General features: G+C 54.3%; 6 protein-coding genes and 1 long non-coding RNA gene across 13 annotated transcripts; 5 read left to right on the forward strand and 2 right to left on the reverse strand.

Moving 5' to 3' along the window:
• Positions 1 to 8,472: 8,472 nt before the first annotated feature.
• Positions 8,473 to 23,381, forward strand: Zbtb7b (zinc finger and BTB domain containing 7B). 2 transcript variants are annotated; one of them, XM_045138242.1, is made up of 3 exons: positions 8,473 to 8,664; positions 20,484 to 21,649; positions 22,028 to 23,381. In XM_045138242.1, the coding sequence occupies exons 2-3, from the start codon at positions 20,490 to 20,492 to the stop codon at positions 22,491 to 22,493; spliced, it is 1,626 nt and encodes a 541-aa protein (XP_044994177.1). In that variant the 5' UTR covers positions 8,473 to 8,664; positions 20,484 to 20,489; the 3' UTR covers positions 22,494 to 23,381. The 2 variants fall into 2 exon arrangements, with proteins under 2 accessions (XP_044994177.1, XP_044994176.1); XM_045138241.1 differs by lacking the exon at positions 8,473 to 8,664 and adding an exon at positions 10,024 to 10,111.
• A 916-nt stretch (positions 23,382 to 24,297) lies between these two features.
• Dcst2 (DC-STAMP domain containing 2) lies at positions 24,298 to 41,644 on the reverse strand. Its single transcript, XM_004667085.3, has 15 exons — positions 41,389 to 41,644; positions 41,087 to 41,257; positions 40,683 to 40,784; positions 39,728 to 39,925; positions 39,159 to 39,224; positions 38,679 to 38,892; positions 38,366 to 38,523; positions 37,432 to 37,596; positions 35,175 to 35,342; positions 34,970 to 35,070; positions 33,419 to 33,549; positions 31,707 to 31,834; positions 31,093 to 31,186; positions 30,856 to 30,984; positions 24,298 to 24,490 (listed from the first exon to the last, which is right to left on the reverse strand). The coding sequence occupies exons 1-15, from the start codon at positions 41,642 to 41,644 to the stop codon at positions 24,298 to 24,300; spliced, it is 2,274 nt and encodes a 757-aa protein (XP_004667142.3).
• On the forward strand, positions 41,643 to 63,697 carry Dcst1 (DC-STAMP domain containing 1). Its single transcript, XM_045138013.1, has 17 exons — positions 41,643 to 41,694; positions 41,925 to 42,020; positions 42,727 to 42,852; positions 42,922 to 42,996; positions 50,788 to 50,916; positions 51,500 to 51,639; positions 53,045 to 53,255; positions 53,357 to 53,500; positions 54,977 to 55,098; positions 55,395 to 55,552; positions 58,402 to 58,501; positions 58,623 to 58,718; positions 58,860 to 58,986; positions 59,219 to 59,335; positions 59,919 to 60,061; positions 60,157 to 60,270; positions 63,455 to 63,697. Exons 1-17 carry the CDS (start codon positions 41,643 to 41,645, stop codon positions 63,695 to 63,697), a joined length of 2,193 nt encoding a protein of 730 aa, XP_044993948.1.
• Positions 63,698 to 64,358: 661 nt separating this feature from the next.
• Positions 64,359 to 79,126, forward strand: Adam15 (ADAM metallopeptidase domain 15). Of its 4 annotated transcripts, none has more exons than XM_045137909.1 (23): positions 64,359 to 64,493; positions 66,376 to 66,482; positions 67,099 to 67,175; positions 67,540 to 67,618; positions 67,793 to 67,869; positions 67,970 to 68,162; positions 71,898 to 71,960; positions 72,034 to 72,102; positions 72,175 to 72,344; positions 72,475 to 72,559; positions 73,202 to 73,350; positions 73,434 to 73,614; positions 74,900 to 74,992; positions 75,112 to 75,416; positions 75,508 to 75,703; positions 75,941 to 76,018; positions 76,430 to 76,502; positions 76,707 to 76,845; positions 77,182 to 77,251; positions 77,851 to 77,922; positions 78,304 to 78,375; positions 78,580 to 78,704; positions 78,803 to 79,126. In XM_045137909.1, the coding sequence occupies exons 1-23, from the start codon at positions 64,415 to 64,417 to the stop codon at positions 78,843 to 78,845; spliced, it is 2,595 nt and encodes an 864-aa protein (XP_044993844.1). In that variant the 5' UTR covers positions 64,359 to 64,414; the 3' UTR covers positions 78,846 to 79,126. The 4 variants fall into 4 exon arrangements, with proteins under 4 accessions (XP_044993844.1, XP_044993845.1, XP_044993846.1 ...); XM_045137910.1 differs by having other exon boundaries at positions 76,710 to 76,845; XM_045137911.1 differs by lacking the exon at positions 77,851 to 77,922.
• LOC123455955 lies at positions 74,601 to 80,664 on the reverse strand. 2 transcript variants are annotated; one of them, XR_006634255.1, is made up of 5 exons: positions 80,548 to 80,664; positions 79,895 to 80,122; positions 79,593 to 79,782; positions 77,945 to 79,377; positions 74,601 to 75,973 (listed from the first exon to the last, which is right to left on the reverse strand). It is a non-coding gene; the product is annotated as an uncharacterized LOC123455955 (long non-coding RNA). The 2 variants fall into 2 exon arrangements; XR_006634254.1 differs by having other exon boundaries at positions 77,945 to 79,782.
• On the forward strand, positions 80,570 to 91,190 carry Efna4 (ephrin A4). The gene is made up of 4 exons (XM_004667236.2): positions 80,570 to 80,729; positions 89,409 to 89,704; positions 90,023 to 90,091; positions 90,509 to 91,190. Exons 1-4 carry the CDS (start codon positions 80,617 to 80,619, stop codon positions 90,643 to 90,645), a joined length of 615 nt encoding a protein of 204 aa, XP_004667293.1. The 5' UTR covers positions 80,570 to 80,616; the 3' UTR covers positions 90,646 to 91,190.
• Positions 91,191 to 104,599: 13,409 nt separating this feature from the next.
• Efna3 (ephrin A3) lies at positions 104,600 to 113,964 on the forward strand. Of its 2 annotated transcripts, XM_004667089.2 has the most exons (5): positions 104,600 to 104,727; positions 111,372 to 111,691; positions 112,298 to 112,363; positions 112,563 to 112,640; positions 112,852 to 113,964. In XM_004667089.2, the coding sequence occupies exons 1-5, from the start codon at positions 104,600 to 104,602 to the stop codon at positions 112,980 to 112,982; spliced, it is 723 nt and encodes a 240-aa protein (XP_004667146.2). In that variant the 3' UTR covers positions 112,983 to 113,964. The 2 variants fall into 2 exon arrangements, with proteins under 2 accessions (XP_004667146.2, XP_044994364.1); XM_045138429.1 differs by lacking the exon at positions 112,563 to 112,640.
• Positions 113,965 to 134,716: the final 20,752 nt, after the last annotated feature.

Consider the following 134,716-nt stretch of genomic DNA (forward strand, 5'->3'; position numbering starts at 1 on the left):
ATTGTAAAGATAATAGACACCTAAGTGTTTGGGAAGCTGAGCAAAGATATTCAAGAGTTCAAAACCAACTGGGCGTGGTGGTGCATGCCTTTAATCCTAGCACTTGGAAAGCAGAAATGAGTTCGAGCCACTCTGGGACTACAAAGTGAATTCCTGGCCAGCCTCCTGGGTTACAGGGAGACCCTCCTACTTAAAAAAAAAAAAAAGAATTCAAAGCCTCAAAACCAGCCTGGGGTTACATAGGGAGACCCTGTGTCATAAAACCAAAAATAGAGCTAGAGATTATAGCTCCGTGGTAAATGCTTGTCCACTATGTTTAAGGCCCTCTGTTTCTTAGCACCAGTAGGAAAAAAAGAAAAAGATTATATATGCCTGGAGTAAAGAATTCAAAGAAGCCAGTGCTGGGGAGGCAGAGGTAGGAGGATCACTTGAGTTTCGAGGCCAGCCTGAGATTACTAGTGAATTCCAGGTCAAGTCTGGGCCAGAGGGAGAGACCTTACCTGGGGTGGGTGGAGAAGAATTCGAAGAGCACGGGACGTGATGACTCATGCTTATGATCCTGGCATGGAGAGAGAGAGAGAGAGAGAGAGAGTGTGTGTGTGTGTGTGTGTGTGTGTGTGTGTGTGCGCGCGCGCGCGCGCGCGCGCGCGTGCGCTGTGGTGCATCAGAGGTCGGAGAACAATCTGAGAACAATCTCGCACGTTCCTCCTCCCGTGTTTGAGGCGGGGTCTCTCGTCCGCCACTGCAAAGGCCAGGATTCTCCTGTCACCGCCTCCAATCTTGCTGCAGGACACCGGCTTCATGTGGGTGCCCTCTATCCACTGAGGCATCTTCCCGCCTCCATGTTGGTTTCTGTGGGTTTTTTTTTTTTTTTTTTTTTTGACTCACTTTAGACCAGGCTGACCAGGAACTCACTTGGTAGAAGCTACCGGCAAACTCACAGAGATCCTCCTATCCTACTTCTGCCCCGAGTGCCGGGATTAAAGGCTTGCACCACCAGGCCAGCTCCATTTTTTTGTTGTTGTTGTTGTTTTGTTTTTGTTTTTTGAAGTAGGGTTTCACTGTAGCCCAGACTGAGCTGGAATTCACTATGTGGTCTCAGGGTGGTCTCGAACTCATGGCAATCCTCCTACTTCTGCCTCCCTAGTGCTAGGAGGAAAGGTGTGTACCTACCACCAGGTCCAGCTCCATATTGTCTTTGTTCGTTTTATTTTCAGAAAGGGTCTCACTATGTAGCTCAGCCTTGTTTCAGATTTGCAGATGTAGGTAAAAGCCTCACACCCAGCTCCAGAGTCTCTGTATGTTTATTCTTTGTTTTTAATTTTATTTATTTACTTATTTGACAGAGAAAGAGGAAGATAGAGAATGGGCATTCCAGGGCCTCCAGCCACTGCAAACTAACTCTAGATGCATGCGCCCCCATGTACATGTGGTTAATGTGGGTCCTGGGGAATTGAACCTGGGTCCTTTGGCTTTGCAGGCAAACTAAGCCATCCCTTCAGTCCATCTTTCTTCCTTTTTTTTTTTTTTTTTTTTTTTTTGTGGTTGGGTCTCACTCAAGCCCAGGCTGTTCTGGAATTCACTCTATAGTCTCAGGGTGGCCTCGAACTCACAGAGACCCTCTTACCTCTGCCTCCCGAGTGCTGGGACCACAGGCATGCGCCACCATGCCCAGTCATATGTTTGTTCTAGATGATTGACATGCTCTGTGCCTTGTGTTTCTCCCTTCACATGCTTGGTACAGGACCACAACAAAACATTTAGAGCACGCCCACCTTTCTTATTTCTTGTTATTATTTGTATATATGTGTGCACATATGTGTGTGTTTGTGTGGGCGCATGTGGAGACCAGAGGCCAAACTCAGGTGCCATTCTGTTTGTTTTTGTCTTAATATTTTAATTTAATTATAAGAGAGAATGGGCACGCCAGGGCCTCCAGCCACTGCAGACAAACTCCAGACATGTGCACCACCATGTATATCTGGCAAACCTGGGACCTGGGGAATTGAACCTCAGTCCTTAGGCTTCACAGGCAGGCATCTTAACCACTAAGTCATTTTCTCCAGCCCCTGTTGTTTTTTGTTTGGTTGGTTGGCTGGTTTTTGTTTTTCGAGGTAGGTTGACCTGGAATTCATTATGTAGCCCCAGGTTGGTCTTGAACTCACTCTGCCTCCCAGGTGCTGGGATTAAAGGTGTGTGCCACCATGCCCAGCACCCCCCCCCCCTTTTTTTTTTCTAAAAAAGAAAAAAAGGCCTACTCAGTACCCTGCAAAGAAAACAACTGGCATGAGTCATTAGTAACAGAACTGCCTGCTGCCCATCTTTTTAAAAATATTTTTTTGTTAGCTGAGTTTGGTAGTGCATGCCTTTAATCCCAGCACTTGGAAAGCACAGGTAGGATGATTGCCGTGAGTTCGAGGCCATCCTGAGACTACGTACGTAGTGAATTCCAGGTTAGTCTGGGCTAGAGTGAGACCCTACCTGGAAAAAAACAACAAAACATATTATTTATTTATTTATTTGCAAACAGACAGAAGAGAGACAGACAGAATGGCCAGGGCCTCCAGCCACTGCAAATGAATTCCCAATATATTGTGCCATTTTGTTATCTGGCTTTATGTGGGTACTGGGGAGTCAAACCTGGGTTGTCAGGCTTTACAAACAAGTGCCTTCAGCCACAACCACCTCTCCAGCATGCCCCCCGCCCACTGTTTCTTATCCCTGGGAAATCAGTGCCTTTTTTTTGTTGTTGTTTACTTCAGTTTTGAGACAGGGTCTCACTATATATCCAAAGCTGGCCTCAGACTCATGGTAATCCTTCTGCCTCAGCCTCCGAAGTGCTGGAACAGCTGGCATGTATCATGGGACCTGCTCTGCGTCCCTCTTTTAACATGTAGACCATGTGGGTTCCCTCACTTTCCCCTGCCCAAGGGCAAGGTGTGACCCTGAGTAGGAAGTGTAATGACAGTTTTGTTTTGTTTTGTTTTTTCGAGGTAGGGTCTCGATCTAGCTCAAGCTGTCTTGGAGTTCACTACGTACTCTTGGGGTGGCTTTGAACTCGCAGGGATCCTTCTACCTCTGCATCCCAAGTGCTGAGATTAAAGGCACATGTCACCACACCCGGGTATTTTATTTATTTGGCCATTTATTTATTTGAGAGGGAGGGAGGGAGGCACGACAGGACCTCTAGCCATTGAAAATGAACTCCAGAAGCGTGTGTCGCCTTGTGCAGCTGATGGAGGTTTCAGCATCCCACTGAGCCTGGCGCTCCCTGGCCTCCCGGCTGTGCCTGCCTGACTAGCTGTGACTTTTCCCTGCTTCAGCCCCAGCCTGCTGCCTCTTTGCCTTTCTTAGGCTCCACATTCAGCTAAGCGGTGCCTGGAGACAGATCCTCTAGTCTGAGGTCTGGACACAAGGGCCTTCGCCATGGAAGGGAATGGCCTGGCAAAGACACAGAGAGGAAGTGGTGGGTAGGGGAAGCCAGAGTCCAGGGCTGTGGGCTGTGGTGATGCACAGCTGGAAGGGAAAAGGGAGTCGAGGTTGTCAGAGGCCCAAGATCAGCTGCAAGAAGAGCCTTGATAGTGGAAAAGATGGGGAGTGTAACATGAACGCATACTATTCAAGAAAACACTTATCTACTATAACGTTTTCACCCTCATGAAAGTCAACTTCAAGTGGGGCACCAGGGCGCATGCCTGTAATCTAGCATTTGCAAGGATGAGGCAGGAGAATTGCTTGAAGTTTCGGGCTACACAGTGATTCTGTTTTAAAACACAAACTCCATATTTCTTTTTAAGTGCAATTAAAAGGCTGGAGAGATGGCTAAGTAGTTAAGGCATTTGCCTGCGAACCCTAAAAACCCAGGTTTGATTCCCAAGGACCCAAGTAAATCTGATGCACAAGGTGGGGTACATATCTGGAGTTTGTTTGCAGCAGCGAGGGGCCCTGGCACACCCATTCTCTTTCTCTCTCTCAAATAAATAAATGGAGAAAAACAATATACAAACAAAAGAACAAAAGCAAGCAAGATGAAAGTCTATTATGCATGCCTTTAATCCTGGCACTTGGGAGATAGAGGTAGGAGGATCGCTGAGAGTTCCAGGACACCCTGAGACTACTTAGTGAATTCCAGGTCAGCCTGAACTAGAGCGAGACCTTGCCTCTAAAAAACAAAAAGCAAAACAAAAAAAAAAAGTCCATTATATCCTATGGATGCAAAGGAACAGGCCCAGAAGTGATTCATTATAAGGTCACAGAACAACACTGCATTCAGTAAACCCAGATTTTTCAGAGCTCAAATTTAGGGCTAGCTAGACTGGTGGCACACATGCATTAGTCTGAGGTACTCTGGAGCTCTGGAGCCTGACCCGGGAAGATTACTGGATACCAAAAGCTGGAGACTAGCTTGGTCAACATAGTAAGATCCTCGTCTCAAAAAAAAAAAAAAAAAAAAAAATCAAGCCAGGTGTTGCGGTGTACGCCTTTAATCCCAGCACTCCAGAGCCAGAGGTAGGAGGATCGCCATAAATTCCAGACTACCCAGAAACTACATAGTGAATTCCCAGGTCTGTCGGAGCTGGAGCACAGACGGCCAATTCAATTGACATTTATTCCCCTATCCACACAGAGAAGTCCTGCCCCCCTCCCCCCATTTCTCAGTGGTTCTCAGAGTCTATCAGGGCATGGTGGAGCACGCCTTTAATCCCAGTAGGAGTCAGGGGCAGGAGGAATGCTGTGAGTTCAAGGCCAGCCTGAGAGCTCCATAGTGTCTTCCAGGTCAGCCTGGGCTAGATAGAGCAAGACCCTACCTTGAAAAACCAGATCCCAGAGTCTTTGCCATGCTCAGAACTTGTCCATTCGCATGTCCAGCCTTTGGGTGTCTATCTTCCCAAATCTCGGGGGTCTTTCCTCCCATCCAAGGCCTGACCTTCAAAGCTGCGACGCTATGACCCCCTCACCAGGGTGGGTTTGACCACGCCGACGCCCTGCGCCCCCTGGTGGTGCCGGGTGGGAGTACGGCTGCGGTTTTTTTTGTGCTTGTGTGTGTTTGGTGGTTTTTTTTTTTCTTGGTCTGGGACGTGGAGTTTTGGAAAATGTTTCCCCGGAGCTTCCTGCAGCTAAATTTACCTCCCCGGACCCCGGCGTGGGGTGGAAGGCTGCGGGGGGCGGGGGCACGCCGAGATCCCGGCGGCGATTAGCGCGGCGCAGAAGCGGGCTCCCGCCGAGAGGCGCGGAGTTATAAATAGCAGCGCCCGCAGGTGTGGGCGGGGCCGGCGGGAGGGGAGCCCCGGGAGGGGGTGTCGGGTTGAGGGGCGACGGCGGCCGCGGCCCTTCAGGTGGCTTGGGCGGTCGCGGTGGGGCTCCGGGGGGCTGCGGTCGGAGCGCCCCCAGCGGTTTCCTGGGCGGCGGGTTTCTCGAGGAAGGCGGAGGCAGCCGCGGCAAGAGGGGGCTCGGGAGTGGGGTGGGGACCAGGTGGGCGCTCGGTTGTCAACTCAACCCCCCCCGACACACCTCCACGTTCCCAGACGGGGCCCTGAACCCCCGGCACAGCACAGCCCCCCCCCCCCCCGAGCCGACTTCTTTCTCCCCCAGGCACTCCAAGCATCCGACTTCTCCCCAACAGCCACCTTTCCGGCGCACATTGGCACCTGGTCACCACCACCCCGAGTGGCCGCTGTCCCCAGCCCCAGGTACACTGTCCCCTCCAAGCTGGACTTTTCTCTGGACAAGCTCCTCACTCTTGGGGGGGGGACGATATTTACCCACTTAACTACTTTCCAAAAGCAATTAAAATTCTCGATGATCTCCTGAAGATTCAGGTCTGAGCGTGTGGATCTAAGGGGCAGCCCCCCCCATGCCCAGGAGGCCCCTGCAAACCTCACTCGTGCCCTCCAGCTCCCGGGCTCCGTGGAACGGGGCGCCCCCCTACCCCGTAAGCGTTTCCCCACCGCCGGCGGTTTGGCACCGCTGCGGCCCATAGTTTGGGGCTAGCGGGTATTTCAAGCCCAAGTCCCCCCTCCAAAAAAATAAATAAACACAAAAAAGAGCTAATGTGCACCACAAGAAGAGAGAGAGAAACGTGGGAGATGGCCACTGAGGAGCTAACAGTAGGTTCCAGAACTGCTGGCACCGAGGTGGGTGGGCACTGGGTGGTGTCCAACCAGACGCCACCGCTGCGCGCGCGACCCCGGGGGCAGGGGGTGGCGGGACGAGCAAGGCCTCGGGCCCAGGGTTCCCGGGAGCTGGAGAGAAGGTGCTTTCCCTCTGACAGCCTGGGGAGGGCAGGCCACTTTCTTGCCCCCCTCCGCCCCCAGCCCTAGGCCTTGTACCCTCCTCCCGGGAGCTGCGGTCTTTCCATTTCACTCATGCATCAGCCACTGTCGCCCTGCCCCTGGCACGGCCCTTCCCCGGGCTAGCGCGACCCCCTTCACAGAAGGAAGGGGAAAAAACCTCGGTTTCGAGACCAACCCCGCTCCGGACCCTTTGGACCAGAATTCAGTCCACCAGGGATGAGAAGAAAAACCGGAGCAGTGACCAGCTTAGGGACTCAAGGGGGTCAGAGGAACTATAGGAAAACCCGGAGCAGATTACTCGAGTCGGAGCGCCCCGTGCCTACTGCTAACCCCGCTTCCCCATAACCTCCCCCCCTTTAATTCTCCAGTGAGATAATGTCTGGGGTGGGGGGCTGTTTGGTTTGGCCTGGGCCCTTAGGGGCGCCTCACACTTTCCGCCCCTGGCTGGGGCACAGGGCAGCGGCCCCGAGGCTGAGTCACGGCCGGGGGGAGAGCAGAGAGAGTGGAGAGGAGAGGACCTGGCTCCGCCCCTCCCCCTGCGCTGGGATCCCGGGTCAGCCGGGGTGAGGGCCAGGGCCCCCCAGGCCCCGCCCATTGTGGTCCAACAGGTTGAGCTGGTGTCCTGCGGAGCCACCTGCTGGAAAGGGAGGGAGGCCCCCTGCGGAGGGGGGGAGAGGAGAGAGAGAGAGCGCGCGCGAGTCCGACCCGGTTCGGCCTGGCCGCCTGCTGCGAAGCCGAACCTGGCCCGAAGGATCCGGATTTGATTCCATTGGACACTAGTAGGAGGGGCCCTTTGGGGTACCTTAGCACCGCGGGCCCAATTGGAAGCATCCCTCGCAGACTACCTTTTTCAGTTGGCCAGGCACCGAGATAACGCTGACGGTCCACCCAAACCCACGTTATCTATACATCTAAAACACCCGGGCCCCTGTCGCCACCTGGATGTCTGACTTGAATCCGTGTCCAGACAATCCTCATCCTTCGTGGGGCCTCAGTTTCTCCACGAAGGGAATGGGCGGGATGAAGACCAGAGAACTCGAGCCAGAAAGTGAGCAACACCTCCCCCGCCCCCCCGCCCCATCCCCGGGCCCGATCCGGCCCCTCCTCTTCGACAATGCCAAGGCCGCTGCGGGCACCGGCTGGAAGCGCAGAGGCTCCTGGCTCCGGGCACCGTTCCCTTCCCGCGGGGCGCCATCACGCGTGGGGTGGGGACACAGGGTGCCCGCAGCCTCAACTCCCCCGCTCCCTCGGAGGAGGGTGGGGCCTTGGGGGTCGGAGCATGAAGGCCTACTGGCCTCCCTCCTGGGGGGAGCTGACCTGATTAGTCCATTACAGGACCCCCCCCTCCCCACTCTTCAAAATCCTAGGTCCAAATCCCCACGCGCAGCCTATCCCGAGCCTTCCATACCCTTCCCTCTCGAAGGACAGGCTCTGCACAAGCCCCTCTCGAAGGACAGGAAGCCCCCAGGGGGCCTGCTCCATCCCCGGGGCCGCGGCGGACACTGTCGCCTGCCCCCTCCCCTTTAGGTTTCAGGCCAGCCCCTGGCCTCCACCCCCCCCCACCTCCCTGGACGGAGCCTAGGCGGGTCCCACTTGGGATGGGCGGGTGTTGAGGCCAATGGGCGGGCAGGGCGGTGGAGTGCAGGGGGTGGGGCGGGGCGGCAGCAAGAGGGCTGGACCGGGGTCGGAAGGCGGAGCTCCAGTTAAGGTGGACTGGACGAGATAGGGGTGGAAGGGCGAGAGAGGGAAAGGGGAGCGCGGCAGGTGAAGGGAGATAGAAGGAGAGGAGAAGGGAGAGGAGGAGGGTGGGAAAGGCTCCCAGGAGCAAAGAGTGAGGTCTGAGGAAAGGGGACAATAAAAAGAGGCCGGAGAGACCCATCTGCTCCTGCAGGGGGGACAGGCTGGACGAAGGGGTTGAAGTTTATGTCCTTATTGGGCGGAGGGAGGGGGGGCCTGGGGGGAGCGGATGAAAAACCAGGAAGTGACAGAGGGTGTTGCTAAGGGTTGGGGGGGGAGTCTGGGGGGTGGCTGGGGCGGGGGGGGAGGGAGGGGAGGGATGGGGGAAAGCAAGCGGGAGGACAGGTGAGACAGCAGGACAGGTGAGGCGGGCCTTGAGGGGGGGGGCGGGTGGAAGCCAGGTGAATGTACGGCTCCCGGCGGCCCAGGGGGGGCGGGCGACAGGAGGAGACAGAGAGCGGCGGAGGAGGAGCCCCCCAGCAGCGAGTTGCGAGCGGCTGACCGCGGCCTCTGACCAGGACCGGAGTAGGGCCCCAAGCCCCCGGGCCCAGCGAGGGACGCGCAGTTTCCCACACCCTGTGTGTGCCTCCGCAGCTCCAGCTCGAGGAGCCCCCCGCCCCCCCACGGCCAAGAGGTAAGTGAACCCCACCTTGGTCTTTTTATTTTCTTCCCTTTTTGGCTCGGGGTCCACTAGAGAGTCCAGATTACTGCAGTGTCCTTCGTCCGTCCTGTGAGACCCCGTTCACACAGACGAATGCAGACCAAGATTCCCACCAGTCCCATTCCCAGTTGGCTTTGGAATTGGTTTTAACTGGGAGGAAAGATTGAGTAGCACTACAAGCCGCCCCCCACCTCCTCCTTAGCCTGGGCCGAGGGTCCCCAGAAACTTTCTCTTGCACTTCTCTTGAGGTCAGACCAACTGTCGGCTATGGGATGGAGAAGGGGGTGAGCGGCGACGATCGTCCTCCCAAGCCCAAGTCGTTTTCACTTTAGGTGGGGGAGACCCTCCCAGACCTGATAGAATCGAAGGGATGGAAACGCTGACGGTCTCTTAACTAGGACAAGGCGCCCCCCGCCCTAGTCCCGCACTCCCCCCCACCCCTGGCGCGGCGGGTTGGACCTGGGCCAGTGGCATTGGGGGGTGCGGGGGACACAGGAGGAGCCGCAGCTCGGAGAAGGGGGAAAGTTACCGGCTAGACTATTGGGTTTCTTGCACTTCCCGAGCCGCGTCCTCTCTTCCATGGGAGTGGGGTTCAGCAGTCACCCCCTCCCCGAGCACCGTCGGACGAACCCGCTTCCCTCCCTCCGAGTCTCACTCCCACTCCCTTCCTTTCTATTGCAATCCCCCCCACCACCACCACGACGCCACCAACCACCCGCTACCTTTTCCGAAGTGGTGGGCTGTGGCTCGGAGCACCCCCTACCCACCGGGCACCGGCGCACCTGCCCTACCCGGGAGTGGAGGTCGCTCGCTACTGGGCCGTGGACCCCGGTGTGCGCCGCGGGCAGAGGCTAGCCATTCCAGCGGCTTGGGTTTTTTTTGGGGGGGCGCTGCTTCCCACTTCCAGTTTTCTCTCCCCTTCTCCCACCCCACCCCCAAGTAAGAGAGCGACGTGTCCCGGTCGGAGCGGGGGGGGGAAGCGGTGTATGTGTGTTGGGGGGGCAGCGTGGGCAGCGGGTTGTGCCCGGACACGTGCCTGCCCAGGCGCCCCGGCCCTGCTGGTGTTTGGAGAGAGGGCGGGTCCCCTGCCCCCCGCCCCGCACAACCCCCATGTATCAAAGGGCGGCTGAGACGTGGTGAGACCTCGGGGCGCCCTGGGGGGTGGGGGGGGAGAGAGAGAGAGAGGCGGGGAGCCTGGGTCCGGAGCAGGGGAGGGGCAGAAGCGCCGGTGCTAGCTGACCCACAGGAAACGAGCGCTGCTGACCTAGTTTGGGACACCGGAAGTGGGTGCTGGGGAGAGGGGGAGACCGGCAATCTGTCCTGGCTTCCGGGCCAGGTGGAGGGCATTCTTGCATTGACCCCCGCCGGAATGCCTTGGAGACCCCTAGCTGCAGCTGAGAATGGGAATGAGTCAGCGCAGGTATTCCTCCTTTTCCCCCAATTTATTCCTGGAGCTGGGGAAGACCTTCACCAGGGGCTGGGGAGGGGAGCCAGGCAGCTTTGGGCAGTGACGGGTTAAGCCAGAATGGGAACTCTGTGTTCCCTTGGGGAGTGTATGTGTTGGAGTGAGGGGGGGTTGAGGCCTGAAGGATTATGGGGCTGCCTTCTGCTGCCTCCCCCACCAACTGGTTTGGTCACCCCTGTACCCTCCTGGCACTGTTGGTAGAGCTGGCATAGAGTGGACATTAGATTGGGAGGAGATATTGGGCATAGGAAGTGTTGTGCTGGGCAGGGGAAGGACGTATTTGTGACTAGATTTGGGTGGTAGGTAGTATTCCACCTTAGTGGTAACTGGAGAGGAGGGCAAGGGGCTCCCCCTGGAGCAGCTGATGAAACAGGGAGCAATCTCTGCCAGTGCCTCCTGCCCCTGGCTCCCGGGGACCCCAGCTCCCCCAGCGTGCTTCTGTTACATGGTTGCTGTAGGTACGATGCCGCCTGTTGGCACCCCCAGACACTGTCCCCCTCCCTTGGGTATCACCCCCCCAGACTTGGCACAGGGGTCAGGAAGGGGTTAATGCCACCAGAAAGGGGCTCTGGGGAAGAAAGGAGGCAGTGCCCACTAGGCTCAGGTGTCAAGGAGAGAGGACTGTTCTTCTGGGGCTCTCTCAGCACGAGTCAGCCCTGGCAATATGGACCCCAGTGCCTAGAGGACAGGTGCTGCCCTCTTCCCCCTTCCCCATGGTGCCCCCTGGCACCCAGGGCCCCCAGCTCCTCCTTGGCCTAGTGCCTGCCCCAGGAGGGCGCGGCGGGCAGCGGGGGCTGGGCTAACAATGCACCATCGGGCCCTTTGTGTGCTTGCACTTGGCACCCTGGGGAAGGGTGGGGGAAGGGGACCCAGCGGGCAGGGGGGGTGGAGTACCTCTGGGGTGAGACAGTGACGGCCGAGGAGAGAAACGGGAATAAAAACAGGTGAGGAGGGAAGGGGATTAGGTCAGATAGGGCGCAGCTCCCCCCTACCATCCCAAGCCAAGACTGAGAGAACCAGCTGTGGATCCTACCGTTGCCTAGATGGCATCCTGCTGGTGCCCTGAGCCCAGCCTAGCACCCGGCATTTGGGGGTCATAAGTCAGTGCCCGGGAGACCCCTCAGATGGAGGAGGCCTGGCTTGGTATTACCCCCTTCTTGATGGCTGAGAGACCCAGCTCTCCTGGCCCCAGGCCAAGGCCCCAAGATGGGGAGTGAATGGGCTCCAAGCAGGGCACTGCCCTCTGCTCCAACCCTCTGGGCCTGCTTCAGGGCTTCCTGCCTCCAGCTGGCTTGGCTCACTGACCTTCCTGAGCGTTAAGACAGCCCTGCCACTAGGCCTTGGGGCCTGTGCCTGTTTTGGCCTAGAGCTGAAAAGGAGAGTGGGGGAGGAAGGTAAGAATACTAAGAGACAGAAGGATAGGACCCTGGCATGGGGTGTGCCTACGCTGGCCTCTTCCCACACCCCCCCCCCTTCTGCTGAGTAAACTCGTGAGTAAACTTGACGTTTTGCCCGGACAGTTTGAAGTTGCCTTGCTGACCCCCCCACCCCAAGTCCTGCCAATACACAAGCCGCCAGGCACCACAGCAGGCCTGGGGGACTGGGAGGAAAGTAATAAAGTGATCTTGATCTACCATCAGGGGCTTGGAGGCAAGAAAGACCCCCCCACCCACCCCATCCAGCCAGAGTCAAGTCTTGTGAATAGTTTTGGCCGACAGGCGTCTGTTACACAGGCCTGGGAAGTCCAGACAACAGTACCCTCCAAGCAGGTCCACTGCCCACCTCCGACTTCCTTGCCTGCTAGGGAAATAAACCCAGCTGCCTTTTGGCTCCCTGACGTCCCATCTTTTGTGCTCCCAGACCACCTTGCAAATTCCCCAGAGAAGCCAAAGAAGTCTTCCCTTTTCTTCGTGGCTGGGAGGCAGGTAGCGGAGGCTCCTCTCAGCCCTCTTCCCTGAGGCCTCCCAGCTGCCACTGCTCTGGCTCTGCCTTGACTTCTTGCCTGGACCTAATCCCCCCCCCCACCTCCCCGCAAACCTTTACTATGCTTACGGTCAGACTGGCTCCCACCTGCCCCAGACCTTTCCTTGGCCTTCCAAGCTCTTTCCCAGAACCTTCAGAGCTTCCCAGACATAAATACCTGAACAAGCTCCGGGGGTTGAGGGTACCCTTGGCAAAAGTGGGCTGACCGACAGTCACAATGGAGCCAGTAATGACCCCCCACACCAATTAGTTGCCACTTGACATCACTAATTCCTCTTCTGACTCCCCAGGTCACCAGAGTGGCAGGGGAAATGCCTTCCCAGACCCTGCCTGGCCTCAGACTGGGGCTCCCCCAAGCCCTTACTTTCAGCCTCATGTCTCTGGCTTCAGTTTCCTTCCTGTTTCCACTCCCCCTCCTCCCCCGTCCCCCCAAAATGCCCCTTTCAACAGACATCCTCTCTTCCTTCCTTCCGCCTTTCCTTCCCTTTTGGCTGGAGCAAGGGGTCCTGTCCCCCTTCTATTGACTTCCTAGTCTCCTCTTCTTAGAAATGGTCCCTTTAGAGATGTGACCAACCACGTCCTCCGCCCTCCCTACTATATCAGCCAAACTCTTGGGAAGAGAAGAACCCAGGGCTTCTCAGGGAAACTACAACTCCCAGGGCACACACAAAACAGTTGTGGTGCACACTGGGAGTTGTAGTCCTCGAGCTTTCAATTTGGCTGACTCCGTAGTGACTGTGGATGAATGTAAAGGCCAGTGCCGTGACTGAGTCGCAACACGGATACCCTCTGCGTCCCCCTTACTGTGTTCTTGCCATGACCTTTCCATGTGACACCATGTACCCATGATTGACATCCATCTCTTCTGCTGAGACATGATACTCATTCTTACCTTAGGGCTCCACCCAAGAGATGCCCACACCCTTGCCCTGATGCCCCTGGCAGGGGTGAAATGAGAGGCCCCATGATCTCTTTCCTGCCCCCTGCCCTTCAGGCTGGCTCCCTCCCTTTATGGGGATCAAAGGGCAGGGAGCAGCCCCACCCTATTCTCTCTCAAGCTGTAGCCATTAGATTGGGGCTCTTCGGAATTGCGGGGACTTTGGTGCCCAGGCATTTGCAGGGAGGGAGGGAATGCTGGGGGGCTGGTGCCTGGCGGCAGCAGAGACAGCGGCCCCCACCCTAGGGCTCGTAGCCTTTAGTGACTGCTCCTGGGACTGTCCGTGGGTGCTCTCTTGTGTACGACCTGACCAGTATCTCCCTCTGAAGGAGACAGCTTGAAAACTGGGTCTTGGCTCTTATCTTTAAGGCCTAAGGGGCCTGAGCCTGTCTGCCAGGCACCAAGGCACAAGGGGTAACCCTCCCCCACCCTGGGCCCACAGTTGGCATAGGGTGCTGGGAGCAGGGGGGTAGGAGGGAGAAGAGGGCAGGATTGCCAGCATCCTGGTGGGTAGCTGCCAACCGGGCCGGGAGCTGGTGAGCAGCAGCAGCAGGCCAGCGGCATTGAGCCAGCAGCTGTTGGGGGTAGCAGGGAGGGGGTGCCCTAGGGGGCCTTTCTGTGATTCTGCCTGAGCCTGGCAGGACTAGAGGTGGCCTGTGCTCTGGAGGACGCTAGGGTACCACCTTCGTTCCAGGAAGAAAGGGACCCTAGGAGTTGTTGAAGGGAAGCTTCCTGACCTACCCATCTGGGCTCGGAGCCCTCCTGAGTTGCCCCTCAGGCCCAGGCGGGTCCCACCCAACCGGCCAGGGTGGCAGTGACTTGCGCAAGGGGTGGGGCTAGGCGCTTCCCAGCAGATGCCCCCTCCCAGCTTCTTCCTCTTTCGGTGCCTACGGCTCCCCCCCCACACACACATCTGTCTATCCCCTAAGCTAGCTCTGTCCCCCTGGTCCCCCTGGCCACTGGGGTCTGGCATGCACACTGCCCCCTGGCCTGGTTGGCAGGGCTGGTGCCCTGGCCCAGGAACTGTGGTATGTGAGTGGGATTGGGGTGAGGCTGTGGGGAGGGCAGGGTGCTGCCTTGCCCAGCCCCTGAGGGCCCTAGACTGGTATAGGGTGGGGAGAATTCGGACAGCTGAGGTGTGAGGACTAGGGGCTTACTGGGCTCTGAAGGGTCTCTTTGTGGTCCCCCTAATCACACATACCCTGAGGGGCTTGGACCTGGGCACCTGTCACCCCTGGCATTGACTGCCCAGGGTTCCCCTCCTCCCTGTTTGGCCACTGCTAACTTCTTGTCCCCTCCCCTCTCTTCTTCCTTCTCCTGGTCCCACCTCCAGTAGCCTCTCCCGTCGCTGCTCCTCACCTCTGTCCTCCTGGACTGTCCCGCCACCTACCTTCCCTGCCCCTCACCTTAGTCCCCTTTTAGGACAGGCGGGGGTGGGGACAGCTGGGGCTTCGGGCACCTCAGGCGGATTCTGGGTCCTCTCCCACGCTGCCAGCCCTCCTGTAACCCCTCCCTCCGGGCTGGGGGGGGAGGGGGACAGCACCCAGAGGGTTAAGGCTGTAGGGGGGAGGGGCTGGGCCAGGTCGTGGGCGGCCCCTTTGAAGGAGGGAGCTGGAGTGGGGGAGCAGCCACCCTGCCTCCCCCTCCAGCCAGCCCTCCCCCTGCCCCTCCCCGCGTGCTGCCCCCAGGGGCCGGGCGGAGGTGCGGGCCAGGCCCCTCGGAGGGAGCGTTCAGGTGAGTAGGCCCTTCTCCCTTCCCGGCTCTCGGGAGGTCAGGCCCCAGGGGAGGCTCGGAGGCCTAGAATTGGCCAAGGGTCAGGGGAGGACTGAAAAACAGGCCAGGAAGAAGGTGTCCAGATTTCACCAGAGGCTTTAGGGAATGGAGGAGCAGAGGCACGGGCGTGGGGGGTGGTTTCACGCCAAGGGAGACCCAGAGGGCCAGGAGAGGCAGAAGAAGGGGCCTGTGCTCGCTGGGCCGGGCCAGGAGGTTGGACAGGCTGGCAAAGAGCCGGACTCCGGGGACTGGGCTGGGGTGTCTTCTGGGGCTGGGGGGCTCAGGTTTCTGCTGTCGTCCTGTCGGGTGTGGGGTTACCAGCCGGCTCGGTTACCCAGCCAAAGACACAGCTGGGGGGGAGGCGGGCATAGGGTAGACCCTGGCACCTGGTGAAATCTCCTTAGGCCCTAAGGGGGAGCTGGCACTGCCCGGGCAGACCCTGCTGGGAACCCTGATAACCGGGGTCTATCCAGCCGGGCACTTGCTTGGCCGAGGATGGATGCCCTCCTGGGAAAGTCCAGCCACTCCAGAGCTGGAAAGTGTGACGGGCAGAGAGGCACTGGCTGTCCCCCTCACCCCACATCCGCTCTAGCTGCACAACTGCCCCCCCACCCCTCCGTCACCTCTTCTCTCCAACTAGCTCCCAAACTTTTGGTCCCCTGCTTTTTTCATGAGGCAGGTATGATTGTCCCACACCCGGTTGTCTCTTGGCCAGACCGGGCCCTGCAGGACAGGTCCCCGGTCTTGATTTGGTCCCTCTGCCATTTCTACCCTTCACGGGCATTGGGGAGGCGAGGGGATGCTTGGAGTGGGGTGCCATGCACGGAGAGCTCTGGAGAAGCTTCTGTGAGAGAAGGGATGGGAAGGGTCTAGAAAGGAGGGAGGAGGATGGTGCTCAGCATGAGGCCTGGGAACAGGTGTTGAAGACGAGGCATGGAGGCCCACGAGGGCTGAGGGAAGGGAAGCAAAAGGTGGAATCTCGTGGAGGGAAGACAAGACAGGAGGTAGCAAGGGAACAGAGGGGCAGAGAAGTCCCAAGAGAGAAGCTCATAGAGTACGGGGCGGCTGATGGGCAGGGGTTGCCTGAGTTGGAAAGTGAGAGGGGGTTGGCCCCCCAATTCCTCCCTCCGCCATCTTTTCTCTCCTGTGTCCCATTCCCCTTCGTGAGGCCAAGGGACTGTGGTTGGTGGAAAGCAAGGAAGAGCCCTGGGTCCTCCCTGTCCCAGGAGCCCCCCACCAAGAGGACCGCGAGTCTTGGGGAGGGGAGCTTAACCCTCACAGCACCGGGAAGCGGCACGCTCCCCTGCCTCCTTCCCCCTTCGTGGCTTGCGGTCTCTCTTCTCCGCCTTGGCCCCCAGGAAGTGTGAGTGCTGGGGGTGGTGAGGTTAGGAGGGGGGAAGCATCGCATGGGGGATGGGGAAGACACACAGGAGCTTGGAGGGCTGGCGTTGAGGGTGCCATAAATGTCTCGGGCATCCCTGGGCCTCGGACCTCTGTCAGAGCCCTTGCAATCCCCCAGTGACATGTGGCTCAGCTGCTTCCCCCTGCCTCCCTGAGTGGGCAATCCAGATGGCCATGGGCCCCCCCCCCCAGGGCCCCAGAGGCCCTCAGAAAGGATAAGGGGTGCCAAGGAATAAGGATTCCTGAGTCTCTAAGGACTTTGGACTGGTGGTCCAATTCTCCTACCCCCTCTTTCTATCCAGCCACAAGCCAAAACCCTGGCTTCATGCAAACCTAGTTCCAAAAAAACAGGAAGAGAACCTGAGGCTGGAGTTGGGGTGGGGGGGTGACAGAGAAAGGAGACAGAAGTAAGGGGGAGGGGTGGCCGGCCAAGGTAAGAAGCACTGGGCAGGGCCTCGGGTCTCTCCTTGGCCCCTCACAGAAAGGTGTCACAGCCTGGTCCTCACCTTCCCTCACCCCAAGCTGCGACTCCAGAGGCCGGCCGGGTCTGGCAGTGTTGGGAGAAGGGGCCTTAGAGCCTGAGAGGACGTGGGGGGGGGGGGTTCTGTGTGCCTGTGTCTCGGTGGCCCATATCTATTTTCTACGCCACTAATCCTGGTTGTGCCTGCTGCCCCCCCCCATAAGCCTTGGTTCCCTAATCCCCAGGGTGGGGAGCAGGGTGGCCAGCCTCATTCAGAGCCTCCCAGGCCTGCCCTTCAGCTGCCTCGAGCCAGCATGGTTTGTCGCGGCGCACCCGAGCCCTGTCCCGGACACAGCCTGAGGTCAGCACCTGGAAAGACCTTCCAAGGCAGGGCCGTGCCCTCTCCCTTTTGGTTTCTTGGTGGTGGACACCCTGTGGCAGGTGCCCTTGGGCACTGAGGGACAGGTGACAGGGACGCCCACCTTTTCCCCCTTCCACCTTTCTCGCTTTCATGTCTTCTCCCCACCAAAGATGGGAAGGCTTGACACTGGGCCCAGTTTCAAGAGAGCTGCCCACCGGCTTGGCCGGTCTAGCAGGCCTAACAGTGAGGGGAGCCTGGGGGGGGTGGCGGGAAAGAGGGGAGTGATGGGGTGGGGCCCCCTGTTCTTCCCCCTACCAGGCAAACAGACCTTGCCCGGTTCCCTGGCACAGCTGCCCCCCCAACCAACACACACGCCCATGCCCACAAGCTCTTAGCAAGAGGGGGCATGCCAGGCTGGGTAAGGGATGGGCCGCCTGCATGGGGCGTCAGGGGACTTGGCCCTCTGGGATGTAGATGTGGGAAGGGTGCCCAAAGTAGGGTGGGCACCCTGGCACAAGTGCCCTACCCTGGCAGAAAGAAGGGAGAAGGCCTCCACCCCACCAGTCCCTCCCAGATGATGGGACAAGGAGTGCCCCCTTGGCCTTGTTGGCACCAACATAGTTCCAGGTGGCACCTCTGTTGGCATGGGTGCCAGGGCTGTGGGATTTCCCAGAAGCAGGAGAGAGCCACATGAACGCCCTCTCCTACCCTGTGTGCCCTCTGCCTCTCTCCTTCCTAACTGCCTCGTGCCGTGGGCATTGGATTTGGCCACAAGGGGTTCCACACCCACTTTGCCTTAGCCCTGTGTGAGCTGGAGAAGCAGCCTGAGCCCGCACGCTGACGCCCGGCCGGCCAATCTGTGCCCCTGCCCTGCCTTGTTGCCAAGAGACTGGCCCCGTGGTGGGAAGAAGGAGGCGGGTTTAGCAACAGGAGTGGGTGGGGTGGGTAGGGAAGGAGAGGGATGGGGTGAGCCACGTGTCTATGGGTGCCCAGTTCCTAGCCAATGGGCAGCAAGGATGGCCCCACCATGCCCCTTAGGAGGAATGTGATGTACTTGGGCCCAAGAGAGTGCCCGCTGCTGTTTTAAGTAGCAGACACTGCTGCCGCTCCTTTCCTTGCTCTCTGGTGGTGGGTTTTTTTGTTGTTGTTCCTAAGACCTGGGATCATTTGCCACTTAGGACTGGGAGCTGGGAGAACTCTTGGAGTACTTGTTTCCCCCAGGGAGAGAAGTGGTTTGAGGACTTAAGGTGAGAGCTGGTGGGCTATGTAAGGATACCCAGGTGTGGCTTCCAAGCTATCTGACAAGGAGGGTGCTTGCTCTGTAAGGGCTTCCGCATAGGAGCGTTGGCATTGCAGCGAAGGTGACAGGCAGAGACAATACAGTTCTTGTGTCCTGAAGAGGAGGAAATTTGTGGCCCCTGGCAGCCCCCCTTCCCCCCCCCCAAAAAAAAAAACTTTCCCCATCAATGGCCAGTACCGATAAGCTTCTGGAATATCAAAGGACACTGACAAAATGTCAGGAAGGCTTGCCTTGAAGAGCCTCTAACATTACAGACATTACTGGCCTTTAACATTACAGACCAGGAACTGGCCTCCTTGGGAAAGGAAGTGACTTGGCCAAGGTCAGGTAGCTCCAGTAACGTGGTTCCCTCAGGGTATGTTGAGGGAGGGAGACAGACCTGTCTCCCAGTAGTTTTCTCTCTGAGGCCACCTGTGTAGTGGAATCTGCCCTGAGGCCAGGCCTCACCCCAGACCACTGCCTGAGCCCCCAATGTATGTCAGGCACTCTGCCACACCTGGCCGCATCGCCCCCCTGCACTCTGCTGGAATTATCCAGTACCACACATGAGGAGAGAGGAGATACGATCGCCTGCCTAAGATCATGGAACTGAGAATCCAGTTGCAGATATCACTGACTGGGAGCTCAGCCCCTTCCAGGCCCAACACTGTCTCTCCTAGTTGCCCCAGAGTGCCCCCGCCCAAAAGAAGAAGGGTCAAGGCCGAAAAACTGGATCCCCGGGGGGGGGGGGGGGGGGGGGGGGGGGGGGACCGTCACTCTCACTCTCGCTTCCTGTACAGCCGAGGAGAGAGTGGAGGGAGAACTGACTTGCCCAAGGTCGTTCAGCAAGATGGTAGCAGGGAGGAGGACAAGCCAGTCTCCCCGCTCCTAGGTCACGCATGCCACAACACGTGCCCACCTCCACCCTCACGGGTGGCAGGCTGCGCCAGAGGGAGATGCACGGAGGGTGGACCCTCCGGAGAGGTGGTGTCTCCTGCCCTGGAGAGGGAGAGATAGTGTAGTGCCGGGGGAGGGGAGGGGCTGGAACTTGGTCTCTTGGCAGTGGGGGGGGGAGGGTGTGGAGGTGATGCTTATCTGTTAAGGGCAGGAAGTACCCGCACCCGCCAGTGACACCCCAACAAAAGGTGGCTGCTCCTTGGCCCCATGGGGGAGGGACAGTGTGGGGGGGGGTTGGAATTAAGGATGCTGGGAGCTGGTTCCATTTTGCCTATAGAAGCCAGGATCTAGAAGGAAAGGAATTTGGGGGTGGGGAGGGGAGGGGGGCACCAGGGGGGTGAAGATGATGTTTGGAAATGCCTCTTGTTTGCAATGTTTTACAATGCACCCATCTTTGGGACTGAAACCAGCCATGCCTCACCTGTAGCAGACCCTGGTCCAGTGTCAGCCTGAATTCTCCTCTCCTTGGCCTCCCCTGACGCTATCGCTACCAGGAGGCTCTATCACAGGCTGTTAGCTTTTCAGATGACTGAGGCCGGCTGGAGCCACCAGACAGATACCTCCAGCCACTTCTTCCTGCAGCCTAAGCCAGAACCCCAGCATCATAGCTCCCAGACCAGAGCGTCTGGTGAAGGGATGGGGAGTGGGGGAAGTGAAGCAGAAACAAGCGTAGGAAAGATCCAGAGGCAGGAACCAGGCCTGGGAGCAGGCAGAGTAGACGCACACGCGCGCTGGGTTAGGGAGGCAAGGTCCGGGCCCACCGGCTAGGTTCGAGCCCCGTTCCTCACTTCACACGAACGGACAGCCACGTCTTCTATCTGAACCGTGGACCCCTAGTGTATCAAATGGACAGTACTCATACTTCAGAGGGCTAGGGAAGACTGAGTGGGGCTTAAAGCACTTAGAAAAATATCTGTATATTGCCTTTACTCCTGGCCTTTGGGAGGCAGAGGTAGGAGGATCACTGTGAGTTCCAAGCCATCCAGAGACTACTTAGTGAATTCCAGGTCAGCCTGGACTAGAATGAGACCCTACCTCGGAAAAGCAAAAACAAAAGAAAGCAAAATGTCTGCGTATGACTCTCCGTCATTAGTGTTAGTCAGCATTGGCACCCCTTCCCAAGACCCCTTGCAGGGTTAAGTGCTCTTACCCATTCCCTTCTACTTGACCCTGCAGGAGAAGATGGGGAGCCCCGAGGATGACCTGATTGGAATTCCATTCCCAGACCACAGCAGTGAGCTCCTGAGCTGCCTCAATGAACAGCGGCAGCTGGGCCATCTATGCGACCTCACTATCAGGACACAGGGCCTTGAATACCGCACCCACCGGGCTGTGCTGGCCGCCTGCAGCCACTACTTCAAGAAGCTCTTCACCGAGGGAGGGGGTGGGGCTGCCATGGGGGCAGGCGGGGGTGGGACAGTCACTGGGGGAGCAGGGGCCGGTGTGTGTGAGCTGGACTTTGTAGGGCCTGAGGCCCTAGGTGCCCTGCTCGAATTTGCCTACACGGCCACACTGACTACCAGCAGCGCCAACATGCCCGCTGTCCTCCAGGCTGCTCGACTGCTGGAGATCCCGTGTGTCATTGCTGCCTGCATGGAGATTCTCCAAGGCAGTGGGCTAGAAGCCCCCAGCCCAGACGAAGATGACTGTGAGCGAGCCCGACAGTACTTGGAGGCTTTTGCCACCGCCACCGCCTCAGGAGTCCCTAATGGTGAAGACAGCCTCTCACAGACGCCCCTCCTGCCACCGCCGCTGCCACCGCCGCCGCCACGACCTGTTGCCCGCCGCAGCCGCAAGCCCCGGAAAGCTTTCTTGCAAACCAAAGGGGCCCGAGCAAACCACCTGGTCTCTGAGGTGCCCACGGTGCCCACCCATCCCTTGACCTACGAGGAAGAAGAGGTGGTGGGCAGAGTGGCCAGCACCGGGAGCAGTGGGCTGGGGGACAGCTACAGTCCTCCCACAGGGACTGCCTCACCTCCCGAGAGGCCCCTGAGCTACGACGTCTGTGAGGGTGAGGAAGAGGAGGAGGAGCTGGCATACCCCCCAGCCTACGGGCTGACGCAGGGCAGTGAGCCCCCGCTGTCCCCAGAGGAGCTGGGTTCCGATGAAGACGCCATCGATCCCGACCTGATGGCCTACCTAAGTTCCCTGCACCAAGACGCCTTGGCACCAGGCCTGGACGGCCAAGACAAGCTGGTGCGCAAACGTCGCTCTCAGATGCCCCAGGAATGTCCAGTCTGCCACAAGATAATCCACGGGGCGGGCAAACTGCCGCGCCACATGAGGACCCACACCGGGGAGAAGCCCTTTGCTTGTGAGGTCTGTGGTGTCCGTTTCACAAGGTGAGCGAGTGGGGGCGGGGGTCCCAGCCAGGGCTAGGGGTGGGCGCGAAATGCAAGCGTGGGAATAGATGGTCCTAGAGGGGCGGGCCCATTTGTGGGGTTCTGGAGTTGAGAGGACAGGAGACCAGGAGGCTGACGCTGGGAGAAAGTAACCAAGGGGGTGCAGGATTTGGAGCCCAAGCTGGCGGTAGTGAAGGCAGCGGGATGGGTACTGACGGGGGGAGGGGGGCAGTCAGCAAGGGTACCCTGCGGCAGTCATTGGGAAACAGTGGCGAACACTGGAGGACCAGGATGGGCTCAGGATTCCATACTGAGACCTGAATGCTTTGTTTCCGCCTCCCCCCCCCCACATCCCCATCATCTCTGCCTGTACCCCAGAAACGACAAGCTGAAGATCCACATGCGGAAGCATACGGGAGAGCGTCCGTACTCGTGCCCGCACTGCCCAGCCCGCTTCCTGCACAGCTACGACCTCAAGAACCATATGCACCTGCACACGGGGGACCGGCCCTACGAGTGCCACCTGTGCCACAAGGCTTTTGCCAAGGAGGACCACCTGCAGCGCCATCTCAAGGGCCAGAACTGCCTGGAGGTGCGCACCCGGAGGCGCCGCAAAGACGACGCTCCCCCGCATTACCCACCACCCTCGACCACCGCATCCCCTGCTGGTCTTGACCTCTCCAATGGCCACCTGGACACCTTCCGCCTCTCTCTGGCTCGATTCTGGGAGCAGTCGGCCCCTACGGGGCCCCCCGTGTCCACCCCAGGGCCCCCTGAGGAGGAGGAGGAAGAGGAGGGCACACCTACCACACCGCAGGCTGAAGGTGCCATGGAGTCCTCTTAAAGAGGGATGAGTGGCCAGGCTGGCCCAGCACAAGGCCGGGTACACCCATGCCAAGCAGTGGGCGCACAGAAAAGAAAAAGTGGAGATGGGGTCAGGGATGCTGAGCCTCGCTGGCATCAGAGTTGCCCCTTCCCCCACAGCCCTCATTCCAATTCCAAGCTACGGTTTTGGGGCACAGGCTCTCCAAATTGGAGTGATCACCCAAGGAGTTATCCGTGATATTATGTATATATTTATAGCTCTATTGTAAAAGTGGGATCCCTGTCTCCAGCTGCTCCTGGAGAATAGAAGCAATAATGTATTTCTGATTTGTGGGGGTCCCATTTCGGCTATGCGGGTTTCTAGGGGGCCGGGGCTTGGGACCAAAGCCTTGCCCCACTTCATGCCCCCCTGGGGGTTTTGGCTATGTCAGGGGGTGAACTGCCCCTCCCTTCTGAGACCCCCACCCTTCCTTTCCTTCCTGGTTTCTGTTCCCTTTTCCTGGAAGTGAATTATGCCAAGGGGGAGATGGCAAAGGAAGGGCAGGTGGGGGAGCGCAAGGTGGACACCTGAGAGACTGGGGGGACCGGGCCCGTAGGGATGGAGCCATCCCAGCTCCCCCTTCACCCCCCCCCCACCTCCAGCGCTGAGTCACGGGGTCCTAGGGAAGAAGGGGGCGGGGTGGCCTGATTGGCTCACCCGCCCCTGGGGGCAGCGGGGCTCCACCCAGCCAGGAGCGCTCCTCGCTCCCCTCCCCCTGTCCCTGGGCAGGGAATGTCTTGTTCTGGGCGCTCCCTCCCTGGGGCCAGAGGGCAGGGCGGGCCGGGCCGGCTCCTACTCCCTTCTCCCCACCTCCCCGCCCAGGTGCGAGCCGGAGCTGCCACCGGCTCGGCTGCCGCCCCTGACTCACGCCGCCCCCGGGCTGGCGCGGGGTGTGGGACGGGGTGAGGGGTTGGGGGAGCCGACCAGCCGGCGCCATCTGGCGGCCTCGCCCGGTCCCTGAACGGGGCAGGCTAGCGCCCCCGGCTACCGCGTCCAGCCGCCCAGCTGCCCGCACCCAGCCGTGCCGTCCCGGCCCTTGCCAACGCAGTGGGCAGGCGACGTGCCTGCCGCAGGAAGAGGGGGCTGGGGGCGGGGGAGGACTGGTCCTCAGACCCTTGCCATGCACTCTTTGCACCCCCATTCTGTACATAGCCTCTTGTTGGTCTTGTTGAAATCCAATTTCAGATTTTTAACTATCCAATTCTGCTGGGGGTGTGTATGTGGGGGGTTCTTCCCACCTCGAGCCTTTCCTCCTCGCTGGGTGCTGGACCCGACCCCCCTCTCCCCCCCCCACTGCGGCCTGGGCTCCAGCTTGCACTATCACCCCTCCCTGACCTGGCGGCCCTCCCCCTCCATAAAAGGGGCAGGTTCAGGGGCCCGGTGCTCCCCCCCACCTTGCGTCCCCATGCCCATTTGCACAGCTGCCCAGGTGCTCCCTACGTGGGGAGGGGCTCCAGGGAAGGGTAGCAGGACCAGTCCCTGTATCTATTTAAAAAGTGATGTAATATATTAGTAGAAGGGGAGGCTGGGTGCCCTGGGCCTCATCTTAGCATTTCAGGTGATGGGGAGAGCCCAGGACTTGGGGAGACCTGGGGCTTAGTCCCAGAGAGTCGGGGGGCAACGTTGCCTCCCCGCTCCCTGCCTGCAGCTTTCCCAGACAGTGCCTTAGAGGGGTAAGCGGCGCCCCCTCCGCTGTTCCCTTCCTCTCCCCACCTCGGGTGTAAACGACAGGAAGAAATAATAATAATTTAAGATTCGCACGTGTCCACCTTTGGTTCTTGTATTATGAGGGTGGGTGGGAGGGATCGGGGGCTGTGGGTTCTGAGGCCGCTGGGGAAGGGTCTTCTTTGGGCGCAGGGGTGCTCTGAGATGGTGGTTCCAGCACAGAGGGCAAGGAAATGCCGGCAGACTGAGGGGCTTCAAGTGGGAGCGGCTGCCAGTGCTTCCTCGGAGACCCCATTTCTTCGTCCAGGTCACTGGGAGGAGAGAAAGCGGGGTGGCTGTGATTTTTATTTTTTGATTTTTATTTTTTGATTTTAATTTTTTGAGACAGCGAAGAGAATGGGTGCGCCAGGGCCTCTAGCCACTGCAAACAAATTCCAGACACACGCATCGCCATGTACATCTATCTGGCTTACGTGGAACCTGGGTCCTCGGGCTTCTCAGGCAAGCGCCTTGACCACTAAGCCATCTCTCCAGCCCCCTCGGTTTTCACAGGTGCGTGCCTGCCCCTGCTGGTGCCCCATCTGCTTAGGTCCAGCTCCTGTTACCTCTCATCTTGGCTGCAGCCCGCAGGGCATGCCAGCCCACAGCTGTAGGTATCTTCTGATTTTAGGCTGAGGCCGAGAGGCAAGTGGGCATCGGGTTGCCCAAGGCCATGTAGCCAGAAGGGCAGAACCGCTAGGTGAGGGACCTTAACCCTCACTCCTGCTGAAGTTTCAGTGGTGGCCCCCGCCCCAAATTCATCCAGTTTTTAAGATTTTTTTTTTTAATTTTTATTTGACAGAGAAAGAGGGAGAGAGAGAGAATGGGCATGCCAAGACCTCCAGCTACTGCAAACGAACTCCAGACGTGTGCGCCCCCTTGTGCATATGGCTAACATGGGTCCTGGGGAAATTGAACCTGGGTCCTTTGGCTTTGCAGGAAAACGTCTTAAATGCTGAGCCATCCCTCCAGCCCGTTTTTAAGAATTTATTTGTGTGCATGTGCCTCAGGACCCCTTGCTACTGCTACTGTAAACAAATGCCCATTTGACTTTACACAGGTGGCTGAGGAATTGAACCCTGGTCAGCAGGCTTCGCATGCAAGTGCACCTACCCAGACCCTGTGTTTATCTTCACTGGAGCCTCTGACTGAAATCTTTGCCTCCCCTTCAACCACCCACTCATCACCACCTCTGCTGTCCCACTTGCCCTGGAATGTGCCTACAGGACAGTTTTCTTTGCCGTCCTCCCAAGTGGACGGAGATTGTCCTTAAACCCAACTGGCCCAAAGGGCTTGGTTTGGTTTTTTGTTTTGTTCCCCCCACACTCCCCCCACCCCAGGTAGGGTCTCCTCGCTCTAGCCGAGGCGTGACCTGGAATTAACTCTAGTCTCAGGCTGGCCTCGAACTCACTATGATCCTCCTGTATCAGTCTGGGATTACTACCACCCCAGGCCCCAAAGTGCATTTTTGCTGAGGCCCTGGCTGTCACTGGCCCGTGACAGCTAGGCCTCCCTGACACCTTGCCACATCCATCCAGGATGGCGGTGGCTGTTCTTGTGGTGTGGTACCCTCCTCCTCATGCGCGGACCCCCATAACTGCCCTTTCCCTCCTGGTGCTCTCCATTTCAGCTTCCATTCAGACATCCTTTTCAGCCTTCGCGGAGGTTCATCCCAAAATTCTCCCCTGGCCACGGTCCGCTCTCGGAGCCTCTCCTGGCCTGCCATCTTTCGCCCCAGGCCACTGCCCCCACACCTAACACCTCTCTAGGACATCACATCTGGACCGCACCCCCCCACCCAGGGGCCTTAGCTCCTTGTCTTCAAGCACCCTCAGCTCAGTGATTGAAAACATCTCAGTCCTCTGCCCTTCCCCAGAGCTGCGCAGAGACGGCCTTCGGACCTTGAATCCTATTCGTGCCTACCACACGTGTCAGCGAAAACCATGTCACAGCACTCAGGAGGCTGAGGCAGAAGGATTAGCACAAGTTCTAGGCTAGCCCGATCTACAAAGTGAATTCCAGAACAACCTGGGCTACAGTGATGAGACCCTTTCTCAAAAGACAAAGTAGCCTCAGGGTGGCCTCGAACTCAAAGTGTGTGCACACGCCTTTAGTCCCAGCACTCGGGAGGCAGAGGTAGAAGGATCACTGTGAATTCGAGGCCACCCTGAGACGATATAGTGAATTCCAGGTTAGCCTGGGCTGGAGTGAGACCATACCTCGAAAACAAAAACAAAAGTCCTCGTGAACCAAGCACATTAAGGTTTTCAGCATCACCCGGAAGTCCGTTAGTCTCCCCATAGCAGCCCCCACCACCCACTTTTTTACATAGTTTGTTCGTTTGTTTGCAAGAAAGAGGCTGAGAGAGAGGGGGAGAGAATGGGTGCAATACAGCTTCAGCCACTGTAAACAAGCCAGACATAGGCACCACCATGTGCATCTGGCTCACGTGGGTCCTGGGGAATTGAACCTGGGTCCATTGGCTTTGCAGGCAAATGCCTTAGCCGCTAAGCCATCTCTCCAGCCCCCACCACCCACTTCTAACCACTCTCTCTATTCTTTCAGCAGTGCCCTAGCCTCCTCCCCAGATAACGGAAGCCGCCAGGCTAAAGCAGGCTTGACTGTTCTCAGAGGCATCTCCTTTCTTCCCTTCTGCCTCAGCAAAGCCTGCTCCTTCCAAGGTCATCTCGCTGCCTCATCCACCTCCTGACCAGTCAGTCCCTTCCGTTTCTGCACTTTTTCCCCCAGTACTGAGGATTGACCACAGGACCTTGTGCACGCTAAGCAAGGGCTGTATTGGGACACTACTTCCCCAGCCCTCGGGGCTCTCCTCCACTTCCTAAATGTGCTTCCATGAAGACACATCTCTTGGCGCCATGTCCCCTTACCAGTCACCCTCTGGTACCACTTCACCACCACATTTCTTGTTTGGGAAGCAGGTTATGGTGGTGCATGCTTGTCGTTCTAAACAGTCAGGATGCTGACTGAAGTAGAAGAGTTACAAGTGTGAAGTCCACGTGGGCCACGTTAGAGAGACCGTTATTCAAAATAACTGAAATATTTTTTTAAGTCTGTTTAAAAAAAATAAAACAGGGCTGGAGAGATGGCTTAGCGGTTAAGCGCTTGCCTGTGAAGCCTAAGGACCCCGGTTCGAGGCTCAGTTCCCCAGGTCCCACGTTAGCCAGATGCACAAGGGGGCGCACACGTCTGGAGTTCGTTTGCAGAGGCTGGAAGCCCTGGCGTGCCCATTCTCTCTCTCCCCTCTATCTGTCTTTCTCTCTGTGTCTGTCGCTTTCAAATAAATAAATAAAATAAAAATAAAAATAAATAAAACAACTAACTGGGCTGGAGATGGCCTAGTGGTTAAGGTGCTTGCCTGCGAAGCCTAAGGTCCCAAGTTCTATTCCCCAGGGATCCACATAAGCCAGAAGCACAAGGTGGCACATGAATCTGGAGTTTGTTTCCAGTGGCTGGAGGCCCTGGTGTGCCCATCCTCTCTCACTCTGCCTCCCTCTCTCTCTCTCTCTCTCTGAAATAAATAAATGAAATATAACATTTTAGTTATTTATTTGAGAGAGAGACAGAAAGAGAGAGGGAGAGAATGGGTGTGCCAGGGCCTCCAGCCACTGCAAACGAACTCTAGATACATGTGCCCCTTGTGCATCTGGCTTAACTTGGGTCGTGGAGATTAGAACCAGGATCCTTTGGCTTTGCAGGCAAATGCCTTAACCACTAAGCCATCTCTCCAGCCCCATGAAAGTTCTATTTAAAAAGGGGGGGCTGGAGAGATGGCTTAGCAGTTATACATTTGTTTGTGAAGCCTAAGAACCCCGGTTCAAAGCTCAATTCCCCAGTACCCACATAAGCCAGATGCACAGGGTGGTGTATGCATCTGGAATTCCTTTTCAGTGGCTGAAGGCCTTGGTGTGCCCATTCTCTCTCTCCTCTTTCTCTCTCTGTCTATCTGTTGCTCTCAAATAAATAAAAGTAAACAAAAAAAAATTTTTAAGCTTTTTTTTTTTGTTTGTTTGTTTCTTGAGGTAGGGTCTCCACTCTAGCCTAGGCTGACCTGGAATTCACTATGTTGTCTCAGTCCCTTGTTTGTTTTTTTTTAATATTTATATATTCATTTACATTTATTTAGAGAGCAAGAGGCAGATGGAGAGAATGGGACCACCAGAGCCTCCAGCCAGTGCAAAGGAACTCTAGACGCATGCACCACCTTGTGTGCATGTGTGACCTTACACATGTATCACCTATGTTTCTGGCTTACATGGGTCTGGGGAATTGGACATAGGTCCTTAGGCTTCGCAGGCAAGCACCTTAACTGCTAAGTCATCTCTCCAGCCCGTTTTTGTTTGTTTTGTTTTTGTTTTTCGAGGAAGGGTCTTGCTGTCCTAGAATTTGCTATGTAGTCTCAGGATGGCCTCAAACATCTGGCAATCCTTCTACCTTTGCCTCCTGAGTGCTAGGATTAAAGACATGTGCCACCATGCCTGGCTAGGAACAAAATCTTTTTTAAAAGAGACAAATGGGCTGGAGAGATGGCTTAATGGGTAAGGTGCTTGCTTGCAAAACCTGATGGCCCAGATTCGATTCCCCAGTTCCCACATAAAGTTAGATGTATAAAGTGGTGAATGCAGTGGCTGGAGGCCTGGTGTGCCCATTCCCTCTGTCTCCTATGTCTTTCTGCTTGCAAATAAATAAAAATATTTAAATAAAAAAAGAGAAATTTAAAAAGAAGAAAATTAGGCCAGGTTTGGTGGCACACACCTTCAACCCCAGCACTCGGGAAGCTGAGGTAGGAGGATCACCATGAGTTCAAGGCCACCCTGAGACGCCATAGTGGATTCCAGGTCAGCCTGAACTAGAGTGAGACCCTCTCCCAAAAAACCAAAAGAATAAATGAAAGAAAATCATGGCTAGAAGCAGTTAAGGCGCTTGCCCGTGGAGCCTAAGAACTCATGTTCAAAGCTCCAGGTCCCACGTAGCCAGACGCACAGACTCGAGTGCACAATGTCGCACATGAGCACAAGGGGGCGCATGTGTCTGGTTTTGCAGCAGGCTGAAGGTCCTGGCACACACACTTTCTCTGTCCCTCTCTCAAAATAAAAATAATTTTAAAAGAGAGGCTGGGGCTGGAGAGATGGCTTAGTGGTTAAGGCATTTGCCTACAAAGCCAAAGGATCCCGGTTCAACTCTCCAGGACCTACGTAAGCCAGATGTACAAGAGGGCGCATGCCTCTGGAGTTCATTTGCAGTGGCTGGAGGCCTTGGCGTGCCCATTCTCCCTCCCTCCCTCCCTCTCTCTCTCTCTCTCTCTCTTTCCCTCTTTCTCTCTCAAAAAAATGAATGAATAAATAAGTTAATAAAATTTTAAAAAGAGAGGCTCGAGAGATGGCTTAGCAATTAAGGTGCGACCCGTGTTTGCCTCTCTAGGTCCTTCGTAAGCCAAGATGTACAAGGTGACGGTGCCACAGCACACAAGGCTGCACATGTGCACAGGGTGGTCAACATGTCTGGAGTTTGGCTGCAGTGGCTGGTGGTCCTGACCCACCAATTCTCTCTCTCTCTCTCTCTCTCTCTCTCTCTCTCACACACACACACACACACACATAAAATTTTACAAAAAAGGGAAAGAGGCCAACGTAAACTGGGTGTGTTAATTCATGCCTATAAAGCCAACGCTCAGGAAGCTGAAGCAGGAGGATTGCTGGGAGTTCAAGCCAGGCCTGGCTAGAGCGAGACCCTGTCTCAAAACAAACAAGGGCTGGAGAGGCGGTTTAGCAGTTAAGGCACTTGCTGGCAATGCCAAAGGACCTCGGTTCGATTCCCCAGTACCCACGTAAGCCAGATGCACAACGTGCCACACGCATCTGGAGTTCATTTGCATTGGCTGGAAGCCCTGGAGTGCCCATCCCCTCTTTTTTTGTTTTCTCTCTCTCTCCCCCTTTCCCTCTCTTAAATAAATAAAAATAATAATTTTAAAAAAAGCAAATTTGAGCTAGGCCAAGTGGTGCATATCTTTAATCCCAACACTGGGGAGGCTGAGGTAGGAGGATTATGGTGAGTTCGAGGCCAGCCTGGACTACAGAGTGAGTTCCAGGTCAGCCTGCTTCAAAGAAAAAAGAATACAGACGTGAACATACATCCCTTAATAGCCTAAGAGCTTCGGCCTCCGGTGAGGTCTTTTGTCTCTCCTCACCATGACTTCCAACCCCATCTCCCGCTCCTGGGTCCCCACCCTGATACATACACTTGGGCTCTGTTTACCTTCCTGAATGCTTCGCATTCTCCAAACTCACACAGGCCAGCCCCTGGCATGCTTTCTTCCGCTTAGCCCAAGCAAACCACCAGGCGGTCACAAACCCGGGCTCATTTATACACTCCCTTCCCAGGAGGGTGTCACTCTTTGGCTGGGTGCTCGGCACAGGGTGCCATTTTCCTCCCGGCACGCCGTGAGCTTTTGCAGGCAGGAGCGCAGACACAACATGCCTCCGTCCCCCCATCCCACCCCCACCCCCGTTCTCCCTGTACCCTCGGTGCTCTCGGTCTCCAGTCCCTGCGGAGCTCCGGGCACCCAGAAAGCCTGTGATGTGACGGAGTGACAGGACATGCCCCAGCTTTAACTGCTCACCTGGACTGGGAGCTGGCCTCCTCGGACGGGCTCGGTGTTTCCTGCAGCCCTCGTTGCAGTATCTGCTGCTGCCGCGGCCCGGGGTCCCTCCTCGGAGCTGCAGCCGGCCCCTCCTCGTCACTCGAGTCCCTGGAGAAGTCCCTCATCTCAGTGTCCCACAGATGTGGGGAGGCGGGGACGCTCTACCCACTGCCCCCCAGACTCCAGCCTCCCCTGTCAGTGAAAGAGGAGACTCACAGCTCTGGGTCCAGGTCCCCCTGGACGGAGAGGGGAGAGGCACACAGGGAGCATGAGTTTCCCAGCAGTCGGAAGCAGGTGCGACAGTACAGACCTGGAAGAGGCCAGGCCAGGGGCCGGGAGGGGACCTGAGTTGACCCACCCACTTCCCGAGCTCGGATTCTGGCCTCGGCCTCGCTGTCCCACCCCTAAAGGACCTTCCCTGTCCAGTGAGCACACCAGGTAATTGGCACACCCTGGAGAACCAAGGAGAGCCTAAGGGCATGAGCTCTCGGATGGGCTCCATGTAAATGAAGTGTGCAAAACAATGAAGGGTCAAAAGCCGGGCATGGTGGCGCACGCCTTTAATCCCAGCACTTGGGAGGCAGAGGTGGGAGGATCGCCATGAGTTCGAGGCCAGCTTGAGACTCCATAGTGAATTCCAGGTCAGCCTGAGCTAGAATAAGACCCTACCTCAAAAAGAAAAAATAACAAAATAAATAAAGAACAAAGGGGTATAGAAGGTGAGATACAGAATTCTATAAAGGAAAGACCACAGTTGATTGTCATATGCAAAGATAACAAGTCCTGTAGGACAGGCAAACTCTCTGAGGTGCAGGGGGTGGGTGTCTCACCTGGGCAGCCTGGGGTACTGCAGGGCACAAGGTTTTCCATGTACGCTCTGTCTTCAGGCTGCCCACAGCCCAGGCAGTAGGCCTGATGCTGCCAGAATGGCTTGAGCCATGGACTCAGACAAGGACACCTGGAGAGAGAGGTGACGGACGCAGCGTCTAGCTAGCCTGCGTCCTCCCACGTGCCAGCAACCTCCACGTCTTCCCTGCAGTCTGACTTCGCTCCTTCTCACTGCAGCGACAGCTTAGCCATTGCCCTGTTCTGCTCCCCCTCCCTCTCTCCCTCCACCCCTCATTTTTAGTAGTTTATTTATTTACCTGATAAAAAGAGACAGTGAGAGAAAGAGAGAGAGAGAGAGAGAGAGAGAGAGAATGGGCGCACTAGGGCCTCTAGCCGCTGCAAATGAACTCCAGATACATGCGCCTCCGTGTGTATCTGATTTACGTGGGTACTGGGGAAGTGAGCCAGGGTCCTTAGGCTTCGCAGGTGTCTTAACTGCTAAGCCACCTCTCTAGCCCTTGCCCCTCACTTTTAAAAAAATTAATTTATTTACTTGAGAGAGAAACTGGGTATGCCAGGGCTTTCAGCCACTGCAAACAAACACCAGACGCATGCACTACCTTGTTCATCTAGCCTATGTGGATCCTGAGGAATCAAACCTAGATCTTTTGGCTTTGCGTGCAAGCACCTTAACCACTAAGGGATCTCTCCAGCTCCTCCCTGCCTTTTTTTTTCCCCTTTTTTCGATATTTTGAAGTAAGGTCTCTCTTTCTTGCCCAGGCTGACCTGGAATTCACTATGGAGTCTCAGGGTGGCCCTGAAATCTCAGAGATCCTCTTACCTCTGCCTCCCAAGTGCTGGGATTAAAGGGGGTTGCCACCACAACCAGCTGCCCCCTTTTTTATTTATAGCCCCTACTTTAAAAAATTATTAAAACAAAGCAATAAAAAGAAAAACAATTATTTATTTACTTAGTTATTTGCAAGCAGAGAGAGATAGACAGAAGATAGACTGGGCCCACTAGGGCCTCTAGCCACTGCAAACAAACTCCAGATGCATGCACCTCTTTGTGCATCTGGCTTTACATGAGCACTGGGAAACTGAACCCTGGTCAGGGCTTTGCAGGTAAGTGCCTTAATTGCTGAGCCATTTCTCCAGCCCCTACTTTTTTGTTTTTTGAGATAGGGTCTCACTCTAGCCTAGGCTGACCTGGAACTTGCTCTGTAGTCCCAGGCTGGCCTGGAACTCACAGAGATCCTCCTACCTCTGCCATCCAGGTGTTGGGATTAAACGTGTGCACACCAGGCCCAGCTCACGCCTCACTTTAAAAACAAAAAATTATTTATTTATGATAGAGAGAGAGGGAGAGGGAAGGAGAGAATGGGCACGCCAGGACCTGTACCACTGCAAATGAATCCCAGATGCATGTGCCACCTTGTGCATCTGGCTTACGTGGGTCCTGGGGAATCAAACCTTGGTCCTTAGGCTTCACAGGCAAGTGCCTTAACAGTCAAGCCATCTCTCCAGCCCATCACCGCTCACTTTCAAGAACTCTCATTGCTGATTCTCCCTCTCAAGCCTGGAACAGCACCCAATGGCCATCGCTGCCACCAAACCTCTTGTTCCTCGGCAAGGGCCCGTGATCTGCCCTGACCTCGGGTTCCTTTCCCATCCACTCTCACCGCGCCTCTTTACGGGAACACTGTGGGCTCACCGGATGGCTAGCGCCTGGACGACACTCGGCTGGCCCTGGTCAGCTGCTCGGCGCCTCACTGATCTTTTCAGTGCTGCCAGCAGGCCGGCTCGCCGACTCAAAAGTGTGTTGTAGAGATAGGCGATCCTCTCCTGGGGAGGCGGGGTCAGGGTTGGGGGCCTGCTCCATCTCGTGTCCCCCCCCATCTTCCGTGAGTGTCCTCCGCACCCCTCCCCACTCCTTGCCTGTCTGTCCTTCTGGCTCCTATGAAGCCCTTGAGCCTTTGAGACTTTGCTCAATGCCTTTTCCTCCAGACAGCCTTCTGGACCCTCCCCCCCACCCCCAGGTGACATAATTCACTCCTTTCTCTGGGTTTTCACAGCCCTTTATTCATTTCTCTCTCTCTCTCTCCTTTTTTTTTTTTTTTAATTTGACTTTTCAAGATAGGGTCTCACTCTAGCTCAGGCTGACCTGGAATTCACCATGTAGTCTCAGGCTGGCTTCAAACTCACAGCGATCCTCCTACCTCTGCTTCCCAAGTGCTAGGATTAAAGCCGTGCACGCCAAGATGCCTGGCTAAAAATTTTTTGACAACATTTTTTTTTTGTTCATTCTTATTTATTTATTTGAGAGCAACAGAGAGAGAGAGAGAGAGAGAGGCAGATAGAGAGAGAATGGGCACGCTTGGGCCTCCAGCCACTGCAAACAAACTCCACATGTGTGCGCCCCCTTGTGCATCTGGCTAACGTGGGCCCTGGGGAATCGAGCCTCGAACTGGGGTCCTAAGGCTTCACAGGCAAGCACTTAACCGCAAAGCCATCTCTCCAGCCTTTTTTTTTTTTTTTTTTTTTAATGGTTTTATAGCTGGGCATGGTGGCACACACCTTTAATCCCAATACTCGGGAAGCAGAGGTAGGAGGATCGCCCTGAGTTCAAGGCCATTCCAAAAGTACAGAGTGAATTCCAGGTCAGTCTGGACTAGAGTAAGACCCTAGCTCTAAAAACAAAACAACAACAACAACAAAAAAGATATTGAAAGTCGGGCATGGTGGCACATGCCTTTAATCCCAGCACTTGGAAGGCAGAGGTAGGATTGCTGTGAATTCAAGGCCAGCCTGAGCCTACAGAGTGGATTCCAGTTCAGCCTGGGTGAGGCAGGGGCAGGGGGAAGAAATTGAAAAACCAAAAAAAAAAAAAAAAAAAGAAAAGAAAAGAAAAGAAATGAAATGAATAGCTGGGTATGGTGGTGCACGCCTTTAATCCCAGCACTTGGAAGGCAGAGGTAGATGGATCACCATTAATTCAAGGCCACCCTGAGACTACACAGTGAGTTCCAGGTAACCCTGGGCTGGAGAGCGAGACCCTACTCCAAGAAACCAAACCAAACAAACCAGAAAGGAGTCATTGCTCCGGGCTCCATCTAGGATTCAGAGCCCTGCATTTCAGGCCATTTGCTTTGGAGTTCTTCAAGAGGAGACAAGGCCGGGGCTGCCGAAGGACTTCGGGAGCTCCAAAGCCAAGGCAGACAGACACCAGCTTAAGCGCCTAGGGCCGGAGCTGTGCTCGCCTCACCTGTTCTCTGGACGGGTAGTAGGAAGCACAGATGACGCGCCGCAGCCTGCTGATATAGTTGCCAAACAGAGTGACAAAGAAGCAGAGGCCGTACATGGTTCCTAGGAGCAGGGCCCACAGCGTGAGCGCACCCCAGCTCCCCTCTGCCTGCCACCCCACCGCAGCCTGGGTCGCTGGGTTCCCGGGGCTCGGAGGCGGTGGGTACCGATGGCGACGTATCCAGTGCTATCTGGTTCTGAGGGACGAAGGCGGCAGCGCCGGGACAATACACTGACGTTGCCTTGTTGTAGGATGTCGAATGCCGACACCAGGTCACGGTAAATATTTCCAGAGTAGCCAGTCCCTTCCACGCTTATGGACACTAGCACAGGGCCTGGCACAACGACAAGGTGTGAAGGACAGTGAGAGCAGTGACCATGTCTCCCACTTAGGAACGAGCCCACCTTCTAGAGGGTAGAAAGTAAAACCAGGGCCAGTCGTGGCGGCGCACGCCTTTAATCCCAGCACTCGGGAGGCAGAGGTAGGAGGATCGCCGTGAGTTCAAGGCCACCCTGAGACTACAGAGTGAATTTCCAGTCAGCCTGGGCCAGAGCCAGACCCTACCTTGAAATAAACAAACAGAAAAGTGGAGCCAGGGCTGTTGGGATGGCTTAGCAGTTAAGGCACTTGCCTGTAAAGTCAAAGGACCCAGGTTCGAGTCCCCAGAACCCACGTAAGCCAGATGCACAAGATGGCACATGCATCTGGAGTTCGTTTGCAGTGGCTGGAGGCCCTGTTGTGCCCATTCTCCCTCTGTTTGTCTCTCTTCTATTTCTCTCTCTTTGCTTGCAAATTAATAAATAAGATTTAAAAGATACTTTGAAAAAGTGGAGTCAAGTATGGACTACACTGTCCGCCAAAGGTACCCTCCAAGTGCCACCAGGCTTGGCACTGACTGTGTGCTAATTTTTTGTTTTGTTTTGTTTTGTTTTTCGAGGTAGGGTCTCACTCTGGTCCAGGCTGACCTGGAATTCACTATGGAGTCTCGGTGTGGCCTTGAACTCACGGCGATCCTCCTACCTCTGCCTCCCGAGTGCTGGGACGAAAGGCGTGCGCCACCACGCTGGCTCTCTTTCTTTTTGTTTTTGGAGACAAGGCTTCACTATACAGTCTATACAGATCTAGAACTCTCAGTCCTCCTGCCTCAGCCCCGCACGTTCTGGGACTACAAGTGTATACCTCCGTGCTTGGGTTTGTTGTTTTTCTTGGTTTTTGATGTTTCTCTTTTTCTCTTTTGTTTTTGGTCTCTCTCTGCGTACGCGTGTTCATGTGCGTGAGTAAGGGCGCACCCATGTCACGGTGCTCACCTGACGGTCAGGGACAAGGTCAAGGGTTAGCCCTTATCTTCTTCTACCCGGTTGGAAGCAGGGTCTCTGGCTGCTCACCACTGCATTTGCCCGGCAAGCTGACCCATGCACTTCCAGGAGACTGTCCTGCCTCGCGTCCTCGGACTGTGGGCACAGCGGGATGGCGTCATAGACGCTTGCCCCACAGCACCCAGCACGCGCCACCTGCATGGCAAGTACGTTATCCGCTGAGCCATCTCCCCAACTCGTCCTCTCTCTTCTTTCCTTCTCCTCCTCTCTTTCTTTTTTCTCTATCTGCCTCTCTCTCAAATAAATGTAAATATTTATTTATTTGAGAGAGAGAAAGAAGCAGAGAGAGAGAGAGAGAGAGAGAGAGGCAGAGAGATAGAGAGAGAATGGGTACACCAGGGCCTCTAACCACTGCAAACAAACTCCAAACACATACACCCCTTTGTGCATCTGGTTTACATGGGACCTGGACAATCAAGCCTGGGTTCTTAGGCTTTGCAGGCAAATGCCTTAAATGCCATCTGTCTCTCCAGCCCCCAAGTTACTTTCTTAAAGTCATTGTTTGATAAGGACAGGGCTGGGATTTTTTTTCTTTTTTTTTTTTTTAAGGTAGGTTTTACTCTAGCCTAGACTGACCTGGAATTCACTTCACTATGTAGTCTCAGGCTGGCCTAAACTCACAGCGATCCTTCTGCCTCTGCTTCCTAAGTTCTGGGGTTAAAGGCATGCGCCACCTTGCCGGGTTCTTGGGTTTTTTGTTGTTGTTGTTTGGTTGGTTTTTCAAGGTAGGGTCTCACTCTGGCTCATGCCAACCTGCAATTCACTATGTAGTCTCATGGTGATCTTGAGCTCATGGCAATCCTACCACCTCTGCCTCCCAAGTGCTGGGATTAAAGGAGTGCGCCACCATGCCGGGCCCTCATTTTTATTTTTTGAGGTAGGGTCTCGCTCTAGCCCAGGCTGACCTGGAATTCACTCTGTCGTCTCAGGCTGGCCTCACACATGCATGGTGATGACCTTGACCTGGATACCAGGCAGAGGCTAGAGCTGGGTGGATGGCAGGGAGATGGATATGGGAAGGAGGGGATGCGTGAGACTGGCACTCACTGCGGGCAACAATCTCCCCCTGTAGATGGTAGCGGGCCAGGTCCAGCACCCAGAAGACAGCATAGTCCAGGAAGACCAGGAGCAGCACCACGAGGAGGTGGCGGGCAAGGTTGAAGGTCTCCAGCACGTAAAAAATCTGTTCCCATTCGGACAGGAAGATGGACCCTAAGGGGATAGGTGGTCAGGAGTGTGCCCCAATTCTTTTATCCGTGGACCCTCGATTATTATTTGCAACCAGAAGCCAGGCATGGTGGCGCACACCTTTAATCCCAGCACTCGGGAGGCAGAGGTAGAATGGTCACTGTGAGTTCGAGGCCACCCTGAGACTATATAGTGAATTCCAGGTCAGCCTGAGCTACAGTGAGACCCTACCTCGAAAAACCAAATTTAAAAAATAAATAAATAAATAAAAAGACACTACTATTTGCAATGAGGGGGAAGAGTCAGACACAAAGAGGGAATGGGCTCACCAGGGCCTCCAGCCACTTCCAATAAATTCCAGATGCATGCGCCACTTTGCCTATGCGGCTTTATGCGTTACTGGGGAATTGAACCGAGCGAGGTCATTAAGGCTTCGCAGGCAAGGACCTTAACCGCTGGGCCATCTTTCCAGACCCTGAGCTTAGCATGTTTGCTCATCCCAAAGATAGGAAGGGAAATCTTAGCTGTGATGACCAAAGGTGGAGGCGATCTCCAGGGGAGGGCTCGGCGGTTATTACGGGGGGGGGGGAGGGGGGGCCTCGCAGCTCCACTTGAACTGGGGCCCATCCCCGTCTCCTGGACACCCCTCCTTCGCCTGGCTCCTACCTCCCAGGCCTCCTTCTGTCCACATTAGCAGCACAGCTCCTGCCCTGACCGCCGCACGCCTTCCCAACCTCACACCCCAAAGGCCCTCTGTCCCTGCCGCACGGTGCCACGCTGGGCACATCCGCACCTGGCTGGATGTAGGTTCTGGCCTCGTGCGGCCGCAGGGGCAGCACCGTGGGCAGCCCAGCCAGAGAGCGCACCGCCTCCATGCGCAGGAAGCGGCTGGTGATGTAGATGTTGTCGAAATCGTCCCAGTTCAAGTAACAGTAACGGTAGCACAGGGCTCTGCGGGTACACGCGCACGCGGCTCCTTGGCTCCCCTAACCAGACCCACTTGGGCAACCTGAGCCGCGCCGCCCCCTTGGCCTCCCAGGATGCCAAGGCCGGGCAGTCCCATGGGCCAGGCCCACCCTGCTCCCCAGGCCACAGCAGCCCCTCACTGGAGGTAGAGAAGGGTCAGCAGCAGAGGCGTGGTGTAGCCCACGAGAGCCAGGACCTCTCTGACGCTGTGCAGCTTCATGCTGACGGCCTCACGGAGGTCCACAGCCACCTGGGACAGGCTCCGGGAGGCATTGAGGTCCACAGAGAAGTGGTAGGTGGCTGTCATGTTGAACTCGAACTCCTGACGTACCCGGTCAATCAGGTTTATTATGGCTGGCGACGTAAGCAAGGGTAGCTAGGAGGGCGCATCTGCACGGGGTGGGAGGTGGCCCTGCCCATAACCCCTGGGCCTGCAGTGGACTAAGAAGAGGTGACCACTGACCCTGGTCCGTGCTCTGTCCCAGTCAATGAAGCCATGTGGCCCGTGCGAGCTGGGGATCTACTCCCGTCCTAAGAGACTGGCGGGGTGAGGTGCCTCCCCTTCAGTGGGCCCCGGGGTCTAAGTCTACGCCCTGGCGAGGGCTGAGGGCATCACTCACGGGTACCGATGGTCTTCCTCAAGAAGGGCTGGATGTACTTGGGGATGACACAGAACACCTGGACCACTGTGAGTCAGCAGATCTAGTGTCAGGAGGGTCAGGCGCGGTCAGCTGCTCCTGCATTCTTGACCCTGTTCTCACAGGACCTTCTGCTTTTCTTTTTCTTTCTTTCCTTTTTTTTTTTTTTTTTTTTTGTTTTTGTTTTTCATTTTTTGAGGTAGGGTCTGACAGTAACTCAGGCCGACCTGGAATTCACTCTGTAGTCTCAGGCTGGCCTCGAACTCACGGTGATCCTCCTGCCTCTGCCTCCCTAGTTCTGGGATTAAAGGCGCGCGACACCACGCCTGGCTTCACTTTCTACTCTTCCTGTTCCACACTTGTGCAACACCTTTTAGCCTATTCACCTATCACCTATCACCACCCTCCCCCCACTCCCCAGACTGAGCCCAGCGTCCTTATGAGGCTCCATGTCCACTGTCCCCTGACTGACCCCGCCCCAGGCCCTCCCTCCTGACTCTGCACATTCGCAGGCTTCAAGCCTCCCTCCAGGGAGCCCCCGGCTTCCTCACGGCTGGCCAGTCCGCAGAGCACCAGTTTGAAGGGCATGAGCACGTAGCACAGGTGGTGGACTCGCGGTGCGACCCTCATGCAGTTGTCCTTGGCGTTGTCAAAAACCCGGGCGCACTTGGTGTACGGGTTGCCCAGCTCTGAGTTGCACACGTCCCCGATGTGGATGAGCCAGTACCACACATTCCGCAGGGCCCTGGCTGGGGATAGCTGGAGGGCTGGTACCCTGGGTGGGAGATCCTCAGTCCCTCTCAAGGTCTTGGGGAACCAACCGGCCCTCAGTAGCTGGTCAGTAGCTGTGCTGTGTCCAGTGGGGCCCTCGTGGGCCTAGCGGGCACCACGGTAGAGACTGGGAGAATTCTTTTTTTTTGTTGTTTTATATTTATTTATTTATTTCACAGAGAAACAGGGAGAGAGAGAAAGAGAGCAAGAGAGAGAGAATATGTACACCAGGGCCTGCAGCCACTGCAAAGGAACTCCAGATGTGTGCGCCCCCTTGTGCATCTGGCTAATGTGGGTCCTGGGGAATTGAACATGGGTTCTTTGGCTTTGCAGACAAATGCTTTAACCATTAAGCCATCCCTCCAGCCTGAGAATTCTTTTCTTTCTTTCTTTTGGTTTTTCGAGGTAGGGTCTCACTCTAGCCCAGGCTGACCTGGAATTCAGTATGGAGTCCCAGGGTGGCCTCGAACTCACGGCAATCCTCCTACCTCAGCCTCCCGAGTGCTGGGATTACAGGCGTGCACCACCACGTCCAGCTTATTTTATTTTTTACTTTGAGAGAGAGAGAGAATGGGTGCTCCAGGGCCTGTAGCCAGTGCAATGGAACTCCAGACGCATGCGCCACCTTGTGCATCTGGCTCGCTTGGGTGCTGGGGAATCGAACCTGGGTCCTGAACCACTAAGCTGACCCTGGGAATATTCTGACCTCCCAAAGCCAACTTGCTAAGCACTTACCTACATGTTTCACACCATCCATGATCGACCTGAAGAACTTGCGCACCCGGTCAGCCACCACTTTGGCCCTCTGGGCAATAGCTTTAATCTTGTTCAGAGCACCTGAGGGACAAGGGTGGACCTCTTCTTCTAGGAGCTACTTTTGATGGCTGTCCTGGGGCAGGGAGTAGAGAGGGGACTGCCACCAGACAGGTGGAGAGGGGCCTGACTGCTGGGCTCTGGGAGGTACTTAAATAGGCAGGGGAAGAGACTGTGAAACAGGACAGGTGACGGTTTAGCTGTTAGGCTTCGAGGTTAGGACACAGTTCCGACAGTGAGGAGGGATGCTGAAGGTCTACAGACCACGAAGGATGGGACAGACAGACACACAAGGATCCGAGAGGCCTGGGCACTGGAGAGCTTACTGACAAGGGGCTGCCTTGCCCGCTCCAGCATTTCAGCCGTTTGGTTCAGGGCCAGCTCTGCCCCACAGGCCACTGCTTCGCTGGCCCGGGTGAAGTTACGAAGGGTGTTGGCACAAGGACCTTGCAGCACCAGCCCAAAGGCAGCCAGCAGCAGCAGCATACGGCCGTGCCCTGGTGAGACAGTTTCACCACAGCCAGGACCCCAGGCCTAAGACAGACGTGAGTTCCTCCCATTCACAGGAGACTTCGGAATGCCTCCCTCCCCCTCCCCAGCCCCAGCCCAGGGGGCACCCCGGACTCACTGGAGAAGAGCTGGGGCAGCAGCAGGAGGACAGTGGCTCGGACCTGGCGGGAGAATCCCATGCCCAGGCTGAGGAAGGCCGCCAAGGTCACGGTGGTCACCAGGCAGCCCCAGGGGCTGTGACCTTCCACCACAAGTTCTAGAAACCCATAGGCCGTGGCCAGGGCCAAGCCCAAGGCAAAGCCACCCGTGCTGCGGACCACTTCCCGTGCCATGCTGGGCACCTCCTCCCCTGCAGGCCATGGGGCAGCCTCCATGTCTCTGGACGCGACTGCTGGGGCCAAACGGACGGGCGTCTCTAAGGGAGGCCCCCCCAGGTTCCTGTGGTTCTAGAATTCCTCACCCTGTTCTAAGGTTCCACAGGGCTCTCACTGAGGGTGTCTCAGAACCCATTAGCCAGTTCCAAGGACCGGCACAGGGGTCGGACGTCTCCAATCCCCTTCTGCGGATCTCAGAGCCCAAGGATTGAAGGACTTGGGCCGTGAGTAAGACAGAGGACACTGGCGGCCCGACCCTTCTCTCGTTGGAACCTCACAGAATCCTTGAAGAGACTTCTGGGACGGAACAGGCCGGTGGACATTACAAACCATCAGCATGGAGCCCAAAGGCAACAGAGGAAGCTGCCCCATACCAGTGAGACAGCTCGGATATGGCTCCTTCCCAGCGTCCCTTAACCTCCACTCACCTTGCTTCTTCTCCTTCTTGGTGTCCTCCAGCCTCTGCTCCTGCCCAGGGCCTGCCTCTTCTCTTCCTTGCTATGGCCTCATTTCTTTTCTTTTCTTTCTTTATTTATTTATTTATTTAAGAGCAACAAACAGAGAGAGAAAGAGGCAGAGAGATAGAGGGAGAGAGAGAATGGGCGCGCCAGGGCCTCCAGCCACTGCAAACAAACTCCAGATGCGTGCACCCCCTTGTGCATCTGGCTAACATGGGTCCTGGGGAATCAAGCTTCGAACCGGGGTCCTTAGGCTTCACAGGCAAGTGCTTAACCACTAAGCCATCTCTCCAGCCCTGGCCTCATTTCTTTAAGGTCCCTTCTTTCCTCCAGAGTTCCCCAAGTTCGCACCACCAGGTTCCCCCAGCCTCTGCTCTCCTTAAAGTCTGTAACCTTATGAGCCTCATCTCAGCTATAATGAGGGCTTAGGGAGATGGCTTAGCGGTTAAGGCACTTGCCTGCGGAGCCTAAGGACCCATGTTCGACTCTCCAGGTCCCAAGTAGGCCAGCCGCACTAGGTGGCGCAAGCGTCTGGAGTTCGATACAGTGTCTGAGGCCCTGACATGCTAATTCTCTCTCTCTCTCTCTCTCTCTTTCTCTCTAAAAAACTATCCCCTCTCTCAGCCATGCAGAGGCTCCTGATGTGGGGGCTGCCAGACTCCTGGAGACGGTTCCTGTGGCGCCAGCAGGGGGAGTTCCCTGCCACGGCTTGCTTGCTGGGGGCGGGCGCCGGAGGGCTGCTGGCCATTGGTGAGTATGGGAGCACAAGGGTAGGGCTGGAGCCCTCAGTTGGCCCTTGGCTTCACCCCTTTCCTCTAGGTCTCTTTCAGCTCCTGGTGAACCCCATGAACATCTATGAGGAACAGAAGATGGTGGCCTTGTACAGCCTGGCAGGTTAGCCCTGGGCACATGGTGGGGACTCGCAGCCTACTTCTGCGGGCCCAGGAGGAAACTGAGGCCTGTAGCAGTTCTCGAACAACCTGTGGCTTCAGATTCTCCCTCGGATTTAAGGGGAATCCTAGAGGAGAAAGGCCCCCCACCTTAAAAAGACACAGTCCTGGGCTGGAGAGATGGCTTAGTGGTTAAAGCGCTTGCCTGGGAAGCCCAAGGACCCAGGTTCAATTTCCCAGAACACACATAAGCTAGATGCACATGATAGCACATGCATTTGGAGTTCATTTGCAGGGGCTAGAGGCCCTGCTGTGCCCATTCTCTCTCTCTCTCTGTCTTCCTCTCACTAATAAATAATTAGGAATAAGAAACTACCCGGATGTAATGGTGCACGCCTTTAATCCCAGCACTCAGAGGCAGAGGTAGGAGGATGGCCCTGAGTTCCAGGCCACCCTGAGACTCCATAGTGAATTCCAGGTCAGTCTGGGCTAGAGGGAGACACTAGCTCACAAAACCAGCAAGAACAACATCAAGGCTCAGCCATCTATGAGGGCGTCTTTGTTGCACACGCCTCACTCCAAACCCTGTAACTGCTCTGTTGACTATACTGGCTCATTTTGCGCTTCTCCTGAGAAATCCGATTCATTCATTCATTCAGCCAGCACTTGCTGAAGTTTTAATGTGAGCAAAGTTGACAAACACCAATGTTTTTGGAGTTTACACTCAATAGTCAGATAGGCATGGTGGCTCATGGCTATACACCCAACCCTTGGGAGGCTGGGGCGGGAAGATCACCATGAGTTTGAGACCAGCTGGGCTTCATAATGAATTCCAGGCCAGCCTGGCCTATAGAGTGAAACTGTTTCAAAAACCAAAAGAGATGACTCAGCAGCCAAGGTGCTTGCCTAAATAAATGTAAAGCCTAGCAATCCGAGTTCAATTCCCCAGTACTAGCATAGAGCCAGGGGCACAAAGTTTGGTGTGCATCTGGAGGTTGTTTGCAGTGACAGAGGCCTTGGCACACCCATCTCTCTGTCACCTCAAGGTTGTCCTCTGACCTCCACACATGAGCACTATGTCATATATGCACACATACCACATACTACATATATGTACACACACAAAATAAACAAAAAAGAATCAAGGGGGCTGGAGAGATGGCTTAGTGGCTAAGGTGCTTGCCTACAAAGCCTAAGAACCCAGGTTCAACTCTCCAGGTCCCACATAAGCCAGACACACAGGGTGATGCAAGGTTGCACACGCACAAGGTGGCACACATGTCTGGACTTCCACTATAGTGGCTGAAGTCCCTGGCATGCCAATTTTCTCTCTGTGTGTGTCTCTCTCTCACTCTTTCACATTAAAAAAAGGGGGGAGATGGAGAGATGACTTTGCAGTTAAGGTGCTTGCCTATGAATCCCAAGGAGCCAGGTTCAATTCTCCAATACCCATGTAAGCCAGATGCACAAGGGGGCACATGCATCTGGAGTTTGTTTGCAGTGGCTGGAGGCCCTGGAGTACCCATTCTCTCTCTCTCTCTACCTATTTCTTTCTTTCTTTCTTTCTTTTTTTGTTTTTTTAAGGTGGGTCTCGCTCTAGCCTAGGCTGACCTGGAATTCACTGTGTAGTCTTGACCTTCCAAGTTGCCATCATCTGGGGACCAAGTATACAAACATGAATTTGGGGGGGGGCATCTGACTCAAACCACTGCAAGATATGTGCTTGCAAGCCTGAGTTCAATTGCCCAGCACCACATAAAGCCAGTTGCAAAGTGGTGCACAAGTCTGTGGGCAGTAACGGGAGGAGGGGCCTGGAGAAGAGGACCCGGGAGCTGGGGGTCAGGTAGACCGCACACAGGCAGCGCACCGGCAGGGAGACCCTGGACCAAGCTAGGGGCACGGGGAGGACGAGCCCACTGCGCTGGTCCTCAGACCTCCACACGTGCCACGGAATATACACACCCATACACATTCATGCACACATACATACAATCACATACATACAACCACATACATACAACCACATACATACAATCACATACATACACACACATGCATACATACACACATGCATACAAATCACAAGCATACATACATACATGCAATCACATACACACATACTTACAATCACAAACATACATACAATCACAGACATACATACATGCACACATAAATACAACCACACACATACATATAACCACATGCATACATACACACATACATACAATCACATACACACATACATACAACCACATGCGAGCACACACACAATCACATACACACATACATATAATCACATACATACAGACAATCACATACATACATGCAAACCCTGTGGTTTCCGGGCCTGGTAGACTACATATATTCCCAGCTTCCTAGCACTCGGGAGTCTGAGGCAGGAAGATTGCAAATTTGGGGACAGCCTGAGCTCTGTATAAAAAAATAGGCGCTGGTGAGCCAGGCATTCTCTCCCCTGCCAAGCCGTCTTTGTGGAAGGACAGGCTTGCCAGTGGCTTTGGGCCTGCGGCCTTCCAAGGTATCAGCTCATCTAGACCGGCCTCTCCCCTGGGCTGGGAGAAGCAGGCCACGCCCCTGGCTCTGCTGGGGCCCTGGAGCAGCCCGTCAAGTGCCGCTTGGCAGGAGTCCAGCCTGGCAAGAGAGAAGCGGCCTCCCGCCCGGGACTGTCCCGGGGGTGTTGGGCTCCTAGCCCTCCTCATCTGACCTGCAACACCCATGGCTTCAGACTCTCCTGTTCCTGACTACAGGAGCTGCTTCCCTCTACTTCCAGAAAATGTGCCTTTCCTGATTGTTTGTGTCTGACTGCGCTGCTGGGCTTGAACTCAGGGATTCCTTTTTCCTTCCTTCTGTCCCTCGCTCCCTCCCTCCCTCCTCCTTCACTCCTTTTTTTTTTCTTTTTATTATTATTATTTTGTTGTTGTTTGTTTTTTGAGGTAGAGTCTCATTCTGGTCCAAGCTGACCTGGAATTCCCTATGTAGTCTCAGGGTGGCCTCAAACTCACAGCAATCCTCTTACCTCTGCCTCCCAAGTGCTGGGATTAAAGACGTGCACTACCATGCCCGGATTGTCTTATTATTTTTTGAAAAACATTTTAGGGCTGGAGAAATGGCTTAGCAGCTAAGACGCTTGCCTGTGAAGCCTGAGGACTCATGTTTGACTCTCCAGATCCCACGCAAGCCAGATACACCGGGTAACGCAAGTGCACAAGGTCACACGTGCGCAAGGTGGCTCACAGGCGCCTGGAGTTGGATTGCAGTGGCTGGAGGCACTGGCACGCCAATTCTTCCTCTGTCTCTCTCTTGCTCACTCTCTCATAAAAATATTTTAATTGTTTATTTGAGAGAGAGAAAGAGACAGACAGAATAGGTGTGCCAGGGCCTCTAGCCACTGCAAATGAACTCCAGACACATGCATCACCTTGTGCATCTGGCTTACGTGGGTACTGGGGAATTGAACCTGGGTTCTTAGTCTTTGCAGGCAAAAGCCTTAACTGCTAAGCCATCTCTCCAGCCCATCTCTTTATGTTTTAAGATAGGGTCTCAGTAACTTGACCAGACTGACCTTGAACTCACTCTGTAGCCCAAGTAGACCTTGAACTAACTTTCCTTCTTTCTTTTTGTTACACATGCATGTGGTGTGTGTGTGTGTGTGCATGTTCATAGGCTTGCAGGCACAAATGTGTGCATGCATGTAGGGGGACCAAAAGTTGGCAATGGACATCTTTCTCAATCACTCTCCACTTTTTTTTTTTTTTTTAAGAAGCAGAGAGAGAGAGAATGGGCGCGCCAGGGACTTCAGCTGTTGCAAATGAACTCCAGATGCGTGCGCCACCATGTGCATCTGGCTTACGAGGAGTCCTGGGAAATTGAACTTGGGTCCTTTGATTTTGCAGGCAAGCACCTTAACCGCTAAACCATCTCTCCAGCCCCAGCCTCCAGTTTTTATTTACTAAGGCAGGGTCCCTGTAGTTGGCCACGTCTCTTCGTGAGCACTGGGATTATGGGGGGGTTGCCACGTTCATTTGGCATTTCTGTGGGTGCTAGGGATCCAACTCTTCCTCACGCTGCACAGTCATTGCCTTATCCACTGAGCAATCTCCTCAGCCCCAGCCTTGAAATTTAAAAAAATATTTTATTATTTTAATTAATTATATATATATGTATAGTCAGGTAGAGAGAGAGAGAAAATGGGTGTGCCAGGGCCTTCAGCCACTGCAAACAAACCAGATGTGTGCGCCCCCATGTGCATCTGGCTTACGTGGGTCCTGGGGAGTCAAACCTGGGTTGTTTGGCTTTGCAGGCAAGTGCCTTGACTGCTAAGCCATCTCTCCAGCCCCAGCCTTGAACTTTTGACCCTCCTGCCTCAGCCTCCTCAACTGTCAGAATTCCAGGCTTGCAAAACCAAACCCAGCTCTTTGTTGTTGTTTTGTTTTGTTTGTTATTATTATTATTTTTTCTGAGGCAGGGTCTTACTCTAGCCCAGGCTGACCTGGAATTCACTCTGTAGTCTCAGGGTAGCCTCAAACTGATGGTGATCCTCCTACCTCTGAATCCTGAGTGTTGGGATTAAAGGTGTGCGCTACCACGCCCGGCTTTCTTTCTACCCCCCACTGTCTCTATCTATCTATCTATCTATCTATCTATCTATCTATCTATCTATCTATTTATAAGGAGAGAGGAAAAATGGGAGCTCATGGCCTCCTCCATTGCAAACGATGCTTACGCCACTCTATGCATCTGGCTTTACATGGGTACTGGGGAATTGAACCCAGGGCATCAGGCTTTGCAAACAAGTGCCTTTAACTGCTGAGCCATTTCTCTTTAATTTTTTTACTTTTCACTCAGTGGCACTATGATTAGACTGAGGGCTTTGAGCGTGTCCCCCACCGAGCTGTGCCTCAGCCTGACCTCTTCATGTAAACTAGTTGGTTAGAGCAGTGAGGGACAAGGTTTGTGCTTTCTTGGCAAGCCTAGGAAGCTGCCTAAATCTAAACGGGGTGTGGTGGTGCACACCTTTAATCCTAACACCTGGGTAGACTGAGGTTAGGAGGGTCATCATGAGTTCTAGGTCAGCCTGGGCTAGAGTGAGACCCTGCTTCAAAACACCAAAAATAAAAATTTTTTAAAAAAATTGCTCTCCTAGCAACATAAAGCAACTGTCAGCGAATGTCTCAGCTAGTCTTTGGCCAGAAGGCCAAGACCACAGAACAAGTCTTTTCTCACATCCTGTAACGCCTCTGTTGGTTTACGCAGATCCAGACGCATCCCCCAGGGGCCAGGGCAGGACCAGGCTCTTGCCCTTGAACAAAACCGAAGTTGTGTTAGCAAGGGGGAAGGCAGGGGAAAAGTGCTGGGTGGCACCTGCCAGGGTCTGCCACAAACCTGTATGACTAGGTGGACCCACCCATGTGAAGGGTGGGGGAGGAGTCATCCTGGCCCAGCTGCAGCACGAAGACCTGAGGAGGAATGTGGTGGCCAGGCCCCCATGGGTGGACCTGTGGGTGAAGGGCTGAGTAGTATGGAATACTGCAGAAGGTGCCAGGGCCCAGGTCTCCAGGGTTATTTGTTGTTGTTTTCGGGGTAGGGTCTCACTGTAGCCCAGGCTGACCTGGAATTCACTCTGTATTCTCAGGGTGGCCTCGAACTCACGGCAATCCTCCTACCTCTGCCTCCAGAGTGCTGGGATTAAAGACATGTGCCACCATGCCCCAGCTCCAGGGTCTTTTAAAATTTTTATTTATGCCGGGTGTGGTGGCGCACACCTTTAATCCCAGCACTCGGGAGGCAGAGGTAGGAGGATCGCCAAGAGTTCGAGGCCACCCTGAGACTACATAGTGAATTCCAGGTCAGCCTGAACCAGAGTGAGACCCTACCTCGAAAAACAAATAAACAAACAAAAAAAAATTTATTTATTTACTTATTTGAGAGAGGGGAGAGAAAGAGAGAGAATGGGTGCACCAAGGCCTCTAGCCACTGCAAACAAACTCCAGATGCATGTGCCACCTTGTGCATCTGGCTTACGTGGGTCCTGGGGAGTTGAACCTGGGTCCTTAGCCTTCATAGGAAAGTGCCTTATCCGCTAAGCCATCCCTCCAGCCCTCCAGGGTCTTTTGAGCACATCAAACAGTTTGGATTTTACCCACCAAGTGTGGTAGTAGAAAGGAATTGAACAGTTTGAGGCAAGAAGAGTCATGATCCACTTCATGCTTTTACAAGATTTTACCCTAATGGCCGGGTGAAAATTGTGGGTGGGTGGCGGGAGGAAGTGGGACAATTAGTTGGAAGGTCTTAGTCTGGAACTTAGGGCGCTCGCCTAGCATGTGCAGCCTTGAGGTCCACCCCAGCTCCGCCATGACAATGACACACTCTGGTCCCAGTGAAGTGATCTTGGGGACTTGGGAATTCAGTGGAGATGGCGGGCGTTTAAGGATTTGGGGTTTGCTTGGCTGATCGTTGGGCAAACAGTCTCTCTATGCGCAATCTTGTTCTCTGACTAGCTCGTGTTGTCCCTTCGTCCCAGGCTGCCATCTGCGCCTCAGAACACTTACTCATCTCTCAGTTCGGGTTGACACATCCTCTCCTTTGTCCGCCCTCCCAGCCCCACCCCTCCCTGCAGAAATATCCACGCCCCTCCTTGGCTCCACTGCTCTCCTGCCCTCCCTCTCCACTTCCCTCCTCTCTCTCTCTCCCCTCCCTGGGACACTGAGAACGTCTGTCTGTCCCATGGTGGTAGTCATTTGTTTACTTGTCTGTCTCCCTGGATTATGAGCTTTGAGGAGCTCACTGTCTCCTTGCAGAGACCGCAGGGAGACGCATGGCATGGGAAACTTTGCAGCCTATAGCCGTACGGGATTAAGGGATGCCACGGAGGAGGGCTGGAGACACTGTGCCACAGGGGTCAGAGGGCAGGAGAGGTCCAGTGGGCTCTACAGCCCTGCGTAGCAGTGCCTGTGCCCAGAACTGTCCTTTTCGTTTGGTTTTTCGAGGTAATATAGTCTTAGGCTGGTCTCGAACTCACTCAAAAAAAAAAAATATATATATATAATATATTATATACACACACATATACATACATATATATATATATATATATATATATATATATATATATATATATATTTGTTTTTCAGGGTAGGGTCTCATTCTAGCACAGGCTGACCTAGAATTCACTATGTAGGCTCAGGGTAGCCTCGAACTCACAGTGATCCTCCTACGTCTGTCTCCCAAGTGCTGGGATTGAAGGCATGTGCCACCACACCTGGCTTGTTTAAAATATTTTATTTATTTATTTATTGGAGGGAGGGAGGGAGAGAGAAAGTAAGATAGAAAGCATGGGGGTACATACCTTTAATCCCAGCATAGGTAGGAAAACCAAAAAATTTTTAAAAAGAATAGGTACCCCAGAGCCTCCAGCCACTGCAAACTCCAGACACATGCGCTACCTTATGCATCTGGTTTACATGGGTTCTGGGAAATCGAACCTGGGTGCTTTGGCTTTTCAGGCAAGTGTCTTAACCACTAAGCCATCTCTCCAGTCCTAAATTTTATTTCTATTTATTTATTTATTGGTGAGTCTCTGTGTGAAAGAGAGAGAGAGAAAACGGGGATGTCAGGGCCTCTAGCCACACCAAATGAGCTCCACACGTATGCACCACCATGTGCACCTGGAGAATCGAACCTGGGTCCTTAGGCTCCACAGGCATGCTCCTTAACCCCTAAGCCATCCCTGCATCCCTGCTTCCTTACTTCGCCTCTCTACTCTTGGCTCTCCTGACAGGCTTGGCAGCCCTGGGCTGGGGTACTTCCCCTCACATCCGCTGTGCCAGTCTTTTGTTGGTCCCCAAGATGCTGGGAAGAGAGGGCAGGCTCTTTGTCTTGGGATATGCACTGGCTGCCATCTATGCAGGTGAGTGTGTGTCCTTGAGTGCCACTGATGACGTAGCCAGTGGGGACCAGAGGGGTGAAGGAGAGAAATGTTGGGGGGCGGGTCTGATCTCAATTGCTCTAACTCACTCTGTGTCCCTGAAAGACCCATTTCTGAGCCTCCTCAGTTTCAGTGGAGAAGGTCAAGGGTTGAACAAGATCTCTTCCTGCTGGGCGTGGTGGCACACGCCTTAAATCCCAGCACTCAGGAGGCAGAGGTAGGAGGATCTCCAGGAGTTCCAGGCCACCCTGAGACTACATAGTGAATTCCGGGTCAACCTGGGCCAGAGCAAGACCCTACCTCTAAAAACCAAAATAAATAAATTAATTAATTAAATAAAAAAATAAGTAAATAAGTATGTATGTATGTGTATATGTGTGTACACACACACACACACACACACATATATGTATGTATATACATCTTCCATGCTTGCCTGGGCCCATATTGTGGCAGTTCGAGAAAGCAGTCTAGCGGGTCATCTGCATGCAGAGAAAGAGCCCAGGGTGGATCTGAGAAGCGACCTCCTGTGCAGGGAGGTGACCCACCGAACCTCCTGTGCTAGGGCCAGTGGCTAATCTGAAGCGCAACCTCAACGAAGTGACCGCCTCGCTGGGCTGCACCGTGGAGCTCCAGATCAACAACACCCGAGCGGCCTGGCGCACCTCCACGGCTCCGCTGCGGGCAGTGTTCAAGGACCTGCTGGTCAGGACCCTGCAGGCTGAGCCTGGGCCCCTCTCCCTGGGCAAGCTGGCTTGAGGGAATAGACTGTCTTTACCGTCCCAGTGAGCTGGCATGTTTTTGCACAATTGCCTCCCAAATGTTACAGAACCTGCCTTGGTTTGGGGAATGCCAAATGTCCTGATGCCCCCACCGTTGGGACACGCACATTATTTCCTGAGACCCAAGTAGGCAGGACTTGGCGCTGCTAGATTAGAATGTTAGGAAATTGGCAGCCTTGGCCTTTGGAGACCTGGGGATTAGAGAGTCGTAGAGTATGGGAGCGCTAGAGACTAGAGGCTCAGGAGCGATTTTTATTTTTTTTTCCAGAATTCATTATGTAGTCTCAGGGTGGCCTCAAACTCACAGAGATCCTCCTACCTCTGCCTCTCAAGTCCTGGGATTAAAAGCATGTGCCACCACTCCCTGCTAAAAGTTTATTTATTTATTTATTTTGGTTTTTCAAGGTAGGGTGTCACTCTAGCCCAGGCTGACCTGGAATTCACTATAGAGTCTCAGGGTGGTCTCGAACTCATGGTAATCCTCCTACTTCTGCCTCCTGAGTGCTGGGATTAAAGGCATGCATCACCATGCCCAGCTATGTTTTCCTTTTGTTGGTTTTGGAATACACTATGTAGTCTCAGGGTGGCCTTGAACTCATGGTGATCCTCCTAACTCTGACTCCCAAATGCTGGGATTAAACGCATACACCACCACGCCTGGTTTAAAATTTTTTTTATTATTTATTTTTATTTATTTATTTGGCAAAGAAGGAGAGAGAGAGAGAGAGAAAATGGGCACACCAGGGCCTCCAGCCACTGCAAACAAACCCCAGATGCTTGTGCCCCCTTGTGCATCTTCCTAATGTGGGTCCTGGGGAATCAAACTTGGGTCCTTTGGCTTTGCAGGCAAACGTCCCAACTGCTAAGCCATCCCTCCAGCCCTAATTTAAAAAAAAAAAAATTATTTCTATTTATTTATTTGACAGAGAAAGAGTGCAAGAGAGAGAATGAGCACACCAGGGCCTCTAGCCACTGCAAACAAACTCCAGACACATGTGCCCCTTGTGCATCTGTCTAACGTGGATCCTGGGGAATCAAACCTGGGTCCTTTGGCTTTGCAGGCAAACGCCTTAACTGCAAAGCCAGCCCTCCAGTTCCCTAAAATATTTTTTAAAAGGCATGGTGGGCGGGGCGGGGAGGGGAGAGCTAGGGAAAGGCGAGAGGGGAAGCTATGTCTCAGTGGTAGCTCCCTGTAGGCCTGGGTTAATAACCCTAAATTTGGCACGCTGGGAGGGCATTGGGCACACTCACCCCCTCCTCCCTCCCTCCCTTCCTCCCTCCCTCCCTCCCTCCCTCCCTCTCTCTCTCTCTCTCTCCCCTAACCCCAGAGGAGCAAAGATTCACTGAAGGCAGAGACTCGGAACATCTCCACCTCCTTTGAGGACTTGGACGCTCAGGTGAAGAGCGAGGTGGGCTACTCTGAGACCGCGGACGCAGAGGAAGCGGCGCCGCGCGCGCAGAGCCCGGGAGAGCGGCGGTCGAGGCTGCGCCTGTCCACGCAGAAGATGTACGAGCTCAAGACCCGGCTGCGCTGCTCCCGTGAGGAGCGTGGGGTCCCCGGGCCGGGCGGGGCGGGCAGGCTGTGGGGCCAGCTCCAGGCCCGGGAACAGGAGCCAGGGACACCCCTCGCCTTCCCACAGATGTGGTCGACCGGGCCATACTCAGCTGCCGGCGCTGGTTTGACCGAAAGCACGAACAGTGCATGCAGCGCATCTGGGTCCCGCTCCTGAGCCACCTGCTCTGCCTGCCCATGAAGTTCAAGTTCTTCTGTGGCATCGCCAAGGGTCCGCGCACGGGCATCGGAGGGGCGGGGCGTCTCCGGGGTTAGCGAGCGGCGTCCTTGGTGACCGTGATGATAGGTGTGAGACAGGAAAGCGACCAGTCCAGGGCTGTGGACCTTCTGATAACTCTGATGGAGATAGGTTTCAGCTAAGCTGCGAGCTTGGTCTTTTTTTGTGGGAAAGACATTTGCACTGGTAGTTCGCATCGTGTAGGCTTGTTTTTCCGCTCTAGCCCAGGCTGACCTGGGATTTTCACTATGTCATCTCAGGCTGGCCTCGAACTCACAGCCATCCTCCTACCTCTGCCTCCCGAGTGCTGGGCTTAAAGGTGTGTGCTGGCTAGAGAGATGGCTGGGGAGTTAAGGCGCTTGCCTGAAAGGCCTAAGGACCTAAGTGTGATTCCCCAGGACCCGCGTAAGCCAGATGCACAAGGTGGCGCATGCATCTGGAAGGTTGCTTGCAGTGAGTGGCTGGAGGCCCTGATATGTCCATTCCCTCCCTCTCTCTCTCTCTCTCTATCTCTCTATCTCTCTCTCTCTGTGTGTATGTATGTGTGTGTGTTTTCTTGCCAGGGTCTTGCCACTGCAAATGAGCACCAGACACATGTGTCACCCTTTCAATCTGGCTTTATGTAGGTACTGGGGAATTGAACCCAGGCCAGTAGGTTTTGCAAAAAACGAAGTGTCTTTAACTACATGGGGTTAGGCCATTTCCCTAACCCCATGTAAGGTTTGTTTTTAAATATTTTTTATCTATTTGAGAGAGAGAGAGAGAGAGAGAGAGAGAGAGGCAGATAGATAGAGGGAGAATGGGCACACCAGGGCCTCTAGCCACTGCAAATGAACTACAGATGCATGTGCCACCTTGTGCTTCTGGCTTTACATGGGTCCTGGGGAATTGAACCTGGGTCCTTTGGCTTTGTAGGCAAGTGCCTTAACTGCTAAGCCATCTCTCCAGCCCATGTAGGCTTTTATTTTGTTTTTAAATATTTTACTTATTTGAGAGAGAGACAAGCAGACAGAATATGGGCATGCCAGGGCCTCAAGCCACTGAAAATAAACTCCAGATGTATGCATCACCTTGTGCATCTGGCTTACACAGGTACTGGAGAATCAAACCTGTGTCCTTAGGGTCACAGGCAAACTGCTAGGCCATGTCTCCAGGCCCCATGTAGGGCTTTTTTATTTTTTAAATTTAACAGGGTGATGCATGTGGAGTTATAACTGAAGTGGCACACAGGAGGACTGCTCTAGAAATGCTGGATATCATTATTATTTGTTATGGTTAAGGTCAGCTGAAAACTAAAAAATGAAACAACTGGGGGTGAAGCCTCAGGCACTATTCCTGGGCGGGAGAGTTTGTGGCTAGCGGAAGGGGCATCAGGAGCAAGAGCCCAGGGCCCACGGGACAGCAGGCAGGCCAGCCAGGCCGCCCACGCCGGGCTCGGGGAGGCCCTAACCTGACTCTGTTACCGTCCAGCCATGGAGATTTGGTGCCGGAGCCGTATCCCAGTGGAAGGCAACTTTGGGCAAACCTACGACTCCCTCAACCAGTCTATTCATGGTCTCGATGAGGAGTTCTCAGCCAATATTGACATTAAGGTAGGAATCAGAGGGCGAGAAGGACAAACCAGTGAGAAGCCCAAAGCGGGTGGGGGATCGGTGTCGGTGTCAGTAGTGTGCGTGTGGCGGTGGGGGTGTGTGCTCTTGTCTGTGGTGTGCTTGGGGACGGAATGAATGGTCAACCAGGCATGGGATGGTATCAGCTAGTGGAGGCTCAGAGGGCGGCGGTGAGCAGATACAGTGGCAACTCCTGAATGTCCTGGGACAGTGGGGAGCAGGAGTGGGGTGCCCGTCGAAGCGTGTCACTAGGAGGCGGGCACGCATTCCCTCCTCAGGAAGAGAAGCAGGCGGCGGTGCTGGGCGGCAACGCGAGCTGGGAGCACGTGAGCACGGAGATCCGGGACTACGTGCAACAGCAGGAGGCCCGGATGGAGTGGGGCCTGGAGCTGCTGCGCGCGCTGCTGTCCTGCAGCTTCCTGCTGGTCCTGCGCGCGTGCGTGAGCCTCGAGCCCGCCTGTGTCCTCCTTCACCCTGGATGGGAGCCCTGCTCCAAGGGGAGCTACGAGAAGTGCAGGGCCCACCCGTGGCTCGGGCTCTGAGTACTTCCAGCTTGTCTTTTTCTATGAAGACAGGCTTGCTATATGCACAGTTAAAAGGACATGTAGGAGCTGGAGAGATGGGTCAGCGGTTAAGGCACTTGCCTGTGAAGCCAAAGGACCCAGGTTCAAGTCCCCAGGATCCATGTACACAGGATACACAGGGTGGCACATGCATCTAGAGTTCATTTGCGGTGGCTAGAGGCCCTGGAGCACCCATTCTCTCTCTCCCTCTGCCTCTTTCTTTCTCTCTCTCTCTCTCTCTTAAATGAATAAGTAAATAACAGCAGACATGGTAGAACACACCTTTAATCCCAGCACTTGGGAGGCAGAGGTAGGAGGATCGCTGTAAACTCAAGGTTACCCTGAGACTACATAGTGAATTCCAGGTCAGCCTGGGCAAGAGTGAAACCCTACCTAAAAAAAAAAAAAAGAAAAAAAAACCCTAAATATAATAAGTGATACAAAAGGATATGTAAGGAGAGATGCTCCCAATGTTTCTTCCATCTTAAAAGGCAACCATCTTCATTTATTTTTTAATTTTTTTGGTCATCTCAGGGTGGCCTCCAGCTCACAGGGGTCCTCCTCCCTCTGCCCCCCGAGTGCTGGGATTAAAGGCGTGCGCCACCACGCCCGGCTAACCCTCTTCATTTATCAGTCTCCTTTATCCCAGCACTGACATTTTTTTACACTTAGCTTTGACTTTCTTTCTTTCTGTCTTCTCTTTTTTTCTTCGCCCTTCATGGTCCCCGTGGCTCTGACTTTGTGCCATTTTTATCATCTCGTTTTGCTTTCTTTCTCTCCTGCCTGCTGTGCTGGCAGCTACTTTCCCTCCACCTAGAACAAAGTCCTCAACTCCACCCAGCCCAGGCCCACCTGGGCCGCCCTGGCCCTACCTCGCCCGCCCGTTCCCCTACTGATTTGTGGGCCCTCTCTGTCCCTTTGCCACTCTCTCCATCCTTTCAGTCACATCCTTCAGCCACAGGGGCCCTGTTGTCTATCTGTGTGACCCCAAGTGAGTGATTATACATGCTCCCAGGCCCCCATGGGAAGCTTCAGACAGAGGAGCCATTGTCTTGCCCCCTAAACACTTCTGATCTTGCGGGATGCACGCCCTTAATCCCAGCACTCGGGAGGTGGAGGTAGGAGGATCGCTGTGAGTTCGAGGCCACCCTGAGATGACATAGTGAATTCCAGGTCAGCCTGGGCTAGAGTGAGACACTATCTCCAGGGAAAAATAAAAACCCTCTGATGTGTCTGAAGCAGAGAAGAGAGCCAACCACAAGGCAGGGCTAGCTCAAGGACCATACAACAGACTATGTGCACAGGTGTGGGACCTAAGGAGGTGACCTTGTTGTGGTCTTATCTAGGCTCCAAAAGGCTGAAGGTGGGAGATGTATTCAAGCAAAGGAAGGGTGGAGGTCTGAGCCACCCAAATCTGGAAAGCCCTTTTGGAAGGCTCTGAACTGGGGGTGGCTGCGGGGTGCACTGGGGCAGGATGCAATCCCAGGCTGGATGAGAGGTTAGGGAGCCTGGCTGTTGGGGGGGCCGGGTTGTGAACAGGGTATGATGGTCTGAAATGAAGGGAAGACACACATCCCAAAGCCTGCATGGGAAAGGGAAGGAGGAAACAGGCAGTGTCAAATATGCCACTTTCAGACTTTCAGCCTGGGTGTGGTCACTCCCTGAAGGGACTGAGCCTCAGGGAGGAGGGCTGGCCCCAGTCTAGGAAGCCCAAGTATTGCAGTGGTAGGTCTTGCCACAAGAGGGCGCTCCCAGTCTGCCTTTACATGGCTTTTTTTTTTTTTTTTTTTTTTTGAGGTAGGGTCTTATTGTAGCCCAGGCTACATTTATTTGCAGAGAGAAACAGAGAGCAAAAATGGGAGCACCAGGGCCTCTAGCCACTGCAAACGAACTCTAGATCCATGTGTCACTTTGTGCATCTGGCCTTACGTGGGTCCTGGGGAATGGAACCTGGATCATTAGGTTCATTTATTTATCTGACAGAGAGAAAGAGGGAGAAGAAGGGAAGAGAGAGAGAGAGAGAGAGAGAGAGAGAGAGAGGGAGGGAGGGAGGGAGGGAGGGAGGGAGGGAGGGAGAGAGAGAGAGAAAGAAAGGGAATGGACACGCCAGGGCCTCCAACCTCTGTGAACGAACTCCAGACGCATGTGCCACCTCATGCATCTGGCTTATGTGGGTCCTGGGGAATCAAACCTGGGCCCTTTGGCTTTGTAGGCAAGTGCCTTAACTGCTAAGCCATCCCTCTAGCTCCAGGGTCATGAGGCTTTGCAGGCAAGTCATCTCTCCAGCCCCACAACTGCTTCTTCTTGGGGAAACAAGCATGACGTTAGACTTGGGGGAAAGTTTTGTTTGGGATCACCTCCTGGAGGCGTGCAGCCGGCGGAGCTTGAGGCAGGCCCTTGAGAGGTGACCCTGGGAGTCGTGGAGTATGGGGTGACCGCTGCAGCCTGGTGGGCTCTCTGGCTTCTCCTTTTGCTTGTCGTTCATTTGGGGTGCCTGCCTGCCCCTGCCTTAAAGTGAACCCCACCTCCCTTGCGGCTGGGTCTCAATAGGTGGATATCTTCCACTGTACAACCCAACCCAGTGGAGCCTGCTTCCCCTGGCACCTACATTATTTGGCCTGGGCCTTCTGCACAGGGGTGCCCCAGAGCAGCTCGTGGTCAAAGGTGGGAAGAAAGACCCTGACCCAGGAGATGGGAGCCATCTCTGTCCGTCCCTGTGCAGGTCCTTCTCCTACATGGACAGTTACAACGGGGACATCCGCTTTGACAACGTCTACATCAGCACCTACCTCTGCCAGATTGATGAGCGTAGGAAGCAAGCGGTGAGTGGGCTCCGGCCCGAGGCTACCTGGCTGTTCTGCAAAGGGCTTCATGCTCCAGCAGGGCAGAGGTGACCCTCGAGCTTCTCAACCCCTGTGGACTCTTTTTTTTTTTTTTTTTCAGGGTAAACCCAGTCTGCTGCCGCTTCGCAAGGCAGAGAAGAAAGCCCTCATCTTCCCCTGGAGGCCCACCATCCAGGCCTCAGAAATGAAGAATGTGGTGAGGCTAGTGGGGGAGCAGGCCTTGGGGATGGGTGGCAAGTGAGGGTGTGCCTCTGAGGGTGGAGGGCATGGGAGAATGCTCCTACCAGGGTGGGGGGCTGGAGAGGAGCTCCCAGCCCGACTCATTGGCCTGCCCCAGGTAAGGGAGCTACTGGAAACCCTGCCCGTGGCGCTGCTGCTGCTGCTGCTGTGCGGGCTCGACTGGGCACTCTACTCGATCTTCGACACCATCCGCGGGCACTCCTTCCTGCAGTACTCCTTCCGCAGTGAGCCCGCCCCACCTGAGCAGCCTCCTCTGCTCCCCTTCTGTAACCTTCCTCTCTCCAGGGGCCTTGGGGACCCCTTCTCGTGTACATCAGCGAGTGGTGAGGGTTGGGTAAGGCCTGCAATGCTGAGGAGCCCGTCTGCCTCCATTCCTCTCTGGCTCGAGCCCCATCCCATCCTGCCCCTTAACTCCAGCTCTTTCCTGCTTGCTCCCCCACCCCACCCTGACCCCAGGCAGTCATAAACTGGAGGTGAAGGTCGAGGGACACTCCATGCTTGCCCGGCTTCTTCGGAAGACCATCGGGGCCCTGAACACATCCTCGGACACGGGGGTGGAGGTGGACAACATGCGTGAGTGATGCTGAAGACTGGGAAGCTAAGGAATGGGGGGCTGGGACAGGAACAGGTGACCATAAGGTACAGTTAGGGGACTGGGTTTTGGGGGATGAAGAGATGGGAAACTGGGGAGCTTGAGTTGGAAAGAAATCAGAGCAAGGGAAGAGCTCAGGTCAGAGAAGTCTGGGGTCTGGGGCCTGAGACCCAGTGGCCTACAGAACTTTGTAACTGTTCAATAGAACTTTCCAAGCAGAGCGTGGTGGCACACACCTTTAATCCCAGCACTGGGAGTGGGGCGCAGGGGAAACAGGCTGGGGTAGGAGGATGGCCATGAGTTCAAGGACAGCCTGGGCTGCAGTTTCAAGGTTGGCCTAGACTACAGGGAGACCCTGCCTCAAAGAGAAAAACAAATAACTTTCTGCCATGATGCAATCTTTCAAGATGTGTACTCCATTAGGCAAACAGTCAGGGTGGGGAGGAAGGAGCAGGAAGGGAGACAGGGAAATCAAACTGGAAGCGTCCTCTGCTCCTCCTCCTGGGATAAATTAAATCCAGGATTTTCCTAACCAGACTGCTGACTGCCTGCCTCCTCCCTCAGCCTGCCTGCCCCAGCCAGTGGCTCTGGATGCCAGAGCCTACTGGGCAGCTTCACTGCCAATTGGCCTGCTGGCGTACCTCTGCCTCGCCCAGGCTTTTGGCTACCGACTCCGGAGGGTCGTCGCATCTTTCTTCTTCCCTAAGGTGAGCTGAGGGCCCCTCCCTACACACATAGCTCCCTACCAGCCCCATCTGTCTCCTTGGAGCTGTCCTGCTCATTGAAGTCCTCCTGGCTCCAGCGAGAGAAGCAGAGGACCTTGTTCCTCTACAACGAACTCCTGAGGAAGAGAGCAGCTTTCACCAAGCTGAGGAGGGCCGCCATCATACGCCGGACAAACCGGCAGAGAGCTCAGGTAAGTCTGCCAGCTCGTGGCTGGCCTGAAAACTGTCAGAGTGTGGCATTCCCTTCGATCCCCCCCTGCCTCCCCATCCACCACCAACCCCTAATGTGCCAGGCCTACCAGAGCTGAGCGGGTCAGACGGGATGCAGGTCCCAGCCATCACGTCTGACAGTCTGCTTGACGGAAAACAAGAGGGGGCTCATCAGAAAGTGGGGGCCCAAGCCAGGCGTAGTGGCGCACGCCTTTAATCTCAGCACTTCGGAGGATCGCCATGGGTCCAAAGCCACCCTGTGACTATATGGTGAATTCTAGGTCAGCCTGGGCTAAAGCAAGACCCTACCTTGAAAAGCCAAAAAATAAGCGTGGCGTGGTGGTGCACGCCTTTAATCCCAGCGCTTGGGAGGTAGAGGTAGGATTGCCGTTAGTTTGAGGCCACCCTGAGAGTCCATAGTGAATTCCAGGTCAGCCTGGGCCAGAGTGAGACCCTGCCTTGAAAAAAAAAAAAAAGTCAAAAAAGAAAGGGGAGGCCCAAGACAAAGCCACAGGTCTTACTAAGGGGGGCGGGTTGAAGACCAGTTCAAGGTGGCCTGGAAAGGCAGGTCAGGAGGGCTTCATCCAGGAGCACGTGGTCTCCGGAAGCTGTACAGGGCCAGAGCCAGGTTCCAGTCCACACTCTCACGTTAAGCTGTAGAGCCTCAATGGCCTTTGTTGGCTCTGTTTTTCCCTCAGAAGAACCAGAGTTTGGACAGATTTGTGGCTGCTCACTAGAGTTCAGAGCAGTGGTGAGATGCCAAAGGGCCTGGGTTTGAATCCAGCTCCCCACACAACTGTGCGCCCTTAGCAGCGTACTCAACTGTTAGGTCTTGCCTCTTCCTTCCTGTAAGGCGGTGCTAACTGCTCTGTCTGGTCACTGTAATGAGTGACTGTCAAGGTGCTGGAATGACGCTGAAGCCCTGTGTGGTAGTTGTCACCGTGCACCTGCAGGGCAAGCTATTACTGCTCCAAGCACCAGCCCTTCCTCCTGAAGGAGACACTGACCGCATCTGGCACATATATGAAGTAAGGATTGAAGATGGCTGAGCTCTACCGCCGAGCCACACCCTCAGCCCATGCAGTTGTTTTTGTATATTTTTAATATTTTTATTTTCACTTATTTAGTTGAGAGATGGATACATAAATAAGCAGAGAGAGAGAGAGAGAGAGAGAGAGAGAGAGAATGGGTGCACCAGGGCCTTCAGCCACTGCAAACAAACTCCAGATGCGTGCACCCCCTCACTATTATAAGCAGAACAGTGAATGGTGGTCATTCTTCTTCAATCAGCCCTAACAAAGCTCATAAAAGTGAGATTGGCTGGGTGTGGTGGCATTCACTTTTAATGCCAGCACTCAAGGGGCAGAGGTAGGAGGATCACTGTGAGTTCAAGGCCAACCTGAGACTACACAGTGAGTTCCAGGTCAGCCTGGACTACAGCGAGACCCAACCTTGAAAAAACAAAACAAAAAAGAGAGATTGAGTTTGCTTCAAGTTTTATTCCAGAGTTTAGAAGTCCCCAGTCTCCCCACCCACACACATACAGCAGAGGCCAAAACAAATGAACACAGTGGGATTCATTGACCTAGTCCTAAAGTAAATTGGACTTGAATGGGCAGATGGAAGTAGGTGGGATGCATCCTAAGCTGAGAGACAAGAGTGTGTAAAAGAAATATACCCAGAGGGCTGGAGAAGATGGCTTAGCGGTTAAAGCATTTGCCTGCAAAGCCAAAGGACCCAGGTTCAAATCCCCAGTACCCACGAAAGCCAGACACACAAGGTGGCACATCCATCTGGAGTTCGTTTGCAATGGCTGGAGGTGCGCCCATTTGAAAAGAAATGAAATGAAATGAAATATACCCAGAGAAAAAGCCAAGGCTAAGGAGAAGGCATCACTAAGGTGGGACAGAAGTTGGAAAGGAACAGATCAGCTCTACAGGTCATGGCACACGGTTTATAGTATGGGCATGCCTGGGTCTCTTGTTACAAATGAATCTCAGACTCGTGGGTGCTGGGGAACTGAACCCAGGCCCACAGGCTTTGGAAGCAACCACCTTGAACCGCTGAGCCATCTTCCCAGCCCGCCTTACTGATTTTTTTTTTTATAAAGTAAGTGTTTTTTTATTTTATTTATTTATTTATTTATTTATTTGAGAGTGACAGACACAGAGAGAAAGACAGATAGAGGGAGAGAGAGAGAATGGGCACGCCAGGGCTTCCAGCCTCTGCAAACGAACTCCAGACACGTGTGCCCCCCTTGTGCATCTGGCTAACGTGGGACCTGGGGAACCGAGCCTCGAACCGGGGTCCTTAGGCTTCACAGGCAAGCGCTTAACTGCCAAGCCATCTCTCCAGCCCTGATTTTTTGTTTTTTGAGGTAGGGTCTCTAGCCCAGGCTGACCTGGAACTTACTCTGTAGGCCCTAACTAGCCTCGAGTTTAGGATCCTCTTACCTCCCAAGTGTTGGGATTTTCCCAGCCCTAGGAGTTTCTTTTATTTATTTTATTTTTAAGTATTTGAGTAAGAGAATGGGCACGCAGGGGTTCCAGCCACTGCAAACTAACTCCAGATGCGTGCGCCCCCTTGTGCATCTGGCTAACGTGGTCCTGGGGAATTGAAGTGAGGTCCTTTGGCTTTGCAGGCAAGTGCCGCTTAACCACTAAGCCACCTCTCCAGCGCCCCCACCCCCGGAGTTTCTTAAGTGATGTCCTGCGAAGGATTACTAGAAATTGCGAGGAGAGGGTGTGTGGGCAGAGGGAATGGTGGGTGTAATAACTGCAAACTGATTGCAGTCAGGGCACCTACATCCAGCCAGGTTTGACTCAGGTTCGACTATAAGAAAGTCACCCCGTCCTTCTGAGGCAAACAATCATAGTCTTCGTCACCTGCCCCTATTTACTTCCTCGCTACGAGACCCCAAGAACCAGGCTCCAGTCGCCACATCGCATCGAGGAGAGAAGGGAAGCTCTCCAGGACGCACTTCCGTAGCAATCCGACCCTCCGAGGGGCCTTCAGTGTCCAGCACCCCAAGCGTCCTCCAACAGTGGGCATTGTTGGACATTGGCGACTCCGGACAATGACTGCCCAGTGCCCGCTGACATGCCTTTCTTTCCCCTCGCGGCCCAGCTGGCACTGACCACTCCTCCCTCCCCCCCCCTCCCGCAGCGCCTCCACCTGCAAGCCCGCTGCCCGCTGCTGCGCCGCTGGCTGATCCGGCGCTGCGTGGTGTGCCGCGAGCCCGAGACGCCCGAGTCGTACGTGTGCCCGACGGCCGACTGCGAGGCCGTGTACTGCCGCCCGTGCTGGGACGACATGCGCCGGCGCTGCCCGGCCTGCACGGCCCGCGAGGAGCTGTCCTCCTCCGCCTACAGCGACAGCAGCGACGACGCCACCTACGCCGCCGACTGAGCCCCCCCAGCGCGCGCGCTCGCTTTCCCGCCCACCTTCCGCTTCAATAAAATGTCTCGCTCGCTCCCGGGGGCGTGCACTTGGCGGGGGGTGGGGGTGGAGGGCCGGGGAGAGCCGGGCGCGCAGGGCCGGGCCGCGAAGCTGTCCCCGGGGGGAAAGGTGCGACGCCCAAGCCGCGGCACACCCCGCTCCGTGGCGCTTCTGGACAGCAGCCACGCGGGGCAGCGGACGGGGCGGGGCCAACGCCGGGGGCGTGGCCAGCGAGCTCTGACGCAGAGGTAGGGGCGGAGCCTGTGGGTGCGCGAGGCGGTGCCGGCGCCGTGGGCGGGGCCTCACCGCTCTGGACCTTGCAGGGGGCGGAGCTTCGTGGGGCGGAGCCTTGGGAGAGTGCGCGAGGTGGTGCCGGCGCCGTGGGCGGGGCCTCGCCGCTCTGGACCCTGCAGGGGGCGGAGCTTCGCGGGGCGGAGCCTTGGGAGAGTGCGCGAGGCGGGGCCCTGCTGCTTGGACCCCGACGCGGCGGGGGCGGGCCTTCGCCAGGGGTGGGCGGAGCCTGAGGAGGGCGGGGCCTGGCCCCGAGCCGGTGGGAGTGGGCGAGGCGGGGCCCCGCGCTGCGCGTCGCCGCCCGCTGCCGCTGGTAGCAGACCCGGGCCGCCCGGGCTCCTTCGCGCTCCGTCCCGCACCTGCTCCCCTGTCGCCCGGCCCCGGGGCGCCACTGTCATGAGGCTGGCGCTGCTCTGGGCCTTGGGGCTCCTGGGTGCCGGCAGCCCTCGGCCTTCGCGGCCGCTTCCAAGCCTAGGTGAGTTCCCGGCTCGCGCAGTGGGGTCGAGGGGGCCATGAGGTGCCGGGGTCTCCCTCGCCCCCGCCAGCCCGGCAAGGACGCCGCCTGGCTTGGCCTGCTGACCAGGGTCTAAGTGTCTGCGACTTGGCGATGGAATGGGGAGGAGCTGGCCGGGGAGGGGGGGGGGCGGAGGATGCTAGTGTCTCCTGTCCCTGCGTCCGCCTGAGTTGTCCCCGCAGACTTTCCGGTTCGGGTACCAGACACCCAGAGGGTCCTGGCCAGCGTCCGTCCACTCAGAGTCGTGGAAAGAGAGCCACTCCTCCCCAGCACCGGCATCTTCCCTCCTCAGGGGCCTAGCTGACCGGTCCACCCCGGGGCAGGGCCCATTCTCATCGGAGGATTCTGTCCAGCCTTGAGCGGCCAGACACTGCTAGCCCGGGGCAGGGATGCCGCCAGAAGCTTCAGCCGAGCGGGAGGAGCCCGGGGAGGGAGCGCTGGCCAGGAAAGAGGCTGTGACACCAACTCCTCCTTGGAACTTTCACTTCCCGCCGCTGTCTTGATGGGGTGGGGGGGAGAGTGCAGGGGTGGGGTGTCCGGAGGAGAGCGAGCCATTGAGGGGTGGGGGTGCTGGCGGAGGAAGCCCAGGGCTGTGGGGAAGAGGGTGTGCCCGACTGGGCATCAGGGCTATTTAGGGAGGCGACAGTGTTTGCACTGCTCACCCAGAAATAGGCGTTCCCTGCATCTCCTATGTGACGGAAGTGGAGGGTGTGAATGGGCACCACCGGTCTTTGCAGAGCCCTGCTGTCAGAAATGAGTCTGGGGTCGCAAGAATGACCGCGCAGTCCAGGGTATTTCGCTGGGTTAGTGTGTGTCTTCTGCCGAAAGGCGCGCAGCGGTAGAGGTCAGGCAAGCAAACACACCCAGCGGGAAGCCTGTGGTGGCCTTTGATCCCTAACCCTAGAGTCTCCTGCCTTACTTCGATTTAGTCAGAGGTCAGCCTCAAACTCTTACAAGTTTTTCGCTAATTTATACAGAATGATGCAATTTCTAGAGGAAATGAGACAGAGAGAGAATGGACGTGCCAGAGCCTCCTGCCTCTGCAAAGGAACTTCAGACACACGTATCCCTGTGTGTGTGTGTGTGTGTGTGTGTGTGTGGCTTTACTTGTGGGTAATGGGGAAATCAACCCCAGGCTGTCAGGCGTTGCAAACAAGTGCCTTTAAACCGTCTTGGAGAAAATGAAATCTAAAGGGATAGAAATTTTAGTTCTAGAAAGGACTTTGTGTCCAGGCAGGGTCTCACTTTAGTCAGGGCTGTTCTAGAACTCACTCTGTAGTCCCAGGCTGGCCTAGAACTCCTGGCAATCCTCCTACCTCAACCTCCCCAATGTTGGCTTTGAAGGTCGTGGGCCATCACCACTGCCAGCCTTTCAGGAAGGTCATTGGCCAAATGGCTTTTTTTTTTTTTTTTTCTCAAGATGGAGTTTTCCTATCCTAACCCTTTGGTAGAAAAGACTGCATGTCTCTCACACTTATCACACCAAGAAAGGCATTCTTGGTGAAGGGGAGGGTGTGGGGAATAACATGAATAACATGAAGAGGGAAGGGTGCTGTAAGAATCTGGGGGGGGGCACAGACTGGACAGTCTGGACTCCTTCCTCTGGGACTTGTGGGTGGTCAGTAGGTGGAAATTTGTGGGTGGTCAGTAGGTGGAAATCGGTAAGTTGGCAGAGAAACCCCCACCCTCCAGTATCCTTGAAGTCCCAGAGTGCAAGGCAGGAACCCTCCAGTTTCTGATAGGCCCTGATGTGGGGAGAACTGGGTGGTCTGAGGGCACCAACAACCTCAGCCCCAGCAACTGCTCCCCTCAGCATTCTCTCGGGGTGTTCTGGGACCTGCAGGTGGTACTGAGGAGCAGCTGGCCGGACCAGGAAGGGCCCAAAATGGGCTGGTGGAGCCCCAGGTCCTTCAGGACGTCCCTCTAATTAACCTGGCAGAAGTGCTTCAGGTAAGCTCCCATCACAAACACCCACATCCGATCCCCACATCATCAGGTGTCTGGAGACCAGAGCTTGGCGAATGGATCTCACTGTAGCAGATCCATCCAGGTCCAGCTGTCATCCAGGCCCCCCCACCCCCGGGGCCCAAGCACCTGGATTCACTTAGCTCTCTTTATCCCCACCCCTACAAATACATCTGTCTGCCTCAGCCCCACCCAGACCATCCATGTACACTGGGGGGAATTCTGAAGCCAAGCCTCCCTTCACAGCGTGTTTTCTCGGTGGGGAGATGTGGCCAGGGCCGGGGTAGCACCCGCACGCACACACGCACCATTCTGAAGCTGAGTCAGAGGAAGGGCTGGGGCCTGTGCTCGGTTCTTCACGATGCTTCCTCTCTGGGCAGGAAGCCGAGAAGGGGCGGCTCAGATACCTTCCTTGACCTCCCCACACAAGCCCCCAGAACAATACCCCAGGCCAGGCAGGGCTTCCTGGCCCCTCCCTTGGGATCCCCTCACCAGTGACCTCATCACTGGTGCTCTCTTGAGGGCCTGAGGTTTGCTGGTTACAAAGACGAGGAGTTAGTGGGCAGCGCGAGAGGAGTGACACACCTTGTGGTGCCCACAGGCCAGCCTACCCGAGGCCCTGAGGATCAAGCTGGAGCTGGATGGTGAGAGTCACATCCTGGAGCTGCTACAAAATAGGTGAGGGGACAGGCATGGTGGTGACCACTGACAAACAGCCCGCACAGCAGTCACTCTGCACCACGCACCAGGTGCCTGCGCGCTCAGAATCCTCACAACATACACCCTGTAGAACAGATCCTATCACTGAACATATGGAGGAAGTCCAGAAAAGGTTCACATGACCCCAGTTTGCATGGCTGATTCCATACTGGAATCCAGATAGCCTGGGGGGGGGGGAACCAAAAGACCTAGACTCTAGCTTCAGAGGAACTGGGGAATTCTGGGACACTACCCGGCTCCCAGTCGACCCTCTCCGCCCTCAGTTCTCAGTTTGTCATAGTAACAACCTGAGAGGTGGTCAGACACTGCCCTTTTCTCACAGAGATCTGGTCCCAGGCCGTCCAACCCTGGTGTGGTACCAGTCGGATGGCACTCGAGTGGTCAGCAAGGGACATACTCTGGTGAGTGCGGCCCTCTTGTGCTGTTTCGGGCCTGGGCAGAGGAGGGAGGGGCTAACTGGAGACAGCTCTGGAGGAAGTGGAAGACAGTGCATGTCTTCGCCAGCAAAGTGGATCCCCGTGATCCAGTGCTAATCTGCCCTGGGAGCCACCACTAACGTGGTTTTTCTACTATAGGAAAATTGCTGCTACCAGGGGGGAGTGAAGGGCCGTGCAGACTCCTGGGCCTCTCTCTGCACCTGCTCTGGGCTCAGGTACCGTGAGTGGGTTCTGTGTGGGGGGTGGGGTGGAGAGGAGGGGACACAGGCATGGAGCAGAAATGTTCTAACGTTTGTCTTCTGGCTTTTTCCCTAGAGGGCTTGTGGTCCTGTCCCCGGAGAGAAGCTACACCCTGGAGCTGGGGCCTGAGGGCCTTCAGGGTCCTCCCATTATTTCCCGGATCCAAGACCTCCTCCTGCCAGGCCGCACTTGTGCCCCAAACTGGCATGCACCTGTGCCTGCTCAGGCCCAGCCAGACCCTCTCCTGGGCCAGCACCGCATTCGCCAGGTGAGGAGGAATGGGAGCAGAGCCAGGCCAGCCCTGGCTCTAACTGCATGTAGGTGTGTTCACACACACCGGGGCTACTTGCCACTACAAATGAACACCACTGCTCACAGCACATTTTTGTTTTGTTTTTTAAAGGTAGGGTGTTGCTCTAGTCCAGGCTGACCTGGACTTCACTATGTATTCTCAGGGTGGCCTCAAACTCACCATGATCCTCCTACCTCTGCCTCCCGAATGCTGGGATTAAAGGCGTGTCCCCCCACGACAGGCCCTATGCCATATTTCGCATTTGGCTTATGTGAGTGGCTTGGGATTTGAACCCAGGTTTTGCAGTCCGGTTCGCATTGCTGGTAGAAATCACCCAACCAAGAGCAGCTTCTGGGAAAAAGAGATCTATTTTGGCTTACAGGCTCGAGGGGAAGCTCCACAATGGCAGGGAAAATGATGGCATGAGCAGAGGGTGGACATCACCTCCTGGCCAACTCAAGGTAGACCATAGCAACAGGAGAGTGCCAAACACTGGCATGGGGAAACTGTCTATAATACCCATAAGCCCGCCCCTGACAATACCTCCTTCCAGGAGGCATTAATTCCCAAATATCCATCAGCTGGGAACCTAGCATTCAGAACACCTAAGTTTATGGGGGACACCTGAATCAAACTACCACACCAGGCAAGCACTTTTAAACAGTAAGCCATCTTCTTAGCCCCTAGCTCTACTTACTTACTTAATTTATTTGTTTGTTTATTTGGAGGTAGGGTCTCACTATAGTTCAGGCTGACCCAGAATTCAGTATGGAGTCTCATGGTGGCCTTGAACTCATGACAGTCCTCCTACCTCTTAAGTGCTGGGATTAAAGATGTGCACCACCATGCCCGGCTCCTAGTTCTACTTTAAAATAAAGACTCAGCATGGTCAGGTGACTTGCCCAAAGCCTTACCACTAATCAACTGTCTGAGATTGAGACGCTTACCTCAAATGCCTCACCTGTCTCTTGATTGTGTTTTCAGGGATCACTTGCTTGGATAGAGAAAACACAAAGTGGAAAACTGTGAAAACCCATTTCCTTATGTTATGTTATGTTATGTTATGTTATGTTATGTTATGTTATGTTATGTTATGTTATTTGACACAGAGAGCATTGGCATGCCAGGGCCTCAGCCACTGCAATCAAACTCCAGACACTTGTGCCACCTAGTGGGCATAGTGAGATGTTGCACTTGCCTCACCTTTGTGTGTCTGGCTTAAGTTGGATCTAGAGAGTCAATCATGGTTCCTTAGACTTTGTAAGCAAGCGCCTGAACTGCTAAGCCATCTCTCCAGCCCCTCTCCCCCTTTTTTGAAGTAGGGCTTCACTCTAGCCTAGACTGACCTGAAATCAATTATTCTCAGGCTGGCCACAAACTCACAGCAATCCTCCTACCTCTGCCTCTGGAGTTCTGGGATTAAAGGTGTAGGCCACCATACCCAGCTGCCATTTCCTAAATTTTTAAAATTTAATTTAATTTTACTTTATTTTATTTGAGAGAGAAAGAAGCAGATAGAATGGGTATGCCAGGGCCTTCAGCCACTGCAGAGGAACTCCAGACACATGCACTACCTAGTGCATCTGACTTACATGCGTCCTGGGGAATTGGACCTGGGTCCTTTGGCTTAGCAAGCAAGTGCCTTAACATCTAAGCCATCTCTCCACCCCTCCTAATTTTTAACTTAGAAATAACACTACTTTAAAGGGTTACTTTGAAGATTAAGTGAACTTACATGTGTGGCATAGTGTATTTAATAGTGTCAGTTATTATTTAATGTTTTAAAGAAATTAGAGGGGGAGGGGATATGATGGAGAGTGGAGTTTTAAAGGGGAAAGTGGGGGGAGGGAAAGAATTACCATGGGATATGGTTTACAATCATGGAAGTTGTCAATAAAAATAAATAAGTAAGCCGGGCGTGGTGGCGCACGCCTTTAATCCCAGCACTCAGGAGGCAGAGGTAGGAGGATCGCCAAGAGTTCGAGGCCACCCTGAGACTACATAGTGAATTCCAGGTCAGCCTGAGCCAGAGTGAAACCCTACCTTGAAAAACCAAAAAAATAAATAAATAAATAAATAAGTAAAAACTTAAATAAATAAAACAAGGGGGGAAAAAAAGAAATTAGAGATCTGGGGAGATGGCTAAGCAGTTAAGGTACTTGACTGCAAAGTCTAATGACCCAGGTTCAATTCCCCAGTGCCTACATAAAGCCAGATGCACAAAGTGGTGTATGCATCTAGAGTTCATTTGTAGTGGCACTATGCTCTAGCATGCCTGTTCTCTCTCTCTCTCTCTGTCTCAATACTTACAAATAAATAAACTTTTTAAAGAAATTAAGATGGCCATGGTGGTGCACACCTTTAATCCCAGCACACAGGAGGCAGAGGTCAGAGGATCACTGTGAGTTCAAGGCCAGCCTGAGACTACATAGTGACTTCCAGGTCAGACTGAGCTAGAGTGAGACCCTAAATCCAAAATCAAAAACAAAAACAAACAAACAAAAAAAAAGAAAGAAAGAAAGAAATTAGAGCCAGGCATGGCGGCCCACACTTTTAATCCCAGCACTTAAGAGGCAGATGTAGGAAGATCACCGTGAGTTTGAGGCCACCCTGTGACTACAGCGTGAGCTCCACGTCAGCCTGGGCTAGAATAGAACGGTACCTCAAATAATAATAATAATTGGAAGAAGCAAGACTTGGTGTTACACACCTGAATCCATCCCAGCACTTGGACAATAAGAGGTAGGAAGATTGTGAATGTAAAGCCAGCCTGGACTACATAATGAGATATTATTTCCAAAAAAAAAAAAAGTCTTAGAGGTGGCTCAGCAGTTAAAAGGTGCTTGTTTGCAAAGCCTGATGGCCCAGGTTCAGTTCTCCTGTACCCATATAAAGCCAGATGCACAAAGTGGTACATGTGTCTGGAGTTCATTTACAGTGGCACCGGACCCTAGCACACCCATATTCATTCTCTATGTCTGCCTCTTGCTGTCTCAAAATTAAACTTAAAAAAAAAAGAAAAAAGAGTAAGTAGGGTGGGGTGGCACACACATTTACTCCCAGAACTCGGGGGGCAGAGGTAGGAAGATAGCTGTGAGTTTGAGGCCACCCTGAAACTCATAGTGAATTCCGGGTCAGCCTAGGCTAGAGAGAGACAGACCCTACCTCGAAAAACCAAAAATAAATAATCAATTAAATAAAATAAGGGCTGGAGAGATGGTTTAGCGGTTAAGCACTTGCCTGTAAAGCATAAGGACCCCAGTTCAAGGCTGAATTCCCCAGGACCCACGTTAGCCAGATGCACAAGGTGACCCACATGTCTGGAGTTTGTTTGCAGTGGCTGGAGGCCCTGATGCGCCCATTCTGTCCCTTTCTCTGCCTCTTTCTCTGTCTGTTACTCTCAAATAAATAAGATAAATCAGAAAGAGCTTATTAAAAATAAATAAAATAAAAGGCTTTTTTTTTTTTTTTTACTGGAAGTAGCAGAGCCTGGAGCAAGAAAAGTGGGGCTCTGTTCTCAGATTCATAACCTATTTTCTTGGTCCACCATGGGCAAATCCATGGTCTCTTGGCATCTCCCTGGTTCATCTGCAAAATGGGCGGTTTATCCTCTGTGAGCACTCAGGGTAGGTGTGGATGCAGCTCAGTTAGCCTGTGAGGCCAAAGCCTGAGCAGCAGGCCGGCCTGACACTCACCTTCTATCCACGGCAGAGGCGGGATGTGGTCACCGAGACCAAGATTGTTGAGTTGGTGATTGTAGCCGATCATTCGGAGGTGAGCCTGTGGACCCCGCCCACCCCCCCCCCCAGCCACCCCACCATCTTTACAGTGGCTCTCTGAATCCTAGGTCAGGAAGTACGCCAACTTCCAGCATCTGCTGAATCGCACCCTGGAAGTAGTCCTCCTGCTAAACACAGTGAGTGCTGGGCCAGGCAGGAGCCCCGCAGCCCCCCAGCCTCTAACCCCTTTGCTGATCCTGGACTCTCAGTTCTTCAGGTCCCTGAGCGTTCGGGTGGTGCTTGTGGGCCTGGAGGCCTGGACCCAGCGCGACCTGATAGAAATGAGCCCAAACCCAGCGGCCACGCTAGAAAACTTCCTCCGTTGGCGCCGGACGGACTTGCTGCCTCGATTGCCTCACGACAGTGCCCAGCTGGTGACGTAAGGCCCCCCCGGGCCCAGTCAGAGAGAGGGCCCTGGCTCTATCCTGTCCTGGCCAAATTCACATTCCTCCAGCTTGGTACCTCGGGCTCTGGAGTTCTGATGGTGGCTTCCCCTCTCTGTCCCGCAGGGTCACTTCCTTCTCTGGACCCATGGTGGGCATGACCATGCAAAATTCCATCTGTTCTCCTGACTTCTCGGGAGGCGTGAACGTGGTAAGTTACTTGCCAGCCTCCTCCCTGTGCCCAGTGAGGTCCCTCCCCCGTACGGAAGCGGCTAGTGAAGGCTGCCTTCACACACGGCCAGCTTCAAGGTGTAGAAACAGGGGATGAACATCCATGAGGTGGCATCTGCTTGTCCCTTGTGTCCAGTTTGTCACAGTGTATCCAGTCATCACTTAGGAAGTATTCCCACTTTTATTTTATTTTAGTTGTTGTTTTGTTTTTTTTGAGGTAGGGCCTCCCTCTAGCCCAGGCAGACCTGGAATTCACTGTGTAGTCTCAGGGTGGCCTTGAACTCAGGGCTACTCTCCTGCCTCTGCCTCCTGAGTGCTGAGATTAAAGGCGTGCGCCACCACGCCCAGCTAATATTCCCACTTCTAGAGGGCAGCAGAGGCTGAAGAGTAGATAGAGGTGATCTCCACGGGTCACAGAGGGAGGGAAGGGATAGAGTTGAGCTAGAACCTAGGTCTCCTTGTCACCCAAGTCTGAACTCTTCAGAAGCAATTAAAAGGAGGATGCAGTTTCCCCTGAGAGCCCCGGAGAGCAGCTGAGGAGGGGACAGGAGCCATCGGGTCAGGCTGGGCATCATGTGGGACCAGGCTGGGCTGGACTTGGGGACCCCCTTTCCGATGACAGGACCACTCCACCAGCATCCTGGGAGTCGCCACCTCCATCGCTCATGAGTTGGGTCACAGCCTGGGCTTGGACCATGACTCTCCTGGGAGCAGCTGCCCCTGTCCAGGTCCAGCTCCGGCCAAGAGCTGCATCATGGAGGCTTCTACTGAGTGAGTGGCTGCGGGGTGGAAAACGTGGGAGCCAGGTGGGGCGGGCTGGGCGCGTCCCCAGCCCTCCTTGCTGTCTGCTCCAGCTTCCTGCCGGGCCTGAACTTCAGCAACTGCAGCCGCCTGGCCTTGGAGAAGGCCCTCCAGGGTGGGATGGGCAGCTGCCTGTTCGAATGGCAAGGGCTGCCCGGCCCGCCCCTGGCGTCGTCTTTGTGCGGAAATCTGTTTGTGGACCCTGGCGAGCAGTGTGACTGTGGCTTCCCAGATGTGAGTCCCTCACCCAAAAACCTCACCCCCTCCCACCCGCCCCGCTGCTTAGCCCTCTCTCTCTCTCCAGAGCTGCCTCTGGCTCTCAGCGGATCCCCCGCCTGCAGGACGCTGATACTGATGGTCAGGCTCTGGTGGGCACTTGCTGCCTGGCTTCAGCAACTTTGTGTTTGTATTTTTCAAGATGGGGGTCTCACTCTCGCCCAGACACCCAGGCTAACCTGGAACTTACTCTAGTCCCAGGCTGGCCTCAAACTCACAACAGTCTTTCTACCTTTGCCTCCCAAATACTGGGATTAAAGGTGTGTGCCATTACATCCGGGACTTTTTTTTTTTTAAGCAAGAGTGAGAGAGAGAGAATTGGCTCAGCAGGGCCTCCAGCCACTGTACCACCTAGTGTGTGTGTGCAACCATGCGCACATTTGCCTCACCTTGCATCTGGCTTATATGGGGTCTAGAGAGTAGAACATGGGTCCTCAGGCTTCACAGGCAAGTGCCTTAACTGCTAAGCCATCTCTCCAACTCCTGGCTCTTTGCGTTTTTGTTTTGTTTTTGAAACAGAGAGGGGCAAAGAGAGAATGGGTGCACCAGGGCCTTCAGCAGCTGCTAACAAGCTCCAGATGTACAGTGCGCCCCCTTGTGCACATGCTGGACATTGCACATTTGGGTCACTATGCATCTGGCTATGTGGGATTTGGAGAGGCAAACCTGGGTCCTTAGGCTTCACAGGCAGGCACCTTAACCATTAAGCCATCTCTCCAGCACCGCTTTGGCTCTTTTTTAAAAAACATATTTTATTTGTTTACAAGTAGAGAGCGAGGGAAAGAGAGAGAATGAGCACACAGGGGCCTCTTGGCACTGCAAACACTACTACTTTGTACATCTGGCTTCACGTGGACACCAGGGAATTGAGCCCAGGCCATCAGGCCTTTGCAAGCAAGAGCCCTCACCCCCCCACACACACCTTTTTTGTTTTTCAAGGTAGCTGTAGCCTAGGATGACCTGGAATTCACTGTGTAGTCTCAGGGTGGCCTTGTATTCATAAAGGTGTGTGCCACCACGTCCAGCAGCAAGAACCTTTAACTCTTTAGCCCTGGCAACTTTCTTTTAAATTGACAACTTCTATGCTTACAGACAATAAGCCATAAGATTTCCCTCCCCTGCTCCCCTCCAGCAACTTCTTGATTTGCTCTCTGGGAGGGGGGGTGGGGTCATCTTGTGGGCCACCCCACCCCAGCTCTGAAGGTCAGTTCCTGCCGTGACCTTGACCTTGACCCCACCCCAGGACTGCACTGATCCTTGCTGTGATTACTTCACCTGCCAGCTGAGGCCAGGGGCCCAGTGTGCGTCCGACGGACCCTGCTGCCAAAACTGCAAGGTGAGAGCACAGATTTGACTGCCAGGTGCAAGGGTGAAAGGTTACTCTGTCCCACGAACCCCCAAGCTCCCCGCTAAGCTTACCAAGCACTCACTGTAACGCTTGCCCACCCTCCACAGCTGCGCCCAGATGACTGGCAGTGCCGCCCTCCTACAGGCGACTGTGATTTGCCCGAGTTCTGCCTAGGCAATAGCTCCCAGTGCCCCCCTGACGTCAGGCTAGGGGACGGTGAGCCCTGTGCCAACGGCCAGGCTGTGTGCATGCATGGACGCTGCGCCTCCTATGCCCAGCAGTGCCAGTCACTCTGGGGACCTGAGGCCCGGCCTGCCGCACCACTTTGCCTCCAGACAGCCAACACTCGTGGCAATGCCTTCGGGAGCTGTGGCCGCAGCCCCAGCGGCAGCTACATGCCCTGCACCCCTAGGTAAGTGGGAAAACAGCTTCCTCCTTGGAGTCTGTGGGGACCTTCGTCCTGCTTCCACTGACCCTGCTTCTCTCCATCTCTCCACTCCCAGAGATGCCATTTGTGGGCAGCTGCAGTGCCAGGGGGGTAGAAGCCAGCCCCTGCTGGGCTCAGCCCAGGAGCTGCTCTGGGAGACCCTGGAAGCCAATGGGACACAGCTGAACTGCAGCTGGGTGCACCTGGACCTGGGCAGCGATGTGGCCCAGCCCCTGCTGGCTCTGCCTGGCACTGCCTGTGGCCCTGGCCTGGTGAGTAGGCTGGGTGGATAAGGCCAGGTAGGGAGGGATGTCTGAACCACAGCAAGCAGTGCCCAGGCCTCAGCGTCCACCAGTGCAAACCGCACAGGCTCTGCAGGAGGCCACAGTCGTGCCTCGGATAGAGCAAAGTCTTGTTCCCATGGCGCCTTGGCTTCTCCGCCCGTGCAGGCAGGTCTTGTTGGTCTCCTGCTCTGTGAATGTGACTCTTCTCTCCTGTCCATGGCACAGGTGTGCATTGACCATCGATGCCAGCCTGTGGACCTGCTGGGAGCACAGGAATGTCGAAGCAAATGCCATGGGCATGGGGTGAGCTGGCACAGGGGAGATGGAAGGGGAGAAGGGCACTTCCTGAAAGCAAGGGAACAGGAACCTTGGAAACAGACATCCCCTGGTGTTCGTGTGGCTCTGCCTATTCCCAGGTGTGTGATCCAGGGCCCAGGGCAAGTCCTTGATCTCCCCGAGCTCAGTTTCCCTTCCAACAAATGGTCACAGTAATGGTACCCACGTCCTGGAGGACACGAGACAGTATGCAGGCTGCTCACTGTGCCTCCTTAGCTGGATGGCATTTCCTCTGGCAGAGACTTCTTCTCTCCTGGGCTCTGTCTACCCGCCACCCGCAGCACACTTGCCAGTTGTGGAAGCCTGCTCTTCGTGAGCTGGGTACCGGGAAATAGTCCCAGCTTGCAGAGCCCCTCACTGCTCACTCTGTACCTCTAGGTGTGCGACAGCAACAGGCGCTGCCATTGTGATAAAAGCTGGGCACCCCCCAACTGCATGACCCAGCTCCGAGGTAGGACCTGGGCAGCTGGGGGCGGGAGAAGTGGCTCGTCCTTCACCTTTCTCCTCGCCCCTTCCCTTCTGGTTCCCAGAGTCTGTGACCCTCGAACCCCTGCCTGGCCTCTGACCTCTTCCCCTTTACCCCTGGTCCTCCCTGGGTGGGGGGGTGCTTAGCTCCGCCCACCCATCATTGTGACCTCCTTCCCCCCCCCCCCAGCAGCCAGCTCCCTGACCACAGGCTTGCTCCTCAGCCTCCTCCTGTTGCTGGTCCTAGTGGTACTTGGTGCCAGTTACTGGCACCGCTCCCGCCTGCACCAGCGACTCTGCCAGCTCAAAGGATCTAGCTGCCAGTACAGGTACTGGCATCCCTGCCGCCATCTCCTTCGTCTCTGGGGACAGTTAGGAAGCCCACCCTCACCAATGCAGCCCCTGCCACTTGCTCCTGAGCCCCAAGCTTCTCAGACCCTGAATTTGTTTACTACACACACACACAGACCTCCTCTCCCTACACGTGTCTCCCGACTTCACTCACAGGCACCCACTAAGGTGCCAGGCCCATTTCACCCTACACCTCAGCCCTGCCCCTTGGCCTGAACCTTCGAAGGCTGCAGAGTTAATTAGTCCCCGGGGTGGCAGGTGGGTGGCCAGTAGGATCTGAGGGCTCCTCCCTCTTTGCTTCTCCTCATGCTCAGAGCAGCCCAATCCAACGCCCCTGAGTGCCCGGGACCCCCCCAGAGGGCGCAGCTGATGCCAGGCACTAAGGTGAGCCCCTGGATGCCAGAGGAAAGGGACTGCCTGACATGCAGCTTGAGTCTTGGAGGTGGGCACTGAAGGGTCTAGACTCAGAGAAAGGCTAGCCATGGGCGGTCAGTCAGGAGTCAGGGCCCGCACCCCTCCCCTCACTTCTCTGGCTGAGGCAGAGGGGTGAGGGCAGGTGGAGTAGAGAGGGCCAGTCACCCCAAGGAGGCTCCGCTGAGCGCTTCCGGCTGGCCGAGCTGGTGGCTCTGAGAAGTGGGTGAATCCGTTCCCTTCACAGTGACAGTGCCAGGGACAAGGGGGGTGGTGCTCAGGACTTTCAGTGTGCCAGGACTTGACAAGGCACAGGACACCACGTATGAAAGGGCTGGTGAGTGGTCAAGGCCTGAGCCCTCTGGCTCTGAGACCAAGAGGACATGTGTGGAGGAGCCTACGTCCCCGGTCACTCGTCACCCCTCCCCGCATGCAGCTGAGTAACTGCATGGCTGGCCTTCACTGCCCCCGGAGCTCTTCTGCTCCTGCCTGGACACTGACTCCTCTCTGTTCACGTCTGTCTCTGCTCCCTCCTGCCCACCCTGCCTGTGTACGCCTCCTGCTCTCAGCAGACTAGTGCACCCCACTTCCCGGCCGCCCCCTCCAGGCCGCTGCCACCTGACCCTGTGCCCAAGAAACTCCAGGTAAATCTGGGCCGGGCCTTACCCTAGTTCAGGACAGATGGGAGGCTTGGTGCCAAGGTGCTCCCCACCAGTGCTGCTCTTCATTAGGGGACCGGGGTGGCCCCTCGGTCTTCATTAAGCCCCTGAATCAGCAAAGGGTGAGCCTCCAGCCTTGGTCTCTACTGCCACCTTGTGGTCGACGGTAGGACTGCAGCCAGCCAGGGACTCCCTAGTGCACCCCTTCCTCCCTGAGACATCTCCCTGCCTGCCCCCCTTCTCTCCAGACCCTGGGCTGACTCTGCATGCTGACTGTGCATGCTGACTTCAACTCCCCCGGGGAGACTGTGCACGCCCACCATCTTTGAATGTGCTTTCACAGCCACTGCTCCTCTCTCTGTTCAGGCTGAGCTGACTGGCCGAACCAGTCCCCCCACTCGCCCTCTGCCCGCTGACCCTGTGGTGAGGCGCCCGAAGGTAACAGTGTGGGCAGAGAAAGGCGCGCCTCTCCCCTCACCTAGGGCTCTAACGCTGGCTCCGTGCCTGCGGGCACGTGTTCTAGTGGCGCCTGTGAGGATGCCAGGTTTGTTTGGTGACCTCTAGAACTGCCCTCAGCACCACTGTGTTGGGGCGTTGGGAAATTTGACACCCCTCCAAGATGGCTCCTGCCTTCTCTCTCAGTCTCAGGGGCGTGCCAAGCCCCCACCCCCAAGAAAGCCACTGCCTGTGGACCCCCAGGGCTGGCACCCATCAGGTGACCATCCTGGCGCAGGAGCTAGAAGCATGCCATCGGTGGTGCCCTCCAGGTAGGTGAGGAGGGCGGTGCTGAGGGTAGGCAGATGGAGGGAGAGATCTAGGCAAGAAGACTTTTTTTGTTTTCTCTCTCTCTCACCATCAACTCCAGGCCAGCACCACCACCCCCAGCAGCATCCTCGCTCTACCTCTGACTGCTCCTGTGGTTCCTCTGCCTCCAACCCAGTACTCAGAGAAGTGGAATCTGGCGGAGTCCCCCCACCACACACCCCAACTTACTAACGGAGCAGAAGTCTAGACCCTGTAGTGTCCAGTAGTAAGGAACTGCCCACGTTCAGGTGCTGCTAAGCAGCACCCTGGGACTCTCCTACACGCTGCAGCTGGGTACTGGGGAGGGGCAGGGCCTTGACTGGGCTGAAGGTGGTGCACACAGCCTGTCTGTCCTGTTGTAATAATAAATGTGAGATCTTGGAAATTGTCTGCCCCTGGTTGGCCCTGATGCACTTCCAGGTCTGGCCACCAGGAGACGCTGCTTCCTCAAGCCAGAGCCGGCGGGGGAGGGTGGGAGTTGCCCAAAGGGTCAGCCAGGATGCGTCCTGGGGATGCCCGCAGCTTGATTTTGCTCCGTTTGGGATGACCTTCAGCACAATCCTGCATTCCGGGAAGTAGTTTGCTCCTAATCTCCAGGCCTTCGTCCTGTGTGGTGCCCAGCTTCCAGCAGCAGCTCTAAAGGACAAACCACCCCAAACCGTCCCGAGTTGCGTCCACCCTCGCGCTCACCAGTGGCTGGGAAAAGCGAATTAACTGGGGTTGGGAGAACCCGGGGCCTAGGTGGAACGGGGCGGCAGTTCCCACGGCCCTTAAGTCTTGCACCTGCCTCCTGCCCCTCCCCGCCCCCACCGGCTGGCCCCAGAACAGAGGCGCTTTGTGTAGGCTGTTACCATCTCCTCACTTCCGTCTTAGGTCCACAGGACCGGGGCTTGTGAGTCTCCGGCCAGGGGAGAAGGGGTGTGGTGATAAGGGAGGGCCAGGTCTAAACCCAAAGTCGGCATCTAGCTTGCCACCCACGGCTCCACAGGAGCAGGGGTGTCCCCGGAGGCACTGTGTCCCTTCCTCTTGCACCATCAACCCCTAGGTGGGCAAAGAAGAAAGGGACAGCTCAAGGTGAGTGACCACAGACCATGGATCCTGGCTGGCCCTGCTTCGCTCCCCCTATGTGGACACGAGACGTATGTGATCTTACTTAAAATGAGAATCTTGCTCAAGATTCTGGAAATCCTGGGCTTGAGGTGACCGCTGGCATCGCAGGGATGGACAACTAGAACTTTTTTTATTTAGACAGGGTCTCGCTACGGAGCCCAAACTGACATGGCTTCTCCTGGGTCATTTTCCGAGCGTTGAGGTCACAGACGTGTGCGATCACCCTCGGGCTCTGGTCTCCCAGATTTCCACTAAGGCTCTCTGCCCGGTGCTATATAGGAAAGACAAGATCTCCCTAAGAAAGCAAAGCAAGCCCAAAATACCCTCTTACGAGGGAGTGTGTGTCTGTTAGCCCAGCCCTGGTTATGCAGAGGACAGGATTATCGCGAGTTCCAGGCCAGCCTGGACTGTCTCCAAAAGTCCAAAAGAAAGCAAACAAACAAAAAAAATTCCTCTTAGTTTTACGGGTCCCGCCCCCACCCCACCTCCTCCCGAGCCAGGTGCCGCCTGCCGGGCGGCTGGGGTGGATCTGGCCGGGGCGATCCGCGGCGCAAGGGGTTAACTGGAGTTGGCCCTGGGTGGAAAGGCGGAGGCGAGTTCCGATTGGCAGAAAGTTATCTGGGGGGTGTGGCCTGGGCGTCTCCGCACCCCACCCCCTTTCCGCACCCCCCCCCCCCAACTCCCTCCACTTTGTACCTTTCTCTCCCGGACCGTGAAGCGGGCCTGGGACGCGCCGGGCGGAGAACGGAGCGCACCCCGGGGGCGATGCGGCTGCTGCCCCTGCTGCGGACCGTCCTGTGGGCCGTGCTCCTGGGCTGCCGCCCGCGGGGGTGCTCCAGCCTGCGCCACCCGGTCTACTGGAACTCCTCCAACCCCAGGTAGCCGCGCCGGAGCCCGCCGAGCCCGCGCGCCCGCCGCCCGCCGCACCGGGCCCGGCCCGCGGCGCCCGAGCCCAGCGGCGCGCCGGGGCTCCTTTGTCTGCGCCGGCGGGGGAGGGGCGAGGCGCGCCGGGGGCCCCCCGCCCGCACGTGCTGGGGGTGGGCGGGGGAGGTAGGCGTGGGGAGAGTGGTCGGGCGGGGGGCGGCTGGGCACCACCCCCTTTCTCCCCGGTGCACCCCAGCCTGCTTGCGGTGGACGGATGGGAACCCCTTCCGAAAGAACGTGGCTCCCTTGGTCCTTCCCTAAACTCGGGTCGTTGCCTCGGCTCTCATCTCCTTCTATTTCTGCCCAGTCCTGGCCCTCTGCCCTGGCAAGGTGACTCACCTGTGGGCACAGTCCTTTGACCTCACTAACCTCAGTTATGTCACCTGCAGAATGGGCTAATAATACCCAGTACCCTGGGAAGCCGGCAGGCTCGGGTCATGTATGTGAAAAGTACAGCTGTGCGGATATAAATGCTTATTTCTTTCTCTCTCCCTCCCTCCCTCCCTCTCTCTCTCTCTCTCTCTCTCTCTCTCTCTCTCCCTCTCTCTCTCTCCCTCCCTCCCTCCCTCCCGAGCTGGCTGCCTTTGAACCTCGGTGTTTTTTTTTTTTCTTCCTGTTTCCATCCTCCCCAATTCTCGCTGCCTTTCTAACTTCCCATCTGTTTTCCTTTCTGATTTTCTACTTCAGACAATCTGTGGCTCTGTTGTCTATTCACTTACATTTGATAAGCACATACCGTGCGCCCAGACCTGTGAGTTACTGGATGTTGCCAAGATAGGGGGCCAAGACCCCACCCTCTGGGAGGTCACTGACCACTCCCCCCCCAAGGCAAGCCCAATATTGAGTGATAAGAGCTACTGTTGCTCTGCACGCTGACGGCTATCTCAGTTCCATGCCAGTGCCCCAGATCACTTGAGGACCTGTTAGAAATTTAGGCCCCTAGCTGGGGGGTGAGGATGGCACACACCTTTAATTCCAGCACTCGGGAGGCAGAGGTAGGAGGATCGTCTTGAGTTCGAGGCCACCCTGAGACTACATAGTGAATTCCAGGTCAGCCTGAGCTAGAATGAGACCTTGTGGGGGGGGGGGAAGGCTCCTAACCCCCAGCTCTGAGGTTTCTGGTTCATTCAAGAAATCCACAAGTATTTATTGAGCTCGGGCCTTGTGCAGGATGGACAGACCCTGTCCTCACGCAGTTCGCGTTCCAGTAGGACTGGGCTTGGACCCAGGAATCCTTCTAATCAGGGTTCCTGGTGCTGGTGGTCCTCAGACCACCCATTGAGGAACATGCGAAGGCATTCCCTGAACCAGACTTTACTGTCTGTGGTGGTGGAGGCTGAGCTGGGGAAGCATTTGGCACCACGGGATGAGGGTAGCTTGTCCCAGGCCTTCCCGCCTGGGTTCTTCTCCCGGGAAGCTCCCAAGAGTGAGGAAGGGGGTCCTGAGAAGGCAGGAGCCAGCGGGGCTTGTGCGTGGGTGGGGCTCCCTTCCACACCTGGCACCGCCTGTTTCTGTGCATGGGGGTACATGTCTGTAATCCCAGCCCTTTAGGAGGCCAACGGTCATGAATTCAAGTCCAGCCAGGACTAATGACTCGTTTTTGTACAATATATTTTATTTTATTTATTTCTTTATTTGACAGAGAGAGGGAGGAAGATAGAATGGGCATGCCAGTGTCTCTAGCCAGTACCAAGGGACTCCAGATGTATGTGCCACCTTGTGTGTCTGGCTTTATGTAGGGGTCCTGAGAATAAAACCAGGGTCCCTTAGCTTTGCCAGCAAGTCCCTTGACCATTGTGCCATTTCTCCAGCCTTCTTCTCCTCCTCCTTTTTTTTTTTTTTTTTTTTTTCTGGTTTTTTGAGGTAGGGTCTCACTGTAGTCCTGGCTGACCTGGAATTCACTATGCAGTCTCAGGGTGGCCTCGAACTCAAGATCTTCCTACCTCTACCTACCTGAGTGCTGGGATTAAAGGCATGCGCCACCACGCCTGCTTTCTTCTTTTTTTTTTTTTTATTGTTTGTTTGTTTGTTTGTTTTGGTGTAGGGTCTCACTCTAGCCCAGGCTGATCTGGGCACTCTCTCTGTAGTCCCAGGCTGGCCTCAAATTCACAGCCATCTCCCTACCTGTCTTCCAAATGCTAGGAATAAAGGCATGCCCCACTATGCCTGGCTTTTCTTTTTAATTAAAAAAATTTTTTTTTTTAGTTTGCAAACAGACAGAGATAGAAGAAAGATGGACAGAGAGAATGGGCACACCAGGGCCTCTAGCCTCTGCAAATTAACTCCAGGTGCATGTGCCACCCTCTGCATCTGGCTTTACCTGGTACTGGAGAATTGAGCCAGGGCCCAGGCAGTAACTACTGAATCATCTTTTCATCCCCATAAGACGTTTTTTTTTTGAGAGGCACCCAGTACCCACTGGCTCATTCTCTTTTACCGTGCCGTTTTGCCATTTCTTCCACCACGGGGTGATTGTCATTCGTTCTCTGATTGGTACTGAGGAGCCAACCCTCCAATCATCATCTCTTCTGAAACTACCCTGTAGGCCTCATCTGTTCCTCAGGTGCTCTGCCCCACCTTCAATACAGCACCGTCATCCCAGTGTCCCTCACGCATAGGTAACAAGGGCATGCCCCTGTGGGACACGGAAGACTACCCTGAAAGGTCAGGTTCATGAGTAGCCTTTCACACATAAGTAAGCATGGTGATTTGGGCACTGAAGACCCTAATCTCTCTAGACCTGTGACTTGATCACTATACCCACTGCAGTTCCTAACCACTCTACACCTGTGACTTGATCACTATACCCTCTGCAGTTCTTAACCTCTCTACACCTGTGATTTGATCACTATACCCACTGAAGTTCCTAACCTCTCTACACCTGAGACTTGATCACTATACCCACTGCATTTCCTAACCTCTCTACACCTGTGACTTGATCACTATACCCTCTGCAATTCCTAACCACTCTACACCTGTGACTTGATCACTATACCCTCTGCAGTTCTTAACCTCTCTACACCTGTGATTTGATCACTGTACCCACTGCATTTACTAACCTCTCTAGACCTGTGACTTGATCACTATACCCACTGAAGTTCCTAACCTCTCTACACCTGAGACTTGATCACTATACCCACTGCAGTTCCTAACCTCTCTACACCTGTGACTTGATCACTAAACACACTGCAGTGTCTAACCTCTCTACACCTGTGACTTGATCACTATACCGACTGCATTTCCTAACCTCTCTACACCTGTGACTTGATCACTATACCCACTGCAGTTCCTAACCTCTCTACACCTGTGACTTGATCACTATACCCACTGCAGTTCCTAACCTCTCTACACCTGTGACTTGATCACTATATCCACTGCATTTCCTAACCTCTCTACACCTGTGACTTGATCACTGTACCCACTGCAGTTCCTAACCTCTCTACACCTGTGACTTGATCACTATACCCACTGCATTTCCTAACCTCTCTACACCTGTGACTTGATCACTATACCCACTGCATTTCCTAACCTCTCTACACCTGTGACTTGATCACTGTACCCACTGCAGTTCCTAACCTCTCTACACCTGTGACCTGATCACTATACCCACTGCAGTTCCTAACCTCTCTACACCTGTGACTTGATCCCTCTACCCATTGCAGTTCCTAAACTCTCTACACCTGTGACTTGATCACTAAACACACTGCAGTTCCTAACCTCTCTACACCTGAGACTTGATCACTATACCCACTGCATTTCCTAACCTCTCTACACCTGTGACTTGATCACTGTACCCACTGCAGTTCCTAACCTCTCTACACCTGTGACTTGATCCCTATACCCACTGCAGTTCCTAACCTCTCTACACCTGTGACTTGATCACTGTACCCACTGCAGTTCCTAACCTCTCTACACCTAAGACTTGATCACTATACCCACTGCATTTCCTAACCTCTCTACACCTGTGACTTGATCACTGTACCCACTGCAGTTCCTAACCTCTCTACACCTGAGACTTGATCACTATACCCACTGCATTTCCTAACCTCTCTACACCTGTGACTTGATCACTATATCCACTGCATTTCCTAACCTCTCTACACCTGTGACTTGATCCCTATACCCACTGCATTTCCTAACCTCTCTACACCTGTGACTTGATCCCTATACCCACTGCATTTCCTAACCTCTCTACACCTGTGACTTGATCACTATATCCACTGCATTTCCTAACCTCTCTACACCTGTGACTTGATCCCTATACCCACTGCATTTCCTAACCTCTCTACACCTGTGACTTGATCACTATACCCACTGCAGTTCCTAACCTCTCTACACCTGTGACTTGATCACTATACCCACTGCAGTTCCTAACCTCTCTACACCTGTGACTTGATCACTGTACCCACTGCAGTTCATAACCTCTCTACACCTGAGACTTGATCACTGACTTGATCACTATACCCACTGCAGTTCATAACCTCTCTACACCTGTGACTTGATCACTATACCCACTGCAGTTCCTAACCTCTCTACACCTGTGACTTGATCACTATACCCACTGCATTTACTAACCTCTCTACACCTGTGACTTGATCCCTATACCCACTGCATTTCCTAACCTCTCTACACCTGTGCCTTGATCACTATACCCACTGCAGTTCCTAACCTCTCTACACCTGTGACTTGATCACTATACCCACTGCAGTTCCTAACCTCTCTACACCTGTGACTTGATCACTGTACCCACTGCAGTTCATAACCTCTCTACACCTGAGACTTGATCACTGACTTGATCACTATACCCACTGCAGTTCCTAACCTCTCTACACCTGTGACTTGATCACTATACCCACTGCAGTGCCTAACCTCTCTATACCTGAGACTTGATCACTATACCCACTGCATTTCCTAACCTCTCTACACCTGTGACTTGATCACTGTACCCACTGCAGTTCCTAACCTCTCTACACCTGTGACTTGATCACTATACCCACTGCAGTTCCTAACCTCTCTACACCTGTGACTTGATCACTATACCCACTGCAGTTCCTAACCTCTCTACACCTGTGACTTGATCACTGTACCCACTGCAGTTCATAACCTCTCTACACCTGAGACTTGATCACTGTACCCACTGCATTTCCTAAACTCTCTACACCTGTGACTTAATCACTGTACCCACTGCATTTCCTAACCTCTCTACACCTGTGACCTGATCACTATACCCACTGCAGTTCCTAACCTCTCTACACCTGTGACTTGATCACTGTACACACTGCATTTCCTAACCTCTCTACACCTGAGACTTGATCACTATACCCACTGCATTTCCTAACCTCTCTATACCTGTGACTTGATCACTGTACCCACTGCAGTTCCTAGCTCCCTACACCTGTGACTTGATCACTATACCCACTGCATTTCCTAACCTCTCTACACCTGAGACTTGATCACCATACCCACTGCATTTCCTAACTTATCTACACCTGTGACTTGATCACTCTACCCACTGCAGTTCCTAAACTCTCTACACCTGTGACTTGATCACTGTACCCACTGCATTTCCTAACCTCTCTACACCTGTGACTTGATCACTATACCCACTGCATTTACTAACCTCTCTACACCTGTGACTTGATCACTATACACACTGCAGTGCCTAACCTCTCTACACCTGTGACCTGATCACTAAACACACTGCAGTTCCTAACCTCTCTACACCTGAAACTTGATCACTGTACCCACTGCAGTTCCTAACCTCTCTACACCTGTGACTTGATCACTATACCCACTGCAGTTCCTAACCTCTCTACACCTGAGACTTGATCACTATATCCACTGCAGTTCCTAACCTCTCTACACCTGAGACTTGATCACTATACCCACTGCATTTCCTAACCTCTCTACACCTGAGATTGATCACTATACCCACTGCAGTTCCTAACCTCTCTACACCTGTGACTTGATCACTATACCCACTGCATTTCCTAACCTCTCTACACCTGTGACTTGATCACTATACCCACTGCAGTTCCTAACCTCTCTACACCTGTGACTTGATCACTATACCCACTGCATTTCATAACCTCTCTACACCTGTGACTTGATCACTATACCCACTGCATTTCCTAACCTCTCTACACCTGTGACTTGATCACTGTACCCACTGCAGTTCCTAACCTCTCTACACCTGTGACTTGATCACTGTACCCACTGCAGTTCATAACCTCTCTACACCTGAGACTTGATCACTGACTTGATCACTATACCCACTGCAGTTCCTAACCTCTCTACACCTGTGACTTGATCACTATACCCACTGCAGTTCCTAACCTCTCTACACCTGTGACTTGATCACTATACCCACTGCAGTGCCTAACCTCTCTATACCTGAGACTTGATCACTATACCCACTGCATTTCCTAACCTCTCTACACCTGTGACTTGATCACTGTACCCACTGCATTTCCTAACCTCTCTACACCTGAGACTTGATCACTATACCTACTGCAGTTCCTAACCTCTCTACACCTGTGACTTGATCACTATACCCACTGCAGTTCCTAACCTCTCTACACCTGAGACTTGATCACTATATCCACTGCATTTCCTAACCTCTCTACACCTGTGGCTTGGCCTTGTAGTCACAGCTCCTCAAGAGGAAGTAAGATACAACTTTAAGAACTGCCTGAGCTGCAGAACAATTTCAAGGCCAGCCTAGTCAATTTTGTAGGGCCGTATATCAAAATAACAAGTAGGGGCTGAGGAGAGGGCTCAATGGTTAGAGGTGCTTGCTTGTAAAATAAAAAGTAAGAGGATTGGGCTCATATGTAAAGTGCTGGTCACACAGATATGAAGGCCTGAATCCAGATCCTGGCCCCACCTAAAAAATCTAGGTGCACCATGCTTTTTTTGGGGGGGTGGGGAAGGGGGTTCGAGGTAGTGTCTCACTCTAGGTCAGGCTTACCTCTAATTCACTTTGTAGTCTCAGGGTGGCCTCAAACTCACAGTAATCCTCCTACCTCAAAGTGCTGAGATTAAAAGTGTGCACCACCATGCCCGGCTTATACATTCTTTTTTTATTTATTTGAGAGAGGGAGAGAGAGAGAAAGAGGAAGAGGACGGGCACACCAGGATCTCTAGCCACTGCAAACGAACTCCAGATGCATGTGCCACCTTATACATCTGGCTTACATGGGTACTAGGGAATTGAACCGAGTTCCTTTGGCTTTGCAGGCAAACACCTTAACCGCTGAGCCCCACCATACGTTGTTATAATCCACTCTTCTAATGGGGGAAGTAGAGACAGAAGCTTCCCTGGGGCTTGCTGTCTAGAGAATCATTGAGGTCTATGTTCACTGAAAGACCTTGTCTCAAAAATAAAGTAGGAAGCCGGGCGTGGTGGCGCACGCCTTTAATCCCAGCACTCGGGAGGCAGAGGTAGGAGGATCGCCGTGAGTTCGAGGCCACCCTGAGACTACAGAGTTAATTCCAGGTCAGCCTGGACCAGAGTGAGACCCTACCTCGAAAAACCAAAAAAAATAAATAAATAAATAAAGTAGGAGCCGGGTGTGGTGGCCCATGCCTTTAATCCCAGCACTTGGGAGGCAGAAGTAGGAGGATCACCATGAGTTCGAGGCCACGCTGAGACTGTATAGTTAATTCCAGGTCAGCCTGGACCAGAGTGAGACCCTACCTCAAAAAACAGAAAATAAGGGCTGGAGAGATGGCTTAGTGGTTAAGCGCTTGCCTGTGAAGCCTAAGGACCCCGGTTCGAGGCTCAGTTCCCCAGGTCCCACGTTAGCCAGATGCACAGGGGGGCGCACGCGTCTGGAGTTCGTTTGCAGAGGCTGGAAGCCCTGGCGCGCCCATTCTCCCTCTCTCCCTCTTATCTGTCTTTCTGTCTGTGTCTGTCGCTCTCAAATAAATAAAAAATTTAAAAAAAAACAGAAAATAGAAAATAAAGTAGAGCTAGAGAGAGAGCTCAGCAGTTAAGGCGCTTACCTACAAAGTCTAAGGACCTGGGTTTGATTCCCCAGTGCCCATGTAAAGCAGCCAGATTCAGAAGGTGGCACATGTGTCTGGAGATTGTTTGCAGTGGCAAGAGGCCCCAGTGTACCCATTCTCTCTCTCTCTCTCTCTCTCTCTCTCTCTCTTGCTCTCACTCTCACTCTCTCTCAAATAAATAAATAAATAAAAGCCAAGCGTGGTGTCGCACACCTTTAAGCCCAGCACTCAGGAAGCAAAAGTAGGAGGATCGCTGTGCATTTGAGGGCAGCCTGAAACTACATAATGAATTCCAGGTCAGCCTGGGCTAGAGTGAGACCTTGCCTTGAAAAAAACCAAAATAAATAAATAAACATTTGGGGGCGGGGAGTAAAGGAGAAGTCTGGAGTTGCAGCACAAGGGCAGAACTGTCTTGCTTGGCATGCACGCGTGAAGTCCTAGGTTCAAGCCCCAGCACTAAGTACGGGAGGAGGGAGGTAAGAGACCCAGGTGAGCGCAGGCCTTCCCAAATGTCTCGGTGTCCAGTGAGGTCAGCGGGAACCTCTGGGGAGGTGTGTCTCGGAGCCCATGCCCACCTTCACTGCATCTATAACCTTGCAGCCCACGCTCCCTTGTGCCCGCAGGCTGCTTCAAGGAGACGCCGTGGTGGAGCTGGGCCTCAACGACTACCTAGACATCTTCTGCCCACACTATGAAAGCCCGGGGCCCCCCGAAGGCCCTGAGACCTTTGCTTTATACATGGTGGACTGGGCAGGCTATAAGGCCTGCCGGGCGGAGGGGGCCAACGCCTTCCAGCGCTGGAAGTGCTCCCTCCCCTTCGCTCCTTTCGGCCCCGTTCGATTCTCAGAGAAGATCCAGCGCTTCACGCCCTTTTCCCTGGGCTTCGAGTTCTTGCCTGGAGAGACCTACTACTACATCTGTGAGTGACAGTGCGCTCGGGCTCAGGGCGCAGGGGCCTGGGGCGCAGCGAAGGAGAGGCTGGGTGCGAAAGGGGACTGCGCTCCCCAAAGCTCGGGGTGGGGGGTACTGGGACTGAGCGGGGGGGGGGGTAGCTCCAGTAGGTCTGTCCAGAGGAAGAAAGGTAACGGGTGCTGGGGAGGTGTGCAGAGACTGGATGAGGTTGACAGTTGCATGGGCCGCACAGGCAGAGAAGCTGGGAGAGCTTGGAGCTGTCTGAAGCTTCCCAAGGGTTGGTTTTCTGGGCTGACTTTTTTTTTTACCCCCAATTTCCCATCAGCCGTGCCAACTCCGGAGAGTTCTGGCCAGTGCTTGAGACTCCAGGTGTCTGTGTGCTGCAAAGAGAGCAGTAAGTGGCCGGCTTGGTCATGGGCAGCCCTGCTGGCCGGTCTTGGGGTGGGGGCTGGGTAAGAAGGGAATGAGTGGGGAGAAGATAGGAACATCAGACCTAAGGGGTCCAGGCTGAACTTCAAGCTGATAGCTCTTGTCTTCCAATCCAGCCTGTGGGAGCTTCTAGCCACACCCCTTTCCAAGCTTGGCCTCTAGAATGGAGCCCCCTGAGGCCCTTCAAAGCCTAAGGGCTTCATGTTTCTCGTGGAAGAGAAGTGCAAGTTGGGGGGTTGGAGGACACGGGAAGTTGGAGCTTGGATGGCACCAGGGCAATCATAGCAAGACAGTAGCTGGTTTGGGAGGCCCTGGAGAATGGGACCAGTGAACAGCCAACGCGGAGGGCAGACCTGTCAACACCACTCTGTCCCTCTTACAGGATCTGAGTCCGCCCATCCGGTCGGGAGCCCCGGAGAGAGTGGCACATCCGGGTGGCGAGGGGGCCAGGCTCCTAACCCCCTCTGTCTCTTGCCGCTGCTGCTGCTCCCAATACTGCGCCTTCTGCGAGTTCTGTGAGTCAGTGGACCGTCCATGTCACCTCGAGGAGCCGGAGCCCTGCCCAAGACCCTGAAGGGGGGGCGGGGCCCCTGCCACCCGTGCTGGGAATGCCAAGCAGGACGGACAAAATGGAGTTTTGCGGGGCCAAAGTCGGAGGATCTGAGGCGACCTTGGCAGGTGCCGGGGCCTTGGTCCCAAGCTGGCAGGGAGCTGTGGACAGCCCTGAGCACCGGCAGGACAGACGTGGGGTCTTTGACGGTCTCATCTCCTTCCTCCGAACGCTGGGATCTGGTGGGATCAAACCCTTGGGCCACTGGGGGCCAAAGGCAAAAGACTGGGGCACAAGTGGATTGGTGGCCCAGGGAACAAGAGAAGAAAGCTTGCCACCGGTGCCCTGTGAGCCTCGTCCCTGGGCCGCCACCTCTCTCCTGGGGTGGGGGGGTGGCAGTCGCTTGTCTTCTATGAAGACGGATTTGTCATGAGGTTGAGTTTCATGTTGGTTTGTATTTTTTTTTTATAAGTGTTTGGACCAAACCTTCAATAAACCACCCATCTTTGTGTTACCCTCTCTTAACTTACTCGCCTTTTGGCTCCATCGCTGACATCAGAAGCCCTGGGGCCTGACCTCCATGCCAGCTGTGCCCAGGATATCCATGCCAGGCTTCATTGGGCACCCCTCTGGGCAATACGGGATAGGTGCCAGCAGCAGCTGTGGAGCTTGGCACCGTCTCCCACCTCCCCAGTGGGCTTTGGTGCCGAGAGCAGATGTGCATCTGGTAGCCCACCCGTTGGGGACCCTGCCCAAGCCCTGGCAGCGCCTAGCAGGGCCCCGGGGCAAAAGCAAAGGGGAGGCAGAAAGACAGCCACCTCAGTTTCAGAGTGCCTGGGTACTGGAGACCTGGGCAGCCCTCCCCTCCCCCTCCTCCTGGGCACTCTGGGCCCTGCCTGGCCTGGAACTGGGAAGGTGGGGTCAGATCAAAGCTCCATTCCCCAGCGGCCTCTTTGTTCTAGGCTTTTATAAGGAGTAGGGGGTGGGGCTCTCTGGAGGGAGGGCCCCCTTTGGCTCCGTGTGACTCTCTCTCTACCCCCTCTGGCAGGTGAGGCTCTGATACCCCCATCCCAAAACCCAAGCTGGTTCTTCATTCTGAGCTGTGTGTCCTGGGTGTGTCCAGGGGAGGGATGCCCCTTCCCTTACAGCTGTGTTCAACCCACCGCCAGTGCCCCCGCAGCCTCCTCTGGCGAGGTGCCCGCCCGGCAAGGAGCCAGCGATCGATTGGTGGATGTAGTGCTGATTAGCTCGGCCCCGGCTGCTGGAGAGAGAAGGGGAAGGTGCCGGGGTCCAGGGACTGACGGGTGCAAAGCCCACCCCGACCCCATCCTCTTGCACAGCCTAGGTCAGGCCTTGGGCTTCTTTCAAAGGGGATGGGGCCCCCTCGCTGTCACCGGGGGCTGGACGGTGGTGGTCGCCACGGGTCACGGCGATGCTACGGCTTGGGGGGTGGAGGGCACTGCCGGGGGGCGGGGGGGGGGGCCGGGGCAGATTCTAGCGCCTTCTCTCATTGGAGGCCGCTTTCAGAAACCGCCAAATTGTAGGCTGCCTGTTTTAGGGTCTTCATTCCAAATCTTTAGCGGAGAGAGGGGAGGTGGCCGGGATGTGAGGGAGGGGAAGGTGGATTCGCAGCTGTGGTCTGGGTCTCTGGTCCCGCATTCGAGTTCTGTTCTCTACCGTCTTCCGGGGAGGTGTCTGTATGTTGCCATGGAAACCGACTCTACAAGCTAATCCCCCCCCCTCCTCCTTCACCCGAGAAACCACAGGCAGGCAGGGCAGAGATGGTTTAGTTAGCAGCTCCAGCCCTGTGTTCAAAACTGCGGGAGTCTCACCCAGGGCAGGGCGCAGAGGTCCCCAGGACCCCTCCCCACCTCCTCTCCGCCCTGAGATCTGCTGGCGCGCCGCGGGGATGCGCCACGCGTGCGTGATGGAGACGCGGCCCGTCGGTTTCCCAGCGCCCAGACAGACACACGCCCTCCACCCAGCCAGACACGTCCTCCCGGCCCAGGCCCAGGCCCTGCTGGGCCAGGACAGATGCCTCTGGGAGAAGGTGCGAGGTGGGGTGGAGGGGGATGTGCAAAGTTGCTCCCTCCAGGTGACAGGCTGGTGAAGTTCTTGTCTCCCGACAACCCCCCCCTTGCCCCCTTCCTCAGCCTGGGTCCTGGGGCGCAAGGGCCGATTCCCACAGAGCAACGGCCCCCTCCTGCTCCCAGCATCCCAGCAGGCTCCCAGCGCCACACCTGGCCCTACCCACAAGAAATCCTCCAGGCGTGTTCTGGGGTGCGGTTCCAAGAGGCTGAGCAGGCCTACAAGTTTTGGGGAGTCACCGGTCTCCCCTAAATTCAGCAGCGCTAGACTGATGAGGGTGGGGCCCTCAATTTCCCTGGGCCTCCCTAGTCTCTCCGGAACAGATTCGTAAGCTACACTCATTCTAACCTCGCCCCGAGTCCCTTCCTCGCGGAACCCATGATTGCAAATTGCCTTTTCCCCATTGAAACCAAACCCTGAAATTTTTACTTTTTTTCTGTGACCCTGTTCCCCTTTTTCTTCACTTTCATTATTTCCTTCTTTTTTTTCTTTTTTTTTTTTGGTGGGGGGGGGTTGAGGTAGGGTTTCACTCTAGCTCAGGCTGACCTGGAAATCACTCTGTAGTCTCAGGGGTGGCCTTGAACTCCTACCTGTGTCTCCCAAGTGCTGGGATTAAAGGCGTGAGCCACCACGCCTGGCTTCCTTCCTTCTTTTTTCATTTTTAATCATTCCTTCAGTGCATTGAGAAATCTGCTCGCCCTTGAAGTTAGCCACAGTAGCTGGGGTCCTTGGGACAATTCCCAGAGGTGAATGGGAGCCGTGCTCTCTGGCTTCCAAACAGTCAATAGAATGCCAGGGCTCAGGGCATGAGGTCACCAAACGCAGTGTGCTTTGGTTCAGGCCTGGAGATGAAAAGAGGCGGTGTCCCCTGGCAATCAACAGTGGGTCCAGGCTCAACCTGGAAAGCTGTCGTTGGGGGCTGTGGTAACCCATCATTGTGCCCACTTAAGTAGGTGGTGAGGGTGGGGTGAGGAAGCTGGGGGGGCGAGGGTGGGGCTCAGCTTCTGGGGTTCTGCAGCCCTCGCCCAACCAAGCTCTTGACCTCCCGTGTCTTCACTCAGAGCAAGGGTCACTGTCACTTAACCCCGGGAGGTTAGGTGAGGGTTCCTGGTGCCAGGGCTGGGGTCCACAGAGTTGCTGTAGCCTCGGGGAATGTCGATTCTGAGACCCTGCTGTTCATCTGCATATCGTCTGCATCTCATTTATATTCTGTTCATTTAAGGTCAAATTGGGCAGACATCTCCACCCCTATCTCTGTCACTTGTCTGCATCAGCAATCTATCCCCTCAGCGGCTCTCTCTAATCTAGTCCTCAATTGTCGGACTCCACGCCCTACCTCTGCTACCCTCCAGCCTCCTGCGGGGTGTGGGGAGGTGACAAAGCCCAGCTAAAGGAAAAAGAAAGGCTTCTGCCCCTGGGTGTCTGAAGGCGGACGGGCAGTGCCGCCTGGAGAGACTGCATTGGCGAAGCGAGGGGTGGGGGGCGGTGTCCTGGCTGGGTTGAATGTCTCCAGGGTCAAATCGCCCACCTGCCTGCCAGGGTGCTGTGACTAGGGAGGCCTAATTCTTGCAAGGGGCAGGCCTGCCCACCTGTCTGGTGCCAAGGCAGCTTCCTTCCTCCAATTAAACACTAATGAGGTGTCATTAACCCTTACCTTACCTGTCATATGGACCTCAAATTTATGGTCTCGCACACTGAGTAAAGAGAAGGGAAGGCCTCTGAGGAAGCTGAGAGGCAGCGAGGTCAGGGCACTCAGACACGGAAGTGCCACGCACACAGCATCTTCTGCGGGCTCCCAAGGGGTGCTAGGAACTGGTGGGACTGTCCAAATGCATTGTTTTTCTTGCTTGCTCATAAATTCACAATTATTTATGAAGCATCTCTACTAACTAAATGCCAGGCTGCATGCTGGATCCACACTTGCATGAGGCAAAGTTTCTTCCCTTAAGGAATCTTCAGAGACAGAGCAGCCCACGAAGAATTATGATGCCAAATGAAAATGATATGTAGGAGCTACAAACGAAGTGCAGAGGGGACTCGCGGGAAATGCTCCACAGGAAGGTTTTGATTTTGAGGAGAAAGTTTATGTCAGGAAGGAAATGTGGCTAACAACAGGCATGCTTTTGACATAGCATAGGGCCATGCTTGTTCGTTTTTTTGTTTTGTTTTGTTTTGTTTTCTGTTTGTTTTTTGAGGTAGTGTCTCCCTCTAGCCCAGGCTGACCTGGAATTCACTCTGTATTCTCAGGGTGGCCTCAAACTCACAGCAATCCTCCTACCTCTGCCTCCCGAGTGCTGGGATAAAAAGCGTGTGCCACCACGCCTGGCCTAGGTCCATGTTTGTTTTTTAAAAATATTTTTAATATTTTAATATTTTTAATATATTTTTAGTATTTTAATATTTTGTTTTTTAATATTTCGTTTATTTATTTATGTGAGAGATAGAACAAGGCAGAGAGGGTGGGGGAGATAGAGAGAGAATGGGCGCGCCAGAGCCTCTAGCCACTGCAAACGAACTCCAGACACGTGCACCACTCTGTGCGTCTGGCTTATGTGGGCTCTGGGGAATCGAATCTGGGGCCTTCACAGGCAAGTGCCTTAACTTCTAAGCCATCTCTCCCATACTAGGTTCATGTTTAGTGCATTTTCTTAACTGTTCCTGCATTCTGCATCTGCATGAAAGAGATGGATAAAGATGAGAGAGAGACAGAGGCTGAACTTTAGTGTATGGAATCCTTCTTCTGAACACCCATTATGTTGATTACAGATCAATGTTTGCTGCGAAGCTCTTGTGCAGATTGGCCTGAACCTGCCCAGCCCAGGGGAGGGAAGAAGAGAAGCAACATTGGCTCCACAGGAGAGGGCAGGCAGACATTGCCTTTACATGTGGGGCCCAGACCTCTAGCTCCCAAGTGGCAGCAAGCAGTCTGGCCCAGCAAGGCAAAGGGCTGGGCCCCAGGCTGTGGCAGGTGATCAGTTCTGCCCAGGCAAGGTAGACCACTCTGCCGCGGGCTCCCCACCACTCCCCACCGGGACCCCAGGCCCCTCCCCTGCCAGGTCCTCTTCTGTCTGTACAGAGATGCAGACCAGCTCAGACCTGTCTTCTGGCTCACTCTCTCCTCTCTCTCTCTCTCTCTCTCTCTCTCTCTCTCTCTCTCTGTCTCTCTTTCTCTCTCTCTCTCTTTCCCTGGGGAGCTGATCTTTTCCAGGGGGACAAGAGAAGGCTGGGAAATGCTGGGGCCTGCTAGGAGCCTGCCTGATTCTCTACCCTGACATGCCAATGCTCTCTCCAGCCTGGGTTCTCACTGTAAAGAAGGGAAATTTCCCTTTTTTTCTTCTTTCTCCCTTCCTCCCACCCTCTCTCCCTCCCTCCCTTCCTCCCTTCCTTCCTTCCTTCCTTTTCTGGTTTTTCGAGGTAGGGTCTCACTGTAGCTCAGGCTGACCTGGCATTCACCCTATAGTCTCATGGTGGCTTCGAACTCACAGCGATCCTCCCACCTCTGCCTCCCAAGTGCTGGGATTAAAGGTGTGTGCCATGACACCTGGCTTATTTTATTTTATTTTATTCATTTGAGAGAGGGAAAGAGGCGGGGGGGGGGAATGGGTGCACCAGGGCCTCCAGCCACTGCAAACGAACTCCAGATGCATGTGCCCCCTTGTGCATCTGGCTTACGTGGATCCTGGGGAATAGAACCAAGGTCCTTTGGCTTTGCAGGCAAACGCCTTAACGGCTAAGCCATCTCTCCAGCCCCCTATTTATTTACTTTTTGATGCGGGGTCTCACTCTGCTCTCAGACTCAGTGATTCTCCCACCTCTGCCTCCCATCCAGAGACCTGGGATAAAAGGCGGGCCCAGCTGAGGTAACCTCTTAATAGCAATGGCGGGGAAGCCTCCAGTCCTCCAGCGCCTCTTGAGCCCTAAGCTCTGTGCTGAGGTGCTTCCCAGACAGCGCCTTGGGCCTCCCAACAACCAGCTCCCTGAGTGACAAGCTTGCCAGTGAGCGGGCCCGGGCTGTTTCCTGTGGCATCATACTGCCTCCCACATGGTTTCTCCGGAAGTACTGGGGGGGCACACACCCCGTTAGCCCAGCACTCCAGAGAAGCTGTCCTGCAGCAGCTTCCTGGCTTTGGTAGAGGGAATCAGGGCATGTGGAGGCTGCGAGGTTCTTACACGCTGACCCCACCCGCCAAGCCGTGCATCCTAATTTGTACCCACACACACACACTAAGGGACACCACATTCCCTGCTGTCAATCATGTGTGTGTTGCTACCTCAACTCAGGCAAGCTAGCACACCAGAGCCATGCTGACACACACCCACACACACACGCACACACGCACATACACACACATGCACACACGCACACACACACATGCACACGCGCACACGCACTCAGAAGTCAGAAGACACATCATGCATCGCCCTTGCCCTCCCTGCTGGCACCCAGGTCTCCAGGGGAGGACGGCAGGAGCACACGCGTGTGAGCCCGGGGAAAGGTGCGGAACCTGTGAATATTTCATGTCAGGCGCTGGCAGTGGCCATTCCCCTTCACACACGTTCCCAAGCTTCCCTCTCACAGGCTCCTTGTTTATTTGTTTAATGAATTATTTATGCAGACCCTCTGCCACCCTCCCCTCGCAGCCCCTCCCACCCCCGTCCCCCGGGCCCTAGCCTCTATGATTTATTGAACGAGAAGCCGAGCCCGGCGTTGACCACCCGCTGTCCTGGGAGCCGCCTTGGGCCACAGAGCCTGAGTGCTCTCTGGCCCCCGGACCTGCCCAGCTACCTGCTCATCCGCGGCCCCTGGGGGGCGGGGGCGGGGCTGGAGTGAGGCACAGGGTCAGAGGGCTCCCAAGGGCCCCGAGCCCAGTGCTCCTAGAAAGATCTTGGTGGCCAGCTGCGTTGATTCTGTGGGAATGGAGGGCGAAGGGCCTGCGGAAGAGGAGCGGAGGTCCGTGCCCCGTCAGCCCCGGTGCCCCAGCGCCCCATCTGGAAGCCTCTGACTCACGCGGCAGGTACCATCCAGAAATCAATTTTACGAGTCAAGCGGCATTTTTATTACTATTATTATTGTTTTATGTTCTGAGACAGGCTCTCATGTAGCCCAGGCTGGCCTGGAACTCACTGGATAGCAGCAGATGACCTTGATTTCCAGATCCTCCTGCCTCCACCTCCCAAGTGTTGAGATTATAAGCATGTGCCATCATACCTACCTTATTGAAAAATGTGTGGAGCCTGGATACCCATGACCTCACAGCGCCTGACACCACCTATGAGAGACCATCATAACAGGAGGAAAAGATCCTGAAATCAAAATAAAAGTGCTTAGCAGTTAAGCGCTTGCCTGTGAAGCCTAAGGACCCCAGTTCGAGGCTCGATTCCACAGGACCCACGTTAGTCAGATGCACAAGGGGGCGCATGCGTCTGGAGTTTGTTTGCAGTGGCTGGAGGCCCTGGCGCACCCATTCTCTCTCTCTCTCTCTCTCTCTCTCTCTCTATTGGCCTCATTCTCTCTCTGTCTGTCCCTCTCAAATAAGTAAATAAAACAGAAAAAAAAATTGAAAAAAAATAAAAAATAAGTGTGTGGAGAGGGGCTGGAGATAGAGGTTAGTGGTTAAGGCACTTGTCTGCAAAGCCTAATGACTCGAGTTTGATTCCCCAGTACCCACCTAAAAGCCAGATGCACAAAGTTGCACATGTGTCTGGAGTGCATTTGCAGCAGCTGGAGGCCCTAGCACACCAGTGTTCTCTCTCTCTCTCTCTCTCTCTCTCTCTCTCTCTCTCTCTCTCTCTCTTTTCCTCCTAACTCTAGTTCAGGCTGATGTGAAATTCACTATGTAGTCTCAGGGTGGCCTTGAACTCTCGGTGATCCTCCTATCTCTGCCTCCCAAGTGCTGAGATTAAAGATGTGTGCCACCATGCCTGGCTCCATTCTTTCTCATTCTCTCTCTCCTTGAAAATAAATAAATAAAAATACAAACTATCAAGAAAAAATTGGGAGGATTGGAGAGATACCTCAGTGGTTAAGGCACTTGTCAGCCAAGCCAAGGGACCCAGGTTCAATTGCTCAGGACCCACATAAAGCCAGATACACAAGGTGGAACATGCTTTTCTGGAGCTCATTTGTGGTGGCTAGAGGCCCTGGCAGGCCTTCTCATGTTTTTTTTTCCTCTCTCTCTCCCAGTCAAATAAATAAAATATTTTAAAATAATTTTATAATCATGGAAAATGCTAATAAAAATTAAAAATAAATAAATAAATAAAAATAATTTTAAGCTGGGTGTGGTGGCGCACACCTTTAATCCCAGCACTCGGAACGCAGAGGTAGGAGGATTGCCATGAGTTCGAGGCCACCCTGAGAATACATAGTGAATTCCAGGTCAGCCTGAGCTAGAGTGAGACCCTATCACGAAAGAAAAAATAATAAGCATCATCATAATAATAATTTTAAGAACAAAACAATAAACCACGAGTGTGCGTCCTTTGTCACAAGGGTGAATGTCATTTCATGAAACGTGCTGCTTCTGCCAGATGTTCTGTTCAGCCATGTACAGATGTGTACACACGTGCACACGCATGCCGGACCCCAGTGCCACACGCACATCCTACTGTGGGTCAGTCAAGAACGAGTTGAGCCACAGACATAAACAAAGGCCTGGTCCCATTGGCAGAGCACTGAGTCCTTCTATGACGCAAATGTCACAGAGGCCTGGCCCTCCAGATCCCACACACAGACGCTGTCCTCCAAGAATCCCAATTCCCCTGAGCCGAGGCTTCTACACAGGCCTCGGGCTTGCAGCCGGAGGGGCACAGCCTCCATCCTGTATAGACAGGATTGCCACCAACAGCTGTGTGGTTTGTCTTTGACACAAAGGAGCCACGGGAAGGGTGAAAGGAGGCCCCAGCACCCTCCCTGAGATGGAGAGTCGCGGAAGGAGGCAGCACCTTTGTTTTTGCACAAAGGCACCACTTGCCAAGGGTTGCCGCACAGGGGCAAAGTCCGCGTACAGGGGTGCTTTTGCTTATCCACACAAAGACCCCAACCCGACAGCAGCCCCGTGTGCCAAAGCCTGGATACCAGAGCACCATGTCCTACAGACACACTGAGGTCTCACAGGGTCTCAACTTGAAAGCCATACTTGGGCCAAAACACTGCACAGGGACACCTCCGATTCAGGGAGAAAGGCTCCATTGTTATTGGAGGGAAAGGAGAGGGTCCTACATCCTAAAGAGGAACGCAAGGGTATACAGCTCAAGACACTCAATTTTTATTATTATTATTATTATTGGTTTTTTGAGGTAGTGTCTCACTCTAGCCCAGGCTGACCTGGAATTCACTATGGAGTCTCAGGGTGGCCTCGAACTCACAGTGATCCTCCTACCTCTGCCTCCCGAGTGCTAGGATTAAAGGCATGCACCACCACACCTGGCTTCAATTTTTTTAAATATATATTTTGTTTTTATTTATTATTTGAGAGAGAGGCAGGCAGAGAGAGAGAAAAAGAATGGACCCACCAGGGCCTCCAGCTCCTGCAAGCGAACTCCAGAAACATACACCACCTTCCACATCTGGCTTATGTGAATACTGGGGAATAGAACCTAGGTCCTTTGGTTTTGCAGGCATGCGCCTTAACCAGTAAGCCATCTCTCCAGCCCAAGTCACCCAAAATTTAAAGCAGAATCCAGATTCTATGCTTACATCATTATTATTTAATGAATTAGTCTTAAATTGACTCTCGTGATTCTGCAGTTTGAACGCGGGGCCTCGTGCCTGCTAAGCAAGTGCTCCACCCGGGAGCTGAGCTAATTCCCAGCCTGGAGCCTGGGTTCTAGCAGCAGGGATCTAACATTTCGAGTGGAATCCAGGGCTGGAGAGATGGCTTGGCAGGTAAAGGCGCTTGCTTAAAAAGTCTGACAGCCTGGGTTCAACTCCCAAACCATCCATGTAAGCTGGATGCAAAAAAAAAAAAAAAAAAAAAAAAGGTGGCATAAGGACTGGAGAGATAGCTTAGTGGTTAAGGCGCTTGCCTGCAAAGCCTACGGACCCAGGTTTAATTCCCCAGTACTGACGGAAGGCAGATGCACAAGGTGGTGCATGTGTCTGGAGTTTGCAGTGGTTAGAGGCCCTGAAGTGCCCATTCTCTCTCTGTCTTTCTCTCACAAATAAATAAAATATTGTTTAAAAAACAGGAATTCAGAGCTGGGCGTGGTGGCACATGCCTTTGATCCCAGCACTCAGGAGGCAGAGTTAGGAAGATCGCCATGAGTTCAAGGCCACCCTGAGACTGCATAGTGAATTCCAGGTCAGCCTGAGCTACAGTGAGACCCTACCTTGCATAAAAACAAAACACAAAACAGGAATTAAAAGTCCTGGATCAACCCCAGCAAGCTCCCACCCGGCCACCCTGGCCGTTGCCCTACGGTGGAGCGCGGCATGGGGGGCAGTGCTGGGAGCTGAGGTCCCTGGAGGAGGCAGGATAGCATCACTGGTGGGAAACAAATCTCCCTGGAGATGCGGAGATCTGTTTGCAAAGTCCTCTGGTCCTACCCCAGAGGGCAAGAATTATTTTCTGGTTCCTAAGAACAGAGAAGAGAAGAGCTCTCCTGGGGTGCAGGGGAGCCCAGGGATTTCAGCACTTGTTGGGTGTGGGGTGGAGCCCAGAGCACCAAGCCTACTCTGTGTTCCCCCCACCATCCCAGCACGTGAGGCAAGCTTGGGGTTAGAATCACCCCCCTACCCCTCGCCCCAGTCCTGCCCACGATAACCAGACGGAGGGTGCCTATGTCTGTCTGGAGAGATGACTTAGTGGTTAAGGCACTTGCCTTCATAACCCTAAGGATCCAAGTTCAACTCCCCAGGACCCACGTAATGCAGATACACAAGGCGGCACATGCGTCTAGAGTTCCTCTGCAGTGGCTGGAGGTCATTTTCTATCTGCTTGTCTCTCCCACATAAATAAATAGAGCATTGTGCCTGCCTCCCTGGGCACAGGAGCTTGGCATGGATCCTGAGAACCTGGTCAGGCCTGGTTCTGCCTGGTCACTCAGTCTAGGCATTTGGAAAAGAGAAGAGATAAGGAATGGCTGTCCACTGGATGCGGATTCTGGACCGCGAAAGGGAGTACAATGTCAGAGGGTGCAGGTGGCTTTACTCGGGAGAGTCATTTCATGTTTGGATGTACATTCAACGTCTCTGTGTGTGTGCAGGCCTAAGCCTATGTTTCTTTCTTTCTTGTTTTTAATTATTTTTTAATTTTTCTTATTTTTAATTTCTTATTTTTAATTTTTTCGAGGTAGGGTCTCACTCTAGCCCAGTCTGACTTGGAATTCACTCTGTAGTCCCCGGCTGGCCTCAAACTCACAGTGATCCTCCTACCTCTGCACCCCCCCCCCACTGTGCTGGGATTAAAAAGGGTACACCACTATGCTTGGTTTAGGCCTCTATTTCTATAGGTCTTTCTTCTCTGTTATCACCTTTATTTGTGTGTCTTATCAGTCTGTCTGCTTGGGTCAAGGGCCTATGGTTCTTATCTTTTTATTATTTATTTTTATGCCATTTATTTGCGAGAGAGAGAGAGAGAGAGAGAGAGAAAGAAAGAAAGGAGGGGCATGTCTCTTACTGCTACAAATGAGCTCCAGATCTGTGCACCACTCTGTGCATCTGACCTTATATGAGTCCTGGGGACTTGAGCTGCATTGCCCGGCTTTGCAAGCAAGGACCTCTAACTGCTATCTCCACATCCCTATTTAATTAAGTTACTTGAGATAGAGAGAAACAGGCAGATAGAAAGAGAGAGAATGGGCGCACCGGGGCCTCTAACCACAAATTACAGATGCATGTGTCACCTTATGCATCTGGCTTTACATGGAGAGTGGGAATCGAACCTGGGTTCTTTGGCTTTGCAGGCAAGCTCCTTAACAGCTAAGCTAAGCCATTTCTTCAGCCTCCCAGCCCTATTTTTTAAAGTTTTTTTTTTTTTTTTTTTTTTTTTGAGATAGGATCTTACCCTTGCCTGGGCTGACCTGGAATTCACTATGTAGTGTCAGACTGGCTTTGAACTCACAGCATTTCTCCTACCTCTGCCTTCGAAGTGCTAGGATTAAAGGCGTGCACCACCATGCCCGATGGATGCCTTTTTTTTTCCTTTTTTTTTTTGCCCTCCTTCTTAATCCATAACAGCACGTTGATGGAGTCACATTTCGCAGGTCTTGTGCAGGTAAGCACAGCTCTTGTGAGGTCATGAACATCAAGGCCACACAGTGTCTGGAAGACAGGAATCCAAAGCACGCCTCTCCATCTTTTGGCTCTTGTATTCTTTCCGCTACCTCTTCCTCAATAACCCCTGAGCCTTGGAGGGTGTGATAAAGATGTCTCAGTGCTGAGCACTCACTCCACTGTCCGGTCTTCTCAGCACTTCCATGAGCTTTGAGTATCCCTGGTAGTCAGCTGCCATCTTCTTTAACCAAAAGTGAGAGCAGTACTGATATACTGACATAAGCGTAAATGTTTCGCAGGGAATTTGGTAGGCATAATAGATCCAATCAACCAAACAACAGGAATAGCCAGGGCGTGTGACCTTCCCAGCCACAGGCTATCGGCTAGGTTTTCAGTTTTCAGTCTCAAGCACGAATTCCCTCTTATGGAGTGGACCTCAAATCTGATTAGAGAACCATTGTTGTCGGTTTTTTTCCCCCATAACAGATATGCCACTATTGCACTAGTGGACACGTCTTGCCCAGCTGGCCAGTTGTGTAGCTTGCAGGGTCCACTGCCGGTTAAGACAATGACTTTTCTCCCCCAACAGGCTGCATAGCTCTTTCTAGCACTGTGACAGCTAACCAGCCCAGCCCTAGCTTGATTTCCCAGTGCCCTGTAACTGAACTATGTGGGATCTTATTGTCTCCCAGTTCTGGTGAGCCACCGAGAACCCTGGTAACAGCCTATATTCTCTTGGGGTTCTCAAAGTCTTCCCGGATCAACAACTCACCGGGAGGTACCCCATCCCTGGCACTGGGATTTTTTTTATCTCCCCCTGTAACAACTTCTAAGGTGAAGGGCCTATGTTCTCTGCTTCCGGGTGTCGCTCTTTCCTCCCTCCCTCCTTCCATCCCTCCCTCCAACCCTCCCCCTTAATGGCCTTCCTGTTTCTAGTGTTGGACATTCTCAGGGAACTCTGCCACTTCAGCTCCAAGAAAAACAAGCTTCTTGTTCAGTTAAGGGGCTTCAGGGGAGCGGCTGTCAGGTCCCGGGTGCCAGCTGCTGGCTTCTCCATCACCTTTCTGTGCCCACTTCACTAGTGTGTGCTCGCGTGGGAAGAGGGACGTGGAGGGAGCAGAGACACCCCCCCCTCCGCTCACCACCACCACTGTTTACACAGGTGGAGGTCTGGGTCCCCTCACTCCTCCTCCTTCAACCCCCATCAAGAAATGAATGGGGCCTTCGTGAGACAAGATCTGGGCTCCCAAATCCTCCTGGGAACTCCAGCCCGGGTGTAGCACTAGGCACAAGCTGTAGCAATCAGGGTAGGAGAGGAGCCAAGGCGCATCTTCCTGGAGGGGCAGCAAGATTCCCGGGCGCCCACGCGCCGCGCGCTCCCGGCCCGGGCTCGGGCTCCGGCGGGGCGGGGCCTGGGGGTGGAGTGGGTGGGTGAGCGGGCCCGGGGCGGGGCTTCGGGGGCGCGCCCAAGAAGGCGGGGTACGCGGGGGGCTCGGTGGGCGTGGCCTGAGGCCGGGGCGGGCTGGCGGTGGCGGCGACAGCGGGGAGCTGGGAAGCAGGCGAGCAGCCGGCGGCGCGGGGCTCAGTCGGGGGCGGCGGCGGCGGCGGCGGCTCCGGGGATGGCGGCGGCTCCGCTGCTGCTGCTGCTGCTGCTCGTGCCCGTGCCGCTGCTGCCGCTGCTGGCCCAGGGGCCCGGGGGCGCGCTGGGGAACCGGCATGCGGTGTACTGGAACAGCTCCAACCAGCAGTGAGTCGGGGGGGGGTCACCACCCTCCCCTCCCCGGGGAGCCCCGTGCGTCCCGCGTCGGTGACAAGCGGGGAGCCCGAGTGGACCTTTTGGGGGTGGTGATGGGGGCGTCCCGGGGGAGGGGAGTCCTGGCAGATCAGGTCTCGGGCCCCGGGGTCGAGGGAGAAGAGGAACCCATTCCGTAGGCGGCTGTAAAACTCGGGGGAGGGAGGGTTTGAGAAGGGCTGTTGGAGGGGAGGTTCTAGCGAGGGGCCGTGCAGGAGCTGAACCCCATCTTTCCTCCGCTCCACACTCGACACTGTCATAGCGTGGCCCTGTCACACAGTCCCCGTCGCTACACTTTCCTTTGGGCTGGGTTGGGGGTTCTAGGGTACCAGCGTCCTGGGGCACAGGCCGCCGCATTTGGGGAATGAGGGGGTGCCCGGGCATGACCCAATTTTTTTTCGGTCATGAAGGTTTCTAGGGGTTCTGCCTAGGACTCTTGCTTTTAAAAGTGGGGTTCAGTGCCCAGGCAGGAAGTGCGACCCAGTCCTCCTAGTGGGAGGAGAAGGGGAGAATGGGGTTGTGTGCATGGATACACGGGGGCTGAGGTGAGGTGGGGCTGGGTCCTGGAGTCGGGGGGGTCTTCCTGCCCCCCCCAGGGTTAGGATAGGGACCTAGGGTGCAGGCGAGAGGGCCGGAGGCAGCGAGATGTCGGCGTGTCACACGCGCACACGCACACGCACGCACACACTGGGGCTGGGGACGGCGGGCGGCCGCGGTGTGAGCGGGCGTGCGCGGCTGTCAGGGTGTGCGTGTGATTTGTGTGTCTGCATCGGCGACCGTCTCGGGATGGGAGCGGGCGGCGGGGGCGCTGCGGTCGGTGTCCGCTGCGCGCGGCCAGCCTCGTCTGGGCCGGGGCGGCTGTCGGCGGCGCCGCGGTCTTGGGCGGGTGTCGGGGGCTTGGCCGTGTGGTTTCCCCGGGTGTGTGGCGCGGCGGGGCCGGGGTCCTCCCCCGCAACACCCCGCTCCCTGCTCAGTCCTCCGCTGCCCTTGTCTTCTCCTCTCCGCCGAGCGTAGCTCCCTGACCCGCCTCGGTGTGGTGGTAAACGGGGGGGATCCCCTTGGGAGGCGGGGGGTCACTGTCACACCTGCGCGGGCGGTGGCGGCAGCCCTGCCTCCTGTTACCCCCCCACGCCCCGGGGACCCCCCCCCTTCCCGACCAGGGAGCAAACGGAGTACACCTCCCCCCTCCCCAGGGGAGGGCCTGCGGCCGCGACCCCCAACCTTCCGGGGGAGGGGTTGCCGCTCGCCTCTCTGCTCTTTGTTGTTTGGGGCTCTGCGCGCCCGTGGTGTCAGACTGGGGGTGGGGATGAGCTCGCGACGCCCCCCCCTCTCGCTTCCCATGGAAACCTCGGGGGTGGGGACACAGCCCCTCCTCCCCAGCGAGGATCTTTAAAGATCCCCCCCAGGGGCGCTGAGAGCTGGTTCCTCCTACTCTAGCTTCCACGTCCCCCTCCCCCATATTCACACGTCCGACCCCCCCCCTCCCCGGTACAGTCTGGAGCAGGTGAGAGACTCCCCCCCACCCCAGGTTCTGCGCTAGCTACCCTCGGGGAGCACCCCCGTCTTCTTCGACAGTCAGAGCTTAGGGGAGGATGCTGGAATAGCCCCGAAGGGGTGGGTGCTAAGCAGGTTCCCCTCCTCCGCATACACCTGGGCTCAGGTGAGAGCTCCGGAAGGGGGGTGATGATGGAGCTGGGTTCTAGGAGCCTCCTTTTTTTCCCCAAGTCCACGCCGGTGCGAGCCCGGAGCGGCGGAGGTGCACACCCAGCCGGGAGGCCCCCGCCGCCGCCGCCGCCGCCCCCGCCTCGCTTCCCCGGGCCTTTGTTGCCGCTGCGCCCGGGCTCCCCGGCTCCCTCACTGCGGCATCCGCGGCCCCATAAATCGTGAGAGCGACGTGCTCCGGAGCCGGGGAGTGGAGAGGGCCGGGGAGCGGGGGTGGGGGGGGGCGGAGCCCGGGCCGAGGCTCCGGCTCCCGCGCCCCCTCCCCCCACGCCGGTCACGTGAGCCGGGCTCCCACCTCGAGTCACGTGCCGAGGGTCGCTGCCCCTTGAGGTCACGTGGGGAGGGTCTTACGACCCCGCCCCCCGGAGGGGGGGAAGATCACGTGCGAGGGTGCTAGTGGGACACGTGCTACGGCCTCCTTTTGACAGATCTTGGGGGGGGCAGTGGCCCTCTGCCTCCCTCCACCCCCCCATTCAGCCCTTCGTTTGAAGTCCCCTTGGAAATAGGCGAGACCCGTTCCTAACCTAACCTAGAAACGAGGGCTGGGGAGGAGGGATGTATTGAAGGCAGGGATGACGGCGTGAGGTCGAGGGGTTCCCCTGGGCCCCAGAGCTGCATTTGGAGGTGTGGGGGCGCTGCTGAGGGTCAGATATTTGCCCCCCCCACGCCACTCCTCGTTTCTTGGAACCCAACAAGGTGTTTGTAGTCGCCCTTAAGATCCTCAGGGGCATCCGATCGCTGGGGGTCCGTCTCCCCACTTTGTCTGTGCCTCAGAGGTGTCTGTTGCTGCTGTCTCCCATTCACACGCATTCATTCAACAAATATTTATTGAGGCCCTACTACGTCCATGACAGTGTGGCTCTGTTTTCTCTCAGCCACCAGTCTCTCTTGCCCTGCGCCTCCCAGGGTCCCCCCTCCTCCGCCTCGCTGTGTCTCCATCCCCGCTGTCTGGGGGTCTTTCTGAATGTTGACTGCAGGTGTGTGTGGGGAGGGTGTCTTTCCCGTTTTCTAAGTCTCCACGATTCTCATTCTTTTCCTACCTCTCACGGTGTTGTCCCTCTCCTCCTCCCCGACACCTCCACCTCTCTGCCTCGGTCTCCCCTTCTCTCGGTGGCTCCTTCCCTCCCACCCACCCCCACACTGGCTCTGGTGGGTGATCGTCTCCTCGCTGTCTGTCTGTCTCTCTCCATCTCTGAGCATCTCGCTTTCGGCGGGCCTCTCGCTCTTCTTCGCCGCTGCAGATCAATAAACCTTCGCCGCCGCGGCTGTCGCAGGGTCGAGGGACGGAGGCGGGGCCCGGGGGGCGCTGACTCCCCTCCTCCGGACCCGGCCGGCGAGACCCGAACCCCCACGCTGGGCGCGAAGGCCCGGGGCGCCTGGGGCGGGTGGGGGGCGCAGGGGTGTCGGTGTCCCACGGCCGAGACCCGCGCGCGGACCCCACGCCGCGCACACGTGGTCCAGCCTCGCCCGCTGCCTCGGGGGCGCGCGCGGGAGGGGAGAGCCGGGTTCCGTTCCTCCTCCGTTCCCTGGTCTCTGCATCCCCCACCCCCACCCCCACCCAGGTCTAGGTGGGGCGGGGAGGAGAGGGATTAACCAAGTTCAGGGTCCCTTGGGGTCTTTTCCGCACTCCCTGGTCTTGTTAGAAACCCTGTTTACCTACCCCTAATTGCCCCTGGGGGAGATGTTTGCGCCAGCACCCACCGCTTGCTCCTGTCCCCCAGGACACTGTGGGGGCCTCCGAATGGGGCAGGGGCGGGAGGATGGGGCTCTGTGGAAGTGAAACAGAGGGGGGTCTGTCTGCGCCCTGGGAGATGCAAGCTGGGGAGAGACCGGAATAATGGAGTGAGGGGATTCCCTCTCCAGACCAGCTGTGAGGACGCGTGCCTTTCTGCCCGGGAGGTGGGGCACCAGAAGGGGCTGGAGTGAGGGAAGAATGGAGAACTGTTCGAAGAAGCCGGGGACCACGCAGTCCCCCGCGACGGGCCAGGGCCTGGAGCCCTAGAGGTAGAGGTAGCGTTGGAGCTCTGCTGGGGCCCAGCTCCACTTCCCTGTGCGCTGCTGGGCGAGGGAGGATGCCACAGTCCCTGAAAGCGCCCTTGCCAAGCCCGCAGGGCCGGGCTCCTTGGGGACACCGACCACCCAGCCTTCTCGGCTGTGTCCACTAGCTACCAGCCGCACACAGCTAACCTGCCAGCAGATCTTTCTCCCACGGGCCCGGCTTAGGTGGCATTTCAGGGACTGTGCCACCCAGCACAGAAATAGGTAAGAGGCGGCTTCTCTTCCCGTGGCCACCCAGCAGCCGGGCCCCACCCTGCCGTGGAAACTGAGGTACCACCTGTAAGAATATCTCTGGAGTTGGCCTGCTCCCTGATGGAATGGGGTGTGTGGTGGGAGGAACCTGGAGGTGAAGCAGGGAGGGATCCCTTCAAAACTAGACTGGGGACATGGGCGAGGTTCAAGGACAGAGACCTCAGTGTGGCGATGAGGCTGCTTCAAGCCTGGCACCCTGTGCTGGCTTGCTGGGGGGGGGGCCTCCCCCTCTCCCCAAGGCCTGAGGAGAGGAACAGGAGCCCACGGGGTTGGGATGGACAGGCAAAGGCTGGGGTGTAGGCTGGGAGCCAGGCCTGGTCTAACCCGTTTGTCTGCTCCCTGCGCCCCGGGCCCGAGACTCCTGCCCACCGGAGTGCCAGGGCCAGGGAGGGGCCCAAGTGACCCATCACTTCCATGGGAACCAAGTGGGACTGGTGGCATTTCTGATGACTCAAGAAGGCTATGCCCGTGCTTAGTGTAGTGGCCAGACACCAGCAGTCACCCATCTAGCTCGGCGGCAGGCCTGGGGAGGGAAGGCAGCAAGGTCAAGCCAACAGCACAGGGCAACGTCAGGAGGGCTTCCCAAGGCGCACCCCTGCGTGAGGAGCTCCTGTCCCTGATGGATCGAGTTGCTGTTTGTGGAACTAGGTAGCACCTAGTGACATGGGGTGCTAGATCCTCCCCGCAAGACATTCTCAGGAAGTAGGGTCCCCAGAGGTTTTGACATTTGCCAGGTACCCCATGCCTGCCTGTATCTACTGCCCTTCCATGTTGCTGCCAACATGGGTCACGAAGAAGTTAGGGAGGGTTGGAGAGATGGCTCAGCGGTTAAGACACTTGCCTGTAATACCCTAGGACCCAGGTTTGGTTCCCTGGCACCCACGGAAAGCCAGACGCACAAAGTGGCGCATGCATCTGCAGTTCCTTTGCAGTGGCGAGAGGACCTGGCACGCCCATTCTTTCTCCCCTCCCGCCCCCCCTCCCTATGTCAAATAAATAAATAAGATATTTTTAAAAAGTTAAGCCAGGCATGGTGCACTCCTTTAATCACAGCATTTGGGAGGCAGAGGTAGGAGGATGGCCGTGAGTTCGAGGCCACCCTGAGACTCCATAGTGAATTCCAGGTCAGCATGGGCTAGAGTGATACTCTTACCTCAAAAAACAAAAGAAAAGAAAAGAAAAAGTTGGGGAAAGTCTAGCCCACTCCTCTACAGACTTTTTTTTTTTTTTTCAAGGTAGGGTCTCACTCTAGCCCAGGCTCGCCTGGAATTCATTATGGAGTCTCAGGGTGCCTTCGAACTCTAGCAATCCTCCTACCTCTGCCTCCCGAGTTCTGGGATGCTATCTCTCTACCCAGAGGAGTTAGAACAATGCTCTGATGGTGACTAGCAAGACAAGTGGGGTTCCCAGGGACACATCTGGAAAGTGACAGGCACAGCCATCTTGTCTGGGCACTGTGCCCACTGCTCACTGTATTTGGCATGGGCATAGCACCCCAAGTAGAGGAAGGAGGTGTGTAATGAGACAGAAATTTCGGCTAGTTGGCATGATGCCCCATGGGGCATTGGTGTCGAGTCCCTCATCTTCCTGTTCCGTGTCAGATCACTGGGGGATGGATTAATTGTCCCTGGCCTCAGGCTGGAAGTAGGTGGGCTCACAGGATAGAAGTCGAGAGGTTTCTGTTGTGTGGGGGATGCAGGAGAGACCTCGGGATTGCTGGGGCCAAGGCATACCTGCAAGGGCTCGGTACACACGAAGCCTCCCTTTCCTCTGTGACGGCTGCCTGTGAGTGGGCGGGAGACATACTTGTGTGTGTGCCACAGAAGTTGTGCATGTATGTGCATGAAGCTGCCGCGCGCGCGTGTGTGTGATGAAGGCGAGTTCTATTGGGCTGGCCTTGCACGTGAACCTGCAGAGGGCAAGGAAAAGGCTAGGAGAAACGATGCGAGGGATGTCCCATGGAAGGGATCTCCATTTTCACCCATCTTCCTTCCATCTCTTCCTTCCCTTCTCCTCCTCCTCCTCCTCCTTCTCCTCCTCCGGGCTGGTGAATTATGGGGTATGGACGGAGGAAATCCGGGCCTGGGTCTGGGAGTCGTTCGGGCCTGCGCTGTTTCTGTGGCAACCAAAAGCTAGGCTCTCTCCTTGCCTCCTCCCCCCTCCCTCGGGCTGCTCGGGCTTCCCTGCGCTTTTGCCACCCTCTGGTGGTCACCAGGAGAAGGACAGGCCCCCAAGAGGAGAGAGGACAGGAAGCGTGAGGAGGGACGCCGGCCGCAGTAAGGGCACTGGGGACCTACTGAGGCAGAGGAGACAGGAAGCCTGGCGAAGAAGGGAGTCTCCTGCCAGGGGAGGTGGCGCACGCCTTTAACCCCAGCACTCGGGGAGGCAGGATCGCCGTGAGTTCGAGGCCACCCTGAGACTGCACAATGAATTCCAGGTCAACCTGGGCTAGAGCGAGACCCTACCTCGAAAGAAAGCAAAAATGAATGGATGGATGGATGGATGGATGGATGAATGAATGAAAAGGAGAGGGGTCTCTCCTCTGACCCCGCTTCCTGTGCCCACAGCCTGCGGCGAGAGGGCTACACGGTGCAGGTGAACGTGAACGACTACCTGGATATTTACTGTCCGCACTACAACGGCTCGGGCGCGGGGGCCGGCGCGGGCCCGGGGCCGGGGCCTGGCGGCGGGGCGGAGCAGTACGTGCTGTACATGGTGAGCCGCAGCGGTTACCGGGCCTGCAACGCCAGCCAGGGCTTCAAGCGCTGGGAGTGCAACCGGCCGCACGCCCCGCACAGCCCCATCAAGTTCTCCGAGAAGTTCCAGCGCTACAGCGCCTTCTCGCTGGGCTACGAGTTCCACGCGGGACACGAGTACTACTACATCTGTGAGTGGGCCGCGTGCCCCGGGGGCGGGCGCGGGGGGGAGGGCGCAAGGGCTCGGTGACCAGAGCCTAAAGGATGGAGCAGGGAGCTGGAGAGCTGGGATGTCTAAGGACCCAGGTTCGACTCTCCAGAACCCATGTAAGCCAGATGCACATGGGGGCGCATGCGTCTGCAGTTTGCTTGCAGTGGCGTCCATTCCCCCCCTCCCCCCTCCTTCCTTCCCTCCCTCCCTCCCTCCCTCTCTCCCTCTCCCCTGCACGCATGCTCTCTCATAAATAAAAAAATAAGGAATGGAGCAGCTTCCATTTATTTATTAGAGAGAGAATGGGCGCGCCAGGGCCTCCAGGCACTGCAAATGAACTCAAGATACATGCACCGCCTTGTGCATCTGGCTTACGTGGGTCCTGGAGAATTGAACCTGGGCCCTTAGCCTTCGTAGGCAAACGTCTTAACCGCTAAGCCATCTTTCCAGCCCAGCGGACAGCGGGGGGGGGGAGGGGCGGGGGGGGAGGGGCGGGGGGAGGGCAGGTCAAGACAGGGAGTCTAGGCTGAGGGGCGCAGGGCACCTATAGGGTGGGTGAGAGACTCAGGCCCAGTGTCCTTCCCAGCCACGCCCACCCACAACCTGCACTGGAAGTGTCTGAGGATGAAAGTGTTCGTGTGCTGCGCCTCCAGTGAGTATCACCCTCGGCTCCCAGCCGCGCCTCCATCCTCGGCTCCCCTGCTTGGGGCACCCCTGGCTTCCTGGGGACGGAGGGGTGCGGAGGGCACAGGCGACGGGAACTAGCTCCCCAGCTGTAGCAGGGGGGAGGGGGTCCTAGCCCTGACTCTTCCCCCCCCTCCTCTCTCCCCACCCGCGCCCCACCCCCGCAGCATCGCACTCCGGGGAGAAGCCGGTCCCCACTCTCCCCCAGTTCACCATGGGCCCCAATGTGAAGATCAACGTGCTGGGTGAGTCTGCGCAGCGCCCTCTGGTGGCCACTGCTGGAACCGCAGCCCCTTTCCGGGGTGCCTGCTCATCTTGCATGACCGCCCCTTCCTTGCTTGTGGGTGGTCCCGACCCTGGCTCCTGTGCTGCTTCTGCTGCTGCCTCCGCCGCCGCGTGCCCCCGCCCCAGCGCACAGCCCAGCCCTCACCAGGCTGTGTGTTCATCTGTCCGCAGAAGACTTTGAGGGAGAGAACCCCCAAGTGCCCAGGCTTGAGAAGAGCATCAGCGGGACCAGCCCCAAGAGGGAACACCTGCCCCTGGCCATGGGCATCGCCTTCTTCCTCATGATACTCCTGGCCTCCTAGTTCTGCCCTCTCTCCCGGCGGGGAGAGATGGGGGCGGGGCTGAGAAGGAGCCGAGAACTTTCTGCTTCTGCAAGGGAAGCCTAGCTGTGGGGGCCTACGCTCCACCTCCCCCGTGGTGGTCGGAAGTGGGGTCTGCACCGTACATCTGTGCCTCCTCTCCAGGTTAGGGCACTGTATTGGATCAGGCACAGGGGACAGCCGCAGGTCCCCAGGTGGCCTTGTGGTCTTGGTAATGTTGGGGGGGGGAGCTTAAAGGGCAGTGCTCAGGACTCCCTGCCCTCTGGTACCTGCCCCTGACCCTTGGTGCCCTTCTCCTTTGTCGCCCACACCAAGAGGGACATATACGCCTCCCAGAGAGCGCGGGTGGAAGCCTGGGAGGTGTACCCCCCTGTCTCTCTCTTCCAGGGCAGAACATGGGGAGGGGACGGGGTGGGCGAGGGGTAGTGCCAGGGGCTGCCCCTCCCCCCCTGTTTACAGCAATAAGCACGTCCTTCTCCCTCCACTCCCACTTGCAGGATTGTGGTTCGGATTGCATCCAAGTTTACAAATAAGACACCCCTAGGGCCAGGCCGTGGGCAAGGGTGGTAAGGGGTGGGTATTGGGGTGCCAGGCAGGCATGTACAGACTCTATATCTCTATATATAATGTACAGAGTCCCTCTCCCTCCTTAACTCCAACCTTTCTCAACTTCCCCTTCCAGCTTCAGACCCCTTCCCCACCAGGCTAGGCCCCCTCCTTCCCGGGGACCCCTGGCCCCTCTTTTGTCTTCCGTGAAGACAGGACCTATGCAACGCACAGACACTTTTTGGAGACCATGACAACAATATCCCCTCCCCCAGGACCTTGCCCTGCCCACCCCACGTGGTCCTCACCCATCCTGGGCCTTTTTTTCAAGTGCTTTGGCTGTGACTTTTCATACTCTGCTCTTAGTCTAAAAAATAACAACAATAATAATAACAATAATAAACTAGAGATAAAAATACCTGAGTGTGTGTGATTTCAAGGGGCCGTGCCCCTCTGTTTCAATGGCTGAAAACCCCCGCAGGGAGCAGACCCTGGGCAGGGAGGGGATCCTGGGCCGAAGCATCCCAGAGCACTCGGTTCTGTGAGTCCAAATCCTCAGAGAGGCTCAGCTCTGTGGGGAGAGAGTGGCAAGGCCTCAGGCTGGACCCGGTGACTTTGGGCAGATCCCTTTACCTCTCTGGGCTCAGGCTAACCGCCTGGAAAGCTGAAGTGTCTCCTGGGATGGGCGTGGGGGGCGTTGAGGCTCCATCCATGCTGGCGTTCTTCCACAATGTCGTCAGAGGTTCTGCGCTGGGGTCTCCGGATTTCAGGGGATTTGTGAACCTAGATAGGGAGAAAAAAAAAATCCATCTTTCTTTTCACTCACCTGTGACAAATTTAACATTCCCTTATGTACTTGGGCAACGAGCCACAATAATATTAAGGGTACCTGTGACTTCATAACCAACGGAGATTTTGGGTGTTTTCAGACTGCTTTCTAGTTGTTGGAAATATCTCGGAATACCATTTACGTGTCACTACTTTGAAATGAACATAGTTGTTAGAACTTCCTTGTTTTTAATGTGTTAATAAAGGAGCATATATGTTACAGACCAAAAATGTAAATGTTTTGATAACTGTGTTTCAATATAACTGGTTTCCTTTATGACCCTTTGTAATTTTATTCATTTGAAAACATGTCACTGAGCATGGTGGCACATGCCTTTAATCCAAGCACTGGGGAGGCAGAAGTAAGAGAATCACTGTGAGTTTAAGGCCCGCCTGGGACCTCAGAGTGAGTTCCAGGTCAGCCCGGGCTAGAGTGAGACCCTACCTCAAAAAGAACAAAACAAGGGCTGGAGAGATGGCTTAGCGGTTAAGCGCTTGCCTGTGAAGCCTAAGGATCCCGGTTCGAGGCTCAGTTCCCCAGGACCCACATTAGCCAGATGCACAAGGGGGCGCACCCGTCTGGAGTTCGTTTGCAGTGGCTGGAGGCCCTGGTGCGCCCATTCTCTCTCTTCTCTCCCTATCTGCCTCTTTCTCTCTCTGTCACTATCAAATAAATAAATAAATAAAAATAAACAAACAAAAATTAAAAAAAAAGAACCAAACTTGATGCCCATGGCTGGGTCAGGGCTGGGGCTGGACATAACCACAGCATCAGAAAAGCAGAGGCGACTGAAGGTTAAACGTGGGGAAGCAGTCAAAAGGAGGCCGGGGCCTTGTCACATGCAAGCCGTGCTCCCCCGGGACTCTCCCTCCTGGCATTGTGTGGGCAGGCCGGGACCTAGGTTGGCGTCCCTCTGACATGCTCCGGTAGCTGTTGTCAGCTGTCTTGTGCTAGCCAAAGCCAGACAGGGGTGGCACATGGCTGTAATTCAGCTCTCGGGAGGCTGAGGCAGGAGGGATTGCTACAAGTCTGAAGCCAGACTGTGCTGCAGAGCAAGACGCAAGGCCAGAGGGTGGGGAGGAGAGAGGGACCTAGAGAATCTAAAGCCTGGAGCCTGGCATGGTGGCACACGCCTTTAATCCCAGCTGAGGTAGGGGAATTGCCATGTGTTTGAGGCCAGCCTGGGCTACAGAATGAGTTCCAGATTAGCCTGGGCTAGAGGGAGACCTTGCCTGAGAAAGAGAGAGAGAATTCCAAAGCTAGCCTGGCCTTCACAGCAGCAGACCCCATCTCTCAAACAAGGAGGAAGGAAAAGATGGACACCCTGAGGTTGTCCTCTGACCTCCACGCGTGCCCTGTGACAAGTGCATGCCCACACACGTACATCACACACAAAATTAAAAAAATAGGTTTTTTTGTGTTTCGTTTTGTTTTTTCGAGGTAGGGTCTTGCTTTAGCCTTGGCTGACCAGGAATTCACTATGTAGTCTCAGGGCGGCCTTGAACTCACGGTGGTCCTCCTACCTCTGCCTCCCGAGTGCTGGGATTAAAGGTATGTGCCACCATGTCCAGCCTTCTTTGGCTCTTACATTGTTTCTGCCACCTCTTCCGCAATGGACCCTGAGCCTTGGGAGGTGTGATAGAGATATTGCAGTGCTGGGCGCTCCTCTGTCACTTCTCAGCACCATGGTGCTTTCTGAGTCATCCCAAGGTCACTGTCATCTGAAAAGAGACACTTCTCTAACCAAAAGTGAGAGTAGCATTAATATGTGGCTATGAACATTAAGAGAAGTGCTTACTGGGGCAGTTTGGTGAGCATAGTATGTGCATTTAGCCAGAGAAGCAGGTGTTACACCCTTAGGGCTCATGACCTCCCCTGCCATAGGTTTTTTGACTAGGTTTTCAGTACCAGGCATGTATTCCCTCCCATGGAGCAGGCCTTCAGTCCAGTTAGAGAGCGATTGTTTTCCCCATAACAGACGTGCCACTATTGCACCCATTCAGTCACTTGGCCTGGCTCGCCAAACTCAAGGCTTGCAGTGTCCACTGTTCCCACCACTGGTGACTTCGGTCTCCCATAGGGCTGCATGCAGTGCGGCTTTTTCCAGCTTTCTGTCAGCTGATTATAGAAAGGAGGTTTCTAGCTCAGCTCCAGCTTGATCTCTCAGTGACCTTGCAGCCCAAGCATGTGGAGTCTTCAGCAATAGGGTCTTACCATCTATTTCTGGTGGGAAAGCAAGCGCCTTGGCCATGACCTATAATGTTTTGGGGGCATCAGGGACCTCCCTGGCCAACAACTCACTGGAAGGTGAGAGAAAGAATGGGCACACCAGGGCCTCTAAGCACTGCAAACAAACTCCATGCGCCACCTTGTGCATCTGGTTTGTGTGGGATCTAGGGACTCAAACCTGGGTCCTCAGGCTTCCTAGGAAAGCGCCTTAATCATTAAGCCATCTCTCTAGCCCTCATTTTTAAAATTTGTTATTTATGGCTGGGCATGGTGGTGCATGCCTTTAACCCCAGCACTTGGGAGGCTGAGGTAGGAAGATCACTGTGAGTTTGAGGCCACCCAGGGAATACAGAGTGAATTCCAGGAAAGCATGAGCTGGAGTGAAACCCTAACTAGAAAATAAAAAATATTTTTTTTTAATTTGAGGAAGACAGAATGAATATGGGCATGCCAGAGCCCCTGCCACTGGGACTCCACATGGGCTTTACATGAGCACTGGAGAATCAAACCAGGACATTAGGCTTTGCGAACAAGTGCCTTTAACTGCTGAGCCGTCTCGCCAGTCCCCTTTTTTTTCTTTTTTTCCTGAGGTACTGTGGCTAAAACTCAGGACTATACATCCAAAGGAAACATTCTACCACTGAGCTACACCCCAGTCCTTGAGACCCACTTAGATTGCCAGACCTCCCACTTTCCAGACTGTGTGACACCCGCTCCATCAAGAGACAAAGCTTTTCAGACCCTTGTGTGCGTTAGTTATGCCTAAGAGGACACAGTGCTCAGTAAACAGAACTTGGTTTGTTTGAGTTCCTGCTCCCAAATGCCTGGCGCCTTTAGCGTCTTAGCATTTCTAGATTTGTGGGGGGGGGGGGGGGACTGGGGAGATGGCTCAGCAGTTAAAGGCTCTTGCATGCAATATGTGTCAGCCTGGGTTTGGTTACCCCCAGCACCTACATAAAGCAACATGTGCATTCCTCTGGAATCATCTGCAATGGCAAGAAACCCTGGTGCACTTTCATACACATGCCCACAAACACTCTCTCTCATAAATAAAAATAAAATGTTAAAACTGTTCCAATTGTGATTGTTCCCTGACCACTGGAACCTGTACCACTCCCTGAAAGTGTTGTCCACAAATCCTGATTACCTCATGCCCACAGCCTGTCACTCCCTACACCCAGTGCATGGGAGGGGAAAATTCACACCTGGCCGGGCGTGGTGGCGCACGCCTTTAATCCCAGCACTCGGGAGGCACAGGCAGGAGGATCAGTGTGAGTTCAAGGCCACCCTGAGACTACACAGTGAATTCCAGGTCAGCCTGGGCTAGAGCGAGACCCTACCTCGAAAAAACAAGAAAACAGGAAAAGAAGGTTCACACCCATGACAAGAGGAGGTTCCTCCTCAAGGATCTCTTACCAGGTCCTTGAATCCAGGGGTCCTGCTGGAGACCATCAATCAGGAGCTTGGTCCCCAGTGCTGTAAGGGGGCTGGGGACAGCTCAGCCCTTAGATGGGTTCACATCAGGGCCTCCTGAATGTTGCCTCGGGGTCTAGACGTGTGCTCACCTTACTGTCCACACCCCAAGCACAGAGCTTAGGAAGTCAGTGGCCTGTGGGCTCCTGCAGACCAGGAGAGCCAGCTCCAGAGACACAGCACCGCACCCTGAGCAGGGCCCTCCTCCTACGCTGGCCGTACCTGGTTACCGCAGCAAGGAAGTCAAGTGCATCCTAGGAGAGCCACGGTGTTCTCAGAGGCGTCCATCCTTACCTGTCCTGAGTCAGCCGGGCCAGGGGGGATGGTGACAGCAACTGAACACAGAGTTGGTTCAGAGTGACCATGTCCTCCCCTTCTGGTGAGAGGACACTCCATCAAGCCATGTCCAGGGTAGAAAGGTAGCTATGCTAACCACCATCAGCTTCTCCAATGCTCAGGGTAGGGGCAGGAGCCACCTTGTTTGCAACCCAGAGCTGGGGTCTGCAGTTCTGATCATTCCCACCAGGTGGCGCAGCATCTGGTCTGGGGATTGGCAAGGGTAAGAGCGGGAAAGATTTTTGTTGTTTTGGTTTTCTATTTTTATTGTTTCTCCTTCTTTCTTTCCTTTCTCCCTCTCTCCCCTTCTTCCTCTTTCCTTCCTTCCTGCTCGCTCTCGTTCTCTCTCTCTCTTTCTTCCTCTCTCTTTTTGGTTTTTCAAGTCAGGATTTTAACTTTAGCCCAAGCTGACCTGGAACTCACTCTGTAGTCTCAGGCTGGCCTCGAACTCATGGCAATCCTCATACCTCTGCTTCCCAAGCACTGGGATTAAAGGCGTGTGCCACCACTCCCGGTTCTGTCTTTTTTACATAGACCAGGACCCCAGCCCTTGAAATAGCACTCCCCAGTTAGGGTAGATATTCTTACCTTAATTAATCTAATCAAGGTAATCCCTCACAGGGGAGCACAGAGGCAAGCCCATGCCACATAGCCCCTCGCAGGGGGTTCTAAATCCTGTCAAGTTGACAATTGTGGTGGTTTCAATCAGGTGTTCCCCTAAGCTCATGTTCTGGGTGCTTGGTCCCCAGCTGGTGGCCATTTGGGAAGTAGAGACTTTTCTGGAGGAGGTGTGTGTTGTCAGGGGCAGGTTTAGGGGTGTTTGAGCAGCGCCCCCCCTTGCCAGTTTGGCTCACTCTCCTGCTGTTGTTTTCCAGCTGTGGTGGCAGAGGGGATGTCCAGGCTCCGCTCATGCTGGGCTGTGCCTTGTGTTCATGACACCTCCCCTCGGGACTGTAAGCGACTTCAATCCCAGCACTCGGAAGGCAGAGGTAGGAAGATCACTGTGAGCTCGAGGCTACCCTGAGACGACATAGTGAATTCCAGTTCAGCCTGGGCTAGAATAAGACCCTACCACGAAATAAGTACCTAAATAAATAAGCATACAAACAAAAAGGATGTAACTGCCACAGCAATCAATATAAACTCTCTCACTAGTCTCCTCCAATCTCTTTTCCTGGGCCCAATGGCAGTGTAGAATATTTTACGCCTCCCTAGAGGGTCAGTGCCAACCTGATGGCCTTCACCACAGTGTCTGGCCCCGGGTACTGATAGGGATGTTGTCAAGCCTAGCTATAAAAGAATGGATAGGGCTGGAGAGATGGCCTAGTGGTTAAGCACTTGCCTGTGAAGCCTAAGGACCCCGGTTCGAGGCTCAATTCCCCAGGACCCACGTAAGCCAGACGCACGAGGTGGCACATGCATCTGGAGTCCATTTGCAGTGGCTGGATGGCCTTGGCACGCCCATTCTCTCTCCCTCTATCTGCCTCTTTCTCTCCCTGTCTGTCTCCCTGTCTCTCAAATAAATAAAAATAAACAAACAAACAACAAAAGAATGGCTAGACCAGCCCAGAAACCTGGGAGAATGAGGCTTCAGTAGCCAGGGGGACATCCCCCAGCCTGCTGGTGGCGTCTAGGGAACACCAGGCTTCACACACAAGCTGGCACAGCTTCGAACACTTCAGGTGTCACCCACTCAGGTGATCTCACAACCTTGTGACTCCACGCAGTCAAACTTGCTGTTTAAGGTGTGCGGGGGGACCCTGAAGGGACCTCAGAAGGGACAGAGACACTTCTTGCACAGCTGACCTCACACGGAGCCAGAGGCACCAGCGAAGGCCCCACAGATGGCCTGAGGGTCACAGGCCACCTCTGTGCCCATGTGTGCGGGCAGGAGCACAGACACACACCTCCAGGTGTGCACACTCACCCCCCCCCAATTCTCCCACATGCAGAGGCCCATACTCCTGTCCCACCGTCTAACACATTCACACAACTCCAGCTCACACTCAGGAGAGAGGGCGCATGCTCACAAGCCACACTTGCGATCCAGGGTCACACAGGGTGACACACTTGAGGACTGGCATCCGACCAATGACACAGTTCTCTGACACGGGTCAGCTGACAGTCTCCATAAAGCAGTGCCGTGTGCCAGGAAGGGCCGCAGCCAAACCAACTGGGTGAGGCCAGCGATCCGGGAAAGTACAGGGGAGGCGGGGCAGTGCCACGTTCACACTCCTGGAACTGACAGTTACGTCACCAGTCACACGAGACACGAAAACCACCCCAAGGATGTCCCCAAGCCCACAGACGGCAGGACTTCCTGCTCACGTCTATACATTCTTTACATGCATAGGCCCTCGTCATGTCACCGCACTCCCTACTGGGACCCCGAATATGGCCTCCCAGTTGGAGAAGACGATGGGAGACTCCAGCAACCTGAGGCCAGAGAGGATTCCTTTTTCCACAACACGTACGCACTTACTCAAACACTTGCACGCACGCGTGCACACACACACGCCAGACCTTGTATCTCAGAAACGGGCTCGAGGAGACCAAAAGAGGCTGCACCATCTATGTGAGGCCATCATGCCCTGCCCACATCTGTCTACCTGGACACCAGAGTGGTCCACGGAGGGTGCAGCCCACGCACACCGGGCCTTTGAAGCATCAAGCTCTTGGGCCATGGAAGATAGACGATGGAAGACAGCTTCCTTCTGAGCACCGGGGCTTGTCACTTGGGTAATCTTCCAGGCATGGGAAGCGAGGTGCTATGTCACCAGAAAGGCCACCACAACGAGCCTTGAGCCCATTTTCCCCTCCTTCAGGGCCAACCACACAAAGGCAGGAGTAAAACTTTGGGTCTGAACCAGGCGTGTGGCACACATCTTTAGTCCCAGCACTCAGGAGGCAGAGGTAGGAAGATCATGGAGAGTTCGAGGCCAACCTGAGACTACATAGTGAATTCCAGGCCAGCCTGAGCTAGAGTGAGATCCTACCTTGAAAAACAAAACAACAACAACCAAAAAAAAAAAAAAAAAGGAGGGGCTGGAGGGATGGCTTAGTCCCTCCCTCTCTCTGCTGTCTCTGTCTCTCATAAACAAATAAAAATATAATTTTTTTAAAAAAAAAGAAAACAGCCGGGCGTGGTGGCGCACGCCTTTAATCCCAGCACTCGGGAGGCAGAGGTAAGGAGGATTGCCATGAGTTCAAGGCCACCCTGAGATGACAGAGTTAATTCCAGGTCAGCCTGGACCAAAGTGAGACCCTACCTCGAAAAACCAAAAAAAAAAAAGAAAGGCTGGATTTGCTGCCGGAAGATGGCTGGAGAGGAAGCTGTTATTCTGCCCAAACACCTCCAGTGACGGCGAGGACCCTGCTGTACTGAGCAGCCGCTTCCCACTGCCCTAGAGAGCAGCGTCACATGCCCTGATGGGCTTTCTGCGATCTTGCCTCTGTTTTGTCTCCTGTGCTGGCTGTTTTATTTATTTATTTAATAGAGAGAGAGAGAATGAGTGTTATAGGGCCTCCAGCCACTTGCAATTGAACTCCAGACACATGTGCCACCTTGTGCATCTGGCTTACCTGGGTTCTGGGGAATCCAACCAAGGGTCCTTAGGCTTCGCAGGCAAGTGTCCTTAATCTCTAAGCCACCTCTCCAACCCCTGTGCTGTCCTTATTTATTTATTTATTTGAGACAAAGAGAAGGAGGAGAGAGCCAGAGAGGAGGAGAGAGAGAGAAAGAGAGAATGAGTGCACCAGGGCTTCCAGCCGCTGCAAAGGAACTCCAGACACATGTTGCACCATGTGCATCTGGCTTACGTGGGACCTGGTGAATCGAACCTGAGTCCTGAGGCCTCACAGGCAAACACCCTAGCTGCTAAGCCATCTCTCTAGCCCTGGGCTGTCTCTTTAAAAGCCGTGTGTTTTCTTGAGGACAGGGAGCGCACTTCAGACTAGTTCTTCAGATGTCATCAGATCACTTTGTACAGGGCACCTCCTCCGTCCTGGGCATCATGCTCTTGAACTGCACCTTATTTCTATAGATCCTGGAAGCCCCACAATACACTTCAGTTTTGTTTTTAACCCAACTGTGTTGTTTGTTTGTTAGTTTGTTTGTTTGTTAAGGCAGGGTCTCACTCTAGCCTAGCTGATCTGGAACCCCCACTGTAGCCCAGGCTGGTCTCAAATTCATGGCAATCCTCCTGCCTCAGCCGTCCAAGAGTGCTGGGATTAAAGGTGTGTGACACCATGTGCAGCTCCCAGCTGACTTTTTTTGTTTGTTTGTCTGTCTCTTTTTCAAGGAATGGTCTCACTCTAGCCAGGCTGATCTGGAACTCACTCTGCAGTCCAGGCCGGCCTCAAATTCACATTGATCTTCTAACCTCTATCTCCCAAGTGCTGGGACTAAACGGATGTGCCACCGTGCCCTGCCCCAGCTGTCTCTTAAAGAGAACTTAAAAATACATATATTTTATTGGGGGAGCTGGAGAGATGGCCCAGTGGTTAAGGCACTTGCCTGCAGGGCCTAAGGACTCAGGTTCAATTTCCCCAGTGCCCATGTAAAGCCAGATGCACAAGGTGGCGCATTCATCAGGAGCTCATTTGCAGTGGCTAGAGGTCCTGGTGCGCCCACTCTCCCTCTCCCCTCCCACCGCCTCTTTTCAGATAAATAAATCAAACATATTTAACAATATTTTATAGAGAGAAGGAGGCAGACAGAATGAGTATGGGCATACCAGGGCTTCCTGTCACTGCAAACAAATGTGCCATTAGGGCATCTGACTTAACGTGGCTACTGGAGAATCAAACCAGAGCCTTCAGGCTTTGCAGGCAAGCGCCTTTAACTGCTGAACCATCTCTTCCAGCTCTAAAGATAATTTTTTTTTTTTTTCGAGGTAGGGTCTCTCTCTAGCCCAGGATGACCTGGACTTCACGCTGTAGTCCCAGGCTGGCCTCGAACTCATGGCGATCCTCCTACCTCTGCCTCCCGAGTGCTGGGATTAAAGACGTGCGCCACCACGCCCGGCTGTAAAGAGGGTTTGAAGAAAAGGCAAAAACTGACAGCCTTCCCATTTCTGAGCCTCTTCACTCCTTTGTGTGGCTGGAGAGTTCTGTCTGGCATTGCTTCTCTACTGGACTGGCTTTAACGATATTTCTTGCGGCGTAGCTCTGCTCTTGATGATGTCTTTCAGCGGTCGCGTGTCTGGAAGTGCCTTTCTTCCATCTCCATATCTGAAAGGGACCACTGCCAAATTCTAGGCTGACATTTTTCTTTTCTGCCTGTGCTTCCAAAGACGTGGCCCCACTGTGTTCTGGCCGAGCAATCGCCTCCAGCTGCCTGCGCGCAGTGGGCTCTCTCCCAGCGATTGTCATCAGCGGTGTGCGGCAGTGACGACCACCCACTGCGGGAGGGTGTCACTGCGAAACAGCAGCACTGGAATAAAGGCCCTGAGGTTTTGGTTTTATTTATTTTTTCTTTTCCTTTTTCCTTCTTTGTTTATTTATTAGGTTTTCCAGGCAGGGTCTCACTCTAGCCCAGGCTGACCTGAAATTCACTCTGTGCTCTCAGGCTGGCCTTGAACTCACGGCCATTCTCCTATCTCTGTGTTCTGAGTGCTGGGATTAAAGGCCGGCGCCACCACGCCCGGCCCCCCTTCGCTTCAGCCCGTGAGTGGCCAGGGTGGCGCGCAGCTGGTGTTCACGCAGTTCTCTGCGATGGAAGACAAGCTTCAGGAGCCACCTTGGAATCCGCTGAGATGGCCCAAGCAGGCGGGGCACTGCGTACAAAACTGCAGTAGTCACTTCATTAGACTGGCCACGCAACAGACAGCGCTTGGACATGCCACTGTGCTGGTAGTAAAGGGTCAGTAATGACCAGCCCGGCACAGTGTCTGCCAGGAAGGCTGAGGCATCAGGATCGCCAGAAGTTCAAGGCCAGTCAGGGTAAGCTACAGAGTGAGTTCAAGGCCAGCCTTGGGTTACAGGCCGAGACTCTGATTCAACATGAAAAATACAAAAAAGGGGCTGGGCACATGGCTCACTGGTAGAGCACCTGTATAGCATGTGTGGGACCCCAGATTTAACTCCCAGATCACAAAAAAACAAACAAGAGCCAGGCATGGTGGCAAACACTTTTAATCCCAGCACTTGGGTGGCAGAGGCAGGAGAATAGCCCTGAGTTTGAGGCCACCCTGAGACTACAGAGTGAATTCTAGGTCAGCCTGAGCTAAAGACCCTACCTTGAAGGAAAAAAAAAAAAATAGTGAGGTGTGTCTGTGTGTTAAAAGATAGGGCTTAGCTAGGCATGGTGGCGCATGCCTTTAATCCCAGCACTCAGGAGGCAGAGGTAGGAAGATCACCGTGCGTTCGAGGCCACCCTGAGACTACATAGTGAATTCCAGGACAGCCTGGGCTAGAGTGAGACCCTACCTTGAAAATCAAAAAAAAAAAAAAAAAAAAAAAAAAAAGATAAGGCTGGAGAGATGGCTTAGCAGTTAAGGCATTTTCCTGCAAAGCCAAAGGACCTCAGTTTGACTCCCCAGGACCCATGTAAGCCAGATGCACAAGGAGGCACACGCGTCTGGAGTTTGTTTGCAATGGCTGGAGGCCCTGGCGCACCCATTCTCTCTCTCCCTTTCTCTACCTCTTTCTCTCTCTCAAATAAATAAATAAATAGTAAAGTAAATAAATAAAGATAGCACTTTGCTGGGTGTGGCGGCACATGACTTTAATCCCAGCACTCAGGAGGCAGAGGTAGGAGGATGGCCGTGAGTCTAAGGCCACCTTGAGGCTACGTAGTGAATTCCAGGTCAGCCTGAGCCAGAGTGAGATCCCCACCTTGAAAATCAAAAACAAAAACAACAACAACCATATACATATACATACATACATATATATATATATATATATATATATATATATATGGTACACTTGAATAGAAAGGAATCTGCGTGGTAGATATGTGACTTCAGTCCACAATGTGCACCAAAGACAAAGTTGTCCTAAGCTAAGACGGAGTGGGTATCAGCAGGAGCGGCAGTGATGAGCCTCGGTGAGGAGGGGAAGGGGACTTGTTCACTGACGTGGGTGGGAGGCTTTTATCACACGTTCTTTCCTTAAAAGGAAAATAGCTTTTATATTTAGCGCTCATAGGGGCTGATGTCGACTTAGTCTAGTACACGAGACAGGTGACTACTTAGATAAGATCACACTCAAGCATGAAAATTGTTTTTTGAATGTAGCTCTTTTTTTCTCTTTAAAAGACTGCTAAGGCCGGGCATGGTGATGCCCGCCCTCAGGCCCAGCACGTACTCAGGAGGCAGAAGTAGAAGGGTAGATGTGAGCTCGACGCCAGCCTGAGACTACCATAGTGAGTTTCGGGCCAGCCTGGGCTAGAGTGAGACACTACCTTGGAACTCCCCCTCTGTAGAAACAACACAATAAAACACTGCTAGGTAGCTTCCAACAAGGGTGGTTTAGCTTTTGTCTTCAGAGACAGGCTCGTGTTCCGCAGCCCTGGCTGGCTTCGCCTGGCATCCAACATGCAGCAGTGTTGCCTTTGAACTCAAAGCCATGCCCCTGCTTCAGCCCTGAGCGCTGAGGCTACCAGAAGGAGCCTCCATGCCTGAGCTAAATCTTAGCGATTCTTACCTTGAGAAAATGTGAATAATTTGGTGGGGGGAGGGGGAAGTAGATTCAAAAGCTATGTACCTGGTTGGAGAGATGACTAAGTAGTTAAAGGCACTTGCTTGCAAAGTCTGATGGCCTGGGTTCAATTCCCCAGCACCTGCACCAGAGTCAGATGCAATAAGTGGCACAAATACCTGGCAGCGAGGGACCCTGATGCCACCCCCAACACACAGATGCATGTGCAAATGAATAAATAAACATATTTTTATTTTTGTTATTTATTTATTTAAGAGCAACAGAAAAAGAGAGGAAGAGGCAGAGAGAGAGAGAGAATGGGCATGCCAGGGCCTTCAGCCACTGCAAACGGACTCCAGACTCATGTGCCCCCTTGTGCATCTGGCTAATGCGGGTCCTGGGGAATCGAGCATTGAACCGGGGTCCTTAGGCTTCACAGACAAGCGCTTAACCACTAAGCCATCTCTCCGGCCCAATAAAAATACTTTTAGCCAGGTGTAGCGGTGCACACCTTTAATCCCAGCACTCGGGAAGCAGATGTAGGAGGATTGCCTTGAATTCGAGGCCACCCTGAGACTACAGTGATTTCCAGGTCAGCTTGAGCTAGAGTGAGACCCTACCTCGAAAAAGAAAAAAAAAAAAAACTTTTAAAGACACATGAGAGGACTGGAGAGATGGCTTAAAGGTTAAGACACTTGCCCACAAATCCAAGAGACCCAGGTTCAATACCCCAGTACCCACGTAAAGCACAGGTGGCTATGGTAGTTTGATTCAGGTGTCCCCCATAAAGTTAGGTGTTCTGAATGCTAGGTTCCCAATTGATGGAGATGTGGGAATTAACACCTCCAGGAGGGAGTGAATTGTTGGGGGCAGACTTATGGGTGTTATAGCCAGTTTGCCCTTGCCAATGTTTGTCACACTCTCCTGTTGCTGTTGTCCACCTTCTGTTGGCCAGGGGGTGATGTCCACCCTCTGATCATGTCATAGATTTCCCTGCCATAATAATGAAGCTTCCCCCTTGAGCCTATAAGCCAAAATAAACCTTTTTTTCCCCATAAGCAGCTCTTGGTCGGGTGATTTCTACCAGCAATACAAACCTGACTGCAACAGCAAAGTGGTACCAGGAGTGGGGGTGCTGCTGGACCCCTGACTGTGTGGCTTTGGCCTGTTGGAGCTGATTTTCAAGAGGAATGTGGAAGGACCTTGGCCTAAGAGATGCCTTGTAATGCTGTAAGTACAGCTTGATGGACTATTATTGTCAGAGGTGAAAGACCTGAATGCAATAAGAACTATGAACTGTGAAGTTTGGCTTATGAGGGTGAGAAAGAGCTTTGTTTGGACTGGGCTTGAAGCGGTTTATATGAAAAGTTTGCAGTTATGCCTGTGTCCTGAGAAATTATGCAGGGTTGCTTTACACAGAAATGAACTGGTATGAGCAGAGGGATATAACACAGAAAAATGAAATCTTTGGGCCTAAACTGCTACCCACTCACCTGCAAATTGTTTGAGATTACAACCATTGAGATTGGGCCAGCTGACCTGCACTGGGGCAACAGGAAGAATGTAGACTCTTTTGAAGGGGCCTGAGTGCTCAAGGAGTGTCCTGTTCTTCAAAGTCTGCTTTATTTCCCCCTGGATTAACAAAGTGGCACCCAACCTGGTATTATGGAGTATAAGAAATGCTGGAAAGAGGGTCATTGAGTTTGCAACAGGGTCTTGTGTTTTGGAAATGGCCATGGGCAGTGTGAAGCAAGTTTGCTGGATGCCTGCATGGAGACCTGATGGAGCCATGAGGATGAACCATGGGTTGCAGTGGAGAACCCAGTGGAGCTGCCAGGACCATGAGATGGCTGCTAAGGAAAGCTGCCGGCCCGATGAAGTTTTCCAGGACTGTGAGTAGCCTAGCTGGAGGGGAAGAATTGGAACTCCAGAGAATTGTTGCTGGTTAGGATTATCAGACTTGGAGACTTGTCACTGGCTAGAGTTGTTGGACTTGGAGCTACAGAGTTTGATGTTTGCCCTGGTTGTTTTAAATCTTGTATTGACTGAATATTTCTTTGTTATGCCCAGTGCTATCTTCTGCAGTGTGAATGTTCATTCTGTGCCATTACGGGTTTTTGAGGCTAATTTTTGGTATTATGACTCAATCAAAAGATCCTGGGGGCTGGAGGGATAGCTTAGCAGTTAAGGCGTTTACCTGCGAAGCCAAAGGACCCAGGTTTGATTCCCCAGGACCCACATTAGCCAGATGCACAAGGGGGCACACGTGTCTGGAGCTCATTTTCAGTGGCTGGAAACCCTGGCGCGCCTGTTCTCATTCTCTCTCTCTCTCTCTCTCTCTCTCTCTCTTTATCTGTCAAATAAATAAATAAAAATAAAATATTAAAAAAAAGATATTGGACTATGCCGATATATGAACATCATTGGAATTTATAAAAACTATGGGGACTTTTAAAGTTAAATGAATGCATTGCATTTAAATTCATGTATGATTATCAGTTTATGGGTGCCAGGGGCAGAATGTGATAGTTTGATTCAGGTGTCCCCCATAAAGTTAGGTGTTCTGAATGCTAGGTTCCCAACTGATGAAGATTTGAGAATTAACACCTCCAGGAGGGAGGATATTGTTGGGGGCAGAGTTATGGGTGTTATAGCCAGTTTGCCCTTGCCAATGTTTGTCACACTCTCCTGTTGCTGTTGTCTATCTTATGTTGGCCAGGGGGTGATGTCCACCCTCTGATCATGTCGTAGTTTTCCCTGCCATCATGGAGCTTCCCCCTTGAGCCTGTAAACTAAAATAAACCTTCTTTTTCCCCACAAGCTGCTCTTGGTTGGGTGATTCCTACCAGCGATGCGGACCTGACTGCAACAGTGGCGTATGCATCTGGAATTCGTGTGTAGTGGCTAGAGGCCCTGGCATGCCCATTCTCGTTCTCTCTCTTTCTTTCTATCTGCCTCTTTATCTCTCTCAAATAAATAAATAAATATTAATTTAAAAAAACACATTAGAGCCAGGCGTGGTGGTGTATGCCTTTAATCCCAGTGCTCACTTGGGAGGCAGAAGTAGGAGGATCACTGTGACGTTGAGGGGTCACCCTGAGACTACATGATACATTCCAAGTCAGCCTGGGGTACAGCGAAACTCTGCCTTGAACCACTCCCCCCACCAAAAGGAAAAGCACCACGTCAGGTTTCAGGTGGAGGAGAGAGATGGCTCAGTAACGTGCTTGCCTTGCGAGCAGGACGTGAGTTTGGATCCCAGCACCCACAGAAGACGCAGGGTGTGGTGGTGCACGCCTACAGCCCCAATGCTGGGGAGACAGACAGGGCATCCCTGGGACTGCCCGGCTTGTCTAGATGAATCAGTGAGGTTCAGTGAGACCTTGTTGCAAAATAAGCATTGGGCAACAGAGGAAGACACCAACATTGACCTCTGGCCTCCTGCAAACACACACACACACACACACACACACACACACACACACACACAGGTACTCATGCACACTCATGTGCCCACATGCATGCAGTGCATACAGGCACACACACAAATGTGCACATACACATGGGAATGCACACCCCATACACACACACGGGAAAAGAAAGAAAAACCAGCCACCGTGGCATGTGCTTGTAATCCCAGCACTGGGGAGGCAGAGGCGGGTGGACCCCGTGGGCTCTATGGACAGCTAGCCAATTTGCAGAGTTCCAGGCCAAAGAGAAAACCCTACCTTTAAAACAAGTGGACAGGGAGCTGGAGAGATGACTTAGCAGTTAAGGCTCTTGCCTATGAAGCCTAAGGACCCCGGTTCAAGGCTTGATACCTCAGGACCCACGTAAGCCAGATGCACAAGGGGGCGCATGTGCATGGAGTTTGTTTGCAGTGGCTGGAGGCCCTGGCGCACCTATTCTCCCTCTCTCTCCCTCTTTCTCTGTCAAATAATAAAGAAAAATATTTTTAAATTATTTATTAAAAATCATTTTAAAAAAAGAAATGTTCCCTGAAATCTCATGTGTTGAAGGTCGGGGGGGGGGGATTGTGATCTTAATCATGTGTTAATTCATTAAAAAAAGAAAAGGTGGACAGAAAAACCCAGCGAGGTGGCCCACGCCTTTAGTCCCAGCACTAGGGGAGCAGAGGAAGGAGGATCACTGGGACTACAGAGTGAATTCCAGGTCAGCCTGGACTGGAGTGAGACCCCGCCTCAGAAAAACCAAAAATAAAAAATAGGCCTGGAGAGGAGACTTCATGGTAAAGGCATTTGCCTGTGAAGCCTAAGGACGTAGGTTTGATTCCCTGGTGCACCCATTCTTTTTCTCTTTCTCTCTTTCCTCATTCTCTCAAATAAATAAATAAAAACTTAAACGAATAAAAAAGGTAGACAGGCCGGGCATGGTGGCGCACGCCTTTAATCCCAGCACTCGGGAGGCAGAGGTAGGAGGATCGCCATGAGTTCAAGGCCACCCTGAGACTACAGAGTTAATTCCAGGTCAGCCTGGACCAGAGTGAGACCCTACCTCGAAAAACCAAAAAATAAATAAATAAATAAATAAAGGTAGACAGACTAGGTATGGTGGCATATGCTTTTTATCCCAACACTTAAATAGGAAGGTGGTCATGAGTTTGAGGCCAGCCTGAGACTTCATAGTGAATCCCAGCTCAGCCTGGACTAGAGTGAAACTCTACCTTGAATAAACAAAACAAACAAACAAACAATATATACATATATTTGAGACAGAGAGAGAGAGTAAGAGAAAGAGGCATAGAGAGAATGGATGTGCCAGGGCCTCCAGCCACTGCAAAGGAACTCCAGACGCATGTGCCACTTTGTGCATCTGGCTTATGTGGGTCCTGGGGAATTGGCTTGGGCCCTTAGGCTTTGCAGGCAAGCACCTTAATTGCTAAGCCATCTCTCCAGTCCCCTGAATAATTTTAAGTGACATTTGGCAAAACCAAAATAGCCTTTGGTCTAGAGGTATTTTATTTGTGTGTGCATGGTGTGCAATGTGCATGTGCGTGGTGTGCGTGGTGTATGCACGTGCATGTAATGATGCGTGTCCTGAGCCTGTACCTGTGGAGGCCAATGGAGAGTGTCACGTGTCCCCTCATTGCTCCCCTCCTATTCTCTGAGATGAAGTCTCAAGGATTTCAAAGCTTGCTGTGAGCAGATAAACACTTTTTATAAATTTAATTTATTTTTTATTACCAACTTCCATGATTGTAAACAATATCCCATGGTAATGCCCTCCCTCCCCCCACTTTCCCCTTTGAACCTCCACTCTCCATCATATCTCCTCCCCCTCTCAATCAGTCTCTCTTTAATTTTGATGTCATGATCTTTTCCTCCTCTTATGATGGTCTTGTGTAGGTAGTGTCAGGCACTGTGAGGTCATGGATGTCCAGGCCATTTTGTGTATGGAGGGAGGATGTTGTAAGGAGTCCTACCCTTCCTTTGGCTCTTACATACTTTCCGCCACCTCTTCTGCAATGGACCCTGAGTCTTGGAAGGTGGATAGAGATATTGCAGTGTTGAGCATTCCTCTGTCACTTCTTCTAAGCAGCATGGTGCCTTCTGAGTCATCCCAAGGTCATTGCCCTCTGAAAAGAGAAGGTTCTGTAACCAAAAGTGAGAGTAGCATTAATATATATGTATGAACATTAAGAGAAGTGCTTATCAGGCAGTTTGCTGAGCATAGTATATACATTTAGACATTACACCCCTAAGGCTCATGACTACCCCTGTTGTAGGATTTCAGTATCAGGGATGTATTCCCTCATATGAAACAGGCCTAGAAGGTGGTTAGTTTCCCCCATAACAGATGTGCCACTATTGCACCCATTGGCTTATTTGGTCTGGCTGGCCAAATATAAGGCTTGCAGTGTCCACTGTTGAGTATCTTCACAGGTGATTTCTTTCTCTCCCATTGAACTTCATGCAGCGTGGCTTTTTCCAACTTTCTGTCAGCAGGTCTACATGGAGGTTTTCAGCTCAGCTCTGGCAGGATTTTTCTGTGACCTTGCAGCCTAAGTATGTGGAGTCTTCGCTTGCTGTCCTTTTGAGAGTCCCAGCAATTCCCCAGTCTCTGCTCCCCACATGTGCATGGCCACACTCAGCTGTTTACCTAAGTGCTGGGGAATAGAACTTAGGTGGTCTCAAGCCCTTATAAGCCCTTATGCTTATGCAAGAAGCTCACTTAATCACTGAGACATCTCTCCATCCTCAGTATAGGGCTAATTTGATCCCACTACAGAGATAATATCATCCTGAGGACTCTGATGTCTTGGTCAGTACTGAATCAAGAGAAGGAAAATGCATGGTACTTTGAACAGAAAAAGTTGATATAAAGAATTATTAACTGAGCCAGGCATGGTGGAGCACACTTTTAATTCCAGCACACAGGAAGCCCAGGTAGGATCACCATGAGTTCGAGCTCAGCCTGAGACTACATAGTGAATTGCAGGTCAGCTTGGGCCAGAGTGAGACCCTACCTCAACAAATAAGACAAACAACAACAACAAAAAGCTTAAGTGATTATCATTAGGGTACCAATGCCCTCATTGTTGCTAGAGACAGAATCTACCTCAAAAGAAAACAAAAAAGAAAGTGCTGGGGAAATGGCTCAGTGGTTAAAGGCACTTGCTTACAAAGTCTTCCAGCCAGGGTTCAATTTCCCAGCACCCACATCAAGCTGGGCAGGCATTAAATGGCAGCAACCGCTGGGCGTGGTGGCGCACGCATTTAATCCCAGCCCTAGGGAGGCAGAGGTAGGAGGATCACCGTGAGTTCGAAGCCACCCTGAGACTGCATAGTGAATTCCAAGTCAGCCTGGATTAGAGCGAGACCCTACCTCGAAAACTAAAACAAACAAAGCAAAAAAAAAAAAGAAAAAAGAAAAAAAAAATGCAGTGACAGCAGACATGGCGCCTGCACAGGAGCGTGCAAATGAAGAAATAAGCAGTTCCAGAATCTGCCAACGGCCTTTCTCTGACATGGTCTTTCCAGCGCCCTCTGCTCATAAGGTTCATTCTTGCACCAGCTGACAAAGAGAGAAAAAAACACTGGCATGGCTGCGTTCCATTTTCACCCAACAGGCAATAAAGCCTCCATCCCATTAGAGCGGAAAGGCAGTGCATTAATTGACACAAAGTGAAGGCTGCTAGACTGTCTTTTAAAAAATATTTTATTATTTATTTATTTATTTGACAGAGAGAGAGAGAATGGGAATGGACGCGCCAGGGCCTCCAGCCATTGCAAACGAACTCCAGACACATGTGGCCCCTTGGGCATCTGGCTAATGTGGGTCCTGGGGAATCGAACCTGAGTCTTCTGCCTTTGCAGGCGAACACCTTAACCACTGAGCCATCCCTCCAGCCCCCTAGACTGTCTTTTGCTCGGGTCTGAGAGGCGATGCAGTTCTCCTGACCTGCTTTGCACACTGAGACAAGCTCTGCTGCCTGAACCCCAGAGCTTTTACCTGCAGTGACTTGCTCAGCATGCCGGAGAGCTGTGGGGGCCTCTGCAGGTCTCCAGAGCCCTCCACCCCTTGAAACTCTTCTCTCCAGGACTCTGCAAACTGTAGCGGCCTTGGTCTCCCCTCCCCTTCCACCAGGCCATTTCCTCAGCCCAAGCTTGGAATTCCCAGCCATGAAGCTAGGTGACCCTAAGGGCTCATTCCATTCACTTTCTCTCCTGCTCTGCAAGTTCTCTGTGTCGGGAGAGCAGGGCTTTCTAGGAGAGTTAGGGTGTTTTGTTTATTTAAGGCAAGAGGGAAGAAGATGCATTCACTCCCCAGGCCAGAGCCAGAAGTCAGCCTGGGAGCTGGGAGCTCCGTGGGGGAAAACGTTTGCCACACGAGTGAAGGAGACAGGAAGTGGCTAGGCGGTCAGGGTGGCAGATCCTTAAAAGTGATTTTTTTTTCCTTGAGTAAAAAACGGGAAATGTCACTAAGCCTGCAGAAACCTGGATGTTACGCCCTCCAGGAAAAATCTCTAGATTAAGCTTGCACCCTTGCTAGAGGACAGAAACTCTGATCCTTACCTAAGATTACTGGCAAAGCTGTAAAATCTGGTTTTTGCGCATAGCAACCTGCTGACCTGGTCTTCCTCATATAGCCACTTCCTGTTTAAAAAAAAAAAAAAAAAGAAAAGAAAAGAAAAGAAAAGACAGATCTGAGTCTGGAGGTGGGCTTCTCAAGCCCCCTCTTCCCTCCCTGGGCGAGAGCTCTGCCCTCTTCCCTCATGCGGCTTCTAAATCACCTGCTTACTTCCCTGCCCATGAGCCTCACCTTGCTTCCTTCTCTTCTGTTCTAGCCTTAAGCCCCCTTTCCCTTCAGTTTTTTTGAGTTTATTTTTATGTATTTATTTATTTGACAGAGAAAGAGTGAAGGAGAGAGAGGAGAATGGGTGCACCAGGGTCTCCAGCCACTGCAAACGAACTCCAGACGTGTGCGCCCCCTGGTGCATCTGGCTAACGTGGGCCCTGGGGAATCGAATATGGGTCCTTTGGCTTTGCAGGCAAACCCTTAACCGCTAAGCCATCCCTCCAGCCCCCCCTTTCCCTTCTTCCTCCTAAAGTCTTAAGCTATATAATAAAATCTTTCTGAACCTCATCCTCCGGTCTGTGGATTTCATTCTTCAAATTCTTAGGACAAGGATTTGGGA

This window comes from Jaculus jaculus, chromosome 19 (assembly GCF_020740685.1).
Source record: "Jaculus jaculus isolate mJacJac1 chromosome 19, mJacJac1.mat.Y.cur, whole genome shotgun sequence".
NCBI classification, from domain to species: domain Eukaryota; kingdom Metazoa; phylum Chordata; class Mammalia; order Rodentia; family Dipodidae; genus Jaculus; species Jaculus jaculus.

Excerpts from the sequence above, each read along its gene's own strand:
- Efna4 (XM_004667236.2), top strand. The coding sequence starts at position 80,617 with ATGCGGCTGCTGCCCCTGCTGCGGACCGTCCTGTGGGCCGTGCTCCTG. Across the intron at positions 80,730-89,408 it reads TGGAACTCCTCCAACCCCAG|GCTGCTTCAAGGAGACGCCG; the intron begins GTAGCCGCGCCG and ends TTGTGCCCGCAG. Across the intron at positions 89,705-90,022 it reads AGAGACCTACTACTACATCT|CCGTGCCAACTCCGGAGAGT; the intron begins GTGAGTGACAGT and ends ATTTCCCATCAG.
- Dcst1 (XM_045138013.1), top strand. The coding sequence starts at position 41,643 with ATGTCTCTGGACGCGACTGCTGGGGCCAAACGGACGGGCGTCTCTAAG. Across the intron at positions 58,987-59,218 it reads CCTGCAGTACTCCTTCCGCA|GCAGTCATAAACTGGAGGTG; the intron begins GTGAGCCCGCCC and ends CCCTGACCCCAG. Across the intron at positions 59,336-59,918 it reads GGTGGAGGTGGACAACATGC|CCTGCCTGCCCCAGCCAGTG; the intron begins GTGAGTGATGCT and ends CTCCTCCCTCAG.
- Efna3 (XM_004667089.2), top strand. The coding sequence starts at position 104,600 with ATGGCGGCGGCTCCGCTGCTGCTGCTGCTGCTGCTCGTGCCCGTGCCG. Across the intron at positions 111,692-112,297 it reads ACACGAGTACTACTACATCT|CCACGCCCACCCACAACCTG; the intron begins GTGAGTGGGCCG and ends TGTCCTTCCCAG. Across the intron at positions 112,641-112,851 it reads TGTGAAGATCAACGTGCTGG|AAGACTTTGAGGGAGAGAAC; the intron begins GTGAGTCTGCGC and ends ATCTGTCCGCAG.
- Dcst2 (XM_004667085.3), bottom strand. The coding sequence starts at position 41,644 with ATGGAGGCTGCCCCATGGCCTGCAGGGGAGGAGGTGCCCAGCATGGCA. Across the intron at positions 40,785-41,086 it reads GGCAAGGCAGCCCCTTGTCA|GTGCTCTGAACAAGATTAAA; the intron begins GTAAGCTCTCCA and ends CTTGTCCCTCAG. Across the intron at positions 31,187-31,706 it reads CAGTACCCCAGGCTGCCCAG|GTCTGTACTGTCGCACCTGC; the intron begins GTGAGACACCCA and ends GGCCTCTTCCAG.
- Adam15 (XM_045137909.1), top strand. The coding sequence starts at position 64,415 with ATGAGGCTGGCGCTGCTCTGGGCCTTGGGGCTCCTGGGTGCCGGCAGC. Across the intron at positions 72,103-72,174 it reads TAGTCCTCCTGCTAAACACA|TTCTTCAGGTCCCTGAGCGT; the intron begins GTGAGTGCTGGG and ends CTGGACTCTCAG. Across the intron at positions 78,705-78,802 it reads CCATCGGTGGTGCCCTCCAG|GCCAGCACCACCACCCCCAG; the intron begins GTAGGTGAGGAG and ends CATCAACTCCAG.
- Zbtb7b (XM_045138241.1), top strand. The coding sequence starts at position 10,061 with ATGCCTTGGAGACCCCTAGCTGCAGCTGAGAATGGGAATGAGTCAGCG. Across the intron at positions 10,112-20,483 it reads ATGGGAATGAGTCAGCGCAG|GAGAAGATGGGGAGCCCCGA; the intron begins GTATTCCTCCTT and ends TTGACCCTGCAG. Across the intron at positions 21,650-22,027 it reads TGTGGTGTCCGTTTCACAAG|AAACGACAAGCTGAAGATCC; the intron begins GTGAGCGAGTGG and ends CCTGTACCCCAG.